Genomic DNA, 121,896 nt, shown 5'->3' with positions numbered 1-121,896 from the left:
TCTCTGTTAAGAGGTGTTTAGTTTGGGGTTTTAAAGTTTAATAAGTATTGTCACATTTTTGTCTTATTTAATAATTTGTGTCTAATTAGACTTAAAATATTTATCTCGTAAATTACTCTCTAATTGTGTTTTAAGTTTTATAAATAGTCTGTATTTAGTACTCTATGCATGTGTCTAAACATTCGAGTATGTATCTAGTACTCCATACATGTGTCTAAACATTTGATGTGACGGGACTTAAACTTTAACTAGGTCAACGCCCCTGGCCTTACTCGGTATGTCTTGTAGTATCTCGATGATGACTTGATGACAGAGTGTTGAGAATCTAGTGGATAACCAGCGAACAACACCTTTTTGAGTTTTTTAAAAGGTTTTACAATTTTATTTATTGTGATCTCACGAATTTTTTGAAACAAAACTTCGAACCTAGCTTTATCTAGCCGAACCAAAGTCAAAATCCACTCAAAATTAGCTCATCTCTATTTCAAGTGAGTTTAATTAAAGTATTTTTAAAACGAGACACCAAGCTAGCTCAATGATTTTTTTTGTCCAATCCTTGCGTACAATATAAAAAATAAGGTGACTTTGGACACAAGAACCAATATTATGGGCACTATGTCTCATTGTTGCATCAACCTATTCTATGCCACAAACCAAAAAAAAGATGCAGATATACCGGGACCAGGTGGGCGCTTGGGGAGCACGCGACCCTTCTTCCACCTCGTGCCGTCTCCTTCTTGCACCCATCCTCCACCGCCCCTCCCATGCCCTCCAACGGCCCCAGTTCGGTGGCTCACACTGCCTCTACATGCTGTCCACCTCTTGCCCTTGCCCGCCCTCCTCCAACTGTGCCACGGTGTGCAACTGCCATACTTGTCCTCGCCCCACTTCCACCATCGGTAGCCCGCGGCTCCCGCTGCCTTGCTGCGCCACCCACCTCCCACCCCTTGACCCCGCCAACCCTAATCCTAGGACGCCAGCGAGCTCCGCCGCACCACCCACCACCGACACCACCCAACCGCCGTCCCCCGCCGCCGTCTTGCCTACCCCCACTATCATGTCGTGGCCATCCCAAAACCTTCTTCTAAGCCCACTGGGAATGGATTCCCTAACCCTGCTAGAACCCTAACTGTTGTCGTCGTCGTCGTCTTTTCCTTCGGTGGGGCGTGGGCGTGGGGTCACGTGGGCATATGGGGTCACGCCGTCATGCTGGAGCATGATGGTCGTGTCTGTGAGTTTCCGGAACAAAAAAAAAAGTGAGGAATGAGTAAATAATGGACCACCTTATTGCTCAAATCAAACACACCATATGCGTACCAATTAGATCAGGAGGATCATCAATTCAAGGTGCATGTGGTCTTTTGTCTTTTTTTTTCTCAAATACGTAAAAGGTTTACCCATCTTTGTATTAAGACCAAGAAACAGTGAAAGTTATAACGATGTGCCACGAACGTGGCACACTAGGGTGAGGGGTGTTAGTATACAATGGGTTCTACCCTCCCTAGCGTAAGAACGTGTTCTTTTGTCAATACATTATTTTCTCTAATGCAGGTCTTATTCCTTTTGCTGGCGGTATCGATTGCTTTGCAATGGGTAGCGGCGGGGAGGAGTTCCCCATTTGCCGTTTCTTCCCTTTGGCTGAACCAAACAGCGCACTAGTGTCCAAAAATTTTGCAAAAGAAAAAAAACAGCATGACACTCACCGTATAGTTTACGAGCAACTCCAACGGCTTTGCACTTTTTTGTTTAGCAAAACATGAAGTTTATCAACTCATAAATGAATATGATAAAGCTAAAAAAAAGTCCATCACCAACCGTTCTCCATAATTCTTTTCCAAAAAATAAAATATGGTGCGCGGGAAAAGGATACGCGCGCGGGAGGAATCTCTCTGTCGTGCAAAAACACCGATGCCAATCCTCGTGGACTTTTGCATATATGTACAACCTCCATTTGCCAAGTTTCTAAAGGCCTTGTTTAGTTCTATTTTTTTAAAAAAAATGGACACTGTAGCACTTTCATTTGTATTTGACAAATATTGTCCAATCATGAACTAACTAGACTCAAAAGATTCGTCCCACAATACAGACAAATTGTGATTCGCAAAAAAAAAAAAATACAGGCAAATTGTGTAATTAGTTATTTTTTTATCTATATTTAATGTTTCATGCATGTGCCGCAAGATTCGATGTGACGGGAATCTGAAAAATTTTGTAAAATTTTTTGAGAACTAAACAAGACCTAAATTTGCCAAAGCTAATTGCCAAACTGTTGAAGAGTAACTTTGAGCTTTGTTTTAAAAAGAATAAGAATACCTAACTCAATTGCAAAATCGTTAGAATTGCTCATAATTATATTCGTCACCTGGACCTGCCGAGTTTCAAAACACGCAGCATTGCACGGCTACAAACCGGTTGCTATACAAGCCTCCCTTCCTAGCCAAACTTGCGCTAGCATTCTTGAAGGAGAAGAAAGTCGGTGGCGAGTAGTACTACTGCTCAATCTCAACGCTATATATAACCGTCCCTCTCTCGTCTCTCGCAGAGCCCCCACAGACCGCCTAGACTTCAGAATCCCACCGCGAATCCCCGGCCCGAACGAACTTGCTCAAGCCGAGGTCTCGCCACTCCGCAATGTCTCACCACCGCATTCCCAAGCCGTCGGCGACTAGTCCCTTTAGGCTCGGCTGCCCCAGGTGCGGCGATGGCCGCAGATATGTCCTCACGGACATATTCACGCACTTTTGCTGGTGCTCCAGGCGCCGCGACCGCGACAACGATGGGGCCGCTGTGGCGCCGCGGCCTGAGCAGGAGGTAGCCAGGGAGACGCAGGATCGACGTGCTCCAGGTCGGAACCGCGAGGAGCGGGCGGCGCGAGCAGAGCAAGAAGCGCGGGGCCGGCGAGCTCTGCAACGGGTGGAGGAAGAGCAGAGGCGAGAGCGGCTGCGGATTCTGAAGGAGGACCCAGCGGCCTCATCTTCCACCACCTCGCCTACCTCCACCGCGCCGGCGTCGACGTCTACCTTCCCTGCCACCGCTTCCTCTTCGACGTCACCGGCCACCGCTTCCTCCTCGACGCCGACGCCCACCTTCCGGGCCCAGGCCCACTCGTCGTCGAAAGAGGAAGACTCGGCGTCGTCCCCGTAAGGGCATCCTCTCCCCCAAGGATCAGTTCTTCCAGAGGTTGTTCGAGGATTCTTTGGTCGTTTCGCTTTCTGCTTCTTCGAGAGGTTCTTCAAGGATATTGCATCTTGCGTGATGATCTGGATCGGTTCTCGATGGATTCTTTCGTTGTTTCTGTCTTTCGAACATGTAGCTTGTTCTGATCGACATTCACTTGTGATGAACTAAGCATCTGAAAGTGGCTATGCAACTACAATTGTTAGTTCTCGCCTCAGTTCTAATGATCTGATGAAAGCTATAATAGATTCGCGTTAATTGATTTAATTTGGCAGTTCATTTCCTTGTGTCCCAGTGTGGAAACTGATACTGCTGAGTGGCCATCTTGGGATGAAAATTGCAAACTTATTGCCATAATGTTTCCTAGTTTCTTGGAATGCGCATCTGTGCATGACAGAAGTTCCATACTCTGTTACTTATTTTCTTGAGTGCTAAAAAGGCAAAGAAAAAACCTCTAAGTTTTGCTGGTGAACATATGATTAGTCGTTGTGGAAATCTTGTGAACTGACTATCAGTTTTTGTTCTGATAAAATTTCTGAAATCTTGTGAACTGACCGACAGTTTTTGTTCTGATAAAATTTCTGTTTGCTTCATAGTACTGTCATTTTTCTTGTCTTCGAGTTCAGTGATTCGTACAGCAGCTACTGCTTGTATCATACTGCTGTATAACTGAAGTAGTTGCTTGATAGTTGGCTCTTCTGCTTTATGGGATGCCTAATCAGGTGATGGCGATCGAGGGCAGTGTGTCTTGTCTAATGGTCTAAAGCAATTCTTGAAGCATTCCTTAGTTGTTTCTGTCTTTGAATTTGTTGAGCTTAGCTTTGGGCTGTTTTTGTTGTTTTGTTCATGTCTGAGTTTGGCCATGCAATTACGATTTGTAAGTTCTTGGCTCAGTTCCAATGTTCTGACAGAAGCTAATAGATTCCTGTTAATAGATTTGGTAGTCTACCATTTCCTTGTGCCCCCAATGTGAAAATTGATATGGCTGAATGTGCATCCCTTTCACCACAATGGTTGCTAATTTCTTGAAAAAGTGCATGCCCCCATTTACTTTCTCCGTTTAATCACTTTCTTGAGTGACTAAAACCTTTTGATTTTGCTGTTGAAAATATGATTAGTCGATCTGAAAATCTTGTGAACTGCTTTGCATGTTCTGATTGCTTCACATAATTTTTCTTGCATTCCATTTCAATAATGGGTTCAACTACTGCTTGTATCATACTGTATTACTCTGTTACTACTTTCTGACAACAGAAGATAATTATACTGCTAAATCTTAGATTCTTCTCCTGTTGAGTTTCAGCTGGACCTGAGATCTGCTGTGCGTTTAACTTTCGGATCTCATTGTCATTTCCTGTGTGATTATGCCATGACTGTCCTTGCATGCATATTGTTTCCTATTCCCTGTTGTTATTATGTTTTAACCCCGATTCCATGCGTGGTACTAAGTAACATCACAATTTGCTATTGAAAAGCTCTTCTGTCATGCTTGTATAAGTTGTGCTACTTAACAGCTCAATATGTCACCTATTTGTTTTCCACTAATTTTCCATCAATCCAGGCCTTTTGTTTATACATCCAGAAACTTAACTTTTCAGTTACGAGTGTAACTATCACCAGAGATGCTTTCTTGTTTGCTTGAGCCAGTACTTCCATTGTGCAGTATTTGCAAGTATTCAAACAGGGTTCATAGGTTTGATTGCCAGATTTTGAACCCTGTTCAGCTTCAGTGCCCACTGTCCAGAGTGTGTGTCAAATAGTTTCAGACTTTCAGAGTTTGTGAGGCTGAATCACACTATCACTGCATAAGTTGTGATAGCCTGATAGGTTGAGGTCACAGGGACTCCACGAGATCATTTCCCGAGCGCTGATGTTAACTGCGATGCTTGCTGCAGTGCTGCTTGTGTTTGGTGTTTCTTGTGCTGCATCTATATTCAGTCTGATAGGTGATAGCGGTCAGTCTTCAGAGTTGCTGCTACTGTCTTTGATCGCCGGCCTGCGTTCAGAGTAGTTCGTGCACACGTCATGCTTGCTTATTTTTCTATGATTTTTTTAAAAATTCTTGTACGCACGAGTATTTACATGTATCAACATCTAGTTAGCTTCTTCACTGTTCATCGTCTTGACTGCGTTTCATCCGCGGCTCTCCCGTCGGACGCATGCAATAGCGGATCGACTACGCTCAGCTGAGGCCAGCGCAAATGCGCAATGGGATCCAGCCTTCTTCGGCGATGGCGAAGGTCCGAGGCTCCTAGCTTTGCAGCTTGCTTTGCCGTTTGGCCAGCCACTCGCCCTTTGAGGTGGCATTCTGTGTCATCCCGACGGCAGATCAGGCAGCTGTGCTAGGTGGGGTCGGGTCGGGAGCAGAGTGCAGGGGCCTTGCCGTCCATGTTGCGTGGGTGCGCGGGTCTCGTGGAGAGGATGAGTCTTGTGACGTAAACCATACGTGGCCATCCACCCGTCCTCAACGACCTTAAGCCTTGTTTAGTTCAAAAAAATTTCAAAAATCTTACGATAAATATATAAAGTATTAAATATATATAAAAAAGATAGTTAATTGCATAATTTATTTTTAATTTGTGAGACAAATTTTTTAAACCTAATTAGTCTATAATTGAATAATAATTGTCAAATAAAGACAAAAGTGTTACAGTGGTGAATCCAAAATTTTTCACAAACTAAACAAGGCTTTGAATGTCGAAGCTATGGCGATAGAGCTGCTGCTTGAGGATCGCCATCGTCGCTGCTGCGAGGCAAGGAGGTGGCGTCGGGCGGAGTGAGGCGGAAAAACCCGTCTACCACACCTATGATGAAGCCACAACTCTCATCCCTTTTAGCCATTATAGGCTATCCCATCAACCCAGGCTCCACTCACCCATAAATACAAAATTGTTTTAACAAATATAAAAAAGTCATAACTTTTAAACTGAAGATATAAATTAAATTCCGATTACACCATTAAATTTCTCATAACAAATCCTTCAAAACAATATCACACATGGATATATTTAGATAAAATTTTATTAATAAATATTTATCTCTACAACTAAAAATTATGGAGAGGACCCGTCCACAACTCTCATCCCTTTGGTGGTCTTTTTTACTGCGCGATGACACGCTATCCTTGAAAACAAGATCACACAGGGATATATTTAGATAAAATTTTATTAATGAATATTTATCTTATAAAGATAAAAATATTTTCTTTTATTAAGTAGAGACAATATTCTAGGTTCAACAGACAATGTTCTATCTTTGTAAAAAAATGTTATTGATTTAGAAGAATAGTATTTAGGTTTTAGGTTTATGAAACTGATATTACAGTATACATAAAAATACATAAATACATGACATAGATCAAAATAATAAAAAAATCTAGAGTAAAAAGCATAAGTAAAAGAATAAAAACACAAAATGGAGGAAAATTTCAAATAATGTCAAAGGGTTACTTTTGAAATATCGTAAATATATCTATAGAATATTAACATCACTAAATACATCATAAAACATCATTAAATATATTATAGAACATCACATCTATTATAGATTACATGTATACTAAGTGAACACCATAAGAAACATCATAGAACATCATATGTATGCTACGTAAACATGACATAACACAACATAGAACACTAAATATATACTACATAAATATCACATATATATAGAAAATAAAAATAAAAAAAATAAAATTACTAAGAAAAAAATATAAAAACAAACATAATTAACAAATAATAAAAGTGCATAGAGCAAATAAAATTAATAAATAATTTAAATACGGATAAAAATAAGATTAAAAAAAATAAAATATAAAATATGAATTTCAAAAAACATAGAAAATCTGAAAAGAAAAAAGAAAAACTAATAGAAGCAAGGAAGAACAATAAAAATAAAACCAAAAGAAAAAGAAAATAAAAAGTAAAATTAAAATAAGAAAAGGATAGAAAATAAAATAAAATTAAAAAACAAAAACTGAAAAGAAATGAAAAAGAAAAATATAGACAGAAAAAATAATAAAATAATAATGAAGAAACGTAGATATGTGGATTTTAAAACTCGTAACAACGTGGCCACAGTACAAGTACATGTAAATACAGATACGCTCGAGACAACTATCCCAGCCATCTTGCACAAAGACCCCTCACAAAAGTAGAAATTACAAGGAGATACAAGAACCATGTGCTTCCCAAAAACACCAGACATCACCGGCTGCCGTCATCAATAAAGCTTTGGAGGAGCCCAATCGCATCAAAGCTTTGGAGGAAACCGCAGTAGTCACCCGGTGCCAAGACCAGGATGAGATCCCGCCATTGACGCTGGAGGAGAACGCCAAAGGGGCAAGGGAGGGACTGGAAAAGTTTATTCTCCTGCAACACGGCCGCCACCGCCTCGCCGGAAGAAGCAGCCACAGAGAAGGTACCCTTTCCTGACAGTCCCTAGACCTAGATAAGAAACTACCTAGTCTATGTACATCCCGCACAATGATTCACCAGTCCTCCATGCTCTCCGAGACCACTCCGGCCGCCGGAGAAGGAAAAGACCGGCCGCCAGAAGCTCACTCCGTCTTGTCGTCTCTCCGGACTATAGCAGTTCGAAGAGACGAGAAGGGGCAGGAAGTCGGCCCATCCCTGACACTCCCACTTGGATTTCAATGGATCTAGAAAGGCTATAAGATGTGCTCACTTTTGATCGGTCCGACAAAAAACCGATGTCTAGAAAAGGAGGTGATGTGGCTAAGGCTTTGTTCTAAAAAAATTTCAAATTTACCGTCACATCAAAACTTTAGACATATACATGAAACATTAAATATAAATAAAAATATAATTAATTGCACAGTTTTTCTGTAATTTATTAGATGAATCTTTTAAGCCTAATTAGTCCATGGTTAGATAATAATTATCAAATAAAAACGAAAGTGCTACGATAACAAAAACCCAAAAATTTTCCCCAACTAAACAAGCCTTAAGTGAGATGCACGGGAGCCTCGTAAAAGATGAGAGTTGAACATGTGGCAAGGTAGGAAGCTAGATCTCATGGTGCAACTTTCGTTTGTCCTAAGTCAAACACTTCAATCTTTGATTAACCATTTTAAAAATTCTCATAGTTTTGCAATATGAATTATGTACTACTAGTATAGTGCCCGTGCTAACGCTACGACTTCATTTCAAGGATGCACATAAAAATAACCAAATATTTTTCATAGTTCAAGTTTCACACAATTGTATATGAATATGATCATGTATATAATCTGAAAAATACTTATGCATAACAAGTCATAATAAAACTATCTCGCCTTAACCATGTAATAATAAGTCATAATAAAGTTGTCTCGTCTCAACCATCTATTTTATAATTTACTTAAGACCTTGTCTGCCTCGCCTCCCCGAGGGCGTGAATCTCTTGTACGTTGTCGTCTCCTAGCCATTGGTCATCAACGATGTAGGCAGAAGTGCCATGCCACAGCGTCTACCTCACGCCATGTCGAGGTCCTCGTCGATCCATGCCAACTCTAGACCCAAAGCCATGACATATCAATTCCACATGGTACCATATATATGTAGTGGACATGAAAAAATAACAATGTGTAAACAAAAAATTGTTCTTAGTTCGCACCTGTGTTGTGGTAAATAATAGTACCTCTATTAGATGGAGCAATGGCACATAAATACAGAAAAATTTGCTCCAAGAAGATAAACATGGGAAAACTGCAAACTCAATGGTAAAGTCCTTTTAAATGGAATGTCTATGGTCCTGCCATTAGCATCCTTGCAATGACCAAGCAGTTCATCTGGAATTGACACAACCTTATCCCTCGCTATCCAGCAAGTGGCAAGAACCAAATCAACTAAATTAAATCAAAATGATCTAGAGAGCACCAAACTCAAACCCACTTCAGTAGCATCATCAACGACTCACCTTCATTCCTCTCTTTGAAAGTACCTTGTCGGCGGGTCACAAGCTTCTGGCGTGGAGGCTCGTGCCAATAATGAGGCATCCCTTCTGCCCTAAAAAGAATAAAAAATTTGTGAATTTGGGGTAGAGAAATAAGTAAGAGTTGGGCCTGGCGGCGTGGAGTCAAGGTAGAAATATACCATGAAGAGGAGAGGAGGGTAAGTGCCCGGAAGCACAGACACGGCTCTAGCTAGCCCCGACAGAAGATGGAGGAGGCGAAGGATCGCCACCATGCCCGTCATCCCTAGGCAGTGGGATCCTGTTGATCCTCGCGCATTCCACGACGGTAGTCTGGCTAGCAAAACTAAGCCAGGCTAGCTTTAGCCTATTCTAACTAGGCTAATTCGTAGTTGTTTAGTTGTGTACATTGTACTAGCCCGGCTAGCATTGAGTGTGATTGATTGTCTATCTTCTTCTCTTTTCTGGTAAGGTTACCGGCTCTCATATATTTTATCGAACACCACCGCAGCTGACTAGTCACCACCAGTGAAGAGAACTAGTAGCGAAAGAGAACAGGAGTGAAGACCAGAAAGTGTCGGGAATGAATTATGGAGTTGGCCGAAGCCTGGCTCTAGAAGAAACATCAACCTGGTGTTTGACTTAACTCTGGTTGTACGGCAGATCAAATGGAAACAAAAAGCTAAGTTTGGAGCGTTGAGTAGTAGTACTTGCGCCTATAGAAAAGGGTCGAGAGGGAGTAATGCAGCATCTAGTAGCGGCCGCGAAGTTTATCAGCGGGCTAAGCTGTGATTGGATTCGTGTCTAAAGGTTTCCATTTTACATGCCAAAAGTACCAGCACCTTTTGATACTTTATCAGCGGTGCCTCGTTGTTCCCAGAATCCGCCTGGTTTCCACGCTCCGTGGCCCGAGCTGCTTCAAATGGCGTTTCAATTGGTATTCTTGGGTCAGTTTTATCATCTGAGGCTGAGCACGACACGATTTGTTGTATGAAAAAAAAATGCCTGATTTTTTTAATAATTAGAAGCTGCCTGGATTGAACCGCGGTCGAGAAGAGAATACCGCGAGCGCATCGGCACTTTGCATCGCCACCGCCACCGTCGACCGCGAGCCGGTTCACGGCGACCGATCGCCCCGGCCCGCCTTCATCGTCACCCTGTAATCCTCCCTGTTTCGGACACCTGCACGGATGCGGACCGAACTCGAGTCCAGTCCCTTACCGAATCTATCGTACTAACATGGATTGAGATTTGCCTCTGCTACTCGGATCAGTTCCCTAATCTTCTTTTTTAAAGGAATTTTACTCGGAATCAGTTCCCTAATCTGATCCTTTAAAAGACAAGGGGTGAGCGCGTGGTGGTGCTGCAGACTTGCAGATCGAGTCCAAACTCCAAACAACAATTAGACAGCAAAAAACCTACGAGGCGAGTAGATCCGCGGCGCGGTGTTTCTCGTTTTCTCGCCGGTGCGTGCGGGATGGAATCGAAGCTCACCGAGGATGTTGGCCCGCTAGCGGCGGCGGCGGTGGCCTCGTCTTTCCCGCTGCTCGTGTACGACTACGAGCACGGCGATCCACCAGAGATTTCCCAGACCGTGCTCTCGGTCGCCGACGGCTCCATGCGCACGATCCGAGTCCCCGAGATGTGCGACTACACGTGCCTGGAGACTCCGCAGGGCCTAATGCTCATGGTGGACACCGCCTCAGGATCCTGCTGGCTCTGGAACCCGCAGACCGGGGAGAAGACGGCGCTGCCCTCCATGAACGGCGGCGAGCTGCCGGACCATTGCCGGTGCCTGGTCTCCGACACCATCTCTTCTCCACCAAACTGGGTCTCGGACGACGACGTCGATCATCCGGACTCCCTCGTGCTCGTCTACGACCTCACGCGGCCGGAGCTTCTGTTCTGCCGGATCAGAGGCGGCGCCGGGTGGGTGAAGCAGTCCTACGACATCGACGTGGGCATAGAGGTCCCCGCCGCCACCGGGGAAGACGAAGGCCCCATCCCCACACCGAGCGCGGTGATCAGCGACATGGCTGCCGTGCAGGGGGTGTTCTACTACTCCGAGTCGAGAGACGTGATCGGCGCTCTCTTCAGCTTCGCCGACGACCCGGAGCCGCGTCTGGAGCTCGTCACCTTCGATGCCCGGCTGCCCACTCTCGCCTTGGACGCGCCGCAGCTTACAGTGACGAAGAGCTACCTGCTGGAATCCTCGAGGGAGCTCTTCCTCGTCTGCCTCTTCTACATCGGCTGCACCGTCGAGCGCATCGAGGAGGTCGGCGCCTACGTGATGGATTTCACGGAGAAGGAATGGTGCAAGGTGACTGACATTGGCGACGCGGCGTTCCTTCTTGGCCCCGGATGCTTCGCGGCCTCGTGCGCTGCGGCGGAGCATGGCCTGAAGAGTGGGTGTGTCTACCTCGCCGACGACGACAACGATGTCCACATCTTTGATCTCAAGGATGGCACTCGTGAGCTCGTTAAACCAACTCAGGACATACCTGCTCTCTCGCGCGAGCCATTTTGGTTGGTGCCCGTCCAACCATAGAGCCAGAGCTCTGTCAATTAATGTGAAAGAAGATATTAGTACTAGCTTATCTTGTTCCTTCATAGTAGAAAGTTTCGTCGCTGCTACTGATTTTTGTTTTTTGTTTTTTGTAAGTCTCAGGTCAGGAGTCTTTTAAGAGTTTCTCTTATTATTTTTTTACTAACTAGTAGCATGCTTATGTACTTTGATATATTTAAGTCTTTTTTTCTTTCCAAAATGATGCGACTTTTTTTTCTTAAATTAAATGTATTCCATCACTTTATAAGCATATATAATAAAGAAATTGTGCAAAAGATTAATAATTGAACGTTTTGCCTGGGACTGGGAGTGCCTCTTGCATAGTCTTGCTGACTAGACTATTTTTTTAGACAGTTCCCATGATTAATACCACGCATACTGTCTAAAAAAATCACATCAATAAACATTATTTATGAAAATTATCCTACATAATAAAAACATATTCGCGTAATGAATATTAATTTTTTTCCTCTCTCACTCTCCTTATTCCTTCCTCCTGGTGATACTTTCTCTCCTATCCTTCACTCCCGGTGATTCTGGAGAAGACATGCGGAAGTCGCAAGAGAGAGGGAGAAGGCACGTGCGGGCAAGGGGCCTGCACAGTGATTGAATGTTTGGCCTTGGAGTGCCTCCTGCATAGTCTTGCTCTTATCTAGACTTTGTTGGCATCTGTCACAGTGGTTGCTAATTTCTTGAAAAAGTGCATGCCACCATTTACTTTCCCTGTTTAAACACTTTGTTGAGTGACTAAAACCTTTTGATTTTTCTGTTGAAAAATATGATTAGTCGATCTGAAAATCTTGTGAACTGCTTTGCTTGTTCTGGTTGCTTCACATCATTTTTCTTGCATTCCATTTCAATGATGGGTTCAGCTACTGTTTGTATCATATTGTATTACTGTTTTTAATTTGTGATAACCGAAGATAATTATACTGCTAAATCTTAGACTCTTCTGCTGTTGAGTTTCAGCTGGACCTGAGATCTGCTGTGCGTTAACTTTCGAATCTCATGGTCATTTCCTGTGTGCAAATACTGATTATGCCATGCCTGTCCCTGCATGCATCTTGTTTCCTATTCCCGGTTGTCATTATGTTTTAACCCCGATTCCATGTGTGGTACTAAGTAACATCACAATTTGCTACTGAAAAGCTCTTCTGTCATGCTTGTATAAGTTGTGCTACTTAACAGCTCAATATGTCACCTATTTGTTTTCCGCTAATTTTCCATCAATCCTGACCTTTTGTTTATACATCAAGAAACATAACTTTTCAGTTACAAGTGTAACTATCACTAGAGATGTTTTCTTGCTTGCTTGAGCCAGTGCTTCCATTGTGCAGTGTTTGCAAGTATGCAAACAGGGCTTATAGGTTTGATTACCAGTTTTGAACCCTGTTTAGATTCAGTGCCCACCATCCATAGTGCGTGTCAAATAGTTTCAGACTTTCAGAGTTTGTGAGGCTGAATCACTATCACTGCATAAGTTGTGATAGCCTGATAGGTAGAGGTAACAGGGACTCCATGAGGTCATCTCCCGGGCATTCATGTTAACTGCGATGCTTGCTGCAGTGCTGCTTGTGACTGGTGTTTCTTGCGCTGCATCTACAAGTCTACATTCAGTCTGATAGGTGATATCGGTCAGTCTTAAGAGTTGCTGATACTGTCTTTGATCGCCTGCCTGCGTTCAGAGTAGTTCATGCACACCTCATGCTTGTTTAGTTTCCTCACCAATTTATTACGTATGAATGAGTCGAACGTTCATAGATTTTCAAGACAAACCATTTTGTCGAACCAATTCAGTTTTGAAGTAGAGGTGGAGAGGCATAGCTGCAGTAATACAGGCCTGCAGGCTGCAGAACGGCGTATCTCCGATCACTAATCAATTGTATCTCCGAGCACCCAAAGCATTCGTCGTTCCAACCTGGAACTGGAAAGAATACTTCAGCAACCAACAATGAACACAAACAGAACGAATAAAGGGAGTACCATGATTATCCATTGGCCATATAGCTCATTACATTACACGCCACAGATTACGAGTAACTCGACAGTTCAAGTAACTACAGAGCACAAGCTTTACTCAAATTGTGTAGGAAGAGGGGAAGGAGACAGCTCAAATTACATCGTCAGACAGCATACCACTGAGAAGCCAACTTCAGAGATTCGACATCCTTTCAACATCCAGGAAGGGTACGCTACTCACTCATGTTGCCATCACCACGGGCCTCCTGTGGTCCTGCAGGAGCTGCCGAAGCTGCTGGTACCCATGGCGGTAGTGATCAAGCGAGAAGCACAGCTGCCTGATCGCCTCACGCTTCCCCTCTGCGCTGTCAGATATAATAAGCTTCTGCTTCTCAATCTCTTCCTCGAGCTCACACACGCGTGAACGCAGGCCTGACATGTCTTTCCATGCAATATCCGCCTCTTCGATCAGCTTGACATGCTCCAGGTGCAGCTGATGCAAGTGATTGTCCATCTCCTTCAGCTTTTCATCACGAGTAGTGACATCAATCAGCAGAACGGACACCTTGTTTTCAACTGCAGCCTTCTCTGAAGACAGCAGCTCGATCTCCGTCTTAAGATGGGCGATGGTTTGAATCAGATGAGATAAATGTTTCTCACTCTCAAGGGATGCTTCTGCTTTCTCCACGTGAAGTTGTTCAAGCTGTGCCTCTGTGGCTGTCAACTTGCTCTCAAGTGAAGCAATTAAGGAATTTAGGTCACTGGTTACCTGTTCCACATCCTTCATACGATTCTGAAGTTCTGCTTTCTCTTGAAGAGCTTTTTCTAGGTCATCTTTCAGGTCCTTAATTGTAGCTTGTAGCTCCCTAGCCTCAGCCCTTGAATCCTCCAACTGCCTACGAACTTGCTCCAACTCCATAGCACGTTCCTCAAGTACACCCTTCTCATTTGAGTCATTTTCCAATCTTGCTTGCAGATCCTTGATTATTCCTTGTAGCTTTATAATCTCTGCAGAAGAATCATCTAAGTTATTAGAAACTTGTTCAAGATCCTTTACCTGGGCCTCAAGCTGCAATTTTTCTCCTGTAACTTCTGTTAGGTTCCGTTCAAAATTCTTAACAACTTCCTGGAGTCTTTCGATTTCAGACACAAGAGCGGATTTCTCATGGAAATACTTTTCAGAAACTTGCTCAACCTCCTGCTTGCGCTTCTCAATCTCATGGTCACGGTGCACTAATTGTGCTTCAAAATGCTTTGCTGTCGAGGCCATCTCTCCTTTTAGATCCTCGATCTCATTCTTGCTTGCCAGAATTGCAGCTACCAAGTCTTCCTTTTCATTGCTAACTTGTTTGAGATTCTCTTCAAGTTTTTCACATTGGCAGTGCAAGTTCTTTGCCTCAAGTGCCTCAATTTGTTGCCTTGCTTCCTGTAGCTCATCTTCTAGCTCAGTAATCCGTCCATCCATTATGTAAGAAATCCCATTGCCATTTTCTTCACTTGCCTCATCAACCTCTGAATCAGAATCTGAAGAAGAAGATGATGATCCATCACTCCCCTTCTTGGAAATATCTGAGCTTCCACCAGAACCAAGGAACACATCGAAGCCAACTGCTCTTGTTTTGCGCTTCGGTTTTGCTGTGTTCTGTTCCATGTTAGGCTCTGGAGATGGTGGAATTGATTGTGTCTCCGAATCAGTTTCGGATATACCAGAGCCTTGAGACTGCAGTGCAAGACCCTTGCGCAATTCCCCAGTCACGTTGTCATAACGCTCAGCAAGAGCACGGTACATGCGATAGAAGTTCTCGACATGATTTACAAGAAGAGGCCTTCTTTGGAAATACATCTCAGCCTTCTTTGCAAAAGAATCACCTTCATCCTCTATGAGCTTCAGCATCTCTTTAACTTGCTTATCCATCTCTATTCATTCAGAAAAGAAAAGGTCAGGAAAGTTTGTGCTATGGTATTATTATACTGCAGGATACATGAACATTGAACAAGTTACTGCATATTGCTATTCCTGTAATAACAGAAGTGTCAGTAAATGCTGTCATTCAATAAAAAACAGAGTTGTTACCTTCCAAATTCTCAGCTAGCCATTTGGAGTTCTTTGGGCTAATATGGCTGTCCCACCACCATGAATGGGACTTTCTCGTTTGCATTCTATGCATGCGCTTCATTGTCACCAAAAGAAGATCTCCTCGTAGACTAGTTGACCTGGTCATGATTGATGGTGAGCATAAGAATAAGTGGGCTAGTCTTAGTATTATTATTGACAGAGTAGAACTTTTCAATGTCACCACTAAAGAACTGTTCAGCAACCATTAACATCCGCAGGAAGCTCACAGATAAAGAAAAAACACAGTGTGCAAAAGCGGTGGATGGCATGAGGTTAACTCCGATGGATCAACTTGCAATCATATAGGTAGGAAGCAGATCTTCTGCTGCCTACCTGTAGAACAGTATTGCATGCATACATTTAGAGGAGGATGAAAAGGGCTCAGTATATATGATTTGACTGGAGTTTTTATCTGAATAAACAAAGGTGGGGAAGCTCTCCCCCCGTTACAAAAATACAAAAAAAGGGGCTCGGTATATCAACCTCCATAATGCAAGGACCAAAACATTGATTGGATAACAAAGAGATGGGAACGACCATATCCTTCATCACTTATGACTTTATCAGCTAACCAATCAGCGATGGCTTTCCAGAAAGCTCAGGACCAGAAAATTGATCAGCATCAGCAACCCGAGGTGGAATTGGGGAACAAAGTAAAAATTCACTGTGACGATACAACTGTACGTCTGTACCTCGTTTGAAGTCGTTGATGTGCGAAAAGAACACAAGTACATTCTTTTATGAATGATGTAACAGCTTTAGACTAATGAGTATGAGCCATTTAGTGCTTATTGTGCACATTTAGCTCTCATGAAAAAAATGATCAAATAAACATCTAGTTTGACACAGATTGCCTATCTCACAGACATATAAGTGAGGTGTTTTTAGATAATGATAAGTAAGGTGGCTGTGTTAAACTACTATGCCTTCTCAAGGTAAACTAAACAGGTTTGAGATGGACTAATGTCTAATGGAGATGAAGTACTTCGATCTCTTTGGCTAGAATATTAGTTGGGGAACTCACTCATGGAGCAGGCAGTCAGGTACGGCTATGACTTGGCTATCACACACCACAGCACAAAAGATGTCGCAGCTACTTCTCCCTTCGGCCCCTTGTTAGGTAAGAGCCTAATTCAATGGGCTTGCACAGCCAAAGATAAATTGACAGAAAAATTGTTCTGTCCCCACAGGGATCAGAATTTCAGGGCCCAAGCTGAAACTTGCGGTACCAGTGTACCACAAGCTCTTCAGTTATTGTCAACCTATATCGAACCCATTATCATTGAGTAAGGACTGAGACTAGTCAATTTTGTAAAAAAAAAAATAATTGTTTGTGATCCACGTAACATGGCTGGCCCCCAGCCTACACCTAGATGGACACATGCAGGCATCGAGTGAGGGGCAGAGGGGCCATCACAGTAGGAATAATCTATACATTCTGATGTGAACTGCGGTTTTGAAGAAATGCCAGGAATGATACACCTATCTTGTATCTCTAGAAATTGCACATTATTCATTCATTTCTTGAAGGCAATTTTGGCATGCATGTGGAGATGGCAATAATTGAAGAACACAGCTAGGCACTTAGGATAAGTAAAAATATATGTAGGAAATTATGTCATATATACAAGGGCGAGGACCTTGCACGTAGACTTTAGAAGCCCAAAGTATCAGTAAATGCTTCAAAATTTGGAAGAAAACTCATTCATACAGTTAAATTTCCCAAAGTTAATGGTTATAAAGGATCTGATCTGATATGGATAAATCTAAAACAATTTGCAGGTCTCCTGATCCAACAGCTGTGAATAGGCACATGCACCAGCTAGGATGGTCACCCTACGCGCGTGCTCTAGAGGGAATATATATATATATATATATATATAGAAGCACATCCAAACAAATTTTGAAAAAAAAAAACAAAATCTGCCCTCCATCAGACTGATCTCCCCTAGAAGTCCCCATGTGCCCGTCGCACCGCAGGAAACGAGTTCAAAATGGGCTGCACGTACCACGAATCGCTATGATTCTTGCAGCTTCAGGGAGAGACAACAGACTCTCGAGGATCTGTGATGGTGACATGTAGCTCGAAGCAAGTTTTTCCACATACAACGGATTACGAAAGCTCAGTATAATCAATGAGCCGAGTACTCTGGTGACTGATGGATAGCTGAAAGGGACGGGGATTTAAAGATCAATCTAAACCGAGGAAAAGTCAATCGACAAACCAACCACAGTAGCGCTCCGAAAACGCCTGAAATCAGCACGCCCTGTTTCCAGGGCGCCATGAGCGTCGCGTGAACACTAAGCGACAGTGCTCCACTACAAGGCCCATCGGAGGTGGGGGCAAAAATTCGAAATCTCAGAACAGTGACGACAGGCCCTACGGTTTTGCGAGGCACACGAGTATCATCATTCAGCGCGGAATTCATCTCCTGCTGATTCCAGTGTTCTGGAACCTGAAACACTCCGATCGAACCACCAGAAAACTCGAGGAGTGCGTGTGTCGTTGTCAGTGGCCACCAATAGCGATGGAACAGAACAAAGCAGAGCACACACATCCAGTCTAGTCTAGTCTAGTCTAGAGAGGGGAAAACGCAGCATCTGGAGGAAGACGCGCGGCGCGAGAGGGGTGGGAGGCCTTACCGAGGAGGAGATGGATCCAGGTGGTCTTCTTCTTCTTCCCCCCGCCTGGCAGCCGCCCGGAGACGACGAAGCGCAGGCCAGGGAGATTAGTCCTGAAATGGCACCCGCCCGGTGGTGGTGGTGGTGGTGCTGCTGGAGAGTGGAGGTCTCTCTCTTTAAACCGCGGGGACGACGGGGCCCGGGGCGCCGAAATGACTGTGCTGCCCTCGGTGAGTGGCTGGTGGGGTGATGATGAGCTGGACGCGTTTAGGCCCTCGGCCCGCGTGGCAGTGGCAGGTAAAAATACTCTACCAGGCCCAGGGTGGTTACAGGTTACGCTGCTACTATTGATTAATGATTAATCCGTGTCGAGGATACACCTGGGAGGGAGGCGGGACCCACGCGGCGCGGCCGCGGGGTTTGAATTTTGGCCGCAATGATATGCATTGTGTGCTCTTGCGTTTGTTTCGAGGGAAAACAACAACGGTAAAATGATTTTTCATAAAAGCTGTTTAGCTAGGCCTGATTTAGATCCAATTTTTTTATTTTTATATTATAGCACTTTTGTTTGTATTTAGTAATTATTGTTTAATTGTGAACTAACTAAGCTTAAAAAATTCGACTCGTAAATTATAGATATTTTATCTATATCTAATGCTTCATGTATGTGTCCGAAGATTCGATTTGATGAAAAAATATTAATTTTTTTTGGATTTTTAGGTCAACTAAACAAGGCCTAGTACGGAGTACATTTGAATTTGAAGGACGGGGAGTTCAAATGAATCCTATGGAAGAGCGAGAGATCGGGGTATTTGGGACTGCTCTGCTCCACGTTTTGCTGCTCCGCTCTACGTTTTTTAGAGTTTAGTACTCCCAGTTTTTGGAGTTTAGTACTCACACATGGAGTTGTGAGGTAATTACCCACCTTGCCACTCATTAATCACGGATTAATTCTCGTAAATGCTTCCCCTCACGACGCTGCGATCTTATTTATTCCTGTGCGCGCCGCCCCTCGTCTCTTCACCTGCGTGCCGCCTCTATTAATTATTTATATTTTAATTATGACCTTTCTTAATGCTCCATCATTTGATTTCTATTTTGGTCAGAAAAATATCAAGAACAATTTCGATCAAAGACATAATAGACCATTTGCATGGAAACAACTCATTTCTGGAGCTGGAGTGCCAAACCGTACATCCTGCTCTACAAACTCCATGGTGGAGTTACTCTATGGTAGGGTTCATGGAGCAGAGCTGCAAAAACTGGAGTGGAGTAGTTCCAAAACACCCCCTTAGTTAAAACTGATACTCGAATTTAAAGGAAAGGGAGTTCAAATGATTCCTATGGGGAAACAAAAGATAGATCTAACTACACTTAGTCGAAACTGATGAATTTGGAGAGGAAGTACAAATGATTCCTATTGGGAAAAAGGAGAAAAATAACTACACTTAGTCGAAACTTGGTGCTCTCTGTCTACTGCCTATTATACCTCGCAGGCCTCGTTTAGTTCTATTTTTTTATACAAAATAGACAATATAGCACTTTTGTTTATATTTGACCAATATTGTTTAATTATAGACTAATTAAGTATAAAAGATTCATCTCGTAAATTATAGACAAAATTGTGTAATTAATTATTATTTTTATCTATATTTAATGCTTCATGCATAAGCCGTAAGTTTTAATGTGACGGGGAATTTGAAATTTTTTATAAAATCTTTTTAGAACTAAACAGGGCCTTAATTCTCTTATGTTTGACGCATGCTCTAGTGGTTTAGGGTGCCGATAGGTTTTACTGGTAGTGCAGGGTCTTCTTGGTGGCAACTTCACCTAGTATTTGGGAAAGAGCAATGATGGAGACAGATGGGAGTTAGTCTATGTATAATTTCATGGCATAGTCATCAAGATTATAAACTAGTTAACTGAGCCACATGAATTTCATGGAGATGAAACTCCTCTCTCATCTGATGAAACTCCTTCATTTAATGACCCTGCTAAGTCAGCAATTTTGCTTATGTGGCACCCTATTTAATGTGCATGATACTCTCATGAAACATGCATTGAGACTAGCCTAAGATATACTTCCTCCATTCATTTATCTTCTTCATCTAAGAAAAAAAATATTAAAAAATCTTCTTCATATTAACCTAGGATTTGCCTACATTTATTGCTCCCTTATTGCTGATTGGTTACCACTTGTATGTATTTATTGTCTCTTTATTGCTCATTGGTTGTTCCTTGCCTATGACTCCTTATGTGCGCTCAAACCGAGATGATTAAATGCAAAGTGAGTGCTTTTGCTCTACTCGTTAGTCATTACGTCGAAGCTAAAAATGATATAGATAAATGAATGGAGAGATATACACGGTTGAATAAAATAATAGGCTATATTTTATAGCATCTTTAGCAAATAAAAAAATGTTGTAGTAGGCATTGGATAAACTCAAGGTATGACAATGGTCCCACCTTACCATACTAAGGTCAGTCTCAATGCATGTTTTATGGGAGTGTCATGCACATTAAATAGGGTGCCACATAAGTAAAATTGCTGACTTGGCAGAGTCATTAAATGAAAGAGTTTCATCAGATGAGAAAGGAGTTTCATCCTCATGAAACTCACGTGGCTCGGTTACCTAGTTTATAATCTTAGTAACTGTGCAATGAAACTATGCATTAAAACTGACCTAAGAGTTCTGCCATCCAAAAAGAGGTAAAACACAAGTAAAGTGGAGACGAGGCAGCATAGAAGCTATGATTCCAATACAAGGTTGAAGAAACACATCGATAGTACACCTTATCAAAGTTCAAGTTTAAAAAACATAATGCTTTTCTGTACACCCAAGCTTAATATGAACTTGGTCTCAGCGTACTACGTGAACATGTGAAGTTTCGATGGATTTTTCTGGAGTGGACGAGTTTCAGGTTTAATCTTGAGCCTTGAATCGCACTAGGTTAAAATAGCCCGATGCACTAATTGGATACTATCATACAAGACACGGGCTTATTACCAACGTCTTTTTCGCTTGACCTTATGAGCCGAATCTGCCAGCTATTTAGCAATGTTTTTTATCACAATAAATCATCCAACGGTACTTTTTATCATAGCTTATCAACCAAATGACTGTGTCTGCAAGCATGTAATGCTCAATTATTTGACATAAAACCTAACAAATATTGCCACATTTGAAATACAATTAGTACTCCATCGTCACAAAATAATTGCACATCTCTCACTTCAAAGAGTCAAACAATCTCAAGTTTGATTAGATTTATAAAAAATAGTGTTATTATTTATATCTCTCAATAGGATGAGTATGAAAATATATGATGTGATTAATTTAATGATGATTATTTGATATTATAAATCTTAGGACTTTTTTTGTATAAAATTTGATTTTGTTTGACTTTCTCATAGTGTGAGATGTGCACTTATTTTAGGATGGATGGAGTAAACATATTCTACTTCATAACTACTACAATACTTTGATCGATAATTACTCTCTCTATATATATGGAGTAATATATCATTCCTGCTATATAATACATTATTCTATGTAACTTCTTTAATATGAAACTGATGGCTCAAATTTGTATTAAAAAAATCATGTATTGACAAAAAAAATTTTGGTTAGAAGCTTTTTTGACGCAATATTGGTTAAAAACTTGGGCTAGCTAATGCAGCAAAATACTCCTAAAAAGTTACTATAAACGGAGGGAATAGAAGTAATTTAATGATATGCAGCTCGTTTTCAGTGTTTTTTTTTTTAAAAAACACATATGTTTACCGCGACTATGATATTGGTGATGTGTCCACGTACGTGTGATTATATAATGAGTCATTGACCATGCACGCGTAACCAATGCAACAGCTCATGCTCATCTCATACAATCTGGTCCTTGGAGATCCAAATGTGAATGCATGGTTGGACCAGGGGGTGGTTAGTGGTTCAAAGTTTGTAAAATTAATTAATACTCCGAATTGTGCAACCCTCACTTCATACGGCGTTCTCCGATATTGTTTTCTTACCTTTTCTTTTTGTTGTGACTTGCGGATGACTTGTAAAAGCCAACAACTAATTTTGTTTTATCTCATGTTGTTTTGTGCCATAACACGGCGGAAGAGAATAAGAAATGTTATTTATTCGTTGGATGCCACGCACTTAGCTTGTAATTTTAGGGAACAATTCTTGGCTCGATCGAAGTCATTTTTATTTGCTTGCCAATTTGAACGCAAACATACATTATGTATGTTGCTGTAGCCTGTAGGCCTTGTAGTAGCGTCGCGGAGAGGGCGTTTACTGACATCTTGGACGACGACGGTTCCACATTCGTTTGTGTTAGTTCGCTTATTTGAAAAGCCGTAGTTAAAAGTATCATTCGTAGTTTATTATAAAAAATATTATTAACTAGAAAACGGTTAATTTTTTTTTTCTACATGAAACCAACTAACGTCATCAGTTTAGGCCTCCTTCGTTTTGCAGGGAACAGGCTCTCTGGAAAACTTCCGGCCTGAATTGTAAAACAAATTTGTACTATTTTTTATTAGCTGGAATGATTCCCAGCCTGATTCACCTCTAACCGAACACGCCCTTAGTGAGCGCGGAAAAACGGAACAGAAGAAGATACCAGCGTTCGCATGTCTCTCGACTTCTCGAGGTCTACTGGTCGAGGTACGACGTCACTGTCCTACAGTGATATTAGGCTTTGTTTAGGTCCAAAAACTTTTTGAATTTTGACACTGTAGCATTTTCGTTTTTATTTGACAAACATTATCTAATCATGGAGCAACTAGGCTTAAAAGATTCTTCTCGTGATTTATAAGTAAACTGTGCAATTAGTTATCTTTTTTATCTATATTTAATGTTCCATGCATGTACCGCAAGATTCGATGTGATGGGAAATCTTGTAAAGTTTTGGGTTTTTGGGTGTATCTAAACAAGGCCTCAGTGCGAGGGAGCACACGAAGAACACGTTGTGATGGGCGACGACATGCTGGCCGCGTATTATATACTACTAGTTGAGTGTCCGTGCGTTGCTACGGATAAAATATACAGACCTATAACATAATATTTTCATATTTTCCTCATCATAACCTTTTTTATATATTTTCTATTATATATAATAATTTCCTTCAGCCTGCTCGTTCACGCTAGCTCGTGCTGGCCCAAGCAGTCCAGCACTCCAGCTGCTTTCCTTGTCATAATCATTTTCTATATTTTTGTAAATATTTTTCCCTTTCACAGCAAGCCAATGCCACATTCTAAGTTCTAACACATCCATGTGTAATTCATTTATTTGTTTGTAAATAATTATACATCAGTGACATATATGACCTCAAAAGTATTTGTTCAAAGCATAATTAAGCCTATGCCCGTGAAGCTGAAAAATTTTCACCACAATAAGATCATTCAAGAACAAGTAATGCAAATCAAACCTAAAGAGAGATTAATTTTGGTTATGAACCATAGAACTTCTAAAAACTGTCAAAAACCTGCTTGGATGGGTTGTAAACCAAATAGTCCATACCGGTATTAGGCCATTACACCCAGGAAAAAAAAATAAGCATTAAATCAACCCAAACTAAAATAACAAAAAAAAGTCTGACTCTCTGTTCTGATCAACAATATGGTTTTTTAGAAAGCTCTCTGTTCTGATCGATGGCCTGCAAAATAGTAACACAATAAACTAAGAGATATGGATGTACAGGGCATATGCTCCCTGAAAAACACAGTAAAGTCTACAGACCATTCTTTATTGAAATAGAACAATGAGAAGAGAAAGTGAGGGGAGGGAATAGACCAAACATGATCTGTCTTTTAGGGATAATGCTAAAAAACTCTCCTTTTAAATGGTAGATGGATAATGAACTTACCGATGGAGACAGACATAGAAATTTCCCAAAAATAATAGAGAAGGTAGATGTGCCCAAATAAAATTTTAGAGTTAACTAATTGTGAGAAAAATCAAAGTAAATATTCACCAAGGAGTGGCACGACTTTTCTACTATCTATTCCTAAAAATTCCAATTTCCATTGGGCAGACACTGTTTGATCATAAAACAAGGATCATAGTGCAACAGATATACCAGATAACGGGCAAATGCTGTCCCACTGGACCTGCAGAAACTGAGTTTAGATTAGATGGCTGGACCTGCATCGTCTTTGGACAGGGAAGCTGATCCTGATCGGTGCCTGCATCACAGGGGAACAATGGGCAAATACTTCAGCATGTATCATCAGATTTCATCAACAACTGAAGAGATATATACATACAACATGCTGTTCAGGTGTCAAAGTTTAGCGGGTGTTTAGTTAAAAAATACAAAATATAAAATGCCAACTATTTTGGAATGGTGGAATACAAAATACCAAAATTTTTAGGGTCACATTTAGTTCCATCCAAAATATAGAATTTATTGCCCTCATGAGAGCCTCTTGAGGCTCTTTTTGGGTTTTTTTTTGGCCTCTTGAGGTCAAAATCCAAATAAAGAATAACTATCTTTTTTTCAAAAAATTAGCATGGTGTTTAGTTCCATTTTGCAAATAACCCCCTTAGTACTGTTTTTCCTTACTTTTCACACTAAGGTACTGTTTCTCTTTACTTTTTATAGATGGGGCTAGTTTTCAATGCTATGTAGTGTTAAAGCGCTGAAGCACAATGAAATCATTGATCAAGGAAATACAGATTTTTATATAGTTTTCAATGCTATGTAGTTTTCAATGCATTGTCCTCAATCATGAATAATAACGCACAAGAACTTCAGCTTTGCACATGGACCATATGTTCTGCTTCCGATGCATATATTTACCAAACATGTAAAGAAGTAGACTTGAGTACCAAAACACAGAGTGACAAGGAGCCAAGGCAGTGTACCTCGTTTTTTATAAGAATAAAGAAGCTAACTTGTTACCAACCTTGGAACCATTAGAGCGAACAAAACCAAGGAGTACTCCATAATTTATGGTCATAGCCGTGACAATTCCACCCTACCAGATTGCAGACGAGAATCAATTATTACTGTCATAGTATGACACTGAAGCATTCATCAAACTGAATTTATTGGTTCATGCACTCTGATGAGACTATGATGCATAATGTATTTAAGCTTCATTCTAAATGCAAATGCCACAACGGAGGATTGGCTTCACAGGATCCACTGCGTTAGCTAGCCTTCAGCGGAATCAAGAACGAAATCAGACGGTGGCCAGATTCTGCATACAACGTAATGCTAGATAGAAAGAGATGGATATGGAGGGATCTGCAGCGAGAAGAGGACGAGAAGAATGCTGGAGGAGAAGGAGCTTATGGAGGACTTAGACATGCCTGCACGGATGTAGGCTCCCCGCACGACATTGTTGTCGGCGCCCTCGTCGTCTTCGTCACTGTCGCCGCCGCCCCACTGCCCCGCCCACTTGAAAAACTACTTCCAGGCTCCAGTACTTTCTGCTTTAAAATTATGGGCGCAAGCACGGAACAGAATGAAAACACGAGAAATATGATGAAATCTAGTGGCCTCACCTCGACACCTCCCAATCCGGTGCTCGCCAGACGCAACACGCTCCCCTTTGCCGCGGCTGCAACCTTCCCCTCCCCATTCAAATCCTGCACGAACCGCCTGCGCCGCCGAGATGAGAGGGTGAGAGCACGGACCACCTGCGCCTGCATCGTCGGGATGCCGTGCCGGCTCTGCCGTGGCGTTTGATTGGGCACACCTAATGGCGGCGCGATTCAGGGAGGAGAGACGGTTTCCTCGGAGACGTGGGAGGAGTTTTTCTTTGTCACGGAGGGGAGGTGAGCGCAAGCGTCGGTTTGTGCGGAGGTTGCGCGAAGGAAGGGAACGGGGCAGGGGTGATTAGCACGGCTCCGGGTCATTAGCAAGACGAAAGCGATATCATTCGAGTCGGTTGGTCGTAGCTGGACGAGGGCGAGACGTGAGAGGAAGGGCGCGGCGGGAGAGGCAGGCCGATGGATAGGGTATGACGATACCATTTGGTTCTTTTTAGTTGTAGAGATACCCTGTACGTATATTAGTATATACACAACAAAACGTATAGCGCAACAGCCAAATAAAAGATTTAGTACGACGCGCGCGCGACAACGACTACGTACGTACTCGGGCCACTCGGCTACTCCCTCCCCACGCAGGAGCAAATCAGAGGGGCCTCTTTTCTTTTATAGTTGTATAAAAAAATAATCTACAGTTATGATAAAAATCTACTCCTAATAGTGATTTTTCAAATTCACAGCCACGGCTTCCATCGACTATAGTTTCGGAAACACTGGGGGAGTTCTGGTGGGACCCCAGGAGTCGTACTACCCGCTGCTCGCTGGCGAGTCGCGCGCCGTGCGCCGTGGCCCGTGCGCGTGTGAAGTGTGTGAACCACGAAGACGACACTAGGAAGGTATGTATGGGCCGGCGCCCGGCGGGGCCGCGGGCGCGCACGCAGCGTCGCTAGCGGCGGGTATAAAAATGTAAACGGGGCCCACGGCCGGCCGGCGCGGGATATTTCGAAATCCCATCCATGGCGGAAGACGGTGAGCAACTGAGGAAGCAGCGGGCCGGATGTTTCTTTCCAGCAGCGATCACTCAGTGCCGAAGCTATGTTCGTTTCTGATTAAAAATATTGACATCGACACGGTCCGCGCGTGGCCCTTCAGTTTGCTGAAGCCAGCCTCTCGTCACTGGCCCTGCGACGCGAACGACGACGACGACGCACGGCACTGCCCCTGCCCCTGCACGGCGGGCTCGAAAATCCAGAGAAGCGTCATCAGCAATTTTCCGGTCCCAGTCCTCTTTGGAGATGACAGAGAAGGAGTTGGAGAAGAAAAAAAAAAGACTTTGTTTGTTCACCTAAAAACTTTTTTTTAAAAAAAAAATCGTCACATATTAAATATAGTCGAAAACAAAAAAAATAATTACACAGTTTGTCTTAAAAATCGTGAGATGAATCTTTTAAATCTAATTAGTCCATACTAGATAATAATTATCAAATAAAATGAAAATATTACAGTACTAACATCCAAAAATTTTTAAAACTAAACAAGGCCAAAGTAGTAGTGCTGGGTTCCGAGTTCAGACGGTAGGTCATTTCTCCTTCCACGAAATGTCCAAAACTAACACGCGGCACATGACGCCCCGCGCTCCACGGCCCCACCCCCACGTATATGGGATACGACTCGTGTCGAACGTGACTCGCTGGAAAGGAGAAGGAAAATTACGAGTAAAGATTTGCACGCGACTGGCTGGACCGCTGGAAGGCCTTGGGCCTTACTGTCCGTGACAGCCTCTTTCTAGGCCCGTTATCTCTACACTACACCGGCCCACTAAACTCCTTGTTTTGCTTCGCGCCGTCTGCTGCTGCACCTCACCATCCCGCTCATCCGGGATGTATCGCCGTCTCACCAAGTCCCAAGAGGCCAAAAGACACGCCAGTACCCCACGCTCCACGCTCATGCCGTCATTTCTCTCATCACATCGAGGCCTTGTTTAGATGCGAAATATTTTTAGATTTCGCTACTGTAGCACTTTGGTTTGTTTGTGACAAATATTATCCAACTATGGACTAACTAGGATCAAAAGATTCGTCTCATAATTTACAGACAAACTGTGTAATTAGTTTTTGTTTTCGTCTATATTTAGTGCTTCATGCATGTGCTATAAGATTCGATGTGATGGGGAATCTTGAAAACTTTTTGGATTTTGGTGGGAACTAAACAAGGCCCAACACCGGAAATGGTTGGCACTCCTTGACGATGACCTTTGAACTCATGGACTTGCCAGTCGCTACCACAGAAACTATAAGATACCATTACCGGAGAACTGTACAATCAGCAGTCAGCACATGGCAGAAGAGACATCACACAGAGACAGACAGAACCGCCGCCGGCAGACGCAATGCGCGCGGTGACAACTGTCAAGAAACACACAGGATCGGAACAGCCATATACAGGGGGCAAGGTCAACAGGGCGGGTCCTTGCCTACACTACACTACACTACACTACACTGTCTTGCTGCTGGCAGCGTCAGCCTGTGACGACGCCCCAGCGATGGCGGCGACTTTCTTCTCCAGCTCAGGCTTGTTGGCGCCGACCAGCTTGTCCACCTGCTGCCCGTTCTTGAGGAAGAAGAACGTCGGGGTCGCACGGATGTCCCACGACGAGCTGAACTCCTGTGGCAGGAAATTGAGGAGAGGATCAGTTGATGTGTGTATGTAAAACGCAGTTTCTGAAGATAAGCAAAACACTAGTTTTTTATGGGTCATGTTGTTGTGTGTTGTATAGTCTCTCCAGTCTGGACACCCTTGCGGTTGCACACCACTCAGTGCCCATATTAAAACCACCTGATCATTTCATTTTGGAACAATTGTCTGCTAGACATTCTAGACATTAAACTATCTGTCCCCACAAGTACTGAGTACATGTTTACTGTATGGCAATAAGATATCCACAGGCATAAGGATAAAGGTCTGAAAGAACATCAATTACCATTAACTCATCAACATCAATCGTCAAGAACATGAGCTGAGGGTATGTCTGTGACATTTCAGCATAAACAGGTGAAATGACACGGCATGGGCCGCACCAGGAAGCACTGAAGTTTGCAACCACCTACAGAACACATCAATCAATGATTATTAGCTGTGTAAATCATATCAAAAATTTGAGGTACAGTTGTTCCTAAAGGAGCATATCAGTTTAGCCGAATTCTGAACAGTCAGGAGACTCAAAGACAAAAGCAAGGCTCACAATTGATTTTATTATTGTTACTTACTGTTGTTATTTGCACAAAATGGCAAACTAATGCAGACAGACAGAATATGCTACCACTTTCGTTTTTAAAAGTTTATATAGTTTTGTATAGCAATAAAGAAAAAAATAAAGATACTGAAAAGTAAGCTGGATAGTATTAGTATAGCCCGGAGCAAATGTACACGCTAGCCTCAAGTGCCATGCTGTACTGAACAAACGGTTCTCAGTTGCTATAGTAATGGCCTGGAGCAGGTTCTACTCACAATTTTCCCATCCTTGTTTGCCTCGGCAATTTTTTGGTCCCAGTCCTCTTTGCTTGTAACAACATGAACATTGCCACCTCCAAAATCAATCTTGTCCTCGTCATCAGCGTGCTGCTGTTCAGGCAGAGAAACATGAGAAGCAAGCAGCAGAAACCACTTGGCAATTTAAAGCAGACAGAATAACGTGTACTATCCACAAACAAATGGCATGGTTTGCAAGGAAGCTGACCTTTGCAATGCAGCAGCAGCATGTCATCAGGCGCTTCAGTCCCATCCTGCTCAACTGTCGGCACCTGGCAAAACTACAAACTCCATCAGGCTCTTTGACATTGCACAATACTGTATGTGGGCGCAGAGAAGCCTCGGGGGCCTACTACAGGCTACAGCATGCTGAAGCCGCGGTACGGTCCACGGGTCCAGCACCTGGCCTCCCAACATCTGCTGGTGATGGGAGGGGTCGTAGAACTGACGTTCTGATTCTGACCGGCCTTGTTTATTTGACACATCAACCACAGAAAGATCTGCCAGTCCTAGTTGTTAGGACCCGGACAGCTCTAACGTCAAAGGCAAACAGCGCTTTGAGTCGGTGCTGGCATGCAAGAAATTGTAATCGCCTCCAACATCACAAGAACGGGGCACTTGAGCTCTATCATCATCCCATGGCAACAGTCTCAGTATTTCCGCCTTTTCTTTTATTCTATTCTATTCTATTCTACTACTATCATAATAATAAACCAGACCAACAGAAAAGAACATCACTACTGTCCGACAGACGCGGCATCTAGTTCAACCTGCCTATTCTCGAGGATCCGGAACTCCTAACGAACAAGTCTGGAACCACTAATCCACGGGATCGCGGAGGAGCAGAAACGGAAAGCATGGGCGAATCCATGAGGTTTTTGCGCGAATAAAAAAAAAGAAACAGGGCAGCGGATCGGTGGATCTGACCAGACAGACAGGAGTCCGGAGAGGATTGTAAGTTCTTACCTGGACGACGGCCGGAATCGGAGGGGCGGGTGGACTTGGCGCCAAAGGGAAGGAGTGGGTGGAGAGAGTGGAGGGGAGACGGGGAGCCGTGCGCCGCCGGGGTTGTGGGGGAAAAGGGGAGCTGGTGACGAGGAACCCGCGGGGTCTAGTAGTAGTGTAGTACAAGAACAGGGCACTCACAATGCAAGACTCTATCACAGAGTCCAAGACAATTAATTACATATTATTTATGGTATTTTGCTGATGTGACAGCATATTTATTAAAGAAAGAGGTGGAGAAAATAAGATTCCAAGTCTTATTTAGACTCTAAGTCCACATTGTTCGAGGTAATAAATAACTTTAGACTCTATGATAGAGTCTGCATTGTGAGTGCCCTAACGGTGGATGGATGGATGGTGCCGGTGCCAGCCAGCCAGTACAGGGCGGCTACAGGCAAAGGCCTCGGCGTTGCTTTTGGTCGGCGTTCCGTTCCGTGTGATGTGCAGTGCAGTGCAGCTCTGCTGACGTGGATGCAGTAGCGGGCAGTAATCACGTCATCAATGACTGATGATGACGTGCTTCAAGAATCGCGCTGGAAGAAGTCACTGCCTGGCCTCAGTCCTGGCCTCCTGGGTGATATTTTTTCTCTCCCTCTCTCTTTCATCAAGGTTTTTGGCCCACAAGTGTTTTTCGTTCTCCTGATATTTGAACCCAGAATAGAAGGGGACGTTTTGCCCAAGCGTTTTTTGTTGTTCTCATGGGATCGAATCCAAAATAGAAGTGTTCTGAATTATATGGATCGTATACATGTTTGTATAGTACGCTAACAACCTGACAACTACAAATACTTAAACTCCATATAAAAACCACGACATTTGCAGTCACAGCATTTTTCCTTGTTTTGCAAGGAAGGAATGTGACCACCGACGTTTCACTCAGTCTCGATAGTTGAAATCCAACGCATCAACAAGGCCTCAGCAAAACATTGCGCAACAACCATGATCAGAGCTTAATAAGTGATTAACACCGCTTAAGCAGAACAGCAACATGGCTAGAAGTTGAGCAGGTAAACGCGCTCAGCCATCTGAATTCCATGAGCGCACATGTGTAGCAAAAAGGTTAACAATTGATCAAGCACTAAATTACATTGCTTCGCCCAAGTGATCTGTTGCGGAACAGGCCAAATTATTCCTTTCTTCTCAACAACTTGAGACTGGTGACGCCAAATCGACCACCAGGAACTCAAATGAACTCGGAAGCAATCTTTCTCTTGCTGTGGAAACGCAGATTGCTACACTCCGGGAGGAAGAGAAGGAGAAAACAATGCACAAGGTGGAAAATCGATTAAAATCATGTCACGTAGCTTTCTCCAGCCTCTCTGCCTCCTCCCGCCGCCTCCGTTCTTCACCCTCCTGGCGCAATCTTTCCTCCTCGCGCCTCAATGCTTCTGCTGCCTCTTGCTCCGCCTCCTCACGCTCTCTCTGCTCGTCCTCCTCATCCTCTCGTTCATCAAGATAATCAAACTCCTTCTCTGCAGCCATAGCTTTTACGATCGGGTCTCGCAGCTCAGATATCAAGCCCCCACCCACCTTGTACTCTTGTTCATCACCGACGAGGAACAGCCGCTGGTCAGGACCTGATGCCATTGGTATGTCAACAGCTAGTAGCTTCATGTCATACTGCAGAGGCCAGAAAACAAGGTGTTATGGCGAGAAGAATAAAATCCATGGTAATATTATTTACGTACTCACAGCTTTAAGGAAGCTTTGAATTATATGTTTTATTCCTTCAAATAATACTATAAAGAGTGTTTTCAAGATGGCTAACTGCATCTTTTAAATTTTTTGTCCAGAATTCTATTAGTGTCAATCATTTCAACAAAAGAGGTGTCACCCAAATATAACAGTATCGTTACATTTGAAAGAAAAAAAATATTTATATATCATTAAGAAACAAGCAGGAGAGGATGCTTCATTTATCTCTGCTTTTGCAATGTGTGTCCAAACTTTTTTTGTTCACTAAATTCACTAAATGTCAATGACCTTAATCATAATGTGATTGTACAATCATATGTGTCTATTAGTTAGTCTAGGTTACCGAGTACTGGCATAATGTTGCTAAAAATATACACACAAATCCAAATACCTGTCCTTTTTTCTTCTTGACCTCAACACTTACGAGACCCCTTCTTTCTGATCCTTTGATGGGGAAAATGAGGAAGCACCGTTTACTGCCAAGCTTGAATTTGAAGTCCTTTAGTTTCGGGCCTCCTCCAGACATAACATATGCTCTGACATCAGTACCCGTTAGGGGCGCACCCATAACTTCAAGGATTGCAGCAGATGTATTGAGTTTTGTCATAGCCAGCCGGTAAACCTTGTCCGGGTTTATGGTTAACCTTGACCGGGCATACATACCCTATAAAACAAAGATAGATAGTCAATAACATGAGTTCATAAGTGCTCAGCATGATAAAACTGAGAGAAAAAACAAAATACTAGGCACAAGAAAGCATCCATTTGTGCAGAAAGTACTAGTACACTGACAGTTCAAATAGATTTGGTACTCCGCAGTCAAGTTCACACTATTTATACATTTCATAAATTAGTTCTGCAGCTGAAAAGACTGATTATTTTCACAGATTAGTATGGCCTAGGCCACAGACACCCAAATTGGCATAACACAATGGCAAAGATGCTAATATAAGCGCAATGCATGGTTATCTGCTATTAATATGATCATCTTGCAGGCTATAGGCTATCTATTTGTTTCCCAACATGGTAAGCTGTTGTCTGCATAACAGTTCTATTAATGTGCACATGGTGAATTGACACCTAATACCCATAGGCCACAGCTAAGTAAGAATGATTTGGCAAATCCAAAAAAAACAGAAAAAAAAAAAGAATGGCACGCAGTGCTTGTGACATGAGGTAAGACTAGGGGTTAGTTGTTAAGCAAACCAATGATCAAGGTCAGAACTGAAGTAACTGCTAGAGGTTCCAAAATGCAGTGACATTTCCCAGAAGACAACCGTTTTGCATAGTATGTAACATTCAGGCATGTTGTTTGGTCATACAGTTGGTACAATGTATTGCTTTACCAAAGATGTCAGCAATTATCAGTATAATGAACAGAATGGTTACCAACAGCAGTTCATAGGTCTTTTCATGAACATAAGCTCATGGGGAAAATGTAGTCTTAACAGTCTGTAATGTGCTCATGTGCAGGCAGCTGAACCATCATAACAGCAGGAGTGACACAAATTTACAGTCCATCCTAATGGTATGTAAGTTGTAACAGTTGGCCATGTTGCTCGGCCATATGACCCATTTATTGATTCACGAAAGATGCCAACAACAATTCATATGATCAACAGAATGACCACAAAGTGCACGGGTGTTTGGTTTGAGGAATAGGTTAGTTCACCATCTTCTCACTCTTCACTTTTTTTTTGTTTGGTTTGTGGAATGGAATGAGTTGATGCATCATCACCTCATTCCTCACAAGCTAATAATTAGTACTAATGCGAGGAATGGATTCATTCCACCAAATTTGAAGAATGAACTCATGATGCACCACCTCATCTAGAATGGTCTGATTCCTCAAACAAAACACCCTATAAGTGTCTAAGTCTTATCGTGAATATAGCCCATTGGGATAGCTATTAGTCTTAACAGTGGTGATATGCTCATGTGCAAGTAAGCTGAACCACCAGAACAGCAGTAGTGACACACAAGCTACAAAGCGTCCTGATCATAGCCAACCGGAAACATATTAGCTATCCCAGAGGTAAACCTAAACCAACAAGAAAGGGAATGCTACTCACGGCAAAGGCGACAATGGCGGTGGCAAGGGCGAGGAAGCCGTACTTGGCCATGCCCTCGGAGAGTCCGACGAAGGTGCTGGCGATGCCGAACATGATCCTCCACAGCGCGACGCAGACGATGACTGCCCCGGCGCCGACGAGGACCATGTAGTTGCGCCGCCAGAAGGCCTCGACCTGCAGGCCGACGGCCGCGCGGTACCGCGCGGCGGCGCTCCTCGCCGCCTCCACGGGCCGCCCCAGCCCCTTGACCCCCTGGCCCAGCGGCGCCAGCTTCGACCCGCCGCTAGCCACCGACCTGACCCCGCCCACGAGCCGCTGCTGCGGGCCCTGCGGCAGCACCCCGTGCCGCAGCCTCGCATCGGGGCGCGCGGTGGTGGAGAATCGGGAGGAGGAGGAGAAGGAGAAAGTGGGGGTGGGGGAGTGGGCGGGGATGGGAGTGCGAGTGGGTGTGAGTGTGGGTAGGGCGCGGCGCGCGGCGGCTGGTGAGGGGGAGGGGTGGAGGAGGAGGCGGCGGTGGAGGGTGTGCAGGGCGCGCCGCGAGGAGGAGAGGGCGGCCGCCATGGGATCGAATCGAGAATTCGAGATCGGGTTCGCAGTCGCGGGCAGCCCAGCCGGGGGAGAAGTCAGAGGACGGATTGAACGGCCGGCGGCTTTGGACCAGCAAGAGACTTGTGACGAATTTTTCTCGGTTTTTTTTTTTTTTTGGTCGCGCTTCGATCGATTCGGTACGGCGTTGCTTCCGAGGTTTTGATTGGTTTGCGCCAAGGGAAAACAGGAAGCAGGTTGGCGTGAATGCGTGATCACTGTAACAAAAAAGGCTATTATCAGCCAAGCGAAAATCCAGTAGAATATTGCTACGGTGCATTGTGTTTTACTGTAAGCAAACCTTCTCTCCGTACCATCACGTGATGATTTGCCAATGTCATGGTACAATGTTAAATTGTGATATCGCCACCAGCCCGGCAGTCGGCGTAGGGTCATATGTTTTCAATAAATTGTGACTATCGACCACACAAAAATCAATTCGCCGTACCCGTTGTCAAAACAAAAAAACGCACATTATGTTATGCAGTTATGCTCTGTTGGCAAAGATCATTTAAGATAAAATTTTCTTCTAACGAGCGCAGGAAGATTAGCTTGGTGTGGCGACGTGCCTGCATTTGGTTTCGATGGAGTGGTGAATATACGCTCAAAATAAATTAAAGCGAAGTTTAGTGGTTCAAAAATCCTTGAGGACACTCCCAATACATAAAATTATTAGTAGTTTCTATAATATAGGGAATATCGTACTAAGAAATTATTCTTACTAGTGCAAGATTTTCTATAGTACACGACATAAATAGTGATAGAAACCATTGAGTAGTTTCTTGTTCACTGTGTGAAGACCCAGTTTCTTAGTTAGATCTGATTTTTAAAATTTTTCCTCTCTCTTCTTAAATCACTTGCCATATTCAGCAATTTGCTTACATAGTAGTATAATTAATATCTATAAAAACTACCATAATTTCTATAATTTGAGTAGCCTGATACAACTGCACAGTTGTAGATTGAGACAAAGATCGTGGTGCCATTTCTACATGGGCTTGCATTGGGACTTCCAGCCTTGATGGGATCAGCCAATCCTGCATCGGCCCAACCCAAGCACAAGTAAAAACACTTCTTTATTTCTTCTCAATAACAATGCGATGCCCGCCAAAGTGCCAAACCGATACTGGTAACGAAAGCTTCTTCTATGCTCCGGCGGGAATGAAGGATTCACAATATGGGAGGCTTAGAGGGAGTGTTTAGCATAAAAATTGTTTTTTTTACCACAGCGTACTATGAGCAACTAATATGCTAAGGGTGGATCTTGGATCATTTCCATTTCCACACAAACTCTGGTCAATAGTACATATTCCCTTCGTATAAGATTCAGAAAAGTCGTTTTGGACAAGTTTTGGATCAAACATTGGAAATATAAATCGTCAATAACTTTAACATTGTCGAGTTTGTAAATGTGAAAATTATATGAATAGATTTGTCTTGAAAAATACTTTCATAAAAATATACATATATCAATTTTTCTAGATATTTTAATAAAAATAAGAGGTCAAAGTTGTGTTTTGGAGACCATGTCGCTGTCCTAAACGACTTCTAAATCTTATATGGAGGGAGTACATGACATTAAAATGTAAAAATATAATTGCATCGTGCTAATGTATTATCTTTGTTTTCTTAAATACAATGTAGCTTGATATGACACAATCCTCTAAATTACACTTTGATATAGAGAATGTTGAAATCGGAATCTATACATGGTCTAGATGTCATTTTAGTGCGGGCTACTTGTGGAGTCCAAGGCCCTGACCCTGAACCTGATACGGATGGGCCTTCCGACTTGGATTGGATGCCCACGATGGTCTTTTAACGTAGTGGTCAAGGGAAGGACATCTTGGCCATCCTTGCGGTGTTCTCCATATGGTTGAATTGTGCTCCAACTTGAAACAGAGTCGTAAGGTTGATTATTAGGCTCAAGGCGACGCACAACAAACCATAGAAACGACATGTTCTGATGTTTCAGAGGTTTTGCTGATGTGATATTGAGATGAGAACGCAGCCATTTTAAGAGTTTATCAAATAAGGCTTTCACATGGACCTCAATCACACTTTGAATGCACGAGTTGCGACCTTCCGAAAATTGAGTGTTGGTCGTTGGCGAGAGCTTGGACACACACATGCCATATCAGCACACGCGCCACCGCGCCAAACTCTGTCCACGATCCCCGTGGGCCGTGGCCCTCCGTGGTCTCGCGTGCCGAAGCTGCCGAACCTAGCCCCACCAGCAAGGCATCATGGAACGCCTTCCTTTCTGGCTTCTGTTGCGGAACCCGTACGTGTTGATGAAGGACGCCATCGATCGAGCGCGGATCGGAGGTCACGGCTCCGCCGCCGTCCTTCCGCGTCGCGCCAGCGCCTCCGACCGCGCTGCCAGGGGCCTAGGCCTAGCTAGCTTGGTGGCAAATGAGCATCCGGAAGTTGCTGCGTGATCGGTTGGTTGCTCAGGAGCGGACGACGGTGACACGCGCGCGCGCCGACGGCGTCGGCGGCGGCAGCGTGGCTTCTTCTTCGATGCCTCAGCGCGAGGGTAGGTGAGGGCAAAGCACGTTGATCTGTCCCCTTTGTAGTAACAGGACCAGATGCTTATGTTACGATACCAAATGCAAATGCAAGTTACTCCTTTCATTCTAAATTATAAATTATTCCAAAAAATTTAAAAAGTCAAAACATTTTTAAGTTTGACTAAAATTATAAAGAGAAATACTAAAATTTGTAACAGAAAGTAAGTGTACTATGAAAGTATAATTAAGAAAGAATTTAATGATACTTAGTTGGTATTATAATGATTATTATTTTACCATGTAAATTTAGTTAAACTTAGAATACTTTAATTCTCAAAGATTTTTAAAATAACTTATAATTTAGGATGAAGAGAATTCCTGTACCAACCCCAACACAGAGGCCTCCTCACTAACGTCGACCTCGATCATGCTACTTTAATTGGCCTCAGGCCTTGTTTATTTTCATTTTTTTTTGCAAAATAAACACTATAACACTTTCATTTGTATTTGATAAATATTGTTCAATTGTGGTCTATCTAGGCTTAAAAGATTCATCTCGCGAATTATATGTGAACTATGTAATTAGTTTTTATTTTTTGTCTATATTTAATGCTTAATATATGCGGCGAATCTAAAAGGTTTTGCACTTTTTTTTAACTAAACAAGGCCTCAGCGTCAGCTACTCTTTGGAAGGAATTAATGGCGAGAGGAAGAGGGGTCTGGACCTTCACCGCGCTAAAAACTCGAAAGGAAAGTCGAGTTTAAGAGGTCTTGGAGGGTGCTTGAACGATACCTAAGAGCATCTCCAAGAGTTTGCTAAATGGAGTTGCCATCCTAAAAATTTGGCAAAAGAGGCAAAAAACCAACTCCAACAATTTGCTAAAAGGACTTGCCAATTCCCGACACTTGCCATCCTTTTGTTCCGCGCGAACAAGTATTCGCGGCGCGGAGGCCGTCGCAAACGCCGCGCGCGCCCCTCGACTCCACTTCGCGCGCCCTCGTGAAATTTCCCGGACTGTTCCCGCGCCGTCGCCGAGCATATATGCGAGGGAATTTTCGTTTCGTTCTTCACCTCCCCGACTGGAACTGAAGCGCCTCCGCGTTCGTCTCGGCCGCGACCAGGATCTCCTCCGGCTGGGCAAGATCCCCGCGACCAGGTGCGCAACTGCGTCGCGAGGAGGTCTCCTCCGCCGGCTGCCGTGATCAGGTATGTTTGATGTCCATGCCCTGTCCATCTCCATCCCTTGCCAATCTCTCAATCTCCGCCATGCCGCAATCAGAGTTCTGCACGTGTACATCTTTCTGATCCATCGTAGTGTCGCTGATCCATGCCCGACGATCAGGGCGTGATCCATCGTAGTAGGAGAACTGCTGATCCAGATTATATCATCGCGTACATTTTGATCAGGTATATATATATCCGCCGTCGAGTATATTTCTGATCGATGGATATTTCAGTTCATCTTCCTGATCGAGTATATATTTCAGTACCGTGTGTACGTCTTGGTGATGTTGATTCTATATCGTGTTCATCTTGCCATCGTGTTCATCTAGACATGATTCCTGATTGAGCAGTGTTTGGGTGAGAGATGATTTAATTAAAATAAATATTCAATTGGTGAACCTACTTAAATATGAATGTTCGATCAGGTCAGTATAACAAACATACACGATCAGCAACCTATCGACGCGAATACATGAAGATGGTCGGGCGACGAACCTGATCGGAGCGATCTTCTCGTCTACGGAAGCCGACGAGATGAACAGCCTTGGCGTATACGTACTGTGGCCGGCGACGATCACGTACGAAGGGCGGCGCCCAGGCCGCGATGCGTCGTCGCGCGGAAGGGGGTGCGGGGGATCGACGGTAGTTGGGTTTAGGTACAAGTGGGCCCTAGATTTTGTAATTTGGTAACTCAAAATAGCAAACTATTGGAGATGACATAAAATTTCATTTGCCATCTATTTTAGCAACTTGCCAAAACTCAAGATTTGGCAAGCCAAATTTTGCCAATTGTTGGAGATGCTCTAACCCCTTCATCAAGTCTCAAATGAGGAAAGGTGATGTGATGTTACACTCACGCGGATGCGGCACAACATTATTAAGGTCCTGTTTGGTTATGCTTGATTTTTTTTATCACTCGTCAAATCAAATGTTTAGACACAATATAAAATACTAAATATATATTATTTGTGAAAATAAAATAACAGCTAGAGGATAATTTGTGAGACAAATCTTTTAAACATAATTAGTCTATAATTAACCACTAATTATTAAATAAAACAAAAATATTATAGTGTCTATTAAATTTTATCACCCCCAATCAAACACAGGCTAAAAGCTTTCACCGGCTGGAGGCCACTAATATATTACAGTACATTACTGACACCTTCAAAATCGTCACATAAAAAAATTATACATTCTTAAAGGAGAACAAGCCAATAACGGTCAATGATACGTTTTTTTATAGGAACTGTCAGTAACACGTTAATATACTGTAGAGATCATGCATCAAACAAAATTGAGGTACGAGCAGATATGACACAAGAGGCTTGGGGCCTTTCGTGTTATATGTAGAGTGTTGGGCCTTGTATAAGCTAAGTAGACTAGCAATTGTATATAATAATATATTATACATATACTATATATTATTAAAGGGTATATATATTGGGTGTTTTTTAGGAAACTTTGATGAGACAAGCTGGCTGATAAGTCACGACAAAAAGTACTGTCGATTCATTTGTTATGAGAAAAATACTACTAAATGTTTGGTAGATTCGGGCGAACAAGCTATTCTACGGATCTGCTCATGTATGTAACCGTTGTTTGGTGGTACGGCGGGCCGTTAACAAAAAAAAAAGATAGATAAACTGAATTAGGCGAATAAGCTAGTGCTTCTAGACTACTACTTCCCGTAGTACGGGGTAGCAAGTTGTTAACGTAACCGTTAAACAATATACAAACAAACCGTGTCTTACCATTATTCGTCTGTCAAATCAGGTTTGTTAACAAGTGCTTTTGGCGTGCAACTCTGGTCGATCGTTTCAGGTAGACAGGGAGCCTACCACCACTGCCATTGCTAGGATCATCTGGTCCAAATGTTTGACCGCTTGTTAATTTAGCCAGAATTTACTCTTCTACTCCTTTATGTATTTTTTTTAATAACGCATAATAGGATCCCTGGACACGGAAAGAATTTCGTGAACCTTAGGCCCTCTGTGCCCGTTCACGGCACTGTTTAGGCACGGTTCACGGTACTGTTTAGCCATTGCTCAAGCACTGTTGCATCTGCCGTCCGGTCACTGTGTTTATGCACCGTTTGATCTACTGTTTTAGATCAGCAGCTTCTACTGTGTCATGCGCGTGCTGCCAGCGCACTTTCCATGCACACGCGGCAGAGCGCGTGTGCCGAGTAGTACTGTGCTAGTAGAGGTTACCAACGACCAACTATGACAATGCATTGGCTTGGACAGTGAGCCCAGTGCTCTTTTGCTTTGCTAGCTAGGTTTTGCTTAGGCCTTGTTTAGTTCTAAAAAAAATTACAAAATTTTCAGGTTCTCCATCACATCAAATCTTGCGACACATGTATGAAGCATTAAATATAGATAAAAATAATAACTAATTACATAGTTTGTCTGTAATTTGCGAGACGAATCTTTTGAGCCTAGTTAGTCCATGATTGGATAATATTTATCAAATACAAGCGAAAGTGCTACGGTACTCATTTTGCCAAAAAATTTGGAACTAGTTGGGCCTTGTTTAGTTTCATTTTTGGTTTTAGGTGTTGTAGCATTTTCGTTTTTATTTGACAAATATTGTTCAATTATGAACTAATTAGGCTCAAAAAATTTATCTCGCGATTTACAGGCAAACTATGCAATTAGTTTTTGTTTTCGTTTATATTTAATGTTTTATGCATATACCGCAACATTTGATATAACAAGAATCTTAAAAAATTTTTGGGCCTTAGTCGTTGGGATCATGTAAAAACATTGGTACTTTTGTAGTTGTTTTTATCTTTACCTTAAACTAGAAGCATACTCGCCTGTCGCTGTAGGAATTATGGAGCTGAACTGCTTATATGTCGAGATGGAATGACTAGCTGATTTTAGAATTATAATATATATATATATTAATGATAATGGATAGCGTGGCATACTAATGATGATAAATGAACTAGTGAAGTGAACAGATTGCATGTCAAAATAGAATGGCTAGTTGATTTTAGGATTATATAAGATATATAAATATAGATATAGATTAAAATACCTGGTTTTGATCAAGATTATATATGAAAAAATACATAATCATCTATGACATCAAAAAAGACTCATCAACATATCATGAAATATATTATAAAATACATTCATTTGATTATAGTTAATTGTTAATTTTTTTTATAAATTTATCAAAAACTATTTCTTTGAAAAGAAAAAATAAACTAATTTGATTTCTAAGACAAAAACAACAACCTTTTGGAGTCAATGGAGTAGTCCCCTTTTGCATGGCTACGGCCGTTACATGCTGCTTACGCTCGTGGTAACTGTAACAAGGAGCCCAAAAATTGCAGAATCCTACCAAACGAGACATATAACATTTAGGGTTATCCGAAGTCAGTTATTTCGAAGTTTGACCACTACCTTTTATTATAATATATACCCCCTCCATCTTTTGATTAAATTATAGAAAAAAACACTAATATTTATGACACCAAATTAATATCATTATATATTGAATATATCATCAAATAATATTTTTATAGTATGCTTCTTTGATGTTATAGACTTTGTTATTCTTTCTTCCTATAAAATTAGTCAAACTTAGATAATTTGAGTTTCAATTGTTTATTCTAGTATGGATAAGTATTTATAAATAAAATAAATACATATTGTCACGGATCTAACTTTCAAGGCATATTTGCAGGCCTAGGATTAATGTCTTGTAAAAGGTTAGAATGATTCACCTAACCTCAGACGACTGAACACAAAGTGAGAATGTCATATTTAGATCACCAGAGATTTTTTTCTTGGTTCCCTATACAAATTTAACCTAATCCATATATTTCTTTTATCCAAAACATTTTACATTTCAATACTGTCTATGGATTTTAAAAGCTTAAAGACGCAAGCCAGTAGCTCTTGGATAATTTATATTTTTAAACCTTTTTATTTAATATTTTAATAATAACTGCTCCAAAAATAAATTTGCGGATTAATCCTTTTGGTCACGTTGGCAGGGTTGGCCTAACCAAAAAACGTTGTCGCGCCACATGCATTAGTGCAACAACATCTACCATGTTAGACGACGTTTTTGACGTGGAAAACCTTACCAAGCCACTCCAGTTGGCGCGACGGTAATATCTAGTCGCGCCACCAGAGTAGCCTAACAATATTGAAACATAAAAAAATAAACATACATCTTTGATATAATATCCGATGAAGATGAAATTTATATGAAAATGGTAGCTTTTGATGAGATCTATAACTTTACAGTTTTAATTTTTTTATCTGAGGACATTAAAGTGCTAAAAAATGAATATAAAATTTTAGGACCATAATAATCGCATACCGGTCGTATTAGAAAAATAATATATTCTTTAAATGTTGTCAAATGAGGATATTATTTACATCAAAGTTGTAGTTCTAAACGATAGATACAACATTATAGTTTTGAGTTTTATATTTATTTAAGATATTGTTTTTAATGCAACCAAAAGACTAGCACGATATAAAACTCAAAACTAGAAAGTTATAGATTTCTTTGAAAGCTACAGTTTTCATATAAATTTTATCTTCATCCGACATCGCATAAAATAGATATGTTTTTTTAAAATTTCAGTCTCGTGACACACTCCCGATGGTGCGATAGAATACTGTCATGCCAGCAGGAGTGGTATGATAATATTTTCCACGTCGAAAACACCGTCTAAAATGGCATATGTTGTCGTGCCAATGCATGTAGCGTGACAACGTTATTTGCTAACATGAAAAAGGATCTAATCTGAATTTTTTGACTAGTTATTTTTAAAATATTGAATAAAAAATGATTAAAATTTAAAAAATCTTAGCTTGAGACACCGCATCGATCAAGCCACTAGTATAACTTATCATGTGCTCTAAACTATGCTATAAATATATAAATAAATAATTAATAAAGAGCATGGTATTTTGTTTAAAAACTGAAGTACGTATGCCGAAGGATAGAGCCTTTCCATCGGCATCCGGCGCTGATGCCGACAAATTAAGTTAAAAATTGGCCACCTAATTAATAATAAAAAGAAACTTAAGTTAAAAATTGGGTACCTAATTAAAAAAAGGAAACCGCACCACACAAAGGATTAACGAACGAGGACACAGTCACGCGCGACCAAACCATCCGCGCACGCAAGCAAAGAAACAAACAAAATAAAAAAAAAACAAAACCCATGCCCGGAAAAAAGAGAGAGGGGATCATCAAAAGGACAGGCCACAAAATATCCTCAAAGCCTCCCGAAAAAATTCTCCTCCCACCGCGACCGCGACAGCGACGACGACGGCGACGAGCACGGGGCCCCTCCACCGCCTCCGCCTCCGCCTCGCCGCGTGCGGCCTCCGCGCCGCCCCGACGTCGTCCCCTCCGCCCTCCCCCTCGGCCCCCGACGCGGCGCCGCCCGCCCTCCGCCGCCGCCGCCGCGGCGGGCTCGGCCTCCTCTGGAAGCTCCCCTCATCCCGCGCGCCGTCCCGCCAGGCCCCGATGGACGCGCCGCCGCCTCCACAGCCGCATCAGCCGCGCGCTCCGTCACCGCCGCCCCCGCCCCAGCCGCCCGCGCCGTCCAGGAGGTACGGCGTGCACTTCTCGGCGTCCAGCTTCATCCAGGCGCCGCTCACTGCGCTGCTCGAGTACTCCGGCATCCTCCGTCCCGATCCCGGTGGCGGAACCCAACAGCCCGGGACCGGGGCTGGGCCGGGCGAGGTGTCGATCCGGATTGTGGCGCCCGGCGAGGCGGGGACGTCGTCTGAGAGGGCCGAGGAGGCGATCGTGGAGGAGGAGGAAGAGGATGGACACGCAACGAGGACGCGACCGGAGGAACCGACACCTGCGGCTGGCGGCGGGGAGGGCGGCAGGGAATCCTCGTCGTCGTACCAGCGGTACGACATACAGCAGGTGGCCAGGTGGGTGGAGCAGATACTGCCCTTCTCACTGCTGCTGCTCGTCGTCTTCATCCGACAACATTTGCAAGGTGCTGCTCACTTATTTCCCTTGTCAACAGAGCGCAAATTAATTCATATGCACATGACAAATTGATGCTTGGAAAATATAGGATCAAACTATTTGTGAATTGAAGTAATGTGGATGTGTGGGAATGTTGGCTAAATTTGTTTTCGGTTGTTTTGCACAGGTTTCTTTGTGACAATTTGGATTGCTGCGGTGATGTTCAAGTCCAACGATATCCTGCGTAAGCAGACTGCTCTGAAGGTTGGTGATTGTTTTGCTGAACTTTTGGTGTAATTGTACTAAGATTTGTGTCTCGAGAACAATGATATTAAAAAAAAAACATCGTTTTGCTATGTGCCATTGTTTTCCTGGGTATTAATGCCATTAAATAATTGTGGCATTCACTGAATGCCAGTGCTTTTGCTAGAGTTGTTTTTGCTCATCTAATGAATGTTTTCAAGTGCTCTAAACATGGAAATATTTTAGTCAACAAACATGGCGAGCGTTTAACTATTTGGTAACAAAACCATGATATGGATAGATTTTATGGATTTCCCGCGCATGAAGGCATTATAATTCTGTGCATGAGTATAAGCAATCACCAAGGCTACACCTTTCATTTGTTTGGAGTCTACTATTGTCTAAGGATTAGTTAGGTGGATGATTTAACCTTTGTCCCACACTCAACAAGTGTGAAGCATGATGTGTGTGTATACAGAAACAGGATTAACCTTTCTAATGCTATAGGAATTGAGTAATTCTGGTATCGATTGGGATTGGGAGTTCTGTTTCCATAGCGAATTCCGAATTCTGATACCTTAAATCTTCAAACTTAGTTGCTTTCAGTAATAATTTTATACATTTTTTCTCTGTTACTGACAATATAGTGCTTACAAATTATCCTTGTACCATATTGACTAATTTGATATTTTTTTTGTTTCCCTTTCATGCAGAGGGAGAGAAAAATTCCGGTTCTTGTCGGGATTACAATATTATTTGTTGTTCATGTATCTGGATTTTATTGGTGTTACAAGAATGGGGACCTTATAAGACCTCTCATGATGCTTCCTCCAAAAGAAATACCACCATTTTGGCATGCAATATTCATCATCTTGGTGAACGGTATGGTGCTTGTACATATTTACATTTTGTCTCTAGAATGGTTGCAAAGTGAATAAGTGATAGTGCTGGCATAAGTTGAAGTCATATACTGCCTGAACAAATTAAGTATCTGGAGCTGGAATATCCATTTTGTCAACTAGGCTTAGGTGTTCGCTTTGGCTTTACTTAATGGTTGCATATGTACTTGCCTTCTACAAATAGTTAGGTTGTTCCTAGGTTGTAAGTGGGTAACCTGTCACATATATTTCAACATCGTGTTTGTTTTATATTTATTCAACCATCAATACTGTGTTACTGTTGTAATGGTGATGCTCTTTCCTAATGGCGATGCTCTTTCTTGTATAATCTTTGGTCACATGTGTCCCATAATCTTCTGCAGATACAATGGTGCGCCAAACTGCTATGGTTGTCAAATGTTTGCTGCTGATGTACTATAAGAACAGTAGAGGACGTAGCTATCGTAGGCAGGTAAGCCATCTACGTTTGTTATCCTACATTTCCTGTGATACATTTTTGGTGATTGTCCTTGATAGCTCATGGTGTGTTTTGGTTACTTCTGCATAATCGTAGATGGGTGAAGCTATAACCATTTTTTTTCCTGCTGTTCAGGGTCAGATGTTGACGATCGTGGAGTATTTTCTACTTTTGTACCGTGCATTATTGCCTACACCTGTGTGGTACCGTTTTTTCCTGAACAAGGAGTATGGAAGCCTATTTTCATCTCTAACCACTGGCTTGTATCTCACTTTCAAGTTGACATCAGTTGTGGAAAAGGTACTATACATTTCACTTATCTAATTGCTGAACGGATACCTAGCCAGTGATCTGGCAGTCTGACACATTGTACCTTTGTCAGGTTCAATCATTTTTGACGGCATTGAGAGCATTATCTCATAAAGACTTCCATTATGGTTCATATGCAACAAGTGAGCAGGTAGCTAATGTGTTCTTCACTTCTTCCATTGTCAGGAAACACAAACTGATGAAAAGTTCTGAAATATGCATTCCACATTTGATCTTTCAACACACATCTTTGTGTTCTGTGCTCAGGTGGTTGCTGCTGGAGATCTGTGTGCGATATGCCAAGAAAAGATGCATGTTCCCATCCTTTTGCGCTGCAAACACATCTTTTGTGAAGATTGTGTATCCGAATGGTAATTCACAAATCCCTCCCCCCGTCGTATTACCATGCGACCTTTCCTTTGCACTATTTTCACACATCTTTCAACGATTTCATTACGAATATCTGCTTTCTTGGCATTGTTTGGACCATGGCAGGTTTGAGAGGGAGCGTACATGCCCGCTGTGCAGGGCCTTGGTGAAGCCAGCAGACCTCCGGTCATTCGGTGATGGTTCAACAAGCCTCTTCTTCCAGCTATTCTAATCAAAGAGAGCCAAAAGAGCGGCAAGTTGGAGCGCTCCACTCTATGCAGATGTTAGCGGGGTGTGTGTGCGTGTGTTGCTGCTGGCAGCCCCTGCAAGCAGTGCGGCCCTGATGTGGTGCTGGGAGTGTACACCAAGCTGAAGCTGAAGGCGTACATGATTGTGTATTCTGAGTTTGTGACTGTGCATATTTCCACCCCTGTATAGGCTCTCGCTGGATGCTTGAGCACCTGAGGATTTACCTGACCATATATATATATACGTACAAATTACTACATAAATAGAAATGGTGAGTATATACAACGGATTCGAATGCGTCGATAAATCCTGACGTTCCTTGTTTATGTTGTGCTCCGTTCAAGCTGGGATATAAAATCGTCGAGCACTATATTGGGATTTAGAACTTGTTGGTAAATCATTATGATCCTTTATGCCGTGCGCCCTTCAAGCTGGTGCTGGGAAATAAAATAATCAAATGGTGTATTGGAATGTAAGAACTTGTCGATATATATCTTTATGAATCCTTGTTCATGCTGTGCTTTGAAACTGGGAAGTAAAACCGTCTAAGAGCATCTCCAAGAGACTTTGTATATTATCCCTAAATGCTAGGAATAGCAATTTTGATGAAAAACTATCCTCCAACAGCTTCTCTAAATGGTCATCCAAATATAACCATTGTCTATTCCGGGTTTTTCGCTAGCCAAATATAGAAGACGAGAATGAGTGCGCATGAGATTTAACAAAACTGTTGAAAAGTACAAAAATATAGAAAACGATTTTTATGCAAATGACTCTCCAAATAGTGATTTAGAGAGTGAGATTTAGAAAAGCTCTTGGAGATGCTCTAATAGTGTATTAGAACGCGTCAATAAAATATTTCTTATTCCTTGTTAATAGCTGTATGCATCGCATGGCTTTGCGAGGCACCACACTTTTACTCTCAAAATGGTGCTCGGCGACTTGTGTTATGTTAGCAGTTGCTGCGTAAACGTGCCTGCTGGCCTGCTCCGTCCGGTGAGCTATTTCCACAGCAAAGACCCAAATCTTTGTAGGAAAAAGTCTACTTAACCCATGAAGTATTGGGCAGTGTCTAACTAACGCCCCAACTTATAAAACCGGTTAACCTACACATTAAAGTTTGCTAAACCGTCTAAATCGCCCCCTGAGCGGGTTTGGCTGGGTGGTTTTGCCTATGTGGCGCACAGCGTGGCGGCTGTTTTGCCACGGTGGCGCATGGAGGCATTCCAGGATGTTGTTTGGGTCTGACTGGTGGCCCCCATTGTTTCTCTTCCTCATAAACGCTTGCCACGCCGGCCTCGCTCGCTTCTCCTCCAGAGACGCGGCGCGCAGCGGTTGCGGCAGCTGCAGGCCGAGTCCAGCAGCCGGCATGGAGGCCGCGGCGGCGGCGCCGCATCTCCTGCACTGCGGCGGCTTCGGCCTCGTCGCACACCTCCCGGTGCTCCCCGGTCGCCGCCAACGCCGCTGCCGAGGACAGTTCCCACGCGTCCGCGTCGTCGCCACGGAGCCCAAGCCGTCCACCTCCACCTCCTCCTCTCGAACAGGACTAGGAGCCGTCATGACCTCTCCGACACTTTAAGTTCCAATTCCAAACCTGCGGTCCGATGCTCTCGTCCGTGCTGCCTTCTCCCTTTCTCTTGTGACCTTGCTAAGATGTCTATTTGTCTGAATGACACAGAGGTTCAGAGATGTGTCCAAGGAGATCCAGCGCGTGCGCAAGCAGATGGAGCAGGATGAGCTGCTTGCCACGCTCATGCGCGGCCTCCGTGGCCAGAACCTCCGCGATAAGCAGTTCGCTGATGACAGGTAGGTTGTTACTGAATTCCCTTCCTTTTCTTCCTTTCTTGGTTTAAGGTAGAATCTGCGGACAACAATGAGGGGCTGCCTCTTGTGCGACGCGGCCGAAGCCGCTGCAGCGCAGGAGATGCGGCGCCGCCGCCGCGGCCTCCATGCCGGCTGCTGGACTCGGCCCGCAGCTGCCGCAACCGCCGCGCACCGCGTCTGTGGGGAGAAGCGAGCGAGGCCGGCGTGGCAAGCGTGCAGCGGGCAGGCGGCGGGGGATGCGAGAAGGTAACTGACTGACTGGATAAATGAGATGCGTTTACGAGGGAGAGAAACAGGGGGGGCTACTAGTCAGACCCAAACAAAACCCTGGAATGCCTCCATGCACCACCGTGGCAAAACAGCTGCCACGCTGTACGCCACATAGGCAAAACCACCGAGCCAAACCCGCCTAGGGGGCGATTTAGACGGTTTAGCAAACTTTAATGTGTAGGTTAACCGGTTTTATAGGTTGTGGGGTTAGTTAGACACTGCCCAATACTTCAGGGGGTTAAGTAGACTTTTTCCAATCTTTGTACAGAGGTACGTGAAAGGAACTCCAAGGAACAAGTAAACTACGGTCGAATGTTCCGGAGTAAGGCAGTGTTTAGTGCCCGAAAAAAAAAATCGTAACACTGTAGCACTTTTGTTTATTTGTAGTAATTATTGTTTAACTATGGACTAACTAGACTCAAAAAATTCGTCTTATAAATTCAAACCAAATTGTGCAATTAGTTTTTATTTTTGTCTATATTTAATATTTCATCCATACGTCTAAAAATTCGATATGACATAAAATCTTAAAATTTTTTAGATATTTATGTGGAAGTAAACAATACCTAAAATAATGCCGTCAACTAGTAGTGTCGAAATGCTCAGGAGATTCTCGACGGCGACAGTCGGTGGTCATGCACGCTGCAGTGCGGCCTTGTTTAGTTACTCCTAAAAATTTTTTAAAGATTTTTCATCACATCAAATCTTACGACACATATATAAAATATTAAATATAGATAAAAATAACTAACTATACACCTGTAATTTATGAGACGAATCATTTAAGTAGTTATTTAGGGTTGAACAATAATTACCAAATAAAAATAAAAATATTACTGTATCAAAAAACTTTTCATCTCCTTCAACTAAAAAATGTCTAACAATAATAATATCCAGGGGAACCAACGACCTGGACCTAGGGATGAAAACGACACAAATATTTTTCGACCGTATTCGAGACCGAATTCGTTTAGAGGGGTTCAGATGTGTTCATATAATGACTCCGAATATTCAACATCTGATACCGTATCCATATCCGAATACTTAAATCATATATTTATGATGCCGATATCTATTGGATATGATTGACATTATCCGTATTTGAATCCAAATCCAATAAAAATGTAAAAATAAATATAATATTATGATATTCATTACCCCATCCGTTTTCCCAATCTCCAGTTCTCCACCATAGCCATCCTGCGATCCAGATCGCGCTCCGTCCCGTCCAGTCCCGTGCCGGCCGTCGCAAACGGGGCCGGCTTTTGCTTCGCCTAGGCCGCCGTCAACGAAACGGCATCCCGCGGTGACTACTACTGACAACAGAACAGCAACAGGTCCCGCACCCCCCCGTAACGAGAGTTTCATCAAGGGGAGAAAGAGAAACACACAAAGTTGACGTTTTACTGATGGGATTAGCACGGTCGAACGGAACGGAGGTGGGGTTAATTGCGGCGCACGCATCCGGCGGAGGTGAGCGCTTCCCGATCCCCGACTCCCCTTCCCTCGTACGGTACCTCCCTCTCATCCTTCTTCTCTCTGCCCTTCCCTCGCTCGCCCGCTCCCCCCCGCCCTTCGCTTGCCGTCCCACTCCCCTTGCTTCCGTGGCGCCCACGCCGCGCACGCGTGCTCGCCTCGCCTCGCCTGGAGACCCGTCTCCGCCGCCCTCCCGCGTCGCGGCGCAAGAGGTAACGCTCGCGTCCCATTCTTCCGTTGTTCAGGGGGGCAATCGCGATTCGCGCTCCTAGCGCGGCGGTCGATTACCCAGGTCCCGCCTAGATCCGCCGCGGTTGCGATTCTGTTCCCTTGTCGCGAGATCCGTCCGGGCCGGGATGGGATGGGATGGGATAGGATTCCCGTTCCCCTCTCGCTGGTGAGGAAGGGAGTTTCCCCCGATGGATGTGCCCTCCGTCCATTCCAAATCCCAATTCCCCTGGGGAATTTTCGTTTGCCGTGCGGCGGCGTAGCTATTAGCGTTAGCTTGTCGTTTCCATCTTCTTTGGGGGGAAACATCCTGATTCCTGAACCCCAGTGGGCAAGGCCGTAACGACGCCTCGCCTCAAACCCCCAGCTGTGTATTATGCCTTTTTTCCTGTGCTACTGACAAATTGAGTGCTAAAACAATTTGAGGGTGTTTGGTTTGTGGAACGAAGTGGTCTACCATCATCTTACTCTCTAGTTTTTTTGTTTGTTTTGTGGAATAGAGCCATTCCACTAAATTTTGAGGAATGGACTCATGATACATCACCCCATGTAGAATTGGTAATCAAATACTCTTAGCTATAAGCTCGGACGATCTATAATCTGATGCTTCTTTTGCTTCTTTAGCAGATTACACTTCGGCCAAGGTTTTATTTTCTTTGGCTGCTGTTGACGCTTTCTACTTGCTGCAGGACACAACTGAATTTCGTCAGTGGCGAACCGCATTTGCCTTTGGTGTGACAGCTGAATCTTTGTGGTTCAAAGGCGATTGATTTGGGTTCAGTGACGCCTAATGAGCTCCCAAGTCTCCACATCACGGGGTCTTCACCCCCCGGGCAAGCTTGGGACATTTGAGTCGCCCCATGCCTGGCCGCTGCCAGCGCCTACAGCCCAGCCCGAAGCGGGCCGTGGTGATGATCAGGAGGTCAGGCTGTTGTCGGTTGCCTGGAACCAGGATTGTGGATGCTTTGCTGCTGGTACCAGCAACGGGTTCAGGATCTTTAACTGCGAACCTTTCAAGGAGACTTTCAGGAGGGACCTTAAGAGCGGCGGGTTCGGGATTGTCGAGATGCTGTTCCGTTGCAACATCCTTGCTCTTGTAGGCGGCGGCTCCAATGTGCAGTACCCGCCGAACAAGGTGATGATCTGGGATGACCACCAGAGCCGTTGCATTGGAGAGTTCGCCTTTCGCTCTGATGTCCGGGCGGTAAAATTAGCAAAGGACTACATCGTGATTGTCCTCGAGCGCAAGATATTCGTTTACAACTTCACCGATTTGAAGCTGCTCTACCAGATTGACACCCTGTCAAATCCCAAGGGACTTTGCTGCCTCTCTCATCATTCCAATACTTCAGTTTTGGCCTGCCCTGGGGTGCACCAGGGGCACGTTCGCGTGGAGCATTTCGGGCTGAAGATGGCGAAGACAATCCCAGCTCATGATTCACACATCTCTTGCATGTCACTGACAATGGATGGTCTTCTACTGGCAACCGCAAGCTCGAAGGGCACTTTGATCAGAATATTCAACACAATGGATGGCACTCGCCTACAAGAGGTGAGCATAATTTCTATTGCTCTCTAGAATTGTATCTTTGGCGATCCTTTTCTTTTGTTTTACATGGCATCCTCTGTGAATAAAAAGCATGGTCGTCTTCTTTGTTATTTGCCTGTTTGGTTACGACTCAATAATTCGTAAATGGTTAGGAATTTAGGATGAGTGCATAATGATCTAAAATCTAAAGGACATGCAGGTACGCAGAGGTCTTGACAAAGCAGAAATATATAGCATTGCGTTGTCACCAAATGTGCAGTGGTTGGCAGTGTCCAGCGACAAAGGGACTGTTCATATTTTCTCCCTGAGAGTCAGAGTTGCTGGGGAGGATGCAAGCAGTGAGCAACGCGCTCTTGAAGGTCCACGGATGGATCACCAGAATTCTTCAAGTTCTATCGATCCTCTTATTCAGGCGAACACTGGATCCAATGCGAGTTCATCACTGTCTTTTATGAGAGGTACGCATGCTACTCTTGTTTGCACCCATTCTTGTTTGATCTGTTCTGCATCTCATACTGGAAGTTGTACCATTAAACTTACTATTGTTGGAAGTTAATTAGATGAGATGTATATCAGTACGATACCTGTGTTTTTTCAATCTGTAAGTTTGAACCTAATTGATGACTATTTTCTTCACTTCTAATCACAAGGATCTTAGATCTATTTTGGTTTCAATGTCAATTGGCGCCATGCATTCTCATGATCTTCTAAACTTCTGACCTGAGTACCTGACTAGATGCAATTGTTTTATTCCTCGTATTGGGGTTGGTTTTATGGAATTCATATGCTGATTGTTTGTAATATCATTACAATTACATCAACATTTCCCTCTGACATTGTTTAGTCATCATTATGAAACTGGCAGGCATGTGCTCATGGGAGCATATGCTCTCTTGCCTGCTTTCTCATTTATTGAAACATAAAGTTTGTTTGCTAGCATATGACTTGAGGTGATCCACTCATCCAGTATCTTCAGTTTTTCACTATAAAAGAGCCATTCTGAACTCCCAAGTTAGCTAACAGAAGACCACTGGCTGTACATTTTTCAATCTCCTGGAAATGTACAAGTACTAAGGAATTAACTGAGTAGTGTGCAAGTAATTAGGATTCAGGATTCACACAAAACATAAAATCATGCAACCTCCTATTCTGCTATTAACATTAAAAAATTAAACAAGCTACAAGGTACTCTCTAGCAGCTGAACTATATAACCATACATCTTGTTAAACCTAGTCAATTATTTACATGTTGGCCAAATCCTTTTGTCTCATTTTATTCTCTTTAGAGAGTATAGGGCTGGGCTTCTCAAGGAGCGCAAGTTACTAAGTTCTCTCTGCTGATTTTTTTTTTCTCCAGGGATCCTGCCGAAGTATTTCAGTTCAGAGTGGTCATTTGCTCAGTTCCATTTACCAGAAGTCACTCGTTATATAGTAGCCTTTGGTGCCCAGAATACTGTGATGATGGTTGGCCTGGATGGCAGGTACTACCTTAGCGAATTAAATTTTACAATTTCAAGATTTTACTTTCAGCAAATTTGGAATATCTACATTTTTACTGCTGGTTGTGAGCAAATATTTTTTCCCACCTGAGTTCGTTCTTGCAAACTGAAGTACTGAACCATAAATGAGATATAAACTGTGGTACCTTCTCTTTTTTTTTAAAGATATCTTCTCTGTTTTGGATCAAGACATTATTGGCCTTGTCACCCTCATTATTGCATGTCCTGTTTGAGCCACTGGGGTCATACTGTGAGCCCTTGCTATTCATCGATCCTTTGGGCCACGGATGTTCATTGAACAGGTGTACTTTATCGCTATGAAAAATAATCAGCCAGTGGAAACAACAGTTTGTGTCATGCCTAGAACAGTTTCAGGTGTCTGTACAGTTGATTTTGCAGAATTATTCTAGTATTAGGGGTTGATTTGGCAGATTTTGTTCCTATCTAGTGATTGCCACCATCTTCCAAGCATCACGTGTTTCACTAATCATGTTTCTGTCTCCAGCTTCTACAGGTGCAGCTTTGACCAAGTGAATGGAGGGCAGATGTTGCAGAAGGAATATTTCCGGTTTCTTAAGTCCGACAACCCACCTTTCAGGACCGCAGCCGCTTGACCTGCATGATGATCATCCCACCTTGTAAATACCGAAGGTTGTGCCCGGTCTATTGTACATATCATCTTCTCGCCGGCTAAGTTATAGGCAGCCGGAATAATGAGAGCTGGCTGTTGGATCGCAACCTACAGGATTTCAACGTTCAGATAAGATTTCTGAAGCGGTTGGTGTCCCATCCAAATTGCAAGCATTATTTGCGTTACTCTTGTTTTCTTCAAACGAGAACACCCATTGGTACATATAACATAAAAGTTCAATAACGTTGACCATGTGGCATTGTGCGTCTGCAAGGTTGTGTAACAAATCTCAGACATGTTCTTGCCTGTGGCTTATTATTGATCTTGATGACTGTTACGTACTACCTTAGGGCACGTTCGGTTAGAGGTGAATCAGACTGGGAATCATTCCAGCTAATAAAAGGTAGTACAAATTTGTCTTGCAATTCCGACCGGAAGTTTTTCAGGGAGCTGTTCCCTGCAAAACGAACGGGGCCTTAGTGTGGAAGTGCAATCAGGTTCTGCATGTTCTGAGGTTGCGTTGCTGGTAGGTATATGATTAACATGCTCGATCTGTTTGATTCATTGTTTAATACGCGTTGCTCCAGGCTGACCATGATTTTGATCTAACAAGCTCCTGATTGCATGAAGGGCCTTCTTATATACTCTCTCCCCCCCCCTCTGTGTCAGCAATAGTGATCCGATAACACTTTTTTTAAAAATATGAAAGTCATTGGCTTGTTATCGTACGAAAGTCAAATAAGGCCCTCTTCAGGGCTTGAGCTTTCTTTTCTTTTTTGATGAAACTGGAGGGACCTTAGCCCCTACAGAGCTTTATTGATGAGAATAAACAAAGAGTACAGAAGTATACAAACAGAAAATCAACCACAAACTAAAAAGTTGGTGGAGAAGCTCCTACAAAAAGCATGCCAAAGAGGGCCTAATAAATATTTAAAAAAAAAAGAAAATAAAAAAGCACGTCCGTATATATAAAAAATAAAGCACACTGTTTCCGTGATCGTTGTTACCGCAGATTTTCGTGAAAAGAACATTTGACCTGACCAATCTAAGCCGTCCTGCCGGCGTGTCCTTCACGGGCAGCCCATTCCGCGTCCAGCAGGCTGCAGCTGCAGGCACGTCCACCTCCAGCGGTTGCGTGTTAATTTCCCGTCCCGTCGCTACCACCCGCTCTTCCGGATGTGCTGATGCCTGCTGGGCATTATTGCATTGGCTGCAAAATCACGCATAGACCAAGACCAGATGTCCAGACGTGAGGCCAAGAGCTCGCCGGCGGCACGGTCCACGGGCAAGCGTTTTTATCATAATTTTGAGAGCAGCAACAGCCAACAAGTCAAGAAGCAGACTGGGACAGTGACTTGTAGATGCAACCTCGCATCACATCCCTAGATGATGAGCAAGATCGAAGGGAGGATTACGGGACAAGCAATATATACGAAGCTTCTGATGCTGAGCCTGGGGATCGGATGCCAGCTCCCTCCTCTTCCATCACGAGGCACATTTTGGCACTTGTTTACTGCTGAAGCGCTGGCTCTGATGATGATCATCAGGCCACATGATCCTAGCGTACACAGCCTCTAGTTATATATATATATATACTCCTATCTATACGTGGCGTCACTGATGTGTATTTTTAATCTAATTCAACTCTTAGCTATATGTGGTAGTTTAAGACCCCGTCTCTTATCTCTTTCTCTCCGCAACAGAAGTATGGTTTGAGTTATCATATACAGTATCCAAAAACTGCATGCAATGCAACCTTGACAGTGAAAGAAAAGCTGCACCACAATTCATTATTCATACAAGTAACAACCCAATTCCTGCACCGAGCTTGGCGTATTGCTACACTCTAGCTAGTCATACCGTTTAGAAGGAGTAGGTACATACAACTAGCTAGTAGTAGGCTGCAAGGTCCAGTTTGTTATGCCAACTGTTACTATCATACGAATCTGGTCATCTGGTGTCAGCTCAGTCCCTGCTTGGTGCTTGCACACTCTAGTTGTATAAACAGTAATAACGTGCTCCATGGTCCAAAAAGAATGTACATCTTGCATTCCATACACTAGACCTATAAAAATAATATTAATATTTGTGCCTCATATATTTATTAAGAAATAAAATCCACTGTTGATCTATATTTATTACACAATATAGATTTTTGCTGCAACTATCTACTATATCAACAGTGTTTTGTGCCTATGAAAGTGAGCATTGACAGACACTCCCATGTATTTTCTTTGGACAGACGGAGTAATATTATCTATATCTATAGCTATTTTATATCTATATCTTTTTTTTTGTTAAGATCACTATATCTATATCTATCTATATATATACCTAATATCAAAAAGTGAAAATTTGTCTTTTCGAATATTCATCCTCGTCAATCTCTCAAGTCGGTCCCTCCACTTCCTTGAACATAAGCATTTTGCTAAGAGTTGTAGTAATAGAATTAAAAATAAGGGTCTAAATTAGTTTATTGTCTAACCATGACCCGAACTCATGACTCCTTTATAAGTGCATATAGTCTTTAGCAAAAAAACAAAAAAACAAAACAAAAAAAAAGCGTGCATCTAGGTACAAGGTTTGATTTTCAAAACGTGTTATAAGACAACAGATGACACGTCCAAACATATATTCTATGTAAAAATAAACCCACAGTTTGTACTTATGTATCGCAGTTCGAAGACCGATGAGCAGGGGCATTATGGAGGCCAGGAGTACCTTTCACTCCTCAGTAATGGCAGAGCTATAGGAGCCATCTGATAAATTAGCTGATTATTAATTAATAATTTATTAATCGCCGTGTTTGAGGGCGAAGCTTGCGAGTTTCGACTTACCACCCACCGTGGTTGCGCCAAATGCCCACGTCGTGCCTACCGCCGCACGCACGCACACGCAGCCGCGGCTCCGGCGTCCCTTCCCCCTCCGTTCCATTACTCCTCGGTTTCTTCTTCCTCGGCTCCTCCTGCACTTGCAGTCGTCGCTGTAGCAGAGAGTCCAGCAGTCCAGCCCCACCTCACCTCACCGCGACGCCCGATGCCGATTCCGCATTAAACTACGCACTCATCACCCAAAAGCTTGGCTGATCGGGGCGGCCCCCCTTCGCATAAACACCGTCGCTTCCCCTCCCTGACCGACCCTTCCCACTGCCCTCTGCTCGGCCGCTCCCCCTCCCCTCTCTTCCTCCTCCTCCTCCTCCTGCTGCCGCTGCTGCTGCAGCTAGGGGGCGGTACTAATTGGGAGGTAGGTAGCTGGAGGCCGCGGCCGCCAGGGATGGTGGCCGTCGGCGGCGGCGGGGCCCGGCGGAGGCGGGCGTGGCGGTGGGCCATGCGGGCGGTGGCTAGCGCCGTCGTGTGGACGGCGGTCGTGCAGGTCGCCTCCATCGCCGGGCTCTTCCGCCCGCGGGTAGTCGCCGACTGCGGCGGCGGTGGGGGCGGGAAAGGCGGCGGCGGCGCCGCCGCGGCCGGGCTCGCCGCGCTCGCCGGCGAGGACGGCGCCGCGGCGAGGCTATCGCCGCCGGCGCTCGTGCCCAAGAGTGAGTGCCCTCGCCTTCCTTCGTAGCGGTGATCTAGGGGGAAAGCTCGAGGGCCCCCGATTTGGGTGCTGGCCGAGTCGAATGCGGCAGTTGCGTAGCCGCATTCCCGGGACGGACGATCCGGCTCCATCGTGGGCTCAAATTACTAAATTAGCGGTTTCAGGGTGATTTTTTTCGCCCGTTTGGGGATCTCGGGTCTCACCGGCGGTGCGGACGCTCTGAATTCGTGATTCCTTGCTTCATATGGCACATGAATAGTATGTTTATCTTTCGGTAGGTCAAAAGGGGGCGTCGTTGTGAACTTGACAAAAATGTGGCTTCCAGGTCTTCATCCCTATCTTGCATATGCTATATTTAGAGCTTATCCCGATGATTTGAAGAACCTCTGTTATTCCTATACCATATAGTGATCAGGGGACTCCTTTTTTGATACATTCAAGATTGAGTATAAGTCGTTCCTTAACAAAAAGATATGAGTATAATTCTGTTGCTTAAGACATGTGGCGATCAGGCCGCATCCTTCTAGTAACACACCACTAAGGCGCCAATTGGCGTATCTTGTTGTCTCAGCCCTCCTGTTCCTGTTGGCTCTAGGACTGATTGGGTTATGCTGTTACTTTGTACAGGAATTTACAAAAGCAATGGCTACCTACTGGTGACATGCAATGGGGGCCTCAATCAAATGCGAGCCGGGGTTCGTACCTCAACTTCGTGCTGGTTTGTCACCTGGTTTCATGCTGCGAACCAGTGCTGCTGTTCGTTCTTCATTCTTGCTGAAAGTTTACATGAAATGGTATGCTGCAGATATGTGATATGGTGACTATAGCTCGCCATCTAAATCTAACACTTGTGGTCCCTGAACTGGATAAAAGGTCGTTTTGGGCTGACCCAAGGTATGATTTCCCATGAGAGTATGAGACCAATGTTTTACATGTCCAATCAGCTGTTTATCTTTTGCTTAAGGAAACCAATTAAACGTGGCATATATGATCTTGTGTGTTATGAAGTGCATTCCTCTTATGTATTTCTCTTGTGTATTATGAAGTGCATTCCTCTTATGTATTTTGGAACAAACTAGGATTTGTGTGCGTAGAAATGCTACTAAATCAGAGGTAGTTCTTCTGTTTTCTGCTCCTTCCGAATTAGTTTGTTGTTTTGATTTTGCAGTGATTTTGGAGATATTTTTGACGTGGACCACTTTATTAATTCCTTGAGAGATGAGCTGATGATAGTTAAAGAGCTGCCTTTGAAACTCCAGTTAAGAACTAAGAAGAAACTATACTCAATGCCTCCTGTCAGCTGGTCAAATGAAACATACTATCTAAAGCGGGTAATATTCAATCTTTCGTACTGCAGAGTGTAAGCTGCATTTAGCAGCATCGATAGAGTGATGCAAGTGATCTGAAAGCACATATTTTGCAGATATTACCTCTTGCAAGGAAGCACAAAGTAATCCATTTTGATAAATCAGACGCTCGCCTTGCAAACAATGGCCTTCCTATTCAGCTCCAGATGCTGCGTTGCCGTGTAAACTTTGAGGCTTTGAAATTCACCCCACAGATTGAGGCCCTTGGCAGAAAGCTTATCTCCACTCTCCAGAGGAGTGGGCAATTTGTTGTGCTTCACTTGCGCTATGAAATGGACATGCTCTCCTTTTCAGGCTGCACACATGGCTGCTCAACTAAAGAAACTGAGGAGCTCACTAAAATGAGGTTTGTGTACTACTAATTCTTTGTGCTACTGTGATGCTTCACTAGGTATAAACTAATCATGTTTGTACTATAGATATGCTTATCCATGGTGGAAAGAAAAAGAGATCGATTCTGAAGTGAAGAGGCTTCAGGGACTTTGCCCCCTCACACCAGAGGAAATTACTCTAGTGCTTAAAGCCCTAGGGTTCACAAAGGATACGCTGATATACATTGCTTCTGGTGAAATCTATGGTGGTGAAAGGCGTTTGGCGGTGCTCAAGGATGCTTACCCTAAACTAGTGAGCACCTTTCTATTCATTTAAACATTCTGGAGATCTTTTACTTGGATGCTTACTTGCTCAGTTCTATTCTATATTAGGTAAGGAAGGAGAAAATTTTATCTCCTGATGAATTGCGACCATTCCAGAACCATTCAACCCAGATGGCAGCACTGGATTACATGGTTTCTCTAGCAAGTGATATTTTCATTCCCAGCTATGATGGAAATATGGCAAGGGTTGTTGAAGGTCACCGCAGGTCTGCATCTTTGGATTCTGATCGGAACCTTACCTGTATATTTATCATATTGTACATTAATCATTACTACTAGACAATAGAAGTATATAGCTTATGTTAATTTTGAATTGCTTGTGAGAAAAAAAATGTTGCCTTCACAAGTTCAAATCTACCGCTGCTATGGTTGTAAACATCATTGCTGATCTATTTCAGGTATATGGGTTTCCATAAGACCATTGGTTTGGACAGAAAGAAGCTTGTTGAGCTCTTGGACCTTTTCCAAGGAGGTGCTCTATCTTGGGACGAATTCTCAGACGCAGTGAAGGAGGCACACAAGAGCCGCATGGGCCAACCTACAGAAAGAAAGGTCATCCCTGGCCAGCCCAAGGAAGAGGACTATTTCTATGCTAATCCTCAAGAATGCCTTGGCTCCAACGGGGGACTAAGAGACATTTCCTGACAACGCTTCCTAATAATGGCGCCTAAACCTTATAGCACACTGTGTGTTCGTCAACACCAATCACTTCTGTACAGCTGACCAAAGGCCCTCTCTGCTTAGTAAGCATTTACCACAAGTACATGCAGGTTCACAGATCAAATGCCTACAGCCAGATTTCCTTACAGAATAAAGCAGAAAAAGAAGCTGAAAACCTCTGGGTTCAGAAAGAAGAGATGCCGCCCGTGCATCCAGTCTGCTCCTTCTCTACCATCTGTCATAGTTGTTGTAACCATTTTGTTTACCTGTCAGTTTTTTCATTCCATTGTTCCCCACTCGCCCTTTTACTGCTCCAGTTTTTAGTTCTTCCAGGGAGCAGTAGCTCTATCTCTGTTCATGTGCAAGTAGGAGTTCATTTTTTTTTCCTTGAAGTTTCTTGTACTAGTAAGTTATCATTCAAGATTCACAATTATAATTTCTGACAAAACATTATCCTTGAGGGATCAAATGATGGCTATCGAGCAACTGTTTTGGTTCCGACATGGCATCCATGGATTTTAATGCTTATGATATATAGAAACTGTCGACGTGGTTGTTGCCGTTGGTCTGTAGATACGAGGGTCGGCTGATTCCGACTTGGCTTGCACGCCCCGTCTCAACAAATGGCATAGACCATTTGGCAGTTCTGTACGTAGCACCAGAAAGGAATATGCTTTGCAATTTTGCAATCTTTTAATGCTCTCGTTTGGCGTTTGGCGTGAGCGTGACAATGATTCTACGAGTCTTCTGATGAGCAATAGCAATTTGCTTTTTCCCGTGCAAGTTCTGCAACGGTGGGCGTGGCGGTGTTCGGGCCTTGTTTAGATCCCAAAAAATTTTGGATTAGCACTTTCATTTTTATTTGATAAACATTGTCTAATCATGGAGAAAGACTTAAAAGATTCGTCTCACGATTTACAGACAAACTGTGCAATTAGTTTTTGTTTTCATCTATATTTAATACTTCATGCATATGCCGCAAGATTCAATGTGATGGGGAATCTTGAATTTTTTTTTTATTTTCAGAGTGAACTAAACAAGGCCAAGGTTTGGCGTAGCCAAAGTGGTTTTATTTATTGCAGCTGCATATAAAGTACACCAGGAAAATCGATTTCATTTTGTTTAGAAATTCGGTTTCATGTTATTGGAAATGTCAAAATAAACTAGGACACAAGCTTTAGTGGATCTCTATAGTTTGGTAGATGTAAAGTTTCTCATAATTTACAATTGATGAAGTGTTGTTGATCATATCTTTCTACGTTCACATCAACATTTAGGTATATGCTCATTAACCTGTAGGTAAATTAATCTTAGCATGCTCCAACACACAATGACATGATTGTTTTTAGCACTGACATGCCATTGGCTCGAGGATCACAAAACAAGCATAATAGGTGAGTCTTTGAGAGGAGGATGTAATTGACACCAGCCATTGAGTCCTTGCAATAATAATGGAGGAGAGAACGAGGTCCCAAAGAAGCACGTGGACGTATTAGTTTTCATGTTAGTTAACCTGTTCCTTTGAGAACGAGTGCCTTGTTCTTTTAACGTTGAGGATGTCGTGATTCATTTAATTCTTGTCGTATTTGACTTCCACCTAGCAGTAGCTGTTGTATATGAGTGGGGACAAAGTAGTTTTTCTATACCAACAAGAAAAAAAAAGAGTAAATGACATGATTTTATTTGATTTTTTTTTAAAAAAAATTATAGAGGAGGGCCCAACCGGGTTCGAACCGGTGACCTCTTGATCTGCAGTCAAATGCTCTACCACTGAGCTATGGACCCACGATGAAATGAAGGAGTCGAGTTTATTTGAATACTAGAGCGTTCCAAACGCAACTTAAGATAAGACAGATTACCATTTACCAGGCCATGTATGACACACAACGTCGAACCCAAGACACCAAAGCTATTCTATTTCTCAGCTACTGCGGCGGCGCTGCCGTTGGAGATGGATGGCTGCAGCAGGAACTCGAGGAGGACGCGGTTGAAGAGCTTGGGTTCCTCCTGCGACGGCAGGTGCCCTGAGTTTGGGATCACCTTCACCGTGGCCTTCTCCCCGAGCTTCCTGCAAGTGTGCATTCCATCCAGTTAATCTTAAATAAATTCATATATTTCATCTCACTCACTCAGTCAACCGTGAAGTCACTCAAAAGTTTGAATAAAGAACAAACTCTAAAGATGGAGCACTAGCCCATGCATTACTGATTTTTCTTTTACTACTCCAAGTACAGAATAGAAGGTTCCTCAAAAAAAGAAGTACAGAATAGAAAGTTAGAAACTTACTCTTTCACTTTGTATGCTTTCTCCAGAGGGAAAATCTGGTCGAACTCTCCCCAGATGATCAACATCTCCTGCTGAATGTTTTATTGTATAAAGAAAGTGTCTAATTGACCCGAGTAATTAGGGATATGCGAGTTGATTCTTTGTTAGTTTGGCCAAGAACCATGTTTAACTTCTATGTATGTATTGTGTAATGAGCTAAAATAGTGGCATAACCATTGGTTGCTATAGTTTTGTACCCCCTCCCATTTCAAATTGTAAGTTGTTCTTGTTTTTTTTCTAGATGTATAGTTTTTACTATGTACTTAGTCATAATATATATTTAGGTGTATAGCAAAAGCAATATAGCTAGAAAAGACGAAACGACTCACAATTTGGAATGAGGGGAGTACTAAGTTAATCTTCTCTGACTTTGAAACATCAAAACATATTTCATGATGGATTTAATAAAGCTTTTGATGTTGTAGAGTTTGTTGTTTTTTTTTTGAAAGATTCACCGGAGGGGAGAGATCCCACCTGAATGATTTTCCATTGATTCCGGCAAGCCGGTGTAACGGAGGGCGCATAGCGCCTAAATGTCAAAGTTACAAAAAGGGTTCGGTTTAATTCATTACAAACAAATTGCACCAAAGATCAGCTATGTAGCGCTTGTGAGGTCGAAGACGGCAGCTCCAAAGTCGACATGTCTCTTTGCAGCTGTGAAGTAGACGAGGCAGAGACGGTTGTAGGGATTTGAAGACTACCTCGTGGCGGCTTTAAACATGATTTTTAAGCCGGAGAAATTTCACTTTGACTTCGGATGCCACTAAATGGACCTACATTCTGGAACCAAGTTTTGGCTATCCACTTTCCTTTCTAATAATTAATGATTAATTATAACGTTTCTATGTTGTTATGGAAGTTATATATGCGTGAACTCTTGTGCTTGTGGTGTTGCATTAATGATTAATGTAGATCATACCTGAGGCAGAGGAGTAAGCTGGGAGCCTTCCGCGGTGGTCATCCCTTTGATGAGCTCAATCTTCTCCTGTCTCTGACCCTCCATGGATTTCTGTATATAGCAATGCAATATTATTTTGCAGAGTATTCAATAGCTTGCTTCATTTCAGCTACGTGGAAATAAACTTGATCTTTTGTTCTTATCTCCAAAATTAGCAGTGAGAGTAATTGACGTTTGGGTTAAATGCATGAGCGGACCCTAAGCTTATCAAGCAATGCCACTTAGGTCCATGAACCATGAAAATACATTTCGGGTCACTAAACTTGCTATATAGTGCATCGTAGGTCATTTTAAGTGCACTGCTTCACAAGTTTAGCAATCTAAAATATATTTTTAAAAATTTATGGGCATAAATGACATCCCTTGATAAGTTTAGTGATCGCTCATACACATTTAGCTCTTTATTAAGGCTAGAAAATGCAGCAAGTGGAGTAAAGTGCAAAAGAGACCAACTATTTTTGTTATATAGGCTGGCTTTACCAACATGAGTTCTATATGTGGTTCACTATAAGAAATACTCCCCGGTTCGAAATTATAAGTTATTTTAATTTTTTTGGTATATTTATTTCCTATATATCTAGACATTGTCTATATATATAGTAAATAGACGTACCAAAAAAATCAAAACAACTTATAATTATGCCTTGTTCAATTTTCAAAAATTTTTTATTTCGGGTGTTGTAGCATTTTTGTTTTTATTTGCCAAATATTGTCTAATCATGGACTAACTAAGCTTAAAATATTCATCTCGCAATTTACAGGCAAACTATACAATTAATTTTTGTTTTCATTTATATTTAATACTCCATGCAATATGCCGCAAGATTCTATGTGACGGAGAATCTTGAAAAGTTGGTTTTTAGTGTCAACTAAACAAGGCCTTAATTTGAAATAGAGAGAGCACTATCATAATATATAATTCATATGTTATGAACTATAAGGTTTTTCTTTTTTACAAAATAATTGATCAAAAATAGCTATGTTTGACTTAATAACCAGAAACACGGTCGTTGTTGGATGCTAGATTATTATTAACGTCCTTAATTAATTGAGTCGTTGTTAGTGCAAACAGTAGTGCAGTACATATGCTTTCATTAGTTATCTGGACCAAACGACTTTGGCAGCGGCAACGACAGTTAGGCCTCCAATTTTCTGTAACCAACGGTACGTGGTGGGGGTATATGGTGGACGACACTGTTACGTACTGTAATTACGTACCCGGAGGAGGTCGCGGGCGATGCACTCGGGCAGGTACATGGGCGGGCGGTGGAAGGAGAGCGCCGTCAGCCGCCGCATCATCTTGGTGTCCGCGGGCACCATCAGCTCCGTCACCTCCTCCACGCCGCCCCTCGCCGCCAGGGCGCGGTCGTCCTCGGGCCCCTTGGTCACGTCGGAGTCGCACAGCACCACCTTCCCCAGCGCCACGCCGGCGCCGTGCTGCTGCAGCGCGCGGGCCAGGTGGTACGCGACGATCCCGCCGTAGCTGGCGCCCACCACGTGCACCGCCGGGCGGCCGACCCGAAGGCCCGGGAGGTGGCGCCCGGCGAGGAGCGCCGCGACGGCGGCCGCCTGGGAGGCCTCGGTGACGGAGCCGGCCGGGGCGCGCGTGCGGGACGCGCCGAAGAACAGCAGGGTGGGCACCACCAGGTCGAAGTGCCGCGAGAGCGGGCCCACCTGCGCCGCCCACTGCCACGTGGGGCCCGGCCCGAAGCCGTGCACGAGCACCACCACCGGCCGCTTCTTCTGCTCCTCCGCCTCCGCGGTCGTCGTCGTCGGTGGTGGAAGCAGGAGCGAGCGGTGGGCCAAGAAGTGGACGGTGGTGCCGGCGTCGGCGTCGACGACGGCGGAGCCTGGGCGGAGGCCGGCGGAGGTGAACGCGCGCCGGAACACCGCGTCGAGCAGGGACACCACGCCGAACCCCATTGTTAGTTGCGATGATCACATTGTGAAACTGATACGCGCGTGATGTATATATACTCCTTGTTCTGGTGTAGTATTGGTCTTTTTGATGAAGGGGGCAGGTAAGTAGTAGGTGTTTTTATGGTTTTCTATGAACTCTGGTTTGACAAGAGTTTGGATGCCATGCGACATTGTCAGCAAAAAATGTAGGGTATGAAAGGTGATCACTTCTGTAAGCAACAACTGCATTGTTTACTTCAATTCCGCTTTGTGTGCGCAATGTTGTCAAAGCAGAGTAGAAACTCGATGAATCGTTTTACATACATGCACCCTAAGGTTCAAACCGAAAAGATGATCCGTTTGTTCACCTAAAGTCGAAAAGACGATTGTTACGTTTGTTCACCTAACGTCGCTACTATGTCCAAACGAGTATGTTCGTTGCTGAAGGAAATGCCACTCTGTTTTCTTCTTTGGTCCGCCATTTCCAATATGTGGCAGGTGCGTGTCTTTTTTACGTTGGCACTGGCACCCATACATGTATTGTACACTCACACCAACGGACACGTACACATATGCTACTCTTAGGAGCACTTCTACTGAGCCGACATATTTTAAAATTGATGAAACCACCACATGTATCTTACTATTGATAGACGCCGCCAACCACTAAAAAACCATTAACCCGGTTTGTATTTTGGTGGAGAGGGACAGAGAGAGGATAATCCTCAACAAACGTTGGTTCGAGCTCCTAGGATTTAAGCACTACTACAGCAGTCACGACAAAAAAATGAATTTTAGAGTCAGTTATTCCACCAGTCTCTAATCAAGGGTCTCTAAAGAATAGATTCTTTGTACAGGGAGTTATCCAATTACACCTACGAATTGATCTTTTAGAGATAACTGAAAATAAAACATATTGTAATGAATTTCTAAGGTAGCCAGAAAAACATTAAAAGCTGCTACAAATGCACAGAGGCATAGATCCAGAAAATACAATTTTTCCATTGTTTAAGGGAGGGGGACAAGCATACAATTCTTCTCAAAACATTGGGTTGTCAAGGGCACTGTATCTTGTCCGACAACATAGTGTGGTTGCATGCCTATTCAACATTGGGTTGTCATGGGCACTGTATCTTGATGAACACTATTAGCCAATTGCTCAGGATACCCTCTTTTGACTATGAGGACTACTTCGTATATCCTAAGTTAAACTTAGTCATTTAAATTTGATTAATAAGTTTGTAGAAAACAAACAACAGTAATATTAAAACCACGATAATAATAAAATGAAAATGCATGACTCCTACTAGCTGAACAGCGGCTGCAGCAGCATCTTCTGCTGCTGCTACAATGCCCATTGAGGAGGCTTGCAGTTGCAGCTGCTGTTTAGCTGCAGCGAACGGAGATATCAATCAAGAGCATCCGTCCGCTTGCAAAACGGGGGGAAAAGACTTTTGATAAAAAAAAATGGCTCCACCTGTTATCCTCACACCTTGCTAGATACAGGCATACAGCAATCTGCATTGCCTCTCAGTGCCTCTGTATTTGGAACCGGAAAAAGTCTACATCACCCCCTGAATTATGGGGTGGTGTCTACTTTACTCCCCGAACTATGAAACAGTCTAATTTGCCTCCTGAACTATCTAAAACCATTCAAATCACCCCTCGGGCGGTTTTTGATGGCGGTTTTGCTACAGTACCGTGGTTTCGACTTTTTCTTTTTTTCCTATTTGTTTTCATATAATCTTTGAAAAATCATAGTAAATCATAGAAAAAACATAAAATAGAAAATCTAATTTTGTTGAACTCCGCATGAGTAGATCTACGCAATGAATATATAATATAGTATACTTTAATACAAATTTTTTATGTACCTTTAAATTAGTTAGAAAAATCAAATTTTATCTGTAATTAATTGGAATAATTCATAGCTGTAGCTTCTGTGGTCCAATTGTGATGAAATCTTTATGATGGACTAATTATTCTATGCTTCAACAATAGTAAATATTTCATACTCATCGGATCATGTATAACTAAGTTTATTCAGGTTTATGCTTGTTAAATATAAATAAATCTATAACTAAGTTATACATGATCCGATGAGTATGAAATATTTACTATAGTTCAAGCATTGAATAATTAGTCCACCATAAAAATTTCACCACAATTGGACCACAGAAGCTGCAGCTATGAATTATTCCAATTAATTACAGATAAAATTTGATTTTTCTAACTAATTTAAAGCTATAGAAAAAAAATTGTACTAAAGTATACCATATTATATATTCATTACGTAGATCTACTCATGTGGAGTCCAACAAAATTAGATTTTATATTTTATGATTTTTCTGTGATTTACTATGATTTTTCAAAGATTATATGAAAACAAATAAGAAAAAAGAAAAAGTCAAAACCACAGTTACTGTAACAAAACCATTGTTACTGTAGCAAACCCGCCATAAAAAATCACTCGAGGGGATAATTTGAACGGTTTTGGATAGTTCAGGGGGTAAATTAGACTGTTTCATAATTCGTGTGGTAAAGTAGACACCACCCCATAGTTCAGGGAGTGATGTAGACTTTTTCCATTTGGAACCATTTGGAGAAGCCAAAAAGAGAAATGAAATAAAAGGCCACATCTCCACTCCACTCCACAAGCTCCACTGACCCGGACTACTCATCATCAACAACAAAGAAGAACGCCGAAAACACGCGCGGCAGGATATATAATGGATAACCAAGAAGAAGCCGAGCTATTTGGCGGCGGCGCTGCCGTTGGATGCAAAAGCAGAAGGGTGCAGCAGGAAGTCAAGGAGGATTTGGTTGAAGAGCTTGGGGTCTTCTTGCTGCGGCAGGTGCCCTGTCTTGGGGATCACCTTCACCGTCGCCTTCTCCCCGAGCTTCCTACACATATACATGCCAGTTGAGTTGTGACCCAAATGTTCAGAAGGGGCGAGAGCACAGAGTACTGACTGACTGGTTGCTGAAGAAATGGACCACTGAAATTCAGCTGTAAGTAGCAGCAACTTACTCTTTCACCTTGTGTGCTTTGTCCACTGGGAAGATCTGGTCGAACTCTCCCCAGACGATGAGCACCTCCTGCAGTTAATTTTGAGCTGAATTCATTTGCATGATGATGTGCTTGTGTTCATAGTACCTCCTGTAGTTGCAGTGACCTGATCGATGTGCATGCTCTGATGTTCACTGGTGAGTGGTTTGGTTTCATTTGACAGTACCTGAGGCAGCGGAGCAAGGTCGAAGCCTTCTCCGGTGGTGATCCCTTTGATGAGCGCTATCTTCTCCTCCCTCTTGTCCGCGAAGTATTTCTGCATATATGTATATAAGAGCAGCAGTTTGAATCCGGATTTTTATTTTCATTATGTAGAAAAAATACTATACACAGCGTCATTGGATTGTTTGACGCATTTCAGCAGAAGAGTCTCTTCCTTGCTATCTGAAAACCAGGCATAGTAAATTTTGGGTGTTCGGCTGCAGGAATAAGCGGTTCCTACAATACTTTGACACAGATGAATATACGGCTGCTACTTTTTCAGCTAGGGAACAATATTTTTCGCCGCAGAAACGATCCGTAGAACAGGGAGATACATACATGACGCCATGCTTGCGTCACGCTGGCGAACTACTAGAATGCTTTACGCGAACGCGGGAGGGGCATATGATTGAGCATTTGAGCTGTCCGTGCTCGGTGGTCGCTCGCGGATGTGGATTCCCCGCCAAATCTTTGCTTTTGCTTATACTATTATTAATTAATTACCTAAAAGTTGGGGGCAGTTTTAGCTAGGAGTAATTAATAACATTAGTGTACTACTAGTTTATAACTTTATTAGGTCTTGTTTGGATGTTGTTGGCACCTCAATCCACATGTGTTGGAGTGGATTAGGGTACAATTTAGTTCAAGTTCTACTCCAATCCACCCCAAAACATATGGATTGATGCGAATCCGGCTACATCTAAATTATTTAGTTCTAATTTTTTATTAAAAATAAACACACTAGCAATTTTATTTGTATTTGACAAATATTGTCTAATCACAGCGCTCAAAAAATTCATCTCAAAAATTACAGACAAACTATGCAATTAGTTTTTTATCTATATTTAATGCTCTATGTATGTGCCACAAGATTCGAGATAACAAGAAATCTGAAAAAAAATTACAATTTTTTTAAACTAAACAAGGCTTATATTAGCGTGGGCCCCCAGCCCAACAAGCCTAGTATTTTTTGTGGGCTCTATCGTCTACGCGCGCGACGCGAATGTCCTTTGGACGGCCACCTGTACGTACCCGGAGCATGTCGCGGAGGAGGCACTCGGGGACGTACTTGATCGGGCGGTGGGCGCAGACCGCCATGAGCCGGCGCAGCGCCCGGGTATCGGCGGGCGCCAGCAGCTCCACCACCTCCGCCACGCCGCTCCTCGCCGCCAGCGCGCGGTCGTCGTCGGCGCCCTTGCACGCGTCCGAGTCGCACAGCGCCACCTTGCCGACGCGGACGCCGCCGCCGCCGCCACCATGCTGCCGCTGCTGCTGCTGCTCCAGCTCCCGGGCGAGGTGGTACGCCACGAGGCCGCCGTAGCTGGTGCCCACCACGTGCACGGTCCGGCCGCCGCCGAGGCCCGGGAGGTGCTGGCCCGAGAGGAGCGCGGCGAGCGCGGCGGCCTGGAAGGCGTCGGACCGCGCGGGCGCGCGCGTGGTGGACGCGCCGAAGAAGAGCAGCGTCGGCACCACCAGGTGGAAGTGCCGCGACAAGGGTCCCGCCTGCGCCGCCCACTGCCACGTCGGGTCCGGTCCGAAGCCGTGGATCAGCACCACCACCGGCGGCGGCCGCTGGTAGGAGTCGGAGTCGGAGGGCGGTGGCTGGAGGAGGGACGGGTGGGCCCAGTAGTGGATGGTGGTGTCGGCGGCGGCGTCCACGGTGGCGGAGCCTTGGCGGAGGCCGGCCGAGGTGAACATCCGCCGGAACACCGCGTCGAGCAGGGACACCACGCCGAAACCCATTGCTCCCTCCCTGGACGACTGGACCTCACCTGCCTAGGACTCTGTCCACGGTAGTCTTCGTTCTCTTCTAGTATCTGCAGCCACCCACGTTATGCACCTTTGACTAGTTTTGGCCTACTACAGTAGAACAATCATTTTCCATTGAAGGTGGTCCATTTTTTGTGTTGGTGCCCAAATCTTTTCTTTTTCTGGTGAGACGATGATTAAAGGAACCTGAATGTACTATAATACTATATTAGTATATATGGTGATGATAATATCTGATCCAACTTTGACTATAGCGGACGTGTCCCACCTGTCAGTGGCCAAACATCTGTACAATGCCTACGATTTTCAGCACAAGAATCATGGAAAGTAACATAAAGCTTCTAGAAGGTCTCGCTGTGGGCCCGATGGATGCTCTAGCGCTATGGGTTTCTGGAAAGTTTGTCAGCCAGTTGTTGTCTTGTTGGGTTGTCGAAAGTGAGTGAGGTGGAGTGGGGTGTCACACTTGTGCTCCTTGTCACCACCTATAACTGCGTGGTTGGTGAAAACTAGAGTCTTGTATATTTTTTCTCAGTACTTAAAATTTTTCAAAATTTTCTATCACCTCGAATTTTTAGACGTATTCATAAAGTATTAAATATAGACGGAATTAAAAACTAATTGTACAATTTGTCTGTAATTTACGAGACGAATTTTTTGAGTCTAGTTAGTCCATAATTGAACAATATTTTATCAAATACAAACGAAAATACTAGTGTTCCCAAAAAATTTGGTTGAGAACTAAACACAGCCCTGATACGTTGTATCAAGTCAAATCATTTTGACATTGCTAACTTTGATTCAAACAAAAAAATCAAGGTTTAAATGATACTCCCTCCATCCCAAATTATAAGTCATTCTAAAAATCTTGGAGAGTCAAACTTTTCTAAGTTTGACCAAATTTATATTATAAAATAATAATTATTATGGTACTAACTAAGTATCATTAGATTCTTTCTTAATTATATTTTTATAGTATACTCACTTTACGTTACAAATCTTAGTATTTTTCTCTATAATTTTTGTCAAACGTGAAAATACTTTAACTCTTCAAGATTCTTGGAATGACTTACAATTTGGAATGGAGGGAGTACTAAATAAGTATCGTCATATTCATATACTTTTTTGGCGTTATAAACATCGCTCTCCTTTTATAAACTAACTAATTTTGGAACTAGAATTGCATATTTTTAAGCGAGGTCTAATGTAGCCCTTGTGTGTGCACAGGCGCCTATGGATGGGTGGGTGGAGCACTGTCCCTACAAAGCACAAAGGATGTTTGATTTATGGCTACGCTCGGCCACCGCCCACCGGCGCCATACTTTTGTGACGGTGATATTTAAGACCACACCTATAGCGGAAACTCACTCTACAAAAATTTGTGGTGGCCAAAAGTGAATCATCAACCAAATAACACAATCTATAGCTCTGGCAGCCAGGCCCTTCGTTTGGGTGGTGGCGCGAGGTAGCCGAAAACCAAACGTGTCCTCATAAGTTTTTTTTTTCTATTTAAGGTGAATCTATAAGGGCAACTTAACTAGGGCTCATACTTGAACCCTCATGGCTAAATATAGGTCTTAGGTAAAAAACAAAGCTCCGACGGAGCACCCAAATTTGGTAGGCATCCAAATCCTCCTCTAGGCTCCCGGACCTATTCCTTGGGGCTCAGCTTGAGCACCCATTCTATAGGTACGGCAATCTATTCTCCCACGCGCTGCCAGTGCTCGACTCCCCGATGCTCTTCAACGGATCTCCACATCCCAAACCACGACGAAGCGACTTGATCGGTCTTCTCCAACTTCCATCGCTTCTCCCTGACTGTGGGGCTATAACCCCGTATACCCTCATGGTCTTACATGGGCCACGCCTTCAGAGGTGGCTCAGCCCACAAGATGAAGTCATGCGGCGTATGGCGTTGGTCGACGTGCACCTCATGGCTACAAAAAGATATTGTATAAAATAGGATACTTTTATTTGTAACCCTGTCTCTTCAGAATATATAAGGAAGGACAGTAGTCCCCTAGTGGATAGGTCATCGAGACAACCAAATCTCGTATCCAATAATACAAAATAACAGAGCAGATGGTGTAGGGTTTTACGTCACGCTTACGGCCCGAGCCTGTATAAATCTTGCATGTTGTGTCTCTGTTACCATCTAGTTTGTGTCTTGCGCACCTTCACCGATTCATCTACCACCGTGGGTATACTCCTGGGTGGACTGCCGACCATATTTCATTGACATCGACCCCCCCCCCATGAAGTCGCTAAATGTCGTCGGACGCTCCTCCCCAACCCCGGGGCATTGATGGGCGGATCTATCGACGACCTCCTCCCTTGGCTCGAGCAGTGCCTGGGCATGGTGTGAGCTCGAGCGCACTGGTAAGTTGCTGCTCCACCGTGTGGGCTCTTTTGAGCGCACCGCCTGCATTCCTCCCCGCACATCCTAGCATGTGTGTGGAGGATCGGATGAGGGGAAGAAAGGTTTAACCCAATACGAGTGGGTCCCCCCGTGTCATTGTCTGTTGACATGGATTTAGAGGCCTTTTGTTTATGTGGTGCTACTAGAGTGAAAGTAAAATGTTAGGGCAACAAAAGTAGGGGAAGCACCCAAATCAGGTATAGGGTCATGATTTGAGTGCCCCTAATAGAGTAGTTGTAACTCTGCAACCTGCGCATGGCCAAAACACGTGCCCGTTTTAAACAGGCTGTAATTTGATTCCTGCTCGTTAAAAAAATTATTTGTGACATGAATCCAAAACACTAGACTTTAAATAAGGCATTGCCTCATCATTTATTTCACATCTTGCTAAATACAACAATGTGCATTGCCTCTATTTCCAAATCAGCTGGATAGAATAGAACACGAATAAGAGACGAAATAAAACCCAGCTAGCTCCAGAGAATGCAACAGCAAGCTCGTGTGCCACGTGGAATAGGATAGGAGAATTGGAGAAGCAAGAACTTGTGCTACTTGGCGGCAGCGCTGCCATAATTGGAGGTGGAAGAAGGCTGCAGCAGGAAGTCGAGGAGGACGCGGTTGAAGAGCTTGATGTCCTGTTGCTGCGGCAGGTGTCCCGTGCCCGGGATCACCTCCACTGTCGCCTTCTCTCCCAGCTTCCTGCATATACATACACATGGGCTATGTCAAGCCGTGTGATTGCTGAAGATTAATTGGACTGAAATCACAATTAGGGAGACACCACAAACTTACTCTTTCATCTTGTGTGCTTTCTCGACTGGGTAGATCTGGTCGAACTCACCCCAGATGATGAGCACCTCCTGTGGTAATTGAGAAAGATCCATGCATGCATGTATGAGTGCTCTTTGGTTGATAGCAATTGTACTAGCTTGTTGTGGTGCAGCAAGAAATTTAACGAGATGGATCGACCTGAGGCAGAGGAGTCAGCTCGAAGCCTTCCCTGGCGGTGATCCCTTTGATTAGCGCCATCTTCTCCTCCCTGTTGTCCGCAAAGTGTTTCTACATACGTACACATGCAAATCATTTGGTGCTATTTCGACAAGAGAGTATTCTTTTTGTGCTATGTGAAAACTAGTACGTCCTTCGTCGTAAAATGTTGGTAGTTTATTAGTTTTTGCTATAAGTTAAATTTCTCTAATTTTAACCTACATGGTATATAAAATACACCAAATATTTACGTCATAGAATTGGTTTTATATTAAATTTATCATGTACGTGAGGATGATACATTTATTTGGCATTGTTGATGCTAATTTATTTTTCCTATAAACTTGACCCATGTTAAGTATACGTACCCGGAAGAGGTCGCGGAGGAAGCACTCGGGGATGTGTTTGAACGGGCGGTAGGCGCTCATCATCCACCTCCGCCGCACCGCCCGTGTGTCGCCGGGCGCCAGCAGCTCCGCCACGTCCGCCGCGCCGCTCCTGTCCGCCAGCGCGCGGTCGTCGTCGGCGCCCCAGCACGCGTCCGCGTCGCACAGCACCACCTTCCCGACGCGGACGCCGCCGCCCTGCTGCTGCTCCAGGTCCCGGGCGAGGTGGTACGCCACGAGGCCGCCGTAGTTGGCGCCCACCAGGTGCACGGTCCGGCCGTCGCGGCCGAGCCCCGGGACGTGGCCGCCCGTGAGGAGCGCGGCGAGCGCGGCGGCCTGGAACGCGTCGGACCGCGCGGGCGCGCGCGTGGCGGACGCGCCGAAGAAGAGCAGCGCCGGCACCAGCAGGTCGAAGTGGCGCGACAGCGGGCCTGCCTGCGCCGCCCACTGCCACGTCGGGTCCGGGCCGAAGCCGTGGAGGAGCACCACCACCGGCCGCTGCTGGTCTGACGGCTGGAGGAGGAGGGAGGGGTGCGCCCAGAAGTGGATGGTGGTGTCGGCGTCGACGGCGGCGGAGCTGGGGCGGAGGCCGGCGGAGGTGAACGCGCGGCGGAAGAAGGCGTCGAGGAGGGACACCATGCCGAACCCCATGGCTCTCTGGATCACCTGCCTCGATCACTGCTAAGTGCTGACGGCAGTCTTCTCTTCTCTACTACTTAGGCCTTGTTTAGTTCCTGAAAAATTTTGCAAAATTTTTCAGATTCTCCGTCACATCGAATCTTTAGACGCATGCATGGAGTATTAAATATAGACAAAAATAAAAACTTATTGTACAGTTTGGTCGAAATTGACGAGACGAATCTTTTAAGCCTAGTTAGTCCATGATTGGACAATATTTGTCAAATACAAACGAAAGTGCTACAGTGTCGATTTCCCAAAAAATTTTGAAACTAAACAAGGCCTTACTCTACTAGCCGGAGCAGGCGGGCAAGCTTATATTCTCTTCAGGTTTTCTTTGGCAGGTGCTTCATCTTCTTGTCGGTATTATTCTGTTTCTGGTGATGTGATGATTAGACTATCTTCAACAATTGTTACCCAAAATATAATACCCATTTGTCCATTTGGGTAGTGCTACAGTTAAAAAAGTTTCATACCTATTTTTAGTCTTCTCCAACAACAAGACCTAAAAGACAACACTATCTGCAAATAGGTCTCAAGAAGAGAGGATACATGGGTCTTCTGTATAGGATACTCATAGGATACTCTGTTGGAAGCTATAGGTATTATGTTGGAGACCCATTTTAAGTTTGGGTTCCCAAATAGGTCTCCTATTGGACACAGCCTTAAAGTAAACTGATGATTTTCCATATCCAAATTGTACTACAGCGACCGCGTCCACCTGTCATCATATTGGCATCAGCACCAAGAATTATGGAAAGTGAAATAAAGCTTGTAAAAGGTCTCGTTGTGGGCCCGGTGGATGCTGTGCTAGCCATGGTTTTATAGGAAGGTTTTGCTTGACAGTTCGTTAGGACGTCAATTTCTAATTAGGAGTGGAGTGAAGGTGGAGTGGAGTGGAGTTGAGTGTCACCCACTTCTAATCCAATATATTGGTCGCCATCGCCACCTACCACCCGGTTGGCGAATGGTAGGATCGCACCCCTAATTCTAAATTAGGAGTCAAACAGTTCTGTGCTCGTGGTGTCACATCGTTAGGTCCGTTTGATAAGGCCAATGTTAATGGAGGGTTTTATATCCCAATTTAATAAGCCGTATTTTTTCTGTCAGGCAATAATGTTTTTCTCTCACAATAAATCAACGAACAATATTTTTCTCTCACAGCTAATCCTCCTCCTTAATCTCCACATGAGTTCCAAACTTGCGACTGATCTAGAGGAAGTTTTCCTATAAAATCGGATTTGGAAGAGGGAAATCAATCCATCTATAGGGTAGCTTGATATCAACATTGGAAACTCGATTAAGGTAGAGGGAGATTCCGATTTGCATTGGGCAGTATAGAGTCGATTTGGCGATGAACATTACTGAGTATGTTCATGCTACAGTGTACAGCAGCTGGCCGTTATGCACAAAAATTACTGAGTATAAACATTGAGAAGTTGCAGAAATATTTACTTTTACAAAAATGTATAGTCACGAGAATGCTGTCAGATAGTTTGCTGGTTTTAAATTTAACAATTTTTTGCTAATTAGTAGAGAGCCGGATCAGCAGAATCGGAACCTGAATCACGCGGATCGCATTCCTTGGTTACAGGCGATCAGCTGCTTCAATCGTCCATATATAGGCTAGGAGATATATCAGAAAAGTAAAGGTATAAAAAGAAAGATTATTGAAAAAAGAAAGAGATAATGGCCGATTTCGGCCCATGCTCTGATCTTATTTTTCGGGCAGGCCGGGCCCACGATCCGGGTTCTGATTAGGCTCATTTACGAACAGGCGTTGGAGCCCAACTGACTCCGCTGCAAATGTGAGCCCAGGCACCACACCAAGTTAACCACCACTCGTCCGTAGCTGATTCTACTGCAGTCTGCAGATGAGGTGGCAGTGCAGGTAGACAAGAGACAGTGACCTTTATATGCACGTGATTTTCATATCCTAATGGCGAGTTTAATTAATTAACCGTGGAAAGGACAGCGACGACAAACCATAGATTAGCTAGATTCATTCAATCATCTTAAGCAGGGTAGTAGAGAATTGCGCGACGTGTGTGATGGATGAATTGAGCACGAATACAACGCGAGCTATATATATCAGTCACTGTCAGGGTGTCAGAAGCTATGTAGCTATAGTGAACTAATTTGATTATGTGTTTTTAGCCCTACTACTCTACTACTAGCACCGAGTCACATCCTCATTTTGTTCCTTTTGATTGACAAGGGAGCCATCGTACTCTTGGTCATGGCTGCTGTCAGTCGTCGTTGTTAGCCACGCGGCGCGTTCATCCAAAATGCAGTGTAGGACGAGTGTGCTGCGCCTGCGTGCATGCTTCGATCCAATATTCAACAGTCCAGTCCAGTCCAGCAGTGAGTGGGTGGATGGAGCACATGCTTCGCATGGACCTGATGACTGATGAGAGACTCTTAAGGTTGTTTTCAAATGTTAATGACCACCTGGCTGACTGATCTGTCTGCTACCGCTATATGTGGCTTAGCTATACGAGCTGCACCTGCAGCCTGCAGGACGGCGGCTATGGCTTAGCTAGCTAGCTAGCTTATAGCTAGGCTGGACCGACGACGACGGATCCGATCCGACACGCGCTGATCATGCTGCTGCCTGTAAAGCAAGCTAATAACGCTAGGGCATGGGCATATACGGATAAACACAAGACATTAACCTAATAATAAACCTTGCTGTCTGCACTCTGCAGTCGTCGCACGCTGATAACTAATTTAATCTCTCTCGTGCTGCATGTGCCGATGTGCGCTGCGCTGCGCTAGCTAGCTAGCTAGCTAGCTTTACTAGTTCTTTTCCTGCAGCTGCCATCAGCCATGCACCACCCATGGTCGCGCCGACGATCGACGACGACGACTCCATAGCCGATCGATCGATAGTTGGCTGCTGGATCCTGCTGGTCTGCTGGACTCACATGTTTAACTCGGTGTCTCTGTCTGCCTGATATTCATGCTGCCTAGTCCTAGTCCTTTTAGTATGCTAACAGCCGTCCATCAACGACGCTATATATCGATCCACGGCGCTCATGTATATATTAAGCACGTAATTCTTTCATCAGAAGATATATATCTCATTTTCATTTTTAAACGAATATATATCTCAATTCTCAGCAGCTCTCAACGTGTGGCTTCTTTGTTATATTACTTACATACACATCACAATAAAAAGTTTACACAAACAAGTAGTCATAAGTCCTGATACATTCTAGATTTGTGTCATTTTTGTTCAACTCAGTAATTAAGTCCCAATGCTTTCCAATATATACTAGAGTGTGATTCAAGCTAAGCGGAACAATGTTCGTCGGTTGTGGATTGCTAGTTTAATTAACTTGCAATTTCCTACATCTACCAAAAGCTTGTCAAAAAAAGAAAAAAAAAAGAAAGAAAAGAAGCGGTAACATATGTATATTGTCCTGAAAAGAAAACAATTATTCTAGTTTCGTCTATCATCAATTTTGACTAAGGAGGTGTTTAGTTTCTCGTAGAATGCAAAATGCCAACTGCTTTAGAATGATGTAGTACAAAATGCTAAAAATTTCAGAATCATGTTTAATTCCATCCAAAATGCAGAATTTATTGCCCTTACGAGGGTCTCTTGGGGCTCTTTTTGGTTTTTTTTTTTGCCTCTTGAGGCCAAAATCCAAAATGGAGAATAGTCACATTTTTGCCAAAAATTTTACGTAGTGTTTAGTTTCATTATATAAAATGATAGACAAAACCTAAAACTATTTAGGATGAAGGAGGAAGTAAACACCACCTAAATTCAAAAAAACTATAGTATCAATATTTAAAACACAAAACCCTCTGTCTCACAACTGCTGACAAATTGAAATGACATGCACATTCATTGTTCTGCTTCCGATGTTTCAGGCCACAACTCCTTCACGGCTCCAGCATCCAACGCTTCGATTGTTTTCATTTTTCAATCAAGGCCTTGTGAAAAGTTTGGAACGTAAAGTGATGGGAGACAGATGATTGATCGATGGGCTAGTCTGGGACCTATGTTTTTGGCTACAACGTCAAGTATTGTGAGACCAATTTTGACTACTAGAATGTCTAATATTCTGGGACCGAGGGAGTATAATGTGAAAATATATTTAGGATAAATTTAATAATATTTGTTTGGTATTATAAATGTTAAGTACTTTTCTTTTACAAATTTGATCAAAACTCGAAATGGTTAGTACTCGGTACTATGTTTAAATTGTGTTCTTTTCGGGACTGGTCTTGCCCTGCATGTGGCCGCTTATAGACAGTTTGATTAATCAAATTTTCCTTTTATTTACCACGCCGACAATTGGCTAGTCTTCTTTCTTTTGGAGTAACATCTCACACAACCCACACGTTATCATGCATTCCTTGTCCGAAAAACCATAGCGAAAATTTCACATGAATATAATTCATACAGCCTATATATGATTGGCGGGAACAAGACAATGGTTGTGCTATGCAATTATTGGCACTGGATCAACAGAGAGAGCTCATCATCGAATTCGCAGAGTAGAGTTCGCTCTCCCATGCGTCCATGGCGCCCGGCACATCCATGAGCAAATCCCCGGGATAATAATCCAGATCATCGAACGAGAGGAAATGGATCATGTTGATGTCGTCACCGCCGCCGCCGCCGCTACTGTTGCCGCCGACGCTGGCCTCGCTCTCGTCTCCGGTGTTCTGCTGCGTGCTAGTAGTAGTCGACGACTGGGGACTCTCGCCACTGCCGCTGCCGGCAGATGACATGCCGCCGCCGGCTCCGTCGAGGTCGAGCAGCTGGCACCCGAACACAGGAAACCGCGCCGGGATAGGCACGTGCTGATCCGCAGGTGGCGGCGCAGCATTGGCCGAACCCTCCTCCCCTCCCACGGCCGGCGCCGGAGCTGGCTTGGCGGTGCTGTCCCTGGCGGCGTTGAGGCGCTTCCTGATGCGTGAGTTCCAGTAGTTCTTGATCTCGTTGTCCGTCCTGCCCGGCATCCTCGCCGCGATCGTCGACCACCGGTTGCCAAGCGACTGCTGCAAGGAGATGATGGTCTCCTCCTCGCGCTTGGAGATGGGCTCCTTCTTGAGGTCCGGGCGCAGGTAGTTCATCCACCGCAGCCTGCAGCTCTTGCCGCTCCTCCGCAGCCCTGCACATTCAGAATTCAAGAACAGATTAACTATACTGTAATGTCCAATATCTGAAATAAAATCTGATCCCCCAATCGGTTTGCAAGAATTGAATCTTGCCTGCTAGCTGCGCGACGGAGCTCCAGGTGGAGACACCGTGGTAGGTGATCTGGGTGAAGAGCCGCTCGTCCTCCTCCGGCGACCACAAGCCCTTCCTCTCCTTGTTCGCCTCCGTGCCATTAGCGCCGGCGTCAGCGTGGATGGGCTTCCGCACCATTGCTACTCTGTCTGTTACTGCTGCTGTAGGCAAGCACAGAGATTGGTGCTGCGTGCTGCCTGCTAGTCGTGTGTGTGTGTGACTGCAGTACACTGCCTCGGCCTGCAGTATATATATATATATATAAACATATATGTACAGACAGGAGGCATATGCTTCTCTGTACATTCTCCCTGCCTGGAGGAGGTAGCTAGTAGGATGCATGCGACCAAGTGCAAGTGTACAGCAGATACCAAACCATGGATCCAATTGGTTGTGCTATTCATGATTCAGTCTTATACTACTAATCTAATGAGAAAAATTTAATGTACTTAAATTACTTTTGGTGGAGGTCACCATCCATTGTTACAGTGTGGGCATGTGCTTTTTGTATGTATGAATATGTCACTTTGTGTACTCATATCGTCTATGTATATCAGTAGATGGACTGGAGCTTATTAGGTGTTGTAGACTTGTAGTGGGTGGACGAATTTACAGCAAGCATGCGTGCTACTTGTGATACTGTACTCCTGCACGTTATAAATATAATTAGAAATTCATGGATATATCGATCTGAATTATTAAGGTTACAATTGCTTCTATTTAATTTGACTCCCCATATTTGTACTCTATAATCACTACTGGACACAGCTAGTTTGCTGAGTGTCTAGCCCAAAAAACACTCAGCAAAAGGTTTACCGAGTGCCACTCTCGACAATGCAAAGCTCACTCAGCTTAAATTTAGATGTCAAACAGGTCTTTGCCGAGTACTTTTTATCGGACACTAGTCAAACCTTAGAAAAAAAAAGACTCGACGAAATTCAAAACGGAAAAAACTGAAAAATAGCAATTTTTTTTACTCGGCACCCCCACCAGCCAGCGCCGCGCCCTTTCCGTCGAAGTCGCAAGTCTCAACATTTTTCACACAAACTTCGCACACTTCACCGCCAGCTAGATTCGAAACGGCGACCTCCCTCTCGTGCATATCCTCCTCTACAACTGCATCACACTATCACTTATGTCTAGATTCCGTTTTGGTTCCCCACATATTATCTCTACTACTAAAAATTGCGAAGAAGACCCGTCTACCACAACCGTGGTGAAGCTGCGACTCCCATACTTTTTGGTGGTCTTTTTTACTTCGCTCATCCTATCTCTGCACCGTAGGCAAGGAGCAGAAAATGTCACAGCGCATGAATAACACGCTATCCCATCAACGCATGCCCCACTCACCCACGCATGCAAAAACATTTTTATCGAATTAAATAAGGTCATAACTCCTAAACTGGAGATCTAAATTAAATTCCGATTGCACCATTAAATTTCTTATAATAAATCCTTCGAAACAAGATCACACATGGATATATTTAGATAAAATTTTATCAATGAATATTTATCTTATAAAGATAAAATATTTTCTTTTATTAAGTACAGACAATATTCTAGGTTCAATAGACAATGTTCCGTCTTTGTAAAAAATGTTATCAATTTAAAAGAATAATATTTTGGTTTTAGGTTTATAAAACTGATATTACAATATACATAAAAATAAATAAATGCATAACATAGATAAAAATAATAATAAAATCTAGAGAAAAAAACATAAGGAAAAAAATAAAACACATGATGGAGAAAAAAATTAAAGAATATCAAAGGGTTACTTTTCAAATATCGTAAATATATTTATAGCACATTAGCATCACTAAATACATCATAGAACATCATTAAATATATTATAGAATATCACATATATAATATGTGAATATCACTAAATACGTCATAGAACATCACATGTATATTGAGTGAACATCACAAAAAACATCATAAAATATCGCTAAATATATCACTAAGTAGAACATTGAACATCACATGTATGCTAAGTAAACATCACTAAATGTATCATAGGACACCACTAAATATATTATAGAACATCTACATATATAATACGTGAAAATCACTAAATACTTTGTAGAACATCACATGTATACTAAGTGAACACCATTAGAAACATCATAAAATATCACATGTATTCTATGTGAACATGACAGAACACAACATAGAACACTAAATATATACTACTTTAACATCAAATATATATAGAATAAAATTATTAAATATTTAATTAGAGTAAAATAACAAAGAAGGAAAATATAAATTTGTCTTGTACTCAGGATGGCTAAAGACTAGTGAAGAAATTTATGATCGACCTATTGGCGTATGATGGAAAATGACGATGTTGCATGATTCCTCTATTCGTACGAGAATATCTTAGCTGCATCGCGGCATAAAGACAATGAAAGAGATAGTTGTGGAGGACTTATCTTTATGCACTTAGTTTGACATTGTTACTAAATTTGACGCTTATTTATTTGAATGGGGCTCGAAACATTATGTTGCTAAGCCAAGTTAAAATTTATTTGTCTTTATTTCAATCACTATTTTTTGATACTCTTACTGGTTGAAATTTTGATCTCGTAACCTGCTATTTTTTCTTATCTTTATTGTGTGAAATTATATTGAAAACTTTAAGATTCCCTTAGCAACGCACGGGCATTTACCTAGTACTAAACTGAGTGTAAACTGCTTGTTTAAAGCCCTAATTGAATTCAAATAAAAAACTTATCAACTATAAATTTTGTAACTTTTTAAAATCTACAACTTGAATTTTCGTAGTTTCTCCATCTGATGTCGTTTACAAAAATTTGAATTTCAAATTTAAAATTCAAATATAGTTTTTGTTCACAAGATAATTTCAAAATAAAAAGTTGTCAACTAGAAAGTTCTATAACTTTTTGAGATCTACAACTTTTATTTTGGCTCTTTCCCCATCCGAGGTACTTAAAAAAATCAAATTTCAAATGTAAATTCAAACTTAGTTTTCTTTGACATAGATGATTTCAAATAAAAAAGTTGTCAACTACAAAGTTTCATAACTTATTATGCTCTACAATTCTCATTTTGGCTATTTCTCCATCCGAGGTCATTTGGAAAATTCAAATTTCAAATATGAGAAATTCAAACTTACTTTTTGTTGGCAAAATTAATTCAAATTAAAAGGTGCTCAACTACAAAATTGCATAATTTCTCAAGATCTATAACTTTTATTTTAGTCATTTGTTCATTTGACATAGTTGTAGTAATAGTGTTCTTAAATCTTATATATCTCTCTTCTAGTTTCATGAAACTATATGAAAGAGATGTAGATTTATGAACAACATTACTATCGCTTTGTCAAATGAAGAAATAATTAAAATAAAAGTTATAGATCTTAAGAAGTTATATAACTTTGTAATTGAAATTTTTTTATTAAATTAATTTACTGCTTTAAAATATGCTTTCAAGTTGTCATTTTTTGAAATGCATAATTTTGAAAGTCACAAGAAAAGATAACTCAAGATTTTAGAAAAAAAGTAAATTGATAGAGTAAGATTTTAGAAAATTTTAGAAAAAATCATCAAATTTGGAGTTAGGCCTTGTTTAGTTCACGCCAAAACCAAAAACTTTTCAAAATTCTCCGTCACATTGAATCTTGCGGCACATGCATGAAGCATTAAATATAGATAAAAACAAAAACTAATTGCACAGTGCCTGTAAAACGCGAGACGAATCTTTTAAGCCTAGTTACTCCATGATTGGACAATATTTGTCAAATAAAAACAAAAGTGCTACACTTTCAAAATCCAAAAACTTTTTGGATCTATGATGGAGAAAAACTAGTTACAAGTTTTAATCGAGGTTCAAAAAGAGAAATTGGAGTAGCAAAAGAAAAAAATTAGGTGTTTCTTGTTTGCCGAGTGTTTTGTGTAGCACTCGGTAGACTAGCTATTTGTCGAATGTTGAATTTCAGGCACTCAGCAAATAACCATTTTACCAAGTGCTTCACGTTCACCGAGTCTTTTGTGTTTGGCAGTTGGCAAAGTAGCTGTTTGCCGAGTGTCTCATAGAATGCACTCGACAAAACAGCCGGTTTCAGGTAGTGAATATTCATCCAAGATTGTCATAGATATAGACATCGGTACCAAATAAAGCACGTTGGTGGGTTTTCAACGGTGCATCCCAACAGGAGGAAGGCAAGGCCTTGCTACTTGACATCCACACCGGATCCTATGGGCATCATGCTACACCCAAACTGGCCAACTGCAGTGCACCTAGACACCCACCTCGTCATTGCAATCGATCGACAAGTTCACAAAATGGAATGAAGAAAAGCCAATAACCACGATAACATCAGCAATGTCGTTGAGTTCTTCACTGAATTCATACATAGATTCGGCGTGCCTAAATGCATTATCACAAACAATGACACTCAGTTCATAGGGAGGGAATTCCTCTATTTTTGTGATGATGATAATCAAATCCGAGTTTACTGGACCGTTGTGGCACACCCACAATCGAGCGCCCAGGTTGAAAGGGCCAATATGGTTGCATATATACTATAAGCAGGCCTCAAACCACACATCTTCGGTCGACTGGAGAAGTTTATAGGCCAATGTGTGGCCGAGTTGCCTTTGGTTATCTAGAGATCCAGAATGTCCTTTTTTTGCGAGACCCAGTTACAGATGTAACACTCAACATAGTGCAATTAAATTCTAGAATAAAATCAGGAAAATATGAGCCCAACCAACTAATCTACGATCAGTTCGCAGATCCAAAAGATCCCTAATCGATCAACTGACTTTACCCCTGTTCTTTCTAGTCTATGGTGCCGACATGTTCTGTCGACTAGCCTCGACTACAGGTCTCCACGAGTTAATCCTTATGAAGGGGGGGGGGGGATCAGAGGAAGCAAGATAAGACACCCTTGATCAACTTGATGAGGTACGAGAAGTCACACGTGCTAAGTACCAACATGAGCCATGAAAGTATACTTAGTACACATGTGAATACCATCTTTCAATGTTAGTGATTTAATTTGGTTCTGCAATGGATCCAATTGATCAAAGGCACGCACAAGTTACCATATGCATTTTCACTAATGAAAATGGTTTTTTTTTTAAAAAAAATTGCAAGTCAAGGTGTCATGGATATTGTGTCAAGATCCTAAAGGATCTACGTTTGGATCAGATGTAGTACTTAGTATTTAACAGAATACAAAAATCTATATGAGTAGATCTAGCACAAGTGGGGGATTATATATGCAATGCATGATCAACAAAGGTAAATATTGTTGAGTGATACTGCTTCGAATCTTGGGTAAGAGATGGAGGCACAAGACGGAGTTGCAAATTGTATTATTCTAGGTGAGCCGTCCCATTCCAGAAGGATATATTAACACTATATGCCCAGAATTACCAATATTAGGAATTCCAATCAATCTGTCGTCGCTAGCCAGCTATATTCTCTTGACCTCTGTTCCTCAATTGTTAAGTTGTTTTATTTATGCATGTGTAGGATTGCATATACGACAAACTTATGGCGGCCTCTGTCTGTATCCACAACTAATCTAACATATATAATAATAACTACTACTATATATGTTATACACAGCCCTTTGTTTATCCATTAGGTGCATGGGTTAGATATATATACTAATATATGCTACTCCAATGTACAAGGGTGAAGCTATACCCTATAACTGGCAACCATGATGAAAACAAATAAATTTTCTTATTAATAATGCAAAATGCAACTTGCATGCAAATTATGCAGCTGTGACGTATGCATACGAATATCTGCAATTCTGCAGCCTGGGCTGAAGTGCATGATCTGGTTGTTATGCATATATAATTAGCCACTGATCACTGACGGCAGTAATACTAAACCATTATTGGCAGACAGAGATTAGTAAGTGTATTAGATGCTCAACATGGCCACTAGCTCGACAGCGAATGACTGACATATGCGTCCTTTTATTTGTCTCATGCTGCTGCATGCTACTGTTGCGCATATTACAGACATCACAAAAGCTTAGCTTGGGTGGGGTTGTTTGATTATTGCTAATAAATTAAATATCTGCTGCAGTGTCTACCAAGTGCTGATGACGATCATTTCCTGCACGAAAACGTACAGTTTAGGACGATGATCATCGCAAGTGGTCAGTCCGTATCGTTGTTGTTGGGGCTGCAAAGTTGTGCTGGTAGCTGGATTTTAATTCAAGTTGTTCTCTTTTTGTTTACTTGTTGTCTATGTGTTGATTGGTTGCCTTGGGCCATTTAACTGAGCATGCATTCACACCCTCCATTAAAATAAATATATAATACATGTTTTTCCAAAATATATTGTATAGAAAATCATCCCTTTTCATTCCTTTTGTTGTTGTTGGAAATGATATGTTGACCCTAGAAACATACCCACATTATAAGGTATTATTCGGTTTGCATGAGTTATGCTTCACCCTGAAGCTACTTGGAATCTTGGATAGATGTACATTGCATTTGAGCACTTCTAAGAATCATCACAAGGAAAGGTTGGTCATGTACCAACAGATACGCCAGCTTTTTCTTTCATGTTGATCTTATTGTCACAACACTTTTTAGAGGGAGATTAATTATGCGTGCTATATCAAAAGGGCGCAAGTTGCAGTTTGGGGATAGGATAACAATGTAATTTTTTTTGTAAAGAGGAAGATGATGATAATGGACAATTAATTAGTTGAAGCTAATGATGAATGCATGAGTAGGTAAGAACGGATCAGCACTATCTGAATTCTGTGAGCTGATTAGAAAATATTCGTCCCTGGAGGAAAGCATGGATAGGCTAAAAGACACATAACTAGCCGTGGGTTTCGTTGCATCAGAGAACGTGACTATGAAGTATAAACCAGTACTACGCCAAAAAAGTTTAGTATATATGCTTAATGATGCATTAGGTTTTCCTTGGTCGTCCAACTATAACTTTTAGTGTTACTTTGTTAGTCTTGTATTGTTTCTCGTCTGAAAAGTTATGACTGAACACGGTTGGCTGGTAGAAAAAGTACAGCTGAGCAGCATGTCAGAGCTTGTCGCATGCTCCCCCCCCCCCCCCCCCCCCGCCCTCCCCCGGCGCGAAAAGGCCACTTCTTGGGCTATTGTCAATGAAATACATGGGGTCGAGTTATGATCTGGACTAACAAGCCACCAATTAGTCATCATTTATGCGCTACAGAACTTATAACTTTCCTAGTATGGTTTATTTTCAAGTGATCAATTATGCGTAGTAGTTGCGTTTTCCTTTTTGTGGAAATTACACTATTAGTAATTTGGTAAAAATTGTTGGGGGAGGTTAAAAAAATTATACAATAGACAGTATCGACTCAAGAAGTAAAATATAGTAAAGAGCGCTTTCTCCAATATTTTTGTGGTGTCAACTTAAACCACATATTTTGTCAACCTTATGAAACTAAAACTTTTATGGATTCATTATTATATCCATGTTGAAACACACTACATATATGCATGTCCTCGTAGAGTGTGCTTGAAATATAATGCGTTTAATTATTTTAACTCCAACATGGCACATCATCATGTGAAATGCAGTATAGCACAAGTACTTATCAAACGTACAGTTTTAATTTAAAAAATAAACAAAGCTAAGAAAATATATCAAAAGATTTGCATTTATGAAAAAATTAGCGCGCTTGGTTGGCTTCAATGCCATGCATATGGACAGAGCCATCAGCATGTTGTTTGATTATGATTTCCTAATTTTATAATCAGAGAGTGAGGTTGATTGGCAGATCCCACATACTCATCGTATATATAATATAAAGTTACTAATATCTTTGCCATTAAATGGTTAGTCAAGAGTCAAGCCGAATGTATCTTGTTAATTAGTCGTTTGAACTCAATAATCGCTCATCACTACATCAGAATGTACTGTAATGAATTTGTCTTCATGTCTATATGTTGCAAATTAGTAAATGTTTTTTCATATGAATAAACATTTTTCTCTTTTGTTACTATATAATTTTAGAAGGTAATGGTCAAACTTTATATCAGTAGTACACAAAGAGACCTTGTTCACGATTGTCCATGCAAAGAATGTCATTCCTAATGTCTTTTTGAAGTCCAATCATACTGTTTTTTTTGTTTAATTAGGCCAGGTATCCATCTCTAGAGAGGGCATGGTTGTTAAGTTTGTATTTTTAATCTAGTCCAAATTTTTAGCCCAACTTAAAAATGCATTTCTTGGGGAGGTTGGAAGGCCGACAATAGAAAATCCACATCATTTTATAATTGATGGTATAGTGTCAATTTTTTAAACTACACCTAGATGGAAACCGTTTTTGACAGTCTAAAAATCGTTTCGGCGGTAGTGGATATATTTTTTCTTGGGCTCTACAAGAGTGGCTCCAAGGATTTAAATAAATAAATTGCCCCGTGTTTTCATGTTGGCGTTACTCAAGGGTCAAGGCCTTTTGTTGTATGTGGATTAATTGCTCAATATTTAAGTTAGTACCACAACGTTTTATTATAGTTAGTTTGCTTTGTGATATGGAAATAATGATTGCACCTGAGAAATTGTGTTTTTTCTCCCTTGATGATGAAATGATATGACGCGCAGCTTCTGCATATAACAATTCTAGGGTGGAGGGCATTTTATTTTTTAGCACTAAACATCTCAATTTCAAACAAAAATTAAAATCCCCCGCATGCTCGCCGTTCTCGTGGTTTACGCGATACTCCACGATAGCAGATAGCTCTATATTTAATTGCGTGTACATGTGAGTACCATGAGTAAACTGTCGTCCATGGAAAAGCTTCAACGCACATAACCCAGGCCAAGACTCGCCAGATTCCTTGCAATGATGGCAGACTTTTCTTCCATTGACGATCGATGTGACGGATACGAGATCTTGCAGTGTTGGAATATGATAGTTAACTTGATCTAATAATCCATGGTAGTGGGTAAACTAACGGATCAACTTGATCTCTAATGTCACTAACCTATTACTACTAGAAAATTACTAATGGAAATTGAGATCACAAGCCTCACCGGCCTGCTTCATGAATATTGCATTGCATTGACTGATATTGGCGGTTTTGACTACTACGTGCCAAAAATCCAAAATGATCATGCGAACCAAGGAACATGATGTGTGTGCTAATTAAGAACCTGCATGCAGAATTACATATAATTAAGCTTATCTTCTTCAAGCTATCTAGCAGGCAGAGACAGAAACATTATTAAGTTATATGCCTGGGCCAAACGAGTTATTACAAGCAGTGATCTGCTTGTCATCATTGCACCAACTGTTCTCACCATACACATAATAAACTCTGATGAGCTCATTAATTGTATATATAGGCATATATAGATACAAATTAAACGTCAATAGATGCTGTTCCTGTTATCCTGTATATATATGCTTAAGTCGAATAATCGAAACTGCTAAAATTAAAAATCCCAAGCAGAAAGTGCCATGGATGCAAACGCATGCATGCCTGTTGTTTGGAACAGAGCATCCAGCAGCGCAGCAGGCCTTCTTCTTTTTTAACTCCCACATGCATGGTACATTGGCACGTGAAAATGTGGTAGAGCAAAGAGCATACCAATCAAAGCATGTTTTTTTATATGTAATACACGGTGTCGTGGTCGACGATGGATGGCTCTTGCATCTGGCCGGCCGCCGCCATGTCATTGCCTGCTTCTGAAGTGTTTCAGAACTTGTTAACTGATGAGTCAATTAAGTTGATCATCAGCAGGTTTTGTAATCGTTGGGGAGTAGTAGTATAAAGTATTTCTAACCATCACATGCATGACTAGTCACTTGTTACATATATGATTAGTTCACATAAGATATATTCACCATTTCCACATGCAAATTAAATAGTGGTACTCATATAAGGTCGATTACAAATCATCAGTATGATGATTCCTACTTTTCATTAGTATGTACGAGTACAATTATATGAAGGGTGAAATATAGAGGTGACCATGTTAATGTCCTACAGTCCTAGCTAGCAAGTCATATGACGACATGAACAACTAATGGAGGTTTGACATCTGAAAGAATCAATCAAGCCGCCTGTACGTGTGTAGCTTTCCCGGAATTCAAGTGGATGGTATGATCATGACCAAAAGATGTAGGCCAGTAAGGCCACTGACGTTGCTTCTTATATCGGTCTACATGCATGCACAATGCATGGTTTCAGGTCACGATTTATGAGATGTGATGTGCATGATGGAGATGTTAGGTAATAACGAACCTACGTACACATGCCCTAATAAATATAAATATATGCTTCCAAAGGCTTGACATGGTGTGCGCAAGAGACAAGACACATTCCACCAATTCCTACCTCAGACCAGCACACATACGTAGCGCGTCTTGAATTAACTAATATAATCTAGCCTGAAAAAGGAGAGCTAACAACCCAGCTAGCAATGACTCATGCATAAAGCTAATGGGCATGTTTATGCATGCATGCGCCATTTCACACTAGTTATACTATATATCATGGACTTACCGTAAGAGATGATCACCGGACTTTGCTTCAGTCATTTTGTGCATATATACATGGAGATCTTGTTGCTTTCATTTTTACGATGTTTTCTTATTAGAGCATCTCCAAGACACATTCTAAATTCCATATAGCTATATCCACTCCGTAAAAATCCTTTCTCCATATATAATTCAACACATTCCAACAGACTAACTATATCTCCAAGAGAAAGGAATGGAGTTTGGAGCAAATGCAAACATGGTAGTAGCTATCAGCCTCACATACACTAAGACTAATTAAGATAGCAAGATATGTTGGCTAGCCAAATTTAGCTACCGAGGGTCACAGGATAGCATGTCAAATGAGATAACAATCGTGTTGGTCAGTCCCTTGAGGCCATTTTTCTAAAGCTTTAGCTAAAAATAGCAGTTGCATGTTAGATACCAATTCTGTTGGAGATGCTCTTAAGATCCTATTCCTTTGGGGTGCTGCAATCTTATAAAATTAAATGTAGTTTTCTCCCATATATAGAGAGAATATTTGTGCCAGCCCTTGAGCCCGTGTCCACAATGTCACATCCGCTTTTAAAAATAGAATCTAATATAAACTATATGTATGCCAGAATATGTTTATTCATATATGTGATGATATTAATAATGATTCATTCTAGTGTTTATTACACAAGTGATAATCATATTACTATCTAGGATAGCCTCCCACTTAAGTCGATTACATAACTAAATAGTCTTCCATTGACTATCATTAGCTAGATAATGTACTTAATTGGTCATCCTGGTACACTATTGATGGGAGTCTAATATAGGGGTATGTTAAATCCTTGAGAAGGAGATAGCGAATTGAATGATCCCCTTACCGACTCTACAAATCGCTCAGAAGCTTGGGAGCTATATCCATCAAGTACACTCGTGCGTACCCTCTAGCGAAGTAAGGATGGTTTGGCAGCCTGCAGATCAACCTCCCATGGGAGTCCTGTGATGCCAGGAGGATGGGCCCAAGCAAACTAGTAGCCACCGCTTGGGGGCTTGGCCACAATGCCAGGGTTCCTGACCAAGTTGGAACCCGGGCCATGTCTCCACCCTGGTGACCGCCCTGGCCATCGCCCAGGGACCAACCACTGTCCCGAGCCAAGACCAGAAGTCGGCTCAACAATCTCTATCAAACACCTAGATCCTAACAGACACAGAGGTGTGGCACCATCTGCTCATTCCATAGTCGCGAGGCACTGCCAGCCACTCCCTTGGCAAGGTCATTGAAAGCCCAAGTTTGGTTTTGGTAATTAATAACACCAAGTTGCTAATGCCTTGTGTTTAAGTGATTTGAGTTAGGCATGGCAACACATGTGATGAAGGGGCATGGTGGCATGGAAAGGTGGCCACATGATCACAAAGGGATGAAACATGAAGTGAAGATCATGGTGATAAACGAGGAGCAAAGTTATCAAGGCAAAGGTATAAACATAGGGTTTTACTTTTGCTGGTCTAAGATGAGTAGAGAAGTGATTGATTGGGTTTAGGATAGATAGCCGACTATCAAGAGGGGAAATCACGGTCATCTCTCGAATCAAGTGCTACTAGGTCCATATCTTGAGCGGCAACGTATCATATGCAACCCATTTTCGTGTGCAACCTATGCAACCACCAATTAAGGCCACATGATCTAGATCCAACGTCTGAGGTTTTTTTCATTTAAATCCCTCCACCTGTGGGTTTAAATCTAACCCGTGTGTATCAAGATGGGAGGGTTTAAGTGAAAAAAATCTCAGACGTTAGATTTAGATCATGTGGCCTTAATTGGTGGTTGCAGAGGTTGCACACGAAGCTGGATTGCACAAGATACGTTCTCATCTTGAGCATATGCATTAGGATCTAGTAAAGTGCTAACTTAACTCCTTTGATGAAAATGTTTGTGAAAAGCTAACACACATGCACTTTGGTGGTGGACACTTGTTGGTGTTAGTACTTTTACAAAGGAGATGGAGTTCCTAGGGTTGAGAGGGGTGTGGGTTCGCGGGATTCGGCGCTTTTGAGAAAATCAAGTGTATATTTTCTATTGTGCTTCGGTGGAAATTTTTGGAGAAGTCATGGGAGCGTCCGGCGCCCTCGTTTTCAGCCCAGTGAAAGTGGCCAACGGCTAGTTCTTTGAGGGAGCTTATAAATAGAAGGTGGCCGGCTTTGGGAGGTTCACTCTTGCACATTTTGATTACTTGAGACATACTTTGAGCTAGAGAACACTCCCTCCACTCATCTCCTTGCTTGATTGCTAATCCTAGTGAGATTGAGTCAGATTCAAGTGCATTGCTTTGAGAGTTGCATTTAGTGGCACTTGATTCTTGAGTTTGCTGCGGATTTCTTGTTACTCTTGGGTGTTTCCCAACGCCCTAGACGGCTTAGAGCAGCGGTGGTGTTGAGCTCGTGATTGGAGATTGTTTCGAGCCTCACCAAGTGATTTGTGAGGGATTCTTGAGCCTTCTCCGCGGGAGATCGCAATTGGCTACTCTAGTGGATTGCTCATGGCTTGGAGGATCCCCATCTTGTGAGTGGATGTGTGGCACCCACTGAGGGTTTGGCTTTGGATTGCCAATTAGCTCGTGATCCATTAAGTGGGTGTATCGTCACAATAAGGACTAGCTTGCCGGGAAGCAAGTGAACCTCGATAAAAAATCTCGTGTCATCTCTTGCCGAGGATTCTCTTGTAATTGTGATTGATTGATTGGCTATATCTCTACTCTACAACGTTGGTATAACAATCATTCCCCTCTTCTTTACTTTTGTGCATATCTTGTTTAGGAGTTTAGCAAGCTTCTAGTTGTGCTTTCTTGTTGTAACTAGTGTTTAGCTTTCTTGCTAGACTTGTGTGGGTGGCTTGCATAGCTTAGTTGTGCTAGTGCTAGAATAGCTTCGCCTTTTGTTTTACTAATCAACTTGTCTAGTTGAAGTTTGTAGAAAATTTAAATAAGCTATTCACCCCCGCCCCCTCTAGCCATTTAGACCTTTCAGTCATGCAACAGTCATGACACATTAGGACAAGGGAATCCCCAAGCCCGCTCATCAGTCCCTCTAGGTGAGGGAGGGTCCTTGCACACCAAGGAAGCCCAGAGAAAGCCCACTCAGGGGAGGCCACGTAGCTAGTTAGCAGCATACAACAATTTATGGTCAAGCGCTAGTAGACTGCATAGAAGCGTTAGGAAGTTGTTAAGACATTGTTGGCCCTCTCCTGCATGACAAAGGAGTACCAAACATCGCAAAGATGAAGGAACCCAGAGCACCAAGCGGAGAAGGCCTAGGTTAGAACTGACTCACTTTTGTACCTCATGCCCTCTTCACTATATAAGTGGAGGCACAAGCTCCTGGATCAGATTAGAAACATAGGGATTGAACCAGTAGACACTTGGCTTGAGTTTATCATACCAATTGGAACAAGGTAGAAACCAAAGAACCCTAGGATAGCACCACGCAATCCCCTACCAAACTTTCTCTTAATTCCTCTATTTTAAACCCATGGCTGGGCATTCCTAGTATGAAGAACAACATACTGGTGGATGTAGGGCTCAGAGGCCCAAACTAGGATAAACTAATTGTGTCCCTTGCATGTTTTGAGTATCTGAGTGATCGAAGACCCACACATAAATCTCTGACAAATAAACTTGATGCACGCCTAGTTCTAAACCTCTGACAACTAGCATGCTAGGCAGGGGAGCACATCATGTGTGATCACCATTCTACTTTAATGCTTCATCATGTGTGATCACCGTTCCACTTCACCACTTCATCGATGGAGCATTTTGCTTAGAGAATCACACACGATGCACCTTGAGATCACCTCATTCTACTTCATTGTGTGTGATCGACCAGGAAACTCTGCTTCACCACTGGAGCCAGAGGTGTCTCCCAAGAGTGGTGTGCATTTCTCTAGTGAAATCATCACCTCCAGCAACTCATTCACCATCAAACAAGCTCTCAGCTTTGGGAGCCTTGACTACATCGCCAACCATAGTGTTGTACCCTCCGCTGCTCCCTCGATAGACCCATCTTGGTCCAAGCCCAAACCCCACTATGCCAGAGCCTAATCGAAAGTCCAACATGTCGGCAAGTGTTAGTTGTTGAACCAATGCCCAAGGGCGGCCTTAGATGCCTTGTTGCCTCTGTTGTATTCTCTAGGGTCCTAATAGGACTCAGGGTTACACACTGAAGCACCAGGCCACCTTGAGGCCACCCTCCTGCATGAACACATGGCATAGAACCACCTGCTAGGCCACCATCAGCGATGCCCTCAGATCAATATCGGAGTTGACAAAAACCTCCTAGAAAGAGTGAACTGTTGCATGATATTCGGGGGAGAACAGGCCCAACGCTAACGGAGGGTCACCAAGATGGAGGTGAACATGGTTGGACTGGTGGTGCCATGACATGGTTTTACCTAAGCCATGTGCCTAGCTCGGGCAATTTTTTGCTCATCATCAATGTGATCATCAAGCACACTCATCTATCAAGGGTGCACATGGAAGAGGGAAGTGGGTTTAACATCCTCTACCCTGACACCCTAGACCAGATGAAGATCATGAGGAGCAGCCTTCGCCCAACCGAAGCACCCTTCTACGGGATCATCCACGAGGCATAGGCCATGCCCCTTGGAAGCATTTAGCTCCTTATCATGTACGGGGAGCCGACAAACTTCTGCAAGGAGCTGCTCACCTTTGAGGTGGTGGCTTTCCCAAGCACTTATCATGCGTTGCTCGAGCAACTGCTACGCGAAATTCATGCCTGTCCCGCATTACATTTGCCTAAAACTCAAGATGGCTGGCTAAAAGCTCTAGTTTGTTTTTGGCTAATTGATGAAACCTATTAGACTAACCCTATGCTCTGAGTGTATAGATGAGATAGATTGGTCCAAGTTCAAGTGATGGAGCCAGATAACACTCAATCGACCATGGAGATGGCCAAAAGATGGTGATCAAGTTCTCCAACTTGGAAAATAAGAAAGAGAAAAATAAAACCCTGCAGATCAAGGCAAAGGTATAAATAGTGATTTTGTTTTGGCGGTCAAGACACAATAGAGTGTGTGATAGTATTTATGATAGATAGTCATACTATTAATAGGGGAGCTCTTATCGGATAATTTGGTCATCTAGTGCTAGTAGGTGTTGGAAAACTACGCATTGCATATAAGACTAGTGCACGGAGAGCAAGCAAAAATGTTTATGAAAAATATTTTGGAAATGCTAACTTGACTCTAAATATGTTTGTGAAAATATTTCAGATTTAGCATCCCATGATGCGCGTGAAGTATCTCAGGATTGGCAAAATGCTACCCAATGTGCACTGGACGGGGTTGCCCGGTGCACTGCCGCTTTCCCGAGAGCCGCGAAAATGGACTTTGGCATAATGGGGTCACTAGATAGTCTATTTTTACTGAGAGGTAGAAAAACTTGTTTTGCGCTGATCAGGTGCACTAAATAGGGTGTTAGGTGCCACTAACCTTGTGATATTTTCTGACAAATCTCTCAATTAGATCGATCGCTTATTATGAATAATGATACATACTAATAATAATGATCACCGGACGCAACATACTATATATATATGTCAGAACATGACCAATCAAATCATATATGGCTGCAGCGATTCAATAAAAATAAGCGAAAGGGGAGCACTTTATATTAGTATATTACGACGACTACAGAATTATGGAGTGGACCATGCATGTCTGAGACCCATGAGGCATCATTATGAAGGGACGCAGCTAGAGACATGAGTGTGGCTGCTTTTGCGATGGCAGCAAGTGCAGGTGCACGTTAAACTAGTTACCGGGCTGCATGCTGCCCCCCGATTGATCATGGGCGCTTTACAGCCATTATCGCACAATTACATAAGACCCTGCATATTGTATGCACTATGGCACCCCTCCGGATGGGCCATGCCGGATAAACAATACTGCAAATGATGCAAGATGCAGCAGCTGCCCAATTTCCTATGCACGTTTCTTGCCATAGACAGATTGGCACCAGACCAGAGCATCCAGCAAAGTATACTTAAAATCCAGTGGGGGATCGGAGACTTATTTCGTTCAGTACAAGACAGTACGTGCATGCCGTTCGTTGTCACTGTAGACTTGTAGAGCTACCTATAGCTTGCTTTGCTTGCTCGGAATTGAATCGATAGAGATGGGGAGGGTGCACCCTTGCTGCTCCGAGGAGAAGAAGGTGAGGAAGGGCCTGTGGTCGCCGGAGGAGGACGAGAGGCTCGCCTCCCACATCGCCCGCTTCGGCGTCAGCTGCTGGAGCTCCATCCCCGAACTTGCAGGTGATCGATGCTGAAGCTGAATTGCTGATGCATGCATGCATTCTTGAATCTTGATGCTGTTGCATGTCTCACTTAGCTTACAATTCATTCACCAGTTCGATCTACTTGTTTGCTCATATAAATTGTATCATCATCGGAGTGTGAGTGAATTGGTAGCTGTTTGCAGGCTTGCAGAGGTGCGGCAAGAGCTGCCGGCTGCGGTGGATGAACTACCTGCGGCCGGACCTCAAGCGGGGCCGCTTCTCCCAGCACGAAGAGGACCTCATCATTTCTCTCCACAAAGCACTTGGCAACAGGTAACTGACCTCTGCTCAACAGTAGCTGTGCCACTGCCACGCCGCCATTGCCGCACCTTGCCTTAGCTTATGCATATGGCCATTTCATAGTAACCGGCCCTGGAGCCCTGGCCTTCGGTTGTGAACTAATGTATCTGATGATTAGCTGGTCCCAAATCGCGGCGAGGCTCCCGGGGAGATCGGACAACGAGATCAAGAACTTCTGGAACGCGCGGCTGCGCAAGAAGCTCCGGCAAAAGGAGGCGTCGACGTCGTCCACGGCAGTGAGCAAAGAACCCGCTGCGAGACGCAACCAGCCCAACGCCAACGCCGAAGTCGACGACCGGTCAAAACCGGCGCCGTCGGTGTTCACCCCCTTCGTCCCGGACCACGTCGCCGCCGCCGCGGGCGCTTCTGGCGCGAGCAGCTGTGACGATTCCTCTGCTGCCGGAAGCTTCTTTGCTGACCCAGCCGCGGCGACATGTGCCGCTGTTCATCTCGCGGACGGCGCAGCCGATGACCGGAATGCCGCGGCCGCCGAGTCGGGGGTGACGCCGACGCCGTCGCTGACGACGAGCACGAGCGCGTGCACTGACGACGCGCGGGGCAGCTGCGATGACGGATTCTTTCGGGCGATGGTCGACGACCCCAGCTTCCTGTTTGGAGATTTCTACCTCGATGGCGACGCCGGTCACCATGGACAGATCATGAGCTTCTGGGAAGGCCATGCGTTCAGTTGATTTGTTTAATTTCTTCTTGCTGCGGTGATATTTGGGGCAACACAAAGTTACGACTTCGATCATTTCATTGTTGTGTAAGCGTATGCATGCGGAATCAAATGTGAAAGTTCAAATGGAATAAAAAGGACGAATCTGTACTTTTGTGTGTGTGTGTGTGTGTGTGTGTGTTTCCAGGTTTTGAAAAGAAAAATGCCAATTGATTTCAGCCTCATCAGCCTATTTTCCGGATAATTGCTTTGGGTAGTTTGGCGCTTGAATCCAAATTATATCTAGGTGAACACTGAACACACTTGTCCTTTTCTCTCTCGTTTTTCATTGAAACCAGACGACCAAGATCTTGAATCTGTTCTGCTTGACCTGTGATCAGTGGAATCAAGAGGGGTTTGTGAATTGATGAATAGTGATTGTATTAGTTAGGTAGGTTTTTCTTGCCAAGGAACTTGACCTGTAGATTTAAGTCTCCGACTAAAAAATGATACTCTCCATCCACGAAAGAATCAATTCCTAGAATCCGTGCTAGTAATTTTATAGAAAAGAGTAACAACATCTATAACATAAAATGCGCATCATATGAAAATATATTCTATGATAAATCTAATTTGATACCATAAATCTTAGTATTTTTTCTATAAATTTGGTTAAAGTTTAGAAATTTTGACTTAGGACAACTCTAGAAATTAACTCATTCATGGACGATGGAAGTACTATTAATTTTAGTTAATTTTGTGATCTTATTGATATTAAAAGATATGCGACACGGTCTCCTCAAAATGTTTATAGCGGTAGTTCATAAGGGTGATAGTAGTCATGCATGGTGAACCCCATAAGGCTATAACTACCGCTAGAGAGGAAGCCCTATACCTTCATCTTTTGAGGAAGAGGAAGCCCATAATAATAATAATAATAATAATAATCAAACGGACATTGGCAAAGGATGAAATTAGTTGCGTGAGTAGAGACAGTCTGCTATTAATTGGGCCGTCTTATCAGACATGGGCTTTCAAGGTCTCGCTTTCATGGCCACGAAATTGGAACGAATGCGACGCCTATCCACGCAGATTAGGCCCATATATCTTCACATATAGTTTTGTGTGAGTTGCACCCATGAAAGACACAGTGAAAGCCTGACCACATGGGCTGACGGGCCTCATCCGTCAGGCCACCACAGTCCACAGGTCAGGAGAGCACCACAAATGGAGTATTTTTTTTCATAATAACAGATGGAGTTAAGGGAAAAAAGCAAACAGGTAAAGATAGAAAAAATATATTGTTATGATCCAAAGAAATGGGACCTAGTATCGTGGAAGGTTCCTGCACATGGTTTCACTACTCAAACGGCGACAAGTCGAATCCACGCTGTTTACAGTTGTGTAATTAAGGTTGATCCAAAGTGAGTTAGGGATCTGCGTCCTAATTAGTAATCACAAGGCGCGTATGTCCAGGCTCCAGCTAGCGCTACGTGCGTGCGCTTCCTTGCTGCCACATGGCAAAAACTGACCTCGGTGGCTTGGGCAGTGCAGGGCAGGCTGCACACCTACACTCTCTACTTGCTCCTTGTTCATTTGGCTGATAATTTATCTCAAAAATTACTGTTAGATAATTTGTTATGAGAAAAAAATACTGCTGAATAATTGACAGATTCAGCTGATAAGCTTAAGCGAACCAGCAGAGATTAGATTACTAACATAAGTTACTCCATTTCAAATTCTCTCTAAAACTGGCCAATCATACAAAATTACAAATACTCTCCTAATGTATAATGTTTCGGTGTTGTTATAGGATATTAAGACAACTAGTTTTGTATGAGATGTGTATTCCCTTTATCTTTAATAGTGGAAATAAATCCAGCTTCATCCCAAGAGGTATCAGACCACCTTAATATAAACACCACAGGACAAAGTCTCAAACTAGATGTGTATATATCATAATGAGGCCTCTTGTTTAGTTGGTGAAAAATTTTAAGTTTGACTACTGTAGCACTTTCATTTATAGTTGACAATTATTGTCCAATTGTGGAGTAGACTAAAAAAAGATTTGTCTCGCAAATTATAGATGTGTAGTTAGTTATTTTTTTATCTATATTTAATGTTTCATGTATGCGTCCAAAGATTCGATGTGATAGAAAATTTTGAAATTTTTTGGAATTTTTTTGAACTAAACTAGTATTATTCTGGTCCATAAATGAACTTTAAGAATCAAAGTCAAACTATCTGGAATGTGACAGCCTGACAGGATTCGTAGAAAAAGAGGACTAATATTAATAACACCAAAGTAGGGTCATAATACTACCATGAAACATAGTACTGTATTTTTGTATAATGTACTTATGTTGTGACATTGATGTTGTAGTCTTCTTTATAAAACTTGGGCCTTGTTTAGTTTCGAAAATTTTTTGGTTTTCGAAACAGTAACACTTTTGTTTTTATTTGACAAACATTGTCCAATCATGGAGTAACTAGGCTTAAAAGATTCATCTCGCGATTTACGGGTAAACTATGCAATTAGTTTTTATTTTCGTCTATATTTAGTGATGCATGCATGTGCCACAAAATTCGATGTGACGGAGAATCTTAAAAAGTTTTTGGTTTTTGTGATGAACTAAATTAAACAAGGCCCGTCAAAATTAAAATAGTTTGATTTAAGATGACTTTGAATTAATTTCTTTTAAGGCAAAGAAGGAATCATGAACAATTTTGTCCTAATGCCAGTACTATACACAGTTTGTAACAGTTGGGTATCCCATACCCAAGCTTTTTTGGCTCCATTCTTGGTTAAACGATGTAGTTGCACGCTCATTAGTGATCAACCCCTAAGTCCGACAACCTTTTACGTTGGTAGGTGGCATACCCATCGTCGTTTTTTTTTCTGAACGAGTAACTCCTTTTCCAACAAATTAAAGTGAATAGTAATTTAGACATTGTTTCTTTATAGGTTTTCTTCTCTAGCCATCTGATCGGTGCCCTGTAGCCTATATATATAGAGCAATGGTTGCACAGTAACATACTCGATCGTTCCTTCCAGGATCGGAGCTTGCCGTTGCCGTAGTATACATTCTCCATTATTAACCGCCGGCCGGCCAGATCAACTAGCTAGCTAGACAGTGATGGCCGCCTCTGCTCGACCTTCTCCTCTTCAACTGATCTCTTGCCTCCTACTGCTTGTCCTGCTCGTCTCTTCTCCACATTCCTCGGAGGCTCGCACATCACCAGGTACGGTCCTTGTAATTTCATTGTACATTTCTACTGCATCCTTGCTGACATACACCTCTTAAAAATCATAATCATATACACGGAAGTTCATGTGTATCTGCTCTTGTATACACACAGAAGATGGAGACCTCGCCGGCGGCACACTGCAGTACGGTGCACGGAAACTCCTAGTCATGGACAACCCGGTCACTCCGCCTCCACCGGCGCCGGTCTCGGATCCTCCAATTGGGCCTGGACTCGTCAGGCCGCCGCCGCCGCCGGAGGAGAAGGTGTGACGGCCATGCCCATGGCCATGGACCATGATGATATGCCGTAATGATCGATCGAATAGTTAAATTAATTAGTGTGTACGCCGATAAGACTGGGAAATCCGGAAACTTGTCTCACACTGTTATTGCCAAAGTTATGGAATGAGTTTACTTACTAATGTTTCTTTCATCCTTTTGCATTGAAATAACAAATGGAAATCAAAAGCCTCGTTCGGAATGCAAAGAAAAATTCCATATTTTTGTGTTTTATTACATGAAATTCATGTACGATTCTTTTGAAATTAGCAAGTTCCAAACAGGTCCAAAGTACGTGTTTCATGAGAAATAAAATACAAGGAAAGAAAGTAATAGAACATGGAGTTTACTATATAGTAATTTGTATCTGTTCGTTTGGGTAAAAAGTCATGGTTGAAATGTGAAAGTACTGTTTGTTTGGGTGAAAAATCATGATTAAAAGTACTGTTCGCTGATTTATTGTGATTAAAAAAAACACTGCTAAATGATTGACAAATTCGTCAGATAAGCATACCATCCGATCAAATGATTTTATCACCCACATTTTTGAACCAACAATAGGAGACTGACATGCCAGAAAATTATAGGAAAAAGAAAAGGTGAATGATACTATAAGATTTTTCAACAGAAAAACACAAGAAACAAAAAAGTAGAGAAAGCCAAATGAAAACAAGCAAGGAGAGGTCACTCAGAAGCGGTCACTGAAGCAAAGCGGGCCAAGCAGGACCTGCTGATCGAACTGCCGCACACCAGCGCCATTGTTTGTCACCAAAGCTGGCGCGATCGTGGCCGCCTTCCCCACGGGCCACGAGATGTACGTGCCGCTGAGGTGCGGCACTCGTGGACCCGTGGAGGAATTGCAGCGTGCAGCAGGTGGAGTGGAACAGGGGCATGAATGCCTCCAAGCCGCAGCGAGATACCCGGCGGACGACGGCCGGCGCAACCAAACGGTTTGACCTACGCTGGTAAAAACTATTTAATTCGTCAATCAAGTATATATGTATATATCTCTTTATTGGGATTAAACTTGGATATATAAGCACATCCAGTCCACTGTGCATTACTAAACGAAATTAAACCATATTGTGCGTACGCCAACAGCTTCCATCTATGCGTTCGCCCTGACGTTTGCGTTAAGTAGAAAATTGAGCATATATATATACCACATAAACTCTCTTTAATTTGTAGTCAAATCGACTACCCAACGCCTCCGGGGAGAAAAAAAGAGCTCTCTAATAATTATTTTTGTTAGTAGTACCAGAGATAAATAACTTGTTGGAGTTGTAGGTAGACTACTTAGGTTTCACAAATATGGGAGAATATCGGCACAACTTGGTAGCAATATGCTAATGTTAGGTTGTAGCCTGACCAGGCAGTGGCAACACGATATCATTCTTGGGTTGTGGATTGACTCGGTAGTGCTCTATCCATCCGTTGGATTCAGGTTTTCCTCCGATTACTCGATTCTTCACCGTCAGATGAGCCCTGCCTTGATGTGATGTCAGCATCCCTCGTATACTTTGTCACAATGTCTTCTGCCCTAGGACAATGTCATCAGCATAGTATCTGACCTTGACCCCATTAGCAACAGGAGGACTCAGCGGCGGACGGAGATGGTGTGCCGCCACCATGGCCGTGACCATTGCCATAGCCTCCACGGCTCCACCCCATGCCTCTGTTTCGGAGAAAGTCAATGTTACCATCTTCCACATATAGAAATTGATTTTTAGTCATGGTCCATTATGTAGACCCCCTATACTACCATTCCTAGAGCGGTGAGAATTACACCATTCTAATGCACTTTTCTTCTCACATTGCAACCAAACTTTTCTCTCTTAGGCTTACACAAGACACTATGTGGCCAAAACAACACAAGACACCCAATTCTGAGACAGTATGAGCAACTCACCTCCTTGAACTGCAATGTTTGTTGATGATCATTGTACTTGTTCAAAGAATCGGATCATTTGATGATCCTGAATGCCACCAAAGATTAGTAGATGATACCGGTGAAATTTGTGACCTAGCACGTGGAGGAGAATCTCTACTACTTTAGGTTCTGATTCGTTACAAATATAGGTAGCTTTTTCTAGCATAATGGCTTGGTAGATGCAAAGCATGGACTCATGTTTGGCTAGTTGATTTTCAGTTCACTACTACATAAGCCTATTTAGAGGCATCTCCCTTTTAGTCCAAACTCCACAAATGACTCTATCAAGAATCGTCTCTAAAAAATATTTTTGAGCCAACCTCTCTCTAGAAATCGATTTTTAAAGACAACTAGAATGTCCAGCTAACTCTAGAAATAACCTCTATTCCTGTGTCTACAAAGCCCAACCACCTAAAAAATGTCATTTCAAGATGTGGCTAGACTTACTAGGCACGAGGTATTTCTAGAAGAATATGAAAATTCCACCCCCATTGTTAGAAATGGATTTCTAGAGTCACTTGACAGCGCACCTCTAAAAATTAGGTGCGATATAGTTATTTTTTTCACTTTTCAAATTGAGGTGGATGAATACAAATTTTATATATTTGACCTTTTTCATTTGAAATAATTTAGGTCTAGAAAATTCTTATAAGTTCTAAGATTTTGTTTTTTTTATTTCTCAAAACAACCTCAGATGGAGAAATGACCTAAAACAAAGTTGTAATAGTCGATGAGATATAGAACTTTTTGATTGAAATTCATTTAGGACCTCAAATATTCATTACCATATTCGCTAAAGTGAATTCAAAAGGATTGTATCGGCCACTTAGTCACAAAGTGACTTTGGGGTAGAGTGGTACTCCCTCTGGTCCATTTTATCTGGTGCAAATTAGAATGACATGGTCTCCTAGATTACACTTTGACCATTTATTTACTTTATATTATATTATTTATACTTATAAACTTATAATCATTGGATAACATAATTCCTTAGAAATCTAATTATATAAAATTTGTATTATAATAGTTAAAAATTATTAGCCTAATTATTGATCAAAGTTTTTAAAGTCTGAAGCTTGATATGCGTGTGCACGACCGAAGGGAGTAATTAAGGAACATGAAAGCCCTGATCTTTTGAGTTTGACCCCCACCCCCACAGCGCAAAGCTACCCAAATTGTAACTTCGTGCGATGTGCTTTTTCCAGAGGCGGTTAGATTTTTGTCTGCCTCTAGAAAAGCCTTTTGTAATACTACTTCCTCCGGTCCAGTTTATAAAGTATACAAATATATCAATAATTTTTAGCTATTGTGACAAACTTTATACAGTTACATTTGTTGACTATCAATGGAGGAATAAGCTTACATATGAAGTTATGGCCTAATCAGTTTGCATATTTCGAGTCAGTTACAAGAGAGACCTAATTTATTCGGTTTTCATGTGAATCTATCTATTTCTTGTTCACCAAGTAGATGAAATATCTTGGTGTTGGATTTGCCCTCTGCAAGTGGCTACCTGGAAAACGTCCTCTTGACCCCTCAATTATTTGGGTAGTCTAATTTATCCCTTTAACTAGATAAATGGATGTTTGCGCTCCTTAATAGTATTGAAACCGTCCAACTTACCTCCAGTGGTTTTGAAAGCGGTTTTGGCTGGCATGGTGTCATGTCGGGCGTCCTATTGTGGCGCAATGTCAGTCATGAGGACGGTAAATTGAACTATTTTGATACTTCAAGGAGGTCAATTAGACTTTATAAAAAAGTTATAGAAATAAATTTTTAAGAAAATATCTAAATTTAATATCTTTTCTAAAATAAATGTACGTTTAAAAATATCCAAATTTTAAAGCATAATTTTAGGATAAATATGATTCTGGTTCGTATTTTTCTGAGTTAAAACAAAGTTTCTAACATTAAATAAAGTATTGGCGTTTTCAAATGTATATTATTTCAAAATAAAATAAGTTGATTTTAAGTTCTTTTGGCTTTGGCTCTACTTAACTTCGGTTCAAAGTTGGATCTCAAATACATTTGTGGAGGCGGTCCGGTTCGGACCGATTTGTAGAGATGACTATATAAAAAAGCTTTTTTTACTGAAAATCATTTCTATAGTAGTGCTACGGATAAAGACATGAGTGTTAGGTATATGTGTAAAAAGTTCCTCTAACCTCCCTCAACTATTGGGGGTAGTCGACTTTACCTCATTCGACTACAAACTAGATGTTTGTGCTTCTCAAGCTATTTAAACCATCTTATTTACCTCTTGGAGCGGTTTTGAAAGCAGGTTTTGGCTTAGACGACGGCATGACATCAGCCATGGGAGAGGTAAATGAAACTTTCACGATTCTTCAGAGAGGTCAATTAGACTTTATAGAAAAGTTATAGTAATGTTTCTTTCAAAAAATTAGATTTACCGCCTCCACAAATGTATTTGAGATCCAACTTTGAACCCAAGTTAAGTAGAGCCGAAGCCAAAAGAACTTAAAATCAGCTTATTTTATATTTAAATAATATTTTTAAAAAAATTAAACGAGCCACCGAGAGACTTGATAAACTTTTTTTTGGTGTCCAACCTGCATATTTACTCTCCATACGCATGCCCATTAGCATCGAGAGAAGAAAACCGCGAGGATCGATCTCACCTCGCAGTGCATGCATGCAGCCAAAAACGGCGGCGGCGACAACTCGAATCTCCGACTTTCTATATTTCCTCGGTTCCATTTCTGCGCCCATTGGATCTGAGCGTACGCATGCATCTCGAGCATTTCTGCTGGGTGCGGTGCCCTCCACAGCTCTTCTCTGCTAGCTAGACGAAGCTGACCTCGGCCACAGCGCACGACACGCGCGATTGCATCACACACAGTACGTGTACCCATGCATGCATCCTCCATGTTGTCGGGGAGATCGAAACAGCACCAAGTCAGCCGACGATTGTTTTGTTTGTACGATGCTGATTAAAATGCTCTCGATCCCTGCTAGGCGTAGAAGCTGTACATATACCAAGTGCACTGAACTTAGTTAACGTGCTAATGCAATCTCTTTCCGCTCCCTATACTATAAATATCACCGCATAACTAGCGCACTGCTTCCATGCACATTACTACAACCTGCAGCTAGCTAGGGGTTTGACAATGTCGGGCGCCTCCGTGACAAGAACACCATCTCTGCTGCTGCTAGCGATCGTCGTATTAGTTGTCTCTTCTGCAAATTCTTCCGAGGCTCGAACACTGTCAGGTCTGTGTACTAGCTACTTCTGCTGATTTGTTGATTTTAATTGTAGCATCAACACTTTAATTCTGATCACTGTCTATATGGCACCTCTATCTCTACATGTAGACCTCGCCGGCGGCACGCGGAAGCTTCTGAACCGCCGCGCACCTCCGCCGCCAGCGCCGGCATCAGGCACTCCGGTCGGCGCATCCGCCACCTTGCCACCGCCGCCGCCGTCAGCAGTAGTGTGATGCTGACAACCGCGTTGGCGCCCCTCTGCGTATACGTATGATTCCTTGCAAGGCTATATATATATATATATATATATATATATATATATATATATATATATATATATATATATATATATATATATATATATATATAGCTGCATATAGAAGTGTTATCTGAGACCCTTTTCCGCGCATATACATATCAATGTACGACTCATCACACAGAGCGAATGAATTAAGTCAATGTAATGGATAGCTGTGTGGTGTCGCTCCCTTCTTGGATAATTGGTTGATTTGGGAGACATATATACGTGAGAGAAGAAAAATTCCGGAGGGTGAAAAAACGAAAAAGGTGAGCAAAATCCTAGCGATCGCAGATTCGCAGGCCCCTTCGTCCTTTCTTTGTGCTAGTCAAACTTGTTTAACTTTGACCAACTTTATAAAAAATACATCAATATCTATGACATAAAATGAGTATCTTATGAAAATAATATTCAATGATAAATCTATAATGGTATTAATTTGGTACTATAAATCTTAGCGCTTTTTTTTATAAATTTGGTCAAAGTTTTAAAAGTTTGACTTAGGACAATTCTATAAGTTGCAGCTTTCAGAGACAGAGGGAGTAGTAGTAAAGTGGGCCTCGGCCTGGCTCAGCCTACAAAGTAGGCCATGCTCATCGCGCCAAAGCTCAGCATAGAATATGGCATAATGTGTCATGCTTAAGTTGACCCCTAGGCCAATGGGCGTCTTCGACATAGCCCAATGCAAGGTTATACCATGCTTAACCCGTTAAGATCAAGATGTGCTCTTTGGGGTTATGCCGGGTGGCTCATATGACTATCTATATCTCAAGGTGGCCATAGAGGTAGGGGTGTCGGCATGGATGAAGAGGTCCAACTCTATGAGAATATGGTGAAGAGGATCGGTAAAGTGAGAGCAAACACATATGATGGACGCTCGATTGTGGAGGTGGTGCATATTGAGTCAATAGGTTGGGGACCTTTGGGTGGCCACGATGGAGAGAAGTCGGGATCCCTAGATGCGGATACGAAGGCAATGGGAAGGCTAGCATGGAGGCAGAAATCAGGATGAAGATCATTTTGGTAACAAGAACACCGAGAATTAGAGGTATGATTAAAGGAAATGAAAGGACCTAAACAGCTAGAAGGGGTGAATAGCTAGCCTATAAAAAATTTCTCTACAAACAATAGACACTATTGCAAAGATTGATTAGTACAAAATGACAGGCCGCCTCAACTCACAACTTAACATAACTTTGTCTCGTAAAATAACCCCAAGCCAATCAATCCAAGCATCAGTACAGTTAAAACACCTCGGTGGCACAACAAAACCAATTTGCCCCCCAAAAAAGCCACTACCGGAATCCAGGTCTTTGCCGAGTGTTTTTTTCGGACACTCGACAAAGAGCTTTTTTCCCGAGTGCCAAAAAAAACACACGGCAAAAAAAATACTCAGCAAAGAGGCTTCTTTGCCGAGTGTCAAAAAAAACACTCGGCAAAGCCCACCACAAAACTAGCCACCAAAGGTTTCTTGGAGAGCAAACATAACCCATATACTAGCGTTGCTACCAAGCCGCTAGCCGGGAAGTAAGCATCGCCCCAAGTGAGCAGTCAAAAACCATTTTCAACCCACACATCCGACCGTCCCCATGCGTATGTGGGCAAACCCATATGCATCCGAGCACGAACCATGCTGACTATGCTAGAGCAAAAGCGGAGTTCATGGAAGAAGAATGTTGGTAGAAGGAGAAAACGATAGGGAAAACGTGAGATGCATGCCACGCTCCTCGTCGGTCATTATAGCTCTAGTGGTGATGAGGCATGGACAGTGGCTATGGTGGTGGGAGGCTAGAGAAAGGAGTGACTGAGCCATCTGAGTCGCCTAACCTAGATGACAGGGCAGCAGAGAGTTGAGATAAAACAATCTTGTAGTGGTGAGCTAGTGTCTTCTTGAAGAAGGAAGAAGTCCAACTATATAAGCTGGCACCCCCTCCCCCCCAAATATTTTACAGGACGAGGACTAGAAGGAGTTCTGCTGACGTGTTCTATTCGGATTAGATCATTGGGTCAGTCAGTTTAATTGGTGGCAGGGTGGTGAATGAATGTTGTATCCGTCTTTTTTTCTTGTCGGTTGTGTTTTTCCTTGTTCTTTTGCACCTTTACCTCTTTTCCCATCCTTCTAATAAAATCGATCAACAAATCTTTTTCTGACTTTTTTGAAAAAAATGTGATAAAGAGTATTTGAAATCAAGGCAAATAAGGGAGTTGCTGATAAACGTATGTTTTCATTCCAAAACTCGGGCTGATGTTTTTTATTTGTTGGGTCTGTGATCTTGTGGTCATCACCCTTTCTTCTTCCTTGCGTCTATAGCAACAACGTCGTTTTATTTTAGCAAATCATCTGCATGTGCTCGCCGTCTCAGTCATAGTGTCTAGCTCGACCCATTGCCCCACCTCTCCTCGCCTCACTAACCCCGCGTCGTGGGCCATCCCCATGATTCCATGTTCTTTCTTGGCCCAACCACAGTCCTACTCTACGCGTTGGATTTATGATCTTACCTTTCTTCTTCCTCGTGTCTATAGCAATAACGTCGTTTTATTTTAGCAAATCGTCTGCATGTACTCACTGTCCCGGTCGTAGTGTCCAGCTCGGCGCATTGCCCCACCTCTCCTCGCCTCACTAACCCCATATCATGGGCCATCCCCATGATTCCCCATTCTTTCTTGGCCTCCTACTCTGCCCGTGGCTGGCAGTGCTGCTGCCATCTCACTGCTTCGCCCCGGCGCCCACCTCCTCGATCCGTCCGGTCAGCCTACTACCTACGACTTTCCTCTAAGGTTGCCAGCAATGGAAAACGGCAACAACAACCCTCTTGCCCAACTTGACGCCTGAAATGCATCAAGATTTTAGGGGACTGAAATGTCGGAGGTGTGGATACCTAAAGGTCGTTCCACATATACCGCACGATACACAGAAGTAAAGTCATGAAGTATTTGAAACCTCTTCTACAATCTTCGTTGCATTCATCAGACACTTCAGAGTTTCAGACATTTAGACTTGAGATCGACTGGCTGGCAATCCGTCCCGGCCGTTCATCGCCCTCCCGTAGCTCAGCACCGCCGCATCTCCTGCCGCTACCACTTGCTACCATCACCCAAAGGCGCACACTCTCTGGTGGAAGACGAAGAAGAGTGAAGAAATTAAAAAAAGGATCTCAAGAATTATTACAACTTAATAGTTTGCCTCGCTAGGTGCGTGGAGACAGGTAGAATCTGACGTTAAAATCACTCGGTATGTAGTTAGCGTGCATCTCAAGAAGTTGGCACGAACTGCGCTCAAGCTCCCAGTCGTACGTGCGTACGTGCGTGCATACGAATATATAAATTCAGATGGCGCGCGAAACCTTGGCTTGGATGCAAACCGTAAACTGTCTCGATGATTCGAATTGAAGCATAACAATTGAGAATTCTATCTACTATACTAACTCCAATCATCAATTCATCATCATTAATCGATCCCTTGGCTTTCCTATATAAGTATGGTGTGTTGCTCCTCCCTCCCTTAGCCGACATCTAACAACGTACCGCTCGATTTGGTTTACAGTATTTGACACCAATAACAAAGAGACTAGTAGTAGAGTAGCGACGGAAGACATGTTTAGTCCTCCTAGGTCACCGTCGTCGTCTCTTCTCGCAGTGGTCCTAGTGGTGCTCCTCCTCGTGAGCTTTTTACCTAAAAGCCATTATAAAAGATGCGTCGAACCTCTACGCCCCTAAAAAGTTCGTTCGTACCTGTGTGACCAACTTCATCTTCGTCTATACCCGTGGGCCATTCCGTCTCAATTCTGTTTGTTTTCTACCGTTTGTAGCTCTAACATGTGGGACCAGACAGAGAAAATGTCCATCTTGCCCTCACTTGCATGGCTGCTGTCAGAGAACCCGCACCGGTGCCGGCGTATGTATGCATGCAACTTTTTCTCCCTTTCTTTTGCAATTTTGGCCGTAGCAAAAAAAAAAATCTTTTACTAGTTGCAGCCTCACTACAAACTCACAGCTCCGCTGCCACACCGGTTTGTAGCCATTGAACCGCCGCTGCCACTCCATCTGGTGGAGCATCTCGTAGATGTCGCGCGACCTCGGGTGCGACATGTCCTGCGAGACGAACCAGTGCAGCTCGCCGCGTACCTCAACGGCGCTGAACCCCGGGGACTGCGCGAGGCCCTGGTCCACCGCCTCTGTCTGGAACGCGGCGGCAGCGGCCCAGTTCTTGGCCCTGGCGTGCATGTCCGCGACGATGACGTAGTCGCCGACGTTGGCGGCGCCGAGGCGCATCAGCTCAAGGGCGCGCTCAGTGAGATCCAGGTCGCCGCGGATCCAGCATGCGTTCAGCAGGAGAGTCATTTGCGCATACACTTCATCTGTTTCTGGATCCGCCTACGAAAGCCCCAGAACAGTATATAAATGAATAAATGATGAAATAGAAGACAATTAATTGGGGGCACAGCAGAATATTACATGTAAAGTGACATTATGCAGAAGGCAAATCAGCTTTGACGGAAGATTTGGGTAGCTCTTGGAACATGTCCATCAACATCCTTTTGCATAGAAGCTGCAACCTACAGTAAGAGCCAACACTTTAAATCTCCGACTCCGACTCCAACTTAAAGGCAGCCTAAGAAAAACAAAACATAATGAAAAAAAAACTTTTTATGAAGAATACAGATATAAATTCCCAAAGTATTGTGAGCCATCGAGGTGCGCGCACGCCGAGAGCGCGCTGACCATGGAGCTCTCGTCGGGCCTCCACCCACATCGAGCACCATGGCGCCGAACGAGTCGAGGCATTCGCCCCAGCCCGGCCTTCGTGTACGCCGCGAGGAGTGCGCTCCAGGAAGCCGTCGTCCGCTCCTCGGCCTCCACCTGGTCAAACGCCAGACGAGCCATCGCCGGCTCGCCGCACTTGCCGTAGAAGCTGATCAGGCTGTTCTGCACGTACGTGCTCGTCGTGCTGGAACCCGAGCCTCACGATGTGTGCCTGCAACTGACAATGGAAACGAAGAAATGTCACATCGTTCCCAGCGGCAACCGCGTCAACGGTTGCAGAAGAGCACACTGCTTGGTTGAGCGCGAGCTGAAGCTGTCACCTGCCTCCCTTCTTGCAAGGCCACGAGCTGCGCGCATGCTTTGAGCACGAACGGGAACGTGTAGCTATCCGGCCAGCCCGAAAGCGCGCACGCCGCGGGCAGCGGCCGCGCGTGCCGCGGGTAGCGGTCGAGGCCCAGCTTGATGTGCCACGTGTGCGCCTTCCGAACGTCGTCCGAGCTCCGCGCCGAGACGGCCGCCGGCGCCGGCGCCGTGCCACATGGGTGCGCCTGGTCCCTCGGCTTCTTCTCCACCGTCTGTGCCGGCGCCGGTGCTGGTTCTCTGCTAACAGCCATGCAAGCGAGAGCAAGATGGACATTTCCCCTACCTGGTCTCATATGTTAGAGCTACAAACGATAGAAATCAAACACAATGGAGACGGAATGGCGTACGGGTATAGACGAAGATGAAGTTGGGTACACAGGTACGAACGAATTTTTTAGGGACATAAAGGTTTGACCCATTTTTTATAATGGCTTTTAGGTAAAAAGCTTCCTCCTCGTCTCGTCTCCGAAGACGACGATGGTTTCTCTTAAGAAAAGTCATGCTTTTTCTCTCACTCAATGATATTTTTTTCTAACCATAACTTTACTGACCGGCGAACAAGCTCAATAAACACATGGGTGCGTGCGCAGCCTGGTGCCTGCGTGCAGGCTTTGCTTGCGCCATGCAGCATGCATGCATGTGCTCTCGATCGATCCACGTACATGTTACTATGCAATGCAATTTGATTTGTTCTGATGTGTTTCCCGTACGCTCAACGATCTCGCTTGCGTGCAGTTGGGGGAGCTAGCTGCACCTGTCAGCTGCAGTACGGCGGACGGAGGCTCCTGACCTGCGTGCGGCACCGCCGCCTCCATCTCCGACCGGCACACCTCCGACTCCGATCAGCCCTCTCCCAATCAACCGACTCCTCGTCGCCACCACCGGCCGCCGCCGGACGCGTGACGACCCAATGCAAGTGCGTATCTAGCTGGCATTACGAGGCTCATCGATTATGTCTGCAATTAGCGCCAAACGGCTATAATAAGCCGTTTTTTTCATCTAAAATAAAATAAGTATAATATGGGTCATGGGTGGCGATCTATCTAGTCTCTAGATTAGCTACTTTCTAGCGTGTGTGCGCGCGCATGCCAACTTTATGTGTTGCGTGTCATGCGGAAGTGTTCAGATCATTGTACTTCCAAGATAATTATATTAACTTAATTTAGTGATCTTGAAATATAATAAATAAAAGTTTTTTTATAAAAAAATGTGTGCTATGTATATATAATGTGCATTTCGATTGTACGTCATTTCCTAAATACTCCTGTTCTAAATTATAAACTACTGTGACTTTTTTATTTCATCCATTTTACTATACATTTATACATAATATTATATCTATGCATAGCAAAATAGATATACCAAAAAAAATTCAAAGTGACTTAAATTTAGAACGGAGGGAGTAGAATTTATCGCCTACCATAGTGTCACTAGTATGCCTATCATATAAATTGCCACAATTTTAATATTTATCTGTTCCTCTCTTGATAAGCTAACATACCGGTCTTGTGTTTCAATAAATTTATCCATCATTGTTCTTGCCGCATTCTTCATAGCACATACTTTCCTAGAACGATACCATTGGGTAACAAAACCATGTCAACAGTCGAGAGGCCCCATCGACCACACCAGCTTAGCGCTCATGTTAATTTGGGAATTTAATATATCATTTGCAATTACAATAACAGTATTGAATACACCAATGATAGCTCACGAAATGTAATTTTCGACTGTTTGGTCTACTGGACGTCAAAGATTCGACCATGTTCCGTGGGATGCAAAAAAAAAAAAAGGGCCTCCCTCATCATCTTAGCTAGCTCTCTAGAAACTGTTTCTTTGTTTCATCTGTTTCCCGTGGTCCTAGCTCGCTAGATACGTGGTGGCTCCCAACTAACAATATAATTACTGCATAAATAGTATACGTTAAGTGATATTAGTGTTTTAATATCTCATTAAGGCTTAAAGAAAAACGGTTACACAGTTTATCTTATGTGGACATATATTCTTATTATACGGACAACCAACATTGTTCTGCTCAGCCAGGAGGACAAATACGGCAATCAAACAAAGCAACCTTGTATGAATTCTGCTGGCTTAAAGCCTGGCTAATTAAGCTCATGCAAACCATACTAGTGATATATACATGCGTGCTATAACGACTAATATCCTGTTGTCCTGATATATACAAGTATTTATATTTACAGAGAAATTAAGAGCTGTATTTTATACTCTAATTTCAGATTGATATTCCTTTCGATTTAATTTATTATAAAATTTATATTTAAGGAGAGGGGTAGTACGACTAGAATATAATCTATTTGGTTGAGCTATGATTTGTAAAAAAACTATTGTGAGCTACGTGCTCTTAGAAAATTTATCTATTTAGCTGAAACAACTATATAAGAAATCTATATACTCTCTTTGTTTCCCTTGAAACAGACATAAAATATCTCTCTATTTCTAGGCCTTGTTTAGTTCCAAAAAGAACCCAAAAATTTTTAAGATTCCCCATCACATTGAATCTTTAGACGTATGTATGGAGCATTAAATATAGATAAAAATAAAAACTAATTACACAGTTTACCAATAGTTTTCGAGACGAATCTTTTGAGCCTATGGACAATATTGTCGAATACAAACGAAAGTGCTACAGTACCCGAAACAAAAAAATTGCCAACTGAACAAGGTCTAATTTTGAAAAGTAGAAAGCTAAAAGCTCACAACAATTTTTCTATATCTCATTTTGCACTTTGGAGAGTTGTATCTTTAGCGAGTGAGAAACCAAAAACAGATAATAGGAATATTTGTAGATTAGTTTAAGGAGTTATTGGTAAGAGTTCTTTTTACCAAAATCTACATTCCTATATAGAAATACATATGTACGAGATTCTTGGAGTTGCTCTTATCTATGTATCTCTTTCTAATACTATTAGACAAACTCAGGTTTCTTTGTCCATCCTTCACAATATTGTCTGATGGGGAACCGAAGAACCTAATATCTTTCGTGGCTGTATGAGTTACAATAGCATGTCAAGAACGGTGGAGAGTCCGACTCTAAAATGAATTGAATTGTAATACAAAGTGTTTCCTTGATTAGTTTCTCTCTCATGTTCATACAAGTTAAGTGTTGTGGAGCCTGATGATCCTAAAACAAAACTAAAACACATGGCGCAATCATATGTTTGTACGAATAGTGTTTTTCTTCCATAACAACAGATATATGTTTACTATGAATCTATGATATTATAAAAGAATAATAGTGATAGTCGGTCAAGTGGCACGCGATGTCAAACACTGAATCCAACCTGCCGCACACTGCCTTCAAATGTTTTGTTTACGGCGATCGTCCCAGCAGTGTGTGGTTGACTAACGATATACTACTAGTAGTTGACTACACGTACACTCCTACTTGTGTACGTACGTCCCAGTGGGCACTTGCTTGCTGCGTGGCAACAGGTCGAATCTCGATGAATCACATACACACGCAAGCTGTATGTCTGCGCACTGCACGTACGTCCGCCAATCTCGATGAATCGCAGCTGCTCGCTCGAGATCCAAGACCAATCACATGCATGCGTACGTGTCGGCGAGAAAGTCGAAACCTCAACCTCGGCCAGAACAAATTTTCGTGTCAGGCTAGTTGCAAAAGTCTACTACGGCCTTGTTTAGTTCATCCTAAAAACTAAAAAATTTTAAGATTTCCCGTCACATTTTATCTATAAATCACGAGACGAATTTTTTAATCATAATTAGTCCATGATTTGATAATTGTCACAAACAAACAAAATTGCTATAATATCAAAATCTAAAAAGTTTTCGCAACTAAACAAGGCCTACTACTCGTTACCCAGTAGTAAAATAAATTTTCTCGGCCTTCCGTAAGTATATAGGGCATAGCATATAAGCAAGTGTACGGTATTGCACGTACATGCATACTATATAGGTTCCGGCCCTATATATACACCTAGCTTAGTAGCTTTAATTTCCATCGTATTCTTGCATGGTCACTCTACTAGTCTACTGCTAGTAAACTCGCTGATCGCCATTAATTGTACGTTCACGGAGATGTCATCTCCCTGCAGGTCGTTGCCGCCGTCTCCGCTCGCGCTTCTCCTGCTGGCGCTGCTCCTCGTGGCCTCATCGCTGCTGGAAGCAGCAGCTTACGGCGTCGTCCAACATGGTACGTATTCGTGCTGCATGCTTGTCAGTGGTGTGCGGTGACTAACTGTATCCTCGTAGAATGTGTTCGTTAGTATAAAAAGTCATAGTTAAAAATATTATTTACTAAATTATCATAAAAAATATATAGCTGGCTGATAAAAAAATACGGTTTATAAAACAAGTGAACCGCTTGATTACAGATGTGAGGGCAGCGGCAGTAGCAGGCGTTGGTGCCAACGACGAGAAAACCACGCGCGACCAGCAGCCGAAGCAGGAGCCCCCGTGCGGCGGCGGCCGGAGATGCCTGGCCGGCTTGAGCCGCACGCCGCCACCTCCTGCTCCGGCTGGAGCACCTCCAATCGGCACCCACCCCGCCGTCTTGGTCCCGCCGCCGCCGCCGCCTCCGAGAGAGACTTGACGACCCGGCCGGCCGATCGACCTGCCGAGCAGTCTTGCCGATCGACCGCCTCCGTGTATGTTTGTCAGCAGCAACTCCGAAGGAGGAACGTCGTCAGTCGTTGAAGAATTCACAGTCGCAGGTGCAGGCTGTTGTGCCGCGACGGCCGAGATCTAGAGAGAGCACCGGCCCAACTAGAGGATCCGCCTGCAAAGAATGGGTTGAGTAGGCGTGAGTTGTGTGTTACTGCAGAAAGAGCAGACTTGTCTGAACTCTGAACCCAACAATTCTAAAGCTAATACTCTAGTTTGCCAGCGTTCTGAATCACGTTTCCTTCCCCGCTGCGCATGCTCTTGCATGCGCTGTTCATCGGAATTCCCCATCCTAGATCCTCTATCCAAACCACCTGGTTTCAGATACACCATCTTGGAGCCTACTAGCCTTCACTCGTTTCCACCAATGAGTGACACCATGAATCCGGACACCAAAACCTCTGCTGAGTTTCGAAGTGGGCCGGTGTTGGTGTTCCAACTCAGCTGGGCCGAGATTGGCTCATTGAATTGCCAGGATTTTTTTATTTTATATTTTTTTAATTCGTTTTTTTGGCAAAAACAAATCCATATTAATGCAATTTCTTTGAAATAGTATGGTTTTTATAAAATATGTTGCATTAGAGAGTGCATAAATTGAGGCAATTTATTTACACCCTTACATCGCACATTTTCAAAAAACTATAACCTTTTCATGTAGTCACATATAAAGATAAAATTTATATAACAATTGTATTAACAATGAAATCTACAACCTTACAGTTCACAACATTTTTAGTTGAAGCCATATTCAGGCCAAAATAATCAATATAATGTTTAGATCTACAAATATAGATCTGAAAAATGTATCAATTTTTTTAAGTATCAAAAAGTCATTAAATTAAAAGGTCATAAACTACAAAGTTATAGTAAATCTTTTTTTCCTCTACAACTTTCATATAAAATTTATCTTTGTTCAAGTTCATACATATAAAAATTATGATATTCTTAAGATGGTCTGACAGAGAAAGAGAAATACCACCAATTCATCCTGTTCGCCGATTCAATCAGCAACAACAATATAGTTTTCCAAATTTTTGTTCTGGATTTTTTTCCTGCAAAAAAAATAGAAATAAAAAAATCGTTGACAAATGGCGTGAATGGCCCAGTAGTTATTCTCTGTGCTTCGAATTATATATGTACCTTCAAAGCTTGTTTTGTTATCTGCCTTGTCCCTTGTACTAACAAAATTATTATTCAACAGGCGGCCCTGATGAAAAGAAAAACCTTCAACAGACCCCCGTAGTCTGAACATTTAGCGACTCGGCCCATTTCTTCCAGCCCAACGCCTTCGGCCCAACTTGTAACACCAGCCCACGTTCGTATTCCTTTTCAATTTTTCTATTCAGAAAGGAAGGCTGCTACTGGCTACTGCTAGCTGGTACTGTCCGGCGCTGCACAACACACAGGGAGTAGGTCGGCTAGGACTAGGAGTACATGTGTACGTGTGTATTGTAGCACGTAGATGGGGGAGTATATGGACATGACAGGTCCTTAATTATACGTAAGGTACAATGACCTTTTGACACCGTGCAAGCAGTTGTAGAGATACGTACGTTGGGCTACAGTGGCCCTAGATCGGTCGTAGCAGCTACGGCTGTGCTTGTACACGCTGCACTGCTCATGCATGGGCAAAGCCAGCGTGCATGCTCGTTCAACTTTCATCAGTATAGCGGGGGCGGAGCCGATCTGGTGGTGACAAGTGACAGGGAAAACATACACGAAGTAGCGGTCACATCGGATGGGGGTCGGCCTCGCCCGGCACTGTTGGCGCCCCTGCAGTTCCACCGCACTGTTCCCTGTGTTCTTCGACTGTTCCTCTCGGCTGTTTCTCATGCCACACCCGCGCCCACACTATAGCGCTAGTTAGAGTACGTACGGTAGATTATTCATAGACGACCAGTTATTTTATTAGCTAGTAGTTACTGTTGGTGCGTTGCATATATATATATATATATATATATATATATATATATATATATATATATATATAAAATATGTTTCGATGGAGAAGAAGATGGAAGAATTCAAGAGGCTTGCATTGCATGAGTCGTTGATACACAATGGCACACACTGTCTCTCCCCCCCCCCCCCCCCCCCTCTCTCTCTCTCTCTCAAACAGGCCAACAGGCCTAAAGATCGATGTTGATGCGTATTCATGCATGCATGTTTATCTGATCCAAAATCTGAAACAAACACGATGACCCTTCATCGTCAGTCATCACCATGAAAAACTAGGAACAAATTAAAGTATGACAACTACATCTAAATGTGCTCCTCTATCTGTTCCAAAATAGATGACTTTAATAGTTCGGTGTCACACCCATATTTTAAGAACAAAATAGGATGCATAAAAGACTCATATGTGCCCCAGGAATAGTCACACACATAAGTAGACAAATCTCAAATGTACCATTGCAGTGTTTATTACATAGCGGAATATATATTGAATCACATAGTCTCATACAAAAATGATAGCATAAAGTAAACAACGCTCTCAACGGAAGCTCCACACAGGGACACTGTTGACTGGTTGACTCCAAACCTAGTACTCATACCGATAATCCTTATTCCAGTCATCTTCATTATCATACCCTGAGGTGTTGGGAAATTGCAAGAGTGAGCACATATCGTACTCAACAAGTATAACCAGGGGTTCATGAGGCTCAAATAGCTGACACTGGTTTGACTGCATTTAGCTTTTAATAGTGGATAGCATGTTCATAATTAAATAGCAATTCTCAAGGTAGCATAAATAATCAATTAATCCCATGATCAATGTAAGCATAATTAACTCATAGCATAAACAATAATCAAATGAACATAATAACATAACAAGCTCATCATCTTATGTAGATGTCCCCAAGGCCGCTCCTGACCGTGAGCTCGGCTAGTATACCAGTTTTACACTCTGCAGAGGTTGTACATCTTTACCCATGAGTCATGATTTACCCTTTCGCCCGAGGCCCGTCGACCTCTTAACCCACTACCAAGGAAGGTCGGCAGGGATCACTATGAAGCCTTTCAAAAGTTCGTCTAACAAGTTAGGGCCGCAAGGTTTCCTTTGCGCGCAGATATAGAGCCCCCCTTCCGATGGCACAATGACTCGCAGCCTATACTCATACAGACAGAGGCCACACTATACCCAAAACGGTTCAGCCCCTCCGCCCTTTCGGGTAACCGCTAACAAGCTAGAAAAGGGCTTCATACTGAGCTAAAGCCAGAGCCATAATAGCCCTCATGGTTGCACTGTTATCCCGGGTGATCACGTACAGACAAGATCTCATACAGTTATTTGTCATTCCTTTATGTTCATTGCATAGCTATTAATCATCTTACAAGATCATGGATTATATCGAGCACTAGCACATCTACACCAAATGCATATCAAGTAGGTAGCAAGGAATACAGGTAACAATCATCTATGATTTTGCTAAGGTCGACAAGGTGATAGCATGCATGTGATATATATGTGTAGTTATGAGTGAATAGGTAACAAGGATGATCCCAAGTTATACTTGCCTTGACCAAAGCTCTCCTGAGCTTGCTGGTCTTCAAAAGCTTGATCTTGATCACCAACGTACGGCTCACCGTCTAATCCCAATCATCAATCAACAACACGCAATCCAATGTAGACCATCATACACGAAGCAATCAAGGTATAATTAGAACATTACACCAAACAGTGGTAAAACAAGTATAAAAGTTTATCAAAATATTCTACGCAGCGCTACGATCACACAAACGTAAAGTTCACGAAAATCGGAATTAAAACGTGAAAGATATGAATTTTCTAAGATTTCCTATAGGGAAATAATTAATTAAATGCTACTGCAGAATTAAAAAGTTTCAAAACAGTAAACTAATATTTCTAACATGTAGAGCATATAATTACGAACCTGACGCAATTTGAATGGCTAAAAACGGAGTTAAAACGAATATTTTATGAGCAAAACAAAATCAGTGGCAATCTTGTAAATAGCAGAAAAAGCATTTTTTTTTCAACCGACCGTCACCAGCTCCGGTGCGGTGGCTCCATTGCCGGCCGAAAGGAGCTCGCCGGCGACGACGGACTTCTCGATTCCGAGCACCGTTTCGCGAAAGGAAAACACCGGGATGAAGAGGAGCTCACCACGATCTCGTCTAAGCGCTTGGTTGGGGCCGAGAAGGTGCAGAGACGGCGCGCGGTGATGGAGGCTAGAGCACGAGCTCGGCGAGATCCGGTTTGTGCTCTAATGGCGGCTAGGGCTCGGATTATGGAGCTTGGGGACAAAAGGGGAAGCTGCAGGGTGGCGTGAGCGCTTTATAGGGCTCCGGGAAGATCTCCTACTCGATAACTCCCGTGGAAATCGTCGATAACTCCCGTGGAAATCGGGATTTGCCAACGGAAGCCGGAGTTCTCCTCAGTTACGCAAGGAAGAAGGAGACACTGTGCTGCGGACCTGAGACGTCAGTGAGAGAAAAGGACGGGGTCCGGTCGCCAGAGACTGAGAGAGGGGGGGCGCTGCGGGGGGGCCGTTTTGGGCCAGATTCCAGGGAGGCTTTCCCCCTTTTTTTTTCTTTTCTTTTCTGGTTTCTTTTCCAAAACATTCTCCAAATAGAATTTTGAAAGCACAATTTATTTCTAACCAAAAACAACCAACACAAAATAAAATATGTCTCAGCATGAATGCACAAAATCATATTACTAAACTTATGATAAATTTTAATTTTCATAAAAATTATTTATTTGCTACATTAAATGCTCACT

At 42.9% G+C, this 121,896-nt stretch overlaps 13 protein-coding genes, 2 long non-coding RNA genes and 1 other non-coding gene across 24 annotated transcripts; 6 read left to right on the top strand and 10 right to left on the bottom strand.

Annotated features, from left to right (window-relative positions):
- LOC8078496 lies at positions 10,325 to 11,869 on the top strand. Its single transcript, XM_002457232.2, has one exon. It carries the CDS (start codon positions 10,568 to 10,570, stop codon positions 11,636 to 11,638), a length of 1,071 nt encoding a protein of 356 aa, XP_002457277.1. The 5' UTR covers positions 10,325 to 10,567; the 3' UTR covers positions 11,639 to 11,869.
- LOC8078495 (protein NETWORKED 4B) lies at positions 13,609 to 18,526 on the bottom strand. The gene is made up of 3 exons (XM_002455076.2): positions 18,375 to 18,526; positions 15,690 to 15,829; positions 13,609 to 15,532 (listed from the first exon to the last, which is right to left on the bottom strand). The coding sequence occupies exons 2-3, from the start codon at positions 15,790 to 15,792 to the stop codon at positions 13,857 to 13,859; spliced, it is 1,779 nt and encodes a 592-aa protein (XP_002455121.1). The 5' UTR covers positions 15,793 to 15,829; positions 18,375 to 18,526; the 3' UTR covers positions 13,609 to 13,856.
- Positions 23,856 to 26,266, bottom strand: LOC110434132. Its single transcript, XM_021457889.1, has 4 exons — positions 25,677 to 26,266; positions 25,268 to 25,339; positions 24,439 to 24,544; positions 23,856 to 24,015 (listed from the first exon to the last, which is right to left on the bottom strand). The coding sequence occupies exons 1-3, from the start codon at positions 26,016 to 26,018 to the stop codon at positions 24,485 to 24,487; spliced, it is 474 nt and encodes a 157-aa protein (XP_021313564.1). The 5' UTR covers positions 26,019 to 26,266; the 3' UTR covers positions 23,856 to 24,015; positions 24,439 to 24,484.
- LOC110433290 (thioredoxin H4-1-like) lies at positions 28,139 to 30,523 on the bottom strand. Of its 4 annotated transcripts, none has more exons than XM_021455094.1 (5): positions 30,354 to 30,523; positions 29,596 to 29,668; positions 29,367 to 29,480; positions 28,840 to 28,962; positions 28,139 to 28,523 (listed from the first exon to the last, which is right to left on the bottom strand). In XM_021455094.1, exons 2-5 carry the CDS (start codon positions 29,638 to 29,640, stop codon positions 28,353 to 28,355), a joined length of 453 nt encoding a protein of 150 aa, XP_021310769.1. In that variant the 5' UTR covers positions 29,641 to 29,668; positions 30,354 to 30,523; the 3' UTR covers positions 28,139 to 28,352. The 4 variants fall into 4 exon arrangements, with proteins under 4 accessions (XP_021310769.1, XP_021310766.1, XP_021310768.1 ...); XM_021455091.1 differs by having other exon boundaries at positions 29,596 to 29,659; positions 30,354 to 30,511; XM_021455093.1 differs by having other exon boundaries at positions 29,367 to 29,477; positions 30,354 to 30,507.
- LOC8056560 lies at positions 31,324 to 34,853 on the bottom strand. Its single transcript, XM_002455075.2, has 3 exons — positions 34,160 to 34,853; positions 32,479 to 32,751; positions 31,324 to 32,012 (listed from the first exon to the last, which is right to left on the bottom strand). Exons 1-3 carry the CDS (start codon positions 34,718 to 34,720, stop codon positions 31,689 to 31,691), a joined length of 1,158 nt encoding a protein of 385 aa, XP_002455120.1. The 5' UTR covers positions 34,721 to 34,853; the 3' UTR covers positions 31,324 to 31,688.
- On the top strand, positions 37,886 to 39,289 carry LOC110434078. Its single transcript, XR_002451559.1, has 3 exons — positions 37,886 to 38,665; positions 38,746 to 39,138; positions 39,229 to 39,289. It is a non-coding gene; the product is annotated as an uncharacterized LOC110434078 (long non-coding RNA).
- LOC110433288 (RING finger and transmembrane domain-containing protein 2-like) lies at positions 43,705 to 47,282 on the top strand. Its single transcript, XM_021455085.1, has 8 exons — positions 43,705 to 44,477; positions 44,637 to 44,713; positions 45,406 to 45,574; positions 45,954 to 46,042; positions 46,184 to 46,348; positions 46,431 to 46,508; positions 46,625 to 46,728; positions 46,853 to 47,282. The coding sequence occupies exons 1-8, from the start codon at positions 43,991 to 43,993 to the stop codon at positions 46,956 to 46,958; spliced, it is 1,275 nt and encodes a 424-aa protein (XP_021310760.1). The 5' UTR covers positions 43,705 to 43,990; the 3' UTR covers positions 46,959 to 47,282.
- Positions 50,412 to 54,796, top strand: LOC8056558 (autophagy-related protein 18d). 3 transcript variants are annotated; one of them, XM_021456019.1, is made up of 5 exons: positions 50,412 to 50,542; positions 51,463 to 52,325; positions 52,513 to 52,780; positions 53,680 to 53,803; positions 54,327 to 54,796. In XM_021456019.1, exons 2-5 carry the CDS (start codon positions 51,564 to 51,566, stop codon positions 54,433 to 54,435), a joined length of 1,263 nt encoding a protein of 420 aa, XP_021311694.1. In that variant the 5' UTR covers positions 50,412 to 50,542; positions 51,463 to 51,563; the 3' UTR covers positions 54,436 to 54,796. The 3 variants fall into 3 exon arrangements, with proteins under 3 accessions (XP_021311694.1, XP_002457275.1, XP_021311693.1); XM_002457230.2 differs by lacking the exon at positions 50,412 to 50,542 and adding an exon at positions 50,549 to 50,757 and having other exon boundaries at positions 52,522 to 52,780; XM_021456018.1 differs by lacking the exon at positions 50,412 to 50,542 and adding an exon at positions 50,549 to 50,757.
- On the bottom strand, positions 56,151 to 57,377 carry LOC110433586. Its single transcript, XR_002451068.1, has 2 exons — positions 57,290 to 57,377; positions 56,151 to 56,517 (listed from the first exon to the last, which is right to left on the bottom strand). It is a non-coding gene; the product is annotated as an uncharacterized LOC110433586 (long non-coding RNA).
- Positions 57,469 to 61,177, top strand: LOC8078494 (uncharacterized protein At1g04910). Of its 2 annotated transcripts, none has more exons than XM_002457229.2 (8): positions 57,469 to 57,987; positions 58,614 to 58,681; positions 58,792 to 58,880; positions 59,155 to 59,317; positions 59,410 to 59,699; positions 59,773 to 59,977; positions 60,058 to 60,215; positions 60,408 to 61,168. In XM_002457229.2, exons 1-8 carry the CDS (start codon positions 57,726 to 57,728, stop codon positions 60,652 to 60,654), a joined length of 1,482 nt encoding a protein of 493 aa, XP_002457274.2. In that variant the 5' UTR covers positions 57,469 to 57,725; the 3' UTR covers positions 60,655 to 61,168. The 2 variants fall into 2 exon arrangements, with proteins under 2 accessions (XP_002457274.2, XP_021311692.1); XM_021456017.1 differs by having other exon boundaries at positions 57,857 to 57,987; positions 58,614 to 58,704; positions 60,408 to 61,177.
- On the bottom strand, positions 62,383 to 62,454 carry TRNAC-GCA. The gene has a single exon. It is a non-coding gene; the product is annotated as a tRNA-Cys (tRNA).
- On the bottom strand, positions 62,459 to 65,992 carry LOC8078493. Of its 2 annotated transcripts, none has more exons than XM_021455974.1 (4): positions 65,171 to 65,992; positions 63,914 to 64,003; positions 62,956 to 63,026; positions 62,459 to 62,737 (listed from the first exon to the last, which is right to left on the bottom strand). In XM_021455974.1, the coding sequence occupies exons 1-4, from the start codon at positions 65,873 to 65,875 to the stop codon at positions 62,584 to 62,586; spliced, it is 1,020 nt and encodes a 339-aa protein (XP_021311649.1). In that variant the 5' UTR covers positions 65,876 to 65,992; the 3' UTR covers positions 62,459 to 62,583. The 2 variants fall into 2 exon arrangements, with proteins under 2 accessions (XP_021311649.1, XP_002455119.1); XM_002455074.2 differs by having other exon boundaries at positions 62,956 to 63,023; positions 65,171 to 65,981.
- On the bottom strand, positions 68,334 to 71,064 carry LOC8078492 (dihydrolipoyllysine-residue acetyltransferase component of acetoin cleaving system). Of its 2 annotated transcripts, none has more exons than XM_002455073.2 (4): positions 70,155 to 71,055; positions 69,088 to 69,177; positions 68,883 to 68,950; positions 68,334 to 68,755 (listed from the first exon to the last, which is right to left on the bottom strand). In XM_002455073.2, the coding sequence occupies exons 1-4, from the start codon at positions 70,863 to 70,865 to the stop codon at positions 68,605 to 68,607; spliced, it is 1,020 nt and encodes a 339-aa protein (XP_002455118.1). In that variant the 5' UTR covers positions 70,866 to 71,055; the 3' UTR covers positions 68,334 to 68,604. The 2 variants fall into 2 exon arrangements, with proteins under 2 accessions (XP_002455118.1, XP_021311461.1); XM_021455786.1 differs by having other exon boundaries at positions 68,358 to 68,751; positions 70,155 to 71,064.
- Positions 73,651 to 75,458, bottom strand: LOC8056557. The gene is made up of 4 exons (XM_021457538.1): positions 74,664 to 75,458; positions 74,278 to 74,367; positions 74,101 to 74,168; positions 73,651 to 74,007 (listed from the first exon to the last, which is right to left on the bottom strand). Exons 1-4 carry the CDS (start codon positions 75,330 to 75,332, stop codon positions 73,857 to 73,859), a joined length of 978 nt encoding a protein of 325 aa, XP_021313213.1. The 5' UTR covers positions 75,333 to 75,458; the 3' UTR covers positions 73,651 to 73,856.
- Positions 79,706 to 80,915, bottom strand: LOC110434077 (transcription factor MYB82-like). Its single transcript, XM_021457749.1, has 2 exons — positions 80,592 to 80,915; positions 79,706 to 80,491 (listed from the first exon to the last, which is right to left on the bottom strand). The coding sequence occupies exons 1-2, from the start codon at positions 80,746 to 80,748 to the stop codon at positions 79,839 to 79,841; spliced, it is 810 nt and encodes a 269-aa protein (XP_021313424.1). The 5' UTR covers positions 80,749 to 80,915; the 3' UTR covers positions 79,706 to 79,838.
- LOC8078491 (myb-related protein 308) lies at positions 97,119 to 98,563 on the top strand. The gene is made up of 3 exons (XM_002457228.2): positions 97,119 to 97,411; positions 97,578 to 97,707; positions 97,853 to 98,563. The coding sequence occupies exons 1-3, from the start codon at positions 97,273 to 97,275 to the stop codon at positions 98,424 to 98,426; spliced, it is 843 nt and encodes a 280-aa protein (XP_002457273.1). The 5' UTR covers positions 97,119 to 97,272; the 3' UTR covers positions 98,427 to 98,563.

The sequence above is a fragment of the Sorghum bicolor genome, chromosome 3 (genome assembly GCF_000003195.3).
Source record: "Sorghum bicolor cultivar BTx623 chromosome 3, Sorghum_bicolor_NCBIv3, whole genome shotgun sequence".
NCBI classification, from domain to species: Eukaryota; Viridiplantae; Streptophyta; class Magnoliopsida; order Poales; family Poaceae; genus Sorghum; species Sorghum bicolor.
This window is presented reverse-complemented; position numbering and strand designations above follow the sequence as displayed.

Bases quoted from the DNA above. Each gene is read 5' to 3' on its own strand.
- LOC8078495 (XM_002455076.2), bottom strand. From the start codon at position 15,792: ATGAAGCGCATGCATAGAATGCAAACGAGAAAGTCCCATTCATGGTGG. The intron at 15,533-15,689 runs GTAACAACTCTG...CTGAATGAATAG, and splicing joins GCTAGCTGAGAATTTGGAAG to AGATGGATAAGCAAGTTAAA.
- LOC8078491 (XM_002457228.2), top strand. From the start codon at position 97,273: ATGGGGAGGGTGCACCCTTGCTGCTCCGAGGAGAAGAAGGTGAGGAAG. The intron at 97,412-97,577 runs GTGATCGATGCT...AGCTGTTTGCAG, and splicing joins CTCCATCCCCGAACTTGCAG to GCTTGCAGAGGTGCGGCAAG. The intron at 97,708-97,852 runs GTAACTGACCTC...TCTGATGATTAG, and splicing joins CACAAAGCACTTGGCAACAG to CTGGTCCCAAATCGCGGCGA.
- LOC8078494 (XM_002457229.2), top strand. From the start codon at position 57,726: ATGGTGGCCGTCGGCGGCGGCGGGGCCCGGCGGAGGCGGGCGTGGCGG. The intron at 57,988-58,613 runs GTGAGTGCCCTC...TACTTTGTACAG, and splicing joins GCCGGCGCTCGTGCCCAAGA to GAATTTACAAAAGCAATGGC. The intron at 60,216-60,407 runs GTCTGCATCTTT...GATCTATTTCAG, and splicing joins GTTGTTGAAGGTCACCGCAG to GTATATGGGTTTCCATAAGA.
- LOC110434077 (XM_021457749.1), bottom strand. From the start codon at position 80,748: ATGGTGCGGAAGCCCATCCACGCTGACGCCGGCGCTAATGGCACGGAG. The intron at 80,492-80,591 runs GCAAGATTCAAT...CTGAATGTGCAG, and splicing joins CTCCGTCGCGCAGCTAGCAG to GGCTGCGGAGGAGCGGCAAG.
- LOC8056560 (XM_002455075.2), bottom strand. From the start codon at position 34,720: ATGGCGGCCGCCCTCTCCTCCTCGCGGCGCGCCCTGCACACCCTCCAC. The intron at 32,752-34,159 runs GTGAGTAGCATT...TTTGTTTTATAG, and splicing joins CCGCCATTGTCGCCTTTGCC to GGTATGTATGCCCGGTCAAG. The intron at 32,013-32,478 runs GTATTTGGATTT...TGGCCTCTGCAG, and splicing joins TCAAGAAGAAAAAAGGACAG to TATGACATGAAGCTACTAGC.
- LOC8078493 (XM_021455974.1), bottom strand. From the start codon at position 65,875: ATGGGGTTCGGCGTGGTGTCCCTGCTCGACGCGGTGTTCCGGCGCGCG. The intron at 64,004-65,170 runs GTACGTAATTAC...TGCTATATACAG, and splicing joins TCGCCCGCGACCTCCTCCGG to AAATCCATGGAGGGTCAGAG. The intron at 62,738-62,955 runs GTAAGTTTCTAA...GCACACTTGCAG, and splicing joins AAAGCATACAAAGTGAAAGA to GAAGCTCGGGGAGAAGGCCA.
- LOC110433290 (XM_021455094.1), bottom strand. From the start codon at position 29,640: ATGGGACTGAAGCGCCTGATGACATGCTGCTGCTGCATTGCAAAG. The intron at 29,481-29,595 runs GTCAGCTTCCTT...CTGCCTGAACAG, and splicing joins GCTGCTGCTGCATTGCAAAG to CAGCACGCTGATGACGAGGA. The intron at 28,524-28,839 runs GTAATTGATGTT...TTCCTGCCACAG, and splicing joins TTGATGTTGATGAGTTAATG to GAGTTCAGCTCGTCGTGGGA.
- LOC8056557 (XM_021457538.1), bottom strand. From the start codon at position 75,332: ATGGGGTTCGGCATGGTGTCCCTCCTCGACGCCTTCTTCCGCCGCGCG. The intron at 74,368-74,663 runs GTACGTATACTT...GTACGTATGTAG, and splicing joins TCCTCCGCGACCTCTTCCGG to AAACACTTTGCGGACAACAG. The intron at 74,169-74,277 runs GTCGATCCATCT...CAATTACCACAG, and splicing joins AGCTGACTCCTCTGCCTCAG to GAGGTGCTCATCATCTGGGG.
- LOC110433288 (XM_021455085.1), top strand. From the start codon at position 43,991: ATGGACGCGCCGCCGCCTCCACAGCCGCATCAGCCGCGCGCTCCGTCA. The intron at 44,478-44,636 runs GTGCTGCTCACT...TGTTTTGCACAG, and splicing joins CATCCGACAACATTTGCAAG to GTTTCTTTGTGACAATTTGG. The intron at 46,729-46,852 runs GTAATTCACAAA...GGACCATGGCAG, and splicing joins GAAGATTGTGTATCCGAATG to GTTTGAGAGGGAGCGTACAT.
- LOC8078492 (XM_002455073.2), bottom strand. From the start codon at position 70,865: ATGGGTTTCGGCGTGGTGTCCCTGCTCGACGCGGTGTTCCGGCGGATG. The intron at 68,951-69,087 runs GTACTGTCAAAT...AATTAACTGCAG, and splicing joins ACCTTGCTCCGCTGCCTCAG to GAGGTGCTCATCGTCTGGGG. The intron at 68,756-68,882 runs GTAAGTTGCTGC...GTATATGTGTAG, and splicing joins AAAGCACACAAGGTGAAAGA to GAAGCTCGGGGAGAAGGCGA.
- LOC8078496 (XM_002457232.2), top strand. From the start codon at position 10,568: ATGGAATCGAAGCTCACCGAGGATGTTGGCCCGCTAGCGGCGGCGGCG.
- LOC110434132 (XM_021457889.1), bottom strand. From the start codon at position 26,018: ATGCAGGCGCAGGTGGTCCGTGCTCTCACCCTCTCATCTCGGCGGCGC. The intron at 25,340-25,676 runs GCATGTCTAAGT...GCAATCTGGTAG, and splicing joins GGGAGCCTACATCCGTGCAG to GGTGGAATTGTCACGGCTAT. The intron at 24,545-25,267 runs GTTGGTAACAAG...CCTGTGATGCAG, and splicing joins TTCGCTCTAATGGTTCCAAG to GCACCGATCAGGATCAGCTT.
- LOC8056558 (XM_021456019.1), top strand. From the start codon at position 51,564: ATGAGCTCCCAAGTCTCCACATCACGGGGTCTTCACCCCCCGGGCAAG. The intron at 52,781-53,679 runs GTACGCATGCTA...TTTTTTCTCCAG, and splicing joins ATCACTGTCTTTTATGAGAG to GGATCCTGCCGAAGTATTTC. The intron at 53,804-54,326 runs GTACTACCTTAG...TTCTGTCTCCAG, and splicing joins ATGGTTGGCCTGGATGGCAG to CTTCTACAGGTGCAGCTTTG.